The 142,496-nt window shown below is 47.9% G+C and overlaps 4 protein-coding genes and 2 pseudogenes across 9 annotated transcripts in view; 3 read left to right on the forward strand and 3 right to left on the reverse strand.

Moving 5' to 3' along the window:
- Positions 1-18,166: 18,166 nt before the first annotated feature.
- On the forward strand, positions 18,167-45,560 carry LOC311593812 (cilia- and flagella-associated protein 337-like; the record flags this gene model as incomplete). Its single annotated transcript, XM_084775226.1, is given in 14 exon segments — positions 18,167-18,304; positions 19,710-19,813; positions 23,258-23,393; positions 24,734-24,839; positions 27,651-27,735; positions 28,514-28,638; positions 31,057-31,130; positions 34,530-34,604; positions 34,608-34,660; positions 39,118-39,185; positions 39,498-39,649; positions 40,158-40,292; positions 44,734-44,847; positions 45,475-45,560. Coding segments are annotated over 14 exon segments (1,440 nt in total). The 3' UTR covers positions 45,550-45,560.
- Positions 45,561-55,006: 9,446 nt separating this feature from the next.
- Positions 55,007-92,181, reverse strand: LOC311593531 (kinesin-like protein KIF3B). 4 transcript variants are annotated; one of them, XM_084774891.1, is made up of 9 exons: positions 92,088-92,181; positions 68,789-70,259; positions 65,241-65,342; positions 64,911-65,033; positions 64,647-64,765; positions 62,040-62,153; positions 61,289-61,394; positions 55,683-55,861; positions 55,007-55,366 (listed from the first exon to the last, which is right to left on the reverse strand). In XM_084774891.1, exons 2-9 carry the CDS (start codon positions 70,193-70,195, stop codon positions 55,270-55,272), a joined length of 2,247 nt encoding a protein of 748 aa, XP_084631017.1. In that variant the 5' UTR covers positions 70,196-70,259; positions 92,088-92,181; the 3' UTR covers positions 55,007-55,269. The 4 variants fall into 4 exon arrangements, with proteins under 4 accessions (XP_084631017.1, XP_084631019.1, XP_084631018.1 ...); XM_084774893.1 differs by lacking the exon at positions 92,088-92,181 and adding an exon at positions 73,329-73,380; XM_084774892.1 differs by lacking the exon at positions 92,088-92,181 and adding an exon at positions 73,306-73,369.
- On the forward strand, positions 84,603-85,002 carry LOC311593536 (small ribosomal subunit protein bS21m-like; annotated as a pseudogene). The gene has a single exon. The product of its transcript is annotated as a small ribosomal subunit protein bS21m-like (transcript).
- Positions 92,182-95,199: 3,018 nt separating the features above from the next.
- On the forward strand, positions 95,200-105,212 carry LOC311593534 (cystatin-F-like). The gene is made up of 4 exons (XM_084774901.1): positions 95,200-97,109; positions 102,696-102,868; positions 104,312-104,428; positions 105,080-105,212. Exons 1-4 carry the CDS (start codon positions 96,917-96,919, stop codon positions 105,155-105,157), a joined length of 561 nt encoding a protein of 186 aa, XP_084631027.1. The 5' UTR covers positions 95,200-96,916; the 3' UTR covers positions 105,158-105,212.
- Positions 105,213-108,505: 3,293 nt separating this feature from the next.
- On the reverse strand, positions 108,506-114,791 carry LOC311593535 (large ribosomal subunit protein eL27-like; annotated as a pseudogene). The gene is made up of 2 exons (XR_014783605.1): positions 110,849-114,791; positions 108,506-109,554 (listed from the first exon to the last, which is right to left on the reverse strand). The product of XR_014783605.1 is annotated as a large ribosomal subunit protein eL27-like (transcript).
- A 16,986-nt stretch (positions 114,792-131,777) lies between these two features.
- Positions 131,778-142,496, reverse strand: part of ACSS1 (acyl-CoA synthetase short chain family member 1) — a 52,293-nt gene continuing 41,574 nt past the window's right edge. Inside the window, exons 8-14 of the mRNA XM_084777966.1 lie at positions 142,222-142,314; positions 140,835-140,947; positions 140,365-140,491; positions 139,538-139,665; positions 139,353-139,416; positions 134,953-135,071; positions 131,778-133,459 (exon numbers count right to left, since the gene is read on the reverse strand). Of these exons, the coding sequence (XP_084634092.1) occupies positions 133,280-133,459; positions 134,953-135,071; positions 139,353-139,416; positions 139,538-139,665; positions 140,365-140,491; positions 140,835-140,947; positions 142,222-142,314 (824 nt within the window). The 3' untranslated portion in view covers positions 131,778-133,279. The remainder of the gene's footprint in view (positions 133,460-134,952; positions 135,072-139,352; positions 139,417-139,537; positions 139,666-140,364; positions 140,492-140,834; positions 140,948-142,221; positions 142,315-142,496) is intronic.

Raw genomic sequence — 142,496 nt, forward strand, 5'->3', positions numbered from 1 at the left:
TTAGGGGCTTCCTGTTGGCATTGTTGCCACATAGCTTCATTAGTTTGTCTGCGTGAGTGGATCTGGCCTTAGAGACCCATTTGTAGTCTCCTTAGTCCAGAACCTTAAATCTTTTTGTTATTTTGAGATCTTTCATCAGCTAGCTCTGGCAGATTTTCCATAGTGAAGACTGATGAAGATAGCAAGTCCAGGCTGTTCCCCCATCTTGTATCTCTCTTACTGCCTTTCTCTTCTCAAATAATGGTAGCGGATGTAGAAATTGGGGGGGGTCAGAGAGCCTTTGCATTGTTTGCTCTCTGAACTGGGGGAACCAGTTGGCCTTTTGGTTTGGTGAACCTGCTTTAGCATAGGGCTCCAGGCCCAGTGTTTCCCATGATTCCTTGAGAGGGAAGCTCCTGGGCCAGTTCTTATCCTGTGGATGGCTTTGTCTCCGTGTTTGTCCTGGTGCTATGTGCTGTTGTTGACCTCTGTGAGCTCAATTTCATTAGTAAAAGGTTTCAAACTAGGTAAAAAATGGCTGTTTGGTGTAGATTCTGATGTTACCTTCATGTTTACTTGTATGGAATTTGCTCAGTTCTCTGTTTCTAAATTTGGTCAGCCAACTCTGCTGTCAGTTAGAAGCCTTCTCTGTCTCATCTCTGCCAAGAGCTTACAAATGAAACGAGAGTTGAAAACCGATAGCAATCTGTGTTTAACTGTGGAGATAAATTGGGTCAGGGTGAATATCCTCTGAAAATCGGAGACTTTGGTCTTGAGAGTCATTTGCCTGACACCAGAGCCTGAATCGGAACCAGAAGTAAGTATCTCTTCATTTCTGGGACAAATGTCAGCCTTGATTCATCTGCCCTATCACTGCATGCCGACCAATTACAATGTAACATGTCAGCTGTGCCCTTCCTGTGCTAGCATACTTCCCACTTCTGGATCTATTGTACCGTCTTTGCTCTCCCCTTGTAGTCTGTTCTGAACAGAACTCTTGGGTGTGTTAACAGCAGTGGGTATGACTGGAAATCTCACTTGCTCTGTGATTCTAAATATAAGTAGAATTGCCTGTTTCCTCCTTCCTTCTGGACTTCCAAGTTCCTCTCCCCTCCATCTTCATTTCTCCTTTGGTCCTCTTTTCTCTTTGGTTCTGGGGAAATCAGAAAGTCTTGCTGCGGGTCTCTGTATTTGTTCCTATCTGCTGCAGTAGGAAATGGCTGAATAAGGCACCAGTCTTGAGTATAGCAGAATATCATTAGGAGTCATTTAATATGACTCTCAAATGCTTATCAGTCCTAGTTATCCCCCCATTCCCTCCTCAGCCCCATCTCCCCTCCCACTTGGCACCTGATCCTCCATTTTCAGCTCCCCTGCCCCCCATATGCTCCTTTCCACCTGTAAAGTGGAGTTTCCCCTCCTAGGGAGATCCATGTGCTACCCCCTCTCTGCCTATTGTCTCTGGGTCTATAGAGTGTAGCATGGTTATAGTTTATTTAGCAGCTAATATCCAGATAGAAGTAAATATACACCATATTTGTCTTTCTGGGTCTGGGTTACCTCAGGATGGTTTTTTTCTAGTTCCACCCATTGCCTGCACATTTGATGATGCCATCATTTTTAAAAAACAGCTCAGTAATACTACGTTGTATAAAATGTATCATACTTTATCCATTCTTCTGTCGAGGGACACTTAGATCATTTCTTATTTCTGACTATTATGACTAGAGCAGCAATGAACATGTCCTTGTGGTAGGATGAAGTGTCCTTTCACTATATGCTCAAGAGTGATCTAGCTGGATCTTCAGGTAGATCAATTAATTCCCATCTTTGTGAGGAACAGCCACACTGATTTCCATAGTTGCCACCAAGTTTGCACTCCCACCAGCAATAGAGGAGTGTTCCTCTGGCTCCACATTTTCACCAGGACCAACTGTCACTTAGATATACATCTCTTTTTTTTATTAAATATTTTTTAATTTTTTACATATACATTTATATTATTACACATATGTACAGTAACCTACCTATAGCAAGAAGAACCATGAAACAATCAGGAATTATATAAATGTTACCTTCTTAGTGTTTTCACTATTTGTATTTAGTTGCCTTGAAGAGAACATCTTTCCTATCTTGGTGAGTCTAAAATTCTGAATGTAAATCAGTATCTATATCACATCTTTATTAACTTAAAACGTCTATCTAGACCTAAAAACATCGTAACCCCTAAACAACTAAGCTTAATTGTAAAATTAACCTATCTGGTCTTCAACCACATCAGAGACTTGAGAAGAAGTAAAATTAATTACCTGAGTGTACAGGGAGTGGAGGTTAGCTTCCCAAATGAGAAGATTACAGAGACAGTTTGCTGCTTGAGCAGTCACCCAAAACTCTGTAACATTGGAGCGTCATAAGCAAGTCCTCAGCAGTTCCTGCCTCACAAGTACGTATCTTACACTCTCTTGGGTAAAGACAGTTGATAAACTTACTAAGTCCTCTTGGCTTATGTGGTAAACTCAAACCTCATTCCTCTAGATACAAGGGATACACATCTCTTACAAAACTTAGTTTTGAGGGGCTGGGGAGTGACTTAGCCATAAAATATTGCCTTGCATACCCAGGACCTAAGTTTGATCCTTAGAACCCACACTAAAAAACAAAAAGCAAGCCAAGTGTGATGATGCACACCTCGAACTCAGTGATACACCGTGTGCTACCACTCCTGGTTCAGTGGTTTGTTTGTTTTTTTTTTTTTTTTTTTTAATACCACATCTTAGCTGTCTTTTGTGTTTCTTTTTTCTGTTCACTAAATGTATCTATGCCCAAAGCTTATCAATCCCCAAATTTTCAGATATTTGAGTTTTATTTCTGGCTGAGTGGTCACCATGACTTGCCTCATGTCCCTTTCCCTCCCTGCTCCTTTTTCTGGAGAAGTTTCTGCCATTCCCCTTGGTTACTCTGGATCTTGGCTTCTCGCTTTCCCTTGGTCCTGACTTGAGAATTGTCAAGACACCACTGGAGAGGACTTCTCGGCCAGTCTTCCGTGTTTCTCCCCATTGCCTTCCCTACTGCCCTTCATGTCATTCAGTCTTCCGAGCCAGATGTGTATGATCTTTCATTTGCCTTGTTTTCCTTCTATTTTCTCTCCACGTTCCCTCTCTCCCTGATGCCTCCTAGGAGCCCTGTGGTCCAGTCACATGGCTTACTTGTCAGTCCCCTGGTTTTGGCAGTTTCTTCTGCATTGCTGGCAATTCTGCTCTCTGAGAATGCCTCCTAACTCTCATCAGGTCTGGGGTCCCTGCTGGTCTAGTGCCCCGATCTCTTAACCTCTCATTAGAAACATGGCTGGAGTGTGTTGGGGGTGTGTGTGTTTAGTGGAAGGCCCTCGGCAGGACCTTGGATGCGTATCTACCTCTGGATCTGCTTCTCCTTAGTAGTGAATGGCTCACGGGATCATCACATGCCCACCAAAGAGGCAGCCATTGTCTCCTTTGACTTTTTCCAACCTCCTAGGTCAGTTCTGAAGACTTGCGTTAAAGCGTCTGTGATCACTCATCTTAGGCCAAGAATGTCTTCTGAGAAGTTAGGAGAGAACCCTCAGCCTCAAAAGGTAAGAACGCAGCACAGTGAGCAGAAGGAGAGGGCACTCGGGAGCCATGCGAAATGTCACCTGCCAGCCTCCAAGTCCACTGCCCTCCAAGATGTCACCAGCATAGGTCCACTATGTTCTGCACCAGGCTTGCAAACCTAGGTATTAATAGGGCCACATGGTAACTTAGGTGAGCCTAAGAAGCAGGCTCCTCTTCTCCCTTCTCCTCTCCTCCGCACCCCAATACTAAGGCTGGAGCCCAGGACCTTCAGTAAGCCAGGCATGTTCGATACTGGCCTGTATCTCCAGTCCTACTGCTTTGCTTTTTTTTTTTTTTTTTTTTTTTTTGGACACAGTGTCTCATTATGTAACTCTGGCTGGCCTAGAACTCACTATGTAGATCAGGCTGGCCTTGAACTCACAGAGATCTGCCTGCCTCTGCCTTCTGAGTGCTGGGATTAAAGACACACAATCAGGGTTACATTATGAAGCCTAGGCTAGCCTCACATTTGTGGCTGCCCTGCCTCAGCCTACCAGGTGCTGGCTGGGATTGCTGGTGTGTGCTTTCATCATCTCACATTTAACTTGGCGTTTTCTTTGAGAGCACAGCACTGACCAAATGCCACACACACGAGGATATCAATTCACAGTCTGTTCATGGCTGACACTTAATTTTGTCTAGCAAAGTAGTGATAGTGGTGAGGTGGATTATATACGTTATCATCAAGCCAGATGTATATCACATTATCTGTTCAGTGCATGGAACCAGGTAATATAGAGACAGTGCAAATTGTGATTAAGTTTACTGAATGTATCCCTCATCTTCCTAAATCTCATTCCAAGATATGTCACAAGAGCCACCATTTACTGTGAAGCCACTTTCTTGGGGCTTCATGTGGTTTCCTGTGTCATTTATGTCTTGAGAACCCTGCAGGCTGGGTGCTATGGATTTCTGTTTTTCAGGTGGAGAAATCTGTGACTCAGAGAGGTGATGAGAAATGCCCAAGATAAAATAGCTTCAAAGTGGGAGAGTTTTTGTAATTCCAACCCAACTACAGAGTCTAGGACTCTGTAGTCATGGGCTTCCTCTCAAGCCTGCTGTCTGCGTGTATAGATGGGAGACATGCCAGAGTGGCAAATGTGATCAGAGCCTGGGGAATGTTAGGGCTGGTAGTGGTGGCTCTTAACTGAAGGTTAAGAAAAAGTTGCTTAGAGAAAGTGCTGGCAAGTGAATGTGGGAAGGAGTGTAAACTTTATCACAGGTGAAAGCAGTCTTGGTGGGCTTTGCCCTTGGACACACCATGGATACTCCCTGAGAGTAACCTTGAGATAGCCTGGGTGGAGCCATCCTGGACCTGGAATTCAGGAAGCAGACCTGGGGACTCCACCTGGACTATTGTGTTTCTAATCGACCCTCAATGGGAGAGGGAGACCACCCCTTGTATGTGACAGACAGGCAAGTGGAGGGGACAGAGAGGGGAGCAGCAGGGTCAGACTGGGCTTGAGGGCATGTGGATCGGGAAGAGGGTCAGTGAACAGGCTGGAGCAGCGTGCAGGCCAGAGACACCTAGGGACCCATCCTTTGGAACAGACACCGAAGGTTCACTCTTTTTTCCCTTTTGTGTAAGCTAGTTGGGTTGTATAATAAAGTTTAATTGTTAAGAAACAGAGCCAACAAGTGACACCCAACGTGGGGCCTGATGGGTTCCACAGTTTCTAATGGTATGAGGGAAGATTCAGAATTCGAAGGTAAAGAAATGCTGTTTTAGGGTATCAGCAAAGTTGCAACTGCCGTTGCAAAACTCTTTCCTGCCTTATACTTAGAGGGAATTCTCTGTTTTTTCATTGTTCTTTTATTGTATTTCATTCTTAGAAAGATTAAAAGAAAGGCTAATAACAGAAAAGCCAGAAGGGTCAGTAAATTCTATCCTTTTGGAAAAGATTGCAGATTTGACTGAACAGATAGAAAGACTGAGAAAAAAAATGAAGGGATGGGAAAGTGAATAGAATTTTTGGTAATTGGGAGTGATGAAGGACAGAAAATAGAGAGACCAAAAAGCCAGAAAAAACCAGAAGAGTCAATAAGCTCTATCCTTTTGGAAAGAATTACTGACTTGACTGAACAAATGGGGAAAATGCAGAAAAAACTGGAAGGGTTGGAAAAGCAGAAGGCACCTTTGGTTAAACAGGGTGGAGAAGGTCAGAAACCAGAGGCAAAGGAAGGCAGACGGACCAAAAGGTCTTTGGAAGTAAATGTCCCAGTGGAGGACACCTCTAGAGTCGCCCACTCCTTCAGCTTTTCCAGTCACTGTAAGACATGTGCCCGTGCAAAATGGTGCTGAGGGCTATGATGAAGTGGCCTGGCGTCCTGTAGACATAATGGATTTAAAACATTTTAAGAAATCCGTCATCAAATATGGTATGCACTCTGCCTTCATTAAACAAATGTTAAACAGCTGGGCCACGCAGAATAGACTTATTCCCCAAGATTGAAAAAAATTTAGCTTCAGCGGTATTGGAAGCAGCACAACAGTTACAGTGGTTATCATGGTGGTGAACAGAGGCTATAAGAATAGAACAAAAAATACGACACAGGGAATAAATATTAATAGATATCAATTGCTTGGTGAAGGACAATATACTAATTTAAGAGAACAAATTGAGGCTGAAGATAGAGTGATTAAACAATGTTGTAAGGCAGCCTTGAGAGCTTGGAAACTGGTAGAGGAGCCTGGGGAAACAACTATTCCTTTTACTAAAGTATTCCAAGGACCTCTGGAACCCTTTACAGAATTTTTACAGAGATTAGAATCTGCTATGGATAGAGTGTTGCCAGATTCTGACACCAAACAGGCATTAAAACTTATCATGGCGGGTTGGAAAGATGGCTCAGTGGTTTAGAGCACCGCCTGCCTTTCCAGAGGTCCTGAGTTCAATTCCCAGCAACCACATGATGGCTCACAATCATCTGTAGTGTGATCTGATGCCCTCTTCAGATAAAAATGCTCATATACAATAAATAATAAATAAATAAATCTTTTAAAAACTTATCATGGCTCATGAGAATGCAAATACTGAATGTAAGAGGGTGCTTAGACCATTAAAGGAAAGAGGTGCTCCATTAGATGACTGGGTAACGGAGACAGTTAATATTATCTCTTAGGAATATCAAAATAATATTATGGAACAAGCTTTAGCCAGAGAGCCCAGATGTCATAATACTCGGTGCTTTAATTGTGGTAAAATTGGTCATGTGCAAAGAAACTGTAGAGATAGAAAGCGCAATAACCTGGAAGAAAACATAACTCGTAGGCGGGAACAAGAAGGTTCTGGTCATGATGGTAATAAGATGTTAAGACTTCCAGGGTACTGTAGTTGCTGTGTGAAAGGGAAACATTGATCTCGGGATTGTCAGTCTAAGAGAGATGTGCAAGGCACTATCTTGCTGACGGGAAACGGCAGGAGGGGGCCATTGGCTCGGCCCCCCGTAAACAATGCCAGCCGAATTTGTTTGGCCAGTCCAGAAGTGACAAACCCGCAGGAAAATGGGAACTGAGTATTAGTGATCTAGTGCATGCTACTGAAGGCAGTGCAGCCTTGGATCTGGCTTCAAATATGTCTCTTACCCTCTGTCCCCAGGATGAATGCTACAAATTAAATACTGGTGTTTTCGGTCATTTGCCTTCAGGCACAGTAGGAATGGTTCTGGGAAGAAGTGGGCTAACTTCTCATGGTTTTATTGTGCATCCTGGTATTATAGATGGAGATTCTAAGGAGGAAACAAAAAATCATGGCATGTGTAAAGAAAGAGATGAAAATCAATGCTGGGGATAGAATTGCGCAACTCCTACTGTTTCCTTACATTAAGGGTAAAGCTGCTCCAGTGGAAAAGACTGGTGTGCTTGGAAGCACAGTGACATGTGTATTCTGACAAACAGTAATTAATTATCAGAGACCTAAGTTAATTATGCAATTTAATGGTGTTAAAATAGAAGGCTTGGTGGACAGTGGAGCCGACATCTCACTCATGTGTCAGAAGTCTTGGAACCAAAATTGGCCACTTAATAAGGTTTATACAGAAATTGTAGGAATTGGTAAGTTATCTCAAATAAAACAAAGTGTACAGTGGCTTGAGGGTGTGGGACCAGAAGGGCAGACAGGGAGGCTGAAACCCTATGTGGCTGACATTCCCATAAATCTGTGGGGAAGAGATCGCTTACAACAATGGGGTACTCAGATTACTATTCTACAAATACAGAGATAAACAATGTTGAAACTAGGGGTGAATTGGTATGCGCTTCTGGGGAAGAGATTAATGTAAGTGATAGGGGTGACCACAAGCTATGCCCAGTGTCCAACCTCAAAACTTTTCAGGTTTAGAGTGTCAAAATTTATAAGGGGCCACTGCTAGATACCAACAGCCCTGCCCCTAAAATGGATTTCAAACAGACCTGTATGGCAGGAGCAGTGGCCCTTAACAAAAGTTGCAGGTGCTTCACTGTTTAGTAAAAGAGCAGCTGGAGGCTCAACACATCAAAGAATTTTCCAGTCCCTGGAATTCCCCTGTTTGTGGTAAGAGAGAAATCAGGTGGATGGAGAATGATAACAGATTGAGGGTCATAAAGAAGGTGATTCAACCCATGGGTTCGCTTCAACCCTTTGCCTTCCTTGCTACCTAGGTCTTGGCATATAATTACAATTGATTTAAAAGATTGTTTTTTTTCACCATACCTCTACATGAGAAGGACAGGAAAAGGTTTGCTTTCTCAGTACCTACTCTAAACAGTAATTCTCCAATGAAGAGATAACATTGGAAGGTACTTCCACAGGGAATGTTGAATAGCCCAACTTTATGCCAGTATTTTGTGCAACAACCTTTAAAAATAATTCATAGGCAGTTTCCTCAATCTATCATATACCATTACATGGATGATAGTCTGCTAGCTGATTCTGATCCTAGTGTTTTAGAAAAAATGTTTCAGGAACCACAAAGAATTCTGCCATGCTGGGAATTACAGATTGATGTGGAAAAAATACAAAGAGGAGATTCAATTACTTATTTAGGCTATAAAATAACTGAACAAAAAATTCGACCACAAAAGGTAAAGATCCGAAGAGATCAATTGCAAACTCTTAATGACTTTCAAAGATTATTGGGAGATATTAACTGGTTAAGGCCTACAATTGGGTTAGCTACCTATGAGTTAAGTAACTTGTTTCAAACATTACAAGGGGATTCAGATTTAAACAGTCCAAGGTGTCTAACCGCTGAGGCAGAAAAGGAGTTAATTCTGGTGGAGCAAAAACTTCAATAGGCATATGTGGATAGAACTGATCCTGAACTTGGTTGCATTCTGGTTATTTTGCCTTCAAAACATTCTCCTACTGTGCTTCTTAAGCAAAGGGAAGACAGAATCAGAATAGATATTCCTGGCAAATAAACAAAACAAAACATTGAAAACATACATAGAGAAATTTTCTGAATTAATTACAAAGGGAAGAATAAGATTGCGCCAACTGTCAGGGATGGACCCAGCAGAAATTGTAGTGCTTCTTAACTGATTTTGAGATTATGTCATTATGGGTAATTAATAAAGATTGACAAAAAGCTTGTAGTAACTATTTGGGAGACATTAACAATAGATACCCAAAAAACAATGAGGTATGTGCATCATACCATTGATACATATTCAGATTTTCAATTGGCAACTGCCTTAAGTTCTGAAAGGGCTGACTGTGTGATTACTCATTTACTGGAAATAATGGCATTTATGGGAATACCTGCACAAATCAAGACTGACAATGCTCCTGCATATGTGTCCCTTAAGATGAAAAACTTCTTTATGTATTATAATATAAAACATGTTACTGGTATACCTCACAACCCCACAGGACAAACAGTTGTGAAAAGAGTTAATCGTACCTTTTTTAAAATGCTTATTCAACAAAAGAGAAGGGTAAAGACACCCAGGGACCGATTAAATAATGCTTTGTTGACTCTAAATTTTCCTAATGTTAATGATGAAGAGACATTAGTTGCGGAAAGACATTGGGTGATAGAAAAAATTGAGGAGCTGGGACAACCAATATTCTACAAAGATTTGTCGAGTATAAAATGGAAACCTGCAATAGTTTTGATATGGGGGCGCGGGTATCTATGTTTCCACAGGGAGTAAAAAAATATGGCTACCAACCAAACTTATAAAGATTAGATCTGACCATATAGCAAGTGAATCTTAAGAGCTACCTGGTTCTTACAACTTGACATTGTTTCATACAGCTTGGAGAACTAATGCCCTCTTCTGTCCTGTTGGTATACATGCAGTTAGAGCCCTGTATTATTTGCAAAAAGTGGGACAACGCTGAAAAAGAAGCAGACAGCCTGGGTGATTTAACCCCAAAAACATGCCTCTGGCACCTCGAGCAAGGTGCCTCAATTGATGTTTCCTTAAAAAATTATATATGTATTAACATACCTATACTAATGATTTCAAAAGTTTGCTTACTTTCAGAACAAAAAAACAGGACAATGATGAAGATCGAACTTCTGCCTCTGATGTTACTGCTTCCTCCAGAAATTACATGCATAGTAACAATAAAACAGCTAGCCAAAAGGATTGATCCCAAAAAGACTGGACAAAAACAGATACAGCTAGCATTTCTAGCACTTGGCCAATATATTATTTTTCTAGGGTACCCAAAAAAGATTTTTCTCCTAAACAGCATAAAGTAATTTTGAGAACACGATGCCCCCATTCCCAATAGGTGGGGTAGGTGTTTTTGGTGGGTTACTAATGCTCATTTTTGCCTAAGGGGGTTAGTTACAATTAATAAAAGTTTCTTTGGGAGATTTCTTTCTTCTATCTTTCTCTCTTAGCTTTCTATCCCATCTAATATTAAGAAAAAAGGGGGAAGGAAGGGAGGATACAAGTTGAAGGATGGGAGGATATAGGTTTATAGAATAAAAGGTAGCTTATTTCAAAAATATTACATTGGTATTGTAGGTTTTGATTGATGGCAATTTAAGACTTCAACGTTTGCTTCACATTGATACAAACTTAAATTGTATATTGCTATTCATTTTTTGCCTTATGTATTGTATGTTATATGTTGACAAAATACTATATATTGTATGTATGTTAGAAACTTAAGATCATTTTGTTCAATGTTTATTTAATCTATTATTCATGTGCCACTCATTCGAAAAGGTAATGTCTTATGAAAAACTTTTAATAATCTATTCAGGAAGATCAGGGATAAATTGTTTAATTTCTTGTATATGTCTTCAAAGGAATAGATTGAGAGTTGGTCTTCAAACTCTTCAGAGATCCACAGAATATGGCATTTAATGATGAGGGCTTTCCTGACAGAGACATCTGTTCCTGGCCACATCTCCGTATGCATCATTGAAGATGGGGGCATCAAGAGATGAGGGTGACAGAATGGTCACTGGACTGAGAAACTGCTCTTATCTCTACTGCTGATGACAGACTGACTGTCCGCAATGATCAACAGTAATGCTGGAAAGTTGACTGTTCAGCTTTGAAGAGACTAGATGGATCAGACCATCAAAATTCCTGCTTCAAAAAGCAGTTTGTTGGATGTTTTGGGCCAATAAGGAGAGAATCCGGTGACTGTCCAAGCGGTCTACTCTCTGTCCTATCCATACTTGGAAGTTGCCCGCCAGCACTTCCTTTATTAGATAGAATTTCCTTCTTGGATCTTTAATGGGATTGAAGACTAGATAGCCACAGTGTTACTAGAAGCTTTAGTTTAAGAATTAAAAATACATTTATAGATTGATAATTGCAATTTCTCATGAAGGAAAAGGACTCTCTTTGGTAGGATAGTGGAATACTTTCAGGTTAACAAGTATAAAAGGACTTGGTTATGTACTTGATACCTGATGAATCCGTATATATGTATATTTGTGTATATAGTTCTTAATTATTTTTTTAAAAGAGAAGGGAGATGTGGGAAGGATTGTAAGCTTTATCACAGGTGAAAGCAGTCTTGGTGTGCTTTGCCCTTGGACACACCATGGATACTCCCTGAGAGTAACCTTGAGATAGCCTGGGTGGAGCCATCCTGGGCCTGGAATTCAGGAAGCAGACCTGGGGACTCCACCTGGACTATTGTGTTTCTAATCAACCGCCCCTTGCATGTGACAGACAGGCAAGTGGAGGGGACAGAGAGAGGAGCAGCAGGGTCAGACTGGGCTTGAGGGCATGCGGATCAGGAAGAGGGTCAGTGAACAGGCCGGAGCAGTGTGCAGGCCAGACACACCTAGGGACCCGTCCTATGGAACGGACACCGAAGGTTTACTTTTTTTTTCCCTTTAGCCTGTTTTCCCTTTTGTGTAAGCTAGTTGGGTTGTATAATAAAGTTTAATTGTTAAGAAACAGAGCCAACAAGTGGAGGTTAGACGCAGGGCAGGAGGGCAGTGTGTGCATAGCATGCAGGCAAAGAAGCAGACCACCTGCTCTGTTGGATTGTTGGGGTGCAGTTGGGGTGCCTGGGACATGCATGGCATGTGCCTTGAAAAGCAGAAGCCTGTTGAAATGAGTCTGTGAAGGGCTCTGAATGCTAAGCTTAGGAGCCGGAAGTGGAGGGAGCAGCTATGCAGTTGTCAGGGCCAGGCAAAGTCATGGTCGAATTTGCCTCCTAGGAAGAGAGACTGATACCAGTGTTGAGAGATGGACTGGAAAGGAAGGACAGGCAGATCCCAGGCTTATTGAGGACGCATTTGCTTGAGCCTGCCATAGGCCAGAGTTCGGGCTGGGCTGGGGGCTGGGACGTGGATATCAAGAAGAACGAACAAGAGGAGCAGTAAGCAGGGACAGGGAGGACAGGGAAAGGCTGAGGCAGTGCTGGTGTTCCTAGCTGGCCTCGGGGAGATGGAAAATGTCAACTCCATCTGGCTCTGTGAAGGCAGGATTCTCAGCTCTGTTCCTTGTTGGGCCCGCAGTGCCTGGTGCTCATCAGCATGTGTAGATCATGAGGGACTTAGTGGACACCCATAGGAGCCCAAGCATGTTTGCCCCTCTGCTGTGGCTGCAGTTCATTAAAGAGTTTTAAGCAAGCTGGGTGGCAGACTCCAGTAACCCCAGCACTTGGGTGGTAGACAGGAGGCTCTGAAGGCCAGCTTGGGCTACATGGCAAGGCTCTCTCTCAATAAATAAAGCAAACTAAAAGTTAAAAAACAAAACAAAAAAAGGAGCCCATGTTACCTAACCTTGCTGACCCAAACACAGCATCCATAAGAGGACAGGGGTTACCTCCCCACCACCACAAGAAGGACTTTAGACCTTTCTCCATTGTCATAGTATTAAAGCACATCAGAACTAATAAGGAAGCCCCACTGTTTTGAGCAGTAAGCAACACTGTGCACTCAGCTACTTCCTCACAGATTCCCCCTTATAAACCAAACATGCCAACAAACATTTGGCTCGGAGAACTAACTTTCTTAGTGCCTAGTTCTTGTGGTCATATTTGTCCCAGCTGGCCAATCCATGTAGATCCAGACAATGAGACTTCTGGCGACCCGCTGCAGAAGAGCAAGGAGATCCATCAAAGGACCCAGCAGTTTGAGATGAGCCTGGGTGACCTACAAAAGGTGTTTGAGAGGGGGCAGCCAAGACTGAAGGTATGGCCATGTTGTAGCCTGGTTTCTGTGACTCCCACCGAGTGCTCGTGATCTCATAGTTTCCATGGGTCTGGAGTGAGGCCAGGGCTGAGCTGCCTTCCTGCTCAGGATCTCAAAAAACTGCAGTTTGGAAGTCAGCTGGAGCCATGTTGTCATCTGAGGCTTGACTTGGGAAGGACTTACTTCTAAACTTACACTGTTCTAGAAATCAGATCCTTGAAACTGTGGTATAGAGACCTTTCACTTCTTTCTGGCTGTTGCAAAGAGGTTGCCCTTAGCTCCCAGAAGCCACTCCACAGTGGCTGGCCACGTGGGATTTACCTACATGACAGCTGGCAAGGCTTGAGCCAAGGGTAGAACTGCACTCACAGGAGTCACAATTTGTGTCATGGGACGGTGGCAAAGATGTGATGCCCTGTTGTTTAAGAGCAAGTCAAAGGTCTCACCCTAAGCAGGAGGGACCACAGGAAGGTGTGAACAGCAGGACCTGCCCATCCCTCTGTATGGGTCTCTAATCTGACTCCTCAGATACTAATTTGAAGTAGAAAATATTCTGAGCTGAGGAAGCATTTCACACCTGCCCAGCCAAGCACTAGCTTAGCCTCCCTTACTAGATGTGCTCAGAACACTTACTCGGCCTCTAGGGCAAAACCAGCTAATACAATGCACATTTTAAAATAAAGTGTGGGATATCCCACAAAAACAAGAAATGGTGATTAAATGTGTTTGCACCACTGTAAAGTAGAAATGCCCTAAGCTGGGGACTATTGTATTATTACATACCCTTCTTTTTATATCTGAAGGACTTGGCATTGTGCCTTGGAGCCTCCTAGGCAACCCTTCTAATGGGCCTAAGTGTTCTTCCATGACTAGAACCATTCCTCCATTTTGTTTATTTACCTTCCATTGATGTTTTGGGGATACCCTCTGCATATCAGATCTTTTCTCTCCTGGCAACTTGATTTATGCCCTTTGAGATGATAACTCCTGAAAGTCAAGTAAGATTAAAGGCCTCGCCAGTCTTGAGTTGCTACACTATGGATGCTAGTGCTGGGCACATCTACTTTCCTGTTCATTTGAGTTTTTCAGCCACACCATGCAGAGAGAGGGAAAGAGACAGACAGACAGACAGACAGACAGACAGACAGACAGACAGACAGACAGAGACTGAGAGACAGAGGCACAGAGAGAGTGTGCACATGTAGAGGCTAAAAGCTGGCATCAAGATGTCTTCTATTGCTTTTCACCTTACTTGACTGAGACAGGGTCTCTTCACCAGAGCAGAGGTTTCTTCTTTTGGCAAGGCTGGCAGATGGCAAGCCCCCAGGATCCAGCAGCCTTTGCCCTGCTCAGGACTAGGGCCGCAGGCATGTGCTTCCATGTCTGGCTTTGTACATAGGTTCCTCATATCTTCATATGTGCAAGACGAGTGCTTTACCACAGAACTGACTTCCCCACCTCAGATTTTTATTTTGAAAACTCTGGCCATGGTGTTAGTTTCGGGAAGGACAATTCCCTCTGCATTGATGGAGGGTTAGGAAATCAGGCTGGCTTTTCCATCTAGACATCTTCAACAAGGCTATCGAGAACATGGGTGGCATACCGTTTCCCAGGCACCGGTGGCAGAGAGAGTGAGGCTGTATCAAGGCCTTCCTGTTAACCATGTGTCCTTCAAGCCAGGGAGTTCTTGCAGTGTTGGGGGGACCTCCTTCCCCTCACCTGAGGCTTTCAAGTGCAGAGTCAGGTTTGCTTTACCTATTTCCCAAGGAAGGCCGGCAGAGCTCGTATACTGTCATTGTCACCATCTGTGCATGGAAGGACCGTGGAACACAATTCACAGCATGGAAGCCTCATAGCCCCAGCTCTACGTATTTGAGATGGTCATCTCTCCCATTGAGCACATGTTCCCAGGCTTTGGTTTGACCCTCAGTCTAGTATGGCAGGGACAATGGCGCTATTCTGTTAAAGATAGTGCAGGGTGGTATGCAGACCGTGAGCTCTGGGGACAGATGCTGACATTCCTCTTTACCCCCAACCTGCTGGCTGGGTAACCTTGGGCAGACAATAGGGTGCAGAGAACAGAGCTGTCACTTCCTGGTGCCCACAGAAACACTTGGGCCAGTGTTTGTTGAGTGATAATGGACTGGGAGACACTGAAGGTGTCAGACAATAGGAAAGCCAGGCAGCGGGGATGGTAGCATCCTCAGACAATCCTTAGGAAGAAAGGCATCCTTGTAGAAAGAGTGAGGGGAAGTGCAGGGAGCGCCATCCATGTTGTGCAAAGGCGCAGTAGTCGGTGAAGAGAGGTCATTATGGCTGGAGCCGAGTATGAAGGATGTCGTGGAAGATGGTACTTGCTGAGAGGAGCTAGATACTGCATAGCCTTGCGGCCACCATGTGGGTTCCTGTAGGCTCCATTTTTTAATCCAATATATTTTATTACAACTTATTAACCAAGTGTACGTTACTTATAACCCGACTAACCAAAACAATAGGAAAAGAGGATTAAGGAACACAGTAACAAAACCATAAGGATATCAATTCCAAGGAAAAATTGTCCTGGCGTAATCAGCAGGATTTTTTCTGTTGGAACCTGGAGTAACCAGAACCCGGAACCTCAGCAGGAGCTGAAGCCCTGAAGCCTTTCCTCCAGTGGTTCTTTTAAGGAGCATCTGAAAGTGGAGCGATGAACAGTCAAAACTATCCCAAGTCTCTAAAAGGCCCCGCTTCCAGTTCTGGGCTCATTTATATATCTCCTCCCAGGGTCTGTTTACGGGATCTTTTCAGCTGGCAACAATCAAGCTCCTGCACGAAGTGATCGGTCTTCTAATGGATTAACCTCACCTGTTCTCTCACAAGACCATTCTGATTCCACACTTGGGATCCTAAAAAACAGGCTTATCTCTCCTTCAGGTTCCAGTGTTTGAAGGAGTTTTAGAAATGATTTTTTGCCAGGCGTGGTGGCACATGCCTTTAATTCCAGCACTCAGGAGGCAGAGGCAGGTGAATCGCTGTGATTTTGAGGCTAGCCTGGTCTACAAAGTGAGTCCAGGACAGCCAAGGCTACACAGGGAAACCCTGTCTTGAAAAACCAAAAAAAAAAAAAAAGTGATTTTTGGCTGGAGAGATGGCTCAGAGGTTGAGAGCACCATCTGCTGTTCCAAAGGTCCTGAGTTCAATTCCCAGCAACCACTTCGTGGCTTACAACTACTGGTAATGAGATCTGGTGCCTTCTTGTGGTAGGCAGGCACACATGTGGGCAGAATACTGTACAAATAATAAATAAATCTTTTTTTAAAAGGAGTGATTTTTGATGACACTAATTACATAAAAAAATTTGTCAGGGCCAATTAACACCTTTCCTTATAAGCATATGTGGGAAAGATTGAGCTTTGTCACAGGTGGAAGCAGTCTTGGCGGGCTTTACCCTTGGGGCACCCCATGAATACCTTGTGACAGACTGAGTGGAGCCTTCCTGGGCTTGGAATTTAGGAAGCAGACCTGGGAACCCCACCTGGGCTATTTTCCTAACTGACCCTCAACGGGAGAAGGAGACCGCCCTTTCCATGTGACTCAGGCAGGTGGGGAGGAAAGAACAATAAGTTCAGCCCGGGTGAGAGAGCGTGGGGAGCAGCAACCAGGCCGGACCAGCACGCGGGCCAGAGAGACACCTAAGGACCCGTCCCGTGGAACGGATACCGGAAGGTTCACTCTTTTGTCCCTTTAACCTTTTTTCCTTCTTGTGTAAGCTAGTTGGGTTGTATAATAAAGTTTAATTGTTAAGAAACAGAGCTAACAAGCATAGAACCCAGCTCAGAGAGAAAGTCTTCTATGCTTGCCTTGCCTTCCTCCTTTCTTCCCTCTCTCTCTAGGCAAAGGTTGTTGTTGTTGTTATATTATATTATTATTATTACTGTCTTTCTGAAACAGGATCTCGTGTAGCCTCGGTTGACCTTGAACTCTGAACTTTGTGCCTCTGCTCCCCCTCCTGTGCTAGAATCACAGGCATGTACCATCATACTGACAGGCACGCACCATCATACTGACAGGCATGCACCCTCATACTGACAGGCATGCACCATCATACTGACAGGCATGCACCATCATACTGACAGGCATGCACCATCATACTGACAGGCACGCACCATCATACTGACAGGCATGCACCATCATACTGACAGGCATGCACCATCATACTGACAGGCATGCACCATCATACTGACAGGCATGCACCCTCATACTGACAGGCATGCACCATCATACTGACAGGCATGCACCATCATACTGACAGGCATGCACCATCATACTGACAGGCATGCACCATCATACTGACAGGCATGCGCCATCATACTGACAGGCATGCGCCATCATACTGACAGGCATGCACCATCATACTGACAGGCATGCACCATCACACTGACTGAACATTTTTGTTTTCTTAAATTGCTTTTAAAAGACGAACTTAATGGGCTGCGGTGGTTGCTGCTCATCACTTGCACTGGAGGTGCCTCTGGTCTGTGGAGACTTGTTGCTCTAGTCTGTATCCCTTGATCCCTTGAAGTGGGATTTGGAGTTTTGAGAGGCTCTGTCTACCCTCCCTCCTGCTGTGGGGGAAACACAGTGGTAGATGTTTATGAGGCATCACTGAGCGTGGGTGGGCAAATGAGATGGGAAAGATAATTGGGTGATGGCAGAAGCCTCAGGAATCAGTGAGCCTGTGCTAGGCTGGATGCTGGAGGCTGAAGGAAGAGGAAGCAGGACCAAGCTTGTGACTGATGAAGGGTTGGGGAGGGGCTGCCTCCTAGGCAACTGCACCTCTAGCTAGAGTTTCTCCCACCCGCCTCCCTTGAGGGGTCCAACTGACAGTCACAGGCAGGAGGCAGAGAGTGTGTGGAGTGGGGTGCCTAGAGCCTGCAGCAGGCGAGGGTCACATGACCTGTGACTGCGCACCCATGTCTTTCTCTCTCAAAGCCCTGAACAAGGCAGGGTTCGTCAGGGTCATGATGAGGGTGCTGAGCAACATGACGGAGGAGATGCTCGAGGTGCTCTTCTTGAAGGTGGACTTCGACTGCAGTGGCTTTGTCACCTGGGTAAGGAGGGGGCCCTGCTGCCACAGGAGGCTAGGAGAAGCTAGATGGTCCAGCCTGGATGTCTCAGCGGAGCAGGCAGAGGCTTAGAGATGGGAGGCGGCAAGTATCAGAAAGTCCATCTGGACCCTGGTACCAGTTGGGGTACTTGCCAGGTGAAGGGAAGCTTGGCGTCTGAGGGGTCTCCCTTGAGGATTCTGTGAGGTGGGCTCATTGGCCCCCCATGTCGAGACCTCCGTGTCTGGCATTCACTCTTCACATCCGAGGTACAGCTAGCTAGCCTCCCATCCAGGGTGAGGGATCTGCATCTGTACCATGACAGTATCATGGCCCTTTCTTGTCACCAGGGACAGGCAAGCTTATGGCTGTTGAATCCAGAACTGTCAGGTCTTCATAACATAGCAACAATGCATTCAACAGAGCATATGGCATTAAGCCTACAGAAACGTGCAGAGCCTGGTCAGGGAGACTGATGTCATAAAGAGGACGATGAGGCACCATGCCCAGCACTTTGTGTATTCCCCTCTTGGCGACTCACAGGATCCAGAAGGGATGGTGGATGGGAAATTTAGGCTCAGAGCCATTAGGAACTTTGTTTCAGTGTTACAGAACTGGCTACCTGCTGAGCCCGTATTTGAACCCAGGGAGTGTGCGTTACCAGTCTGTGGGGTAACTGCAATGAACACCTCCTCATGGTTTAGACATAATGTTCCCAGCATTCTCTGTCCATCTGCACAATGATTTTTACCAGCTCTTCTTTTTGTGGTGCTAGGGGTGGAACTCAGGGCCTTGTGCACACTAAGCAAGTGTTCTGCCATTGAGTTCCCTCCTCACCTTCCCTCCATCCCTTCCTTTCTCACTGAGATGAGATGTTGTCCATGTGGGTCTTGAACTCTTGGACTCAGGTGATCCTTCTGGGTAGCTGGGACTAAGATCTGTCAACATTCCCCGTTCCTATTTCCTGTTATGGCTTCAAATGTTTGCGCCTTGGCCATGTTTTCCTGAGGCTGGCCACTGGAGCCCAGAGTTGCAGGATAGGTGTACCTTCATAGCTGTGGACCTCCCTACTGTTAACTTGGTGATGGACTTAGACACATCAGACATGGTGCTTCAGTTGGATTGCCCTGTGTGCGAAGCAGAGGTGACCAGGAGCTTTCCATGGGTGTCTAGGTAGTGTGCCTGTGCCCGAGGGCTGCTTAGTGTTATACATTATGCTTGGCATATTTGAGATTCAAGCACAAGCCCCTTGCTTGGCTACGTCCCTAGTGAGTGCTCAGAGGACAGCCTTCAGAGCCACCTGCACTGTAGAGATTTAAGGGAAAACACTGTACAAGGCTTGGGTCCTCAAAGGCAAACATCAAGACCACCGCCAACGTCTTCTTCCCCTCGCTTTGTCTTTCCGAGGCAGCAGAAGTACGTGGACTATATGATTCGTGAGTTCCAGGGCAAGGAGAAGATGAGGAAGAGCCAGTACCGCCTGCGCTTCCACCTTCCCATGACCATCATCCCCCTGTAAGAGCCTCTTCCCTGCAGCTGGGGTGTGATGGAAAAGTGCAGGCGCCAGTCCTGCAGGGAGCCCCCTCCGCAGACCACAAGCCTCTCTGCTAGCCCAACCAAGGTGCTGGGTGGCCTGTTGTCCCTTCAGTTTGTCCTTCACAAGCTATGGGTGATCATGACGAGAAAGAAGGTGGGTAGCTTGTCCCCTAGTCACAGAGGAGCCTGATGGTTTGCCTAGGCAAAGAGACAGGAAGGGGCGGGGCTGTTCTGCATGCTTGTCCCCGCCTCTTCTGCACACTGCGCTGTTTCTCCCGTTTCCCTTGATGGGGCCAGTCTGAGCGAAGCTGGCAATTTCCTCCCCAGAACTACAGATGGCTCACACGTGTGCAGCTTGGATTCTCCTGAGAAGAAGCTACTCATAGACTCCCCGGCCAGGCTGTGAGGGCCTTGCTGACCCTTTGGAGAGGGTGGCCTTGGCTCTGCCTGAGCAGCTATTCACTCTGCTGCTCCCCTCCCCCTCCCTTCCGCCCCCACCACGGTGTCCACTGAAGTTTGGCCTTGAAGAGCTTCTGTAGCTGATGACCCACAAGAGAAGAGCAAACAGACTTATCTGATACAAGCTTTAAGTTTTCGTGGGATCCCTCCTAGGGAAGTGAAAACACAGAGGCTATAAATCCTGAGTGGTTGCGTGCTAGGTTTGAGGAAGAATGGAAAGTTATGGGGAAATTGCTTATTTAACTTTTGAGACGATGTGCATCTCAAGGGCTGGGGCTGGCCCCTAATCTGACAAGTAGGCTGAACTGATCCTCCTCCCTCTGCTGCCCACGTGCTTGGAGTCTAGGTATGATCCGGTTTTACGCAGTGGTGGGATCAAATCCTGAGCTTTACACGTCCCAGCCACGCCCTCCTCTAACGGATCTAAATCCCCCATTTTCCCTGGGAAATGAGGGCACGGCAGGGGAGGTGTAGTAACTGGAGGAGATGTGGCCAGCTTGCCCATCCCCAGTCCTCTCTGTGCCCTTGGCTTTTCAGAAGTAAGGTGGTGGTGCGTGCCTGGAACCCCAGCACTCAGGTGGTAGAGGCAGGAGGATCAAAAGTTCAGGGTCCCCTTCAGCTGCAGGATGAGTTGGAGACCAGCCTGGTATACAGGACACCCTGTTTCAGAAAAGAAAAAGAAAAAAAACAAAACAAAACAATCCCTCCCACTTGGATCTTATGTCCCAAACAAACTGCTGCTCAAACACCTTCAGCTGAAAAAAATATGTAATGGTGCAAAGCGCCACGCTTTGGAATGGCACGTCTCGCATTTTATCAGCCTTTTCCTTTCTATGCTGTGGCCCTGTCTCCCCCGCTGGCAGTCCTCCCCTAACACCCTAGGGACCAGGGGTGGTTTGTTGGCTTGCAGTGGTTCTCAACTTTCCTAACGCTGTGACCCTTTAATGCAGTTCCTCATGCTGTGGTGACTCCCCATCCCCCACTACGTTTGTTGCTTCTTCATAAGAGTAACTTTGCAGCCGGGCGTGGTGGCGCACGCCTTTTATCCCAGCACTTGGGAGGCAGAGGCAGGAGGATCGCTGTGAGTTCGAGGCCAGCCTGGTCTATAAAGCGAGTCCAGGACAGCCAAGGCTACACAGAGAAACCCTGTCTCAAAAAACCAAAAAAATAAAAATAAAATAAAATAAAAAAAAGAGTAACTTTGCTACTGCTTTGGGTTGTAATGTAAACACCTGATATGTGGCCCCTATGAAAAGGTCATTTGACCCATAACCCCCAATGGGTCCCGACCCACAGGTTGAGAACCACTGGCTTAGTGCTTGGCCCTCATCAGCCAAGGCTCTTGAGCTCGGCTGCCTGAGAGACTCCTTCTCTTTTCCTGGAACCACCCTGGGGTGGAGCACCAGCAGCCTGGGTTGTGTGGCTAGGGTGCCAGCACCTGTGGAGCACAGTTTGGTGAGTCTGCGGCCTGTCAGAGCGGGCTGAGGGAGGGCGGGCCCGGGTGGGCGGGCCCCTTAGAGAGCCACACCTTAGTGCAGGTTGTAGAAGAGTGAGATCTGGAGGTTGTCTCCCCCTCTGGCTGACTGGAGCTTTAGTGGAGAGGGTGCTTAATGGAGATCATAGAAGAGTGGCTGGTAAAGAGAAATTGTGGTTGGGAGTTAATTGAAGAGTAGCTAATTAAATATGAATAATGAGAGTTTTTATAACTGTAATTTTGACATGAATTCTTGGCTGGATGTAACTTCCTCCACCCGTCTTTCTGTTTCATCAGAGCTCAAGAATGTTTAAAATCTGGGACCTAAATAAATAAATAAATAAATAAGTAAATAAAATGCCAGGACACTTCTTTTATTTGCTCTAATTTATTTCTACAGCCTACAAACCCAGAGGGAGCTTGGATTTGATGGAGAAAGTAGCCCGAATAGCCAAGCAAAGTTTAGTTAATTTTATGAGTGAGTGACTCTTAAAAGTCAGCTTACCATTACTGAATCTGGGCTGAGCGCACACCCAGCACACCACCCTCTTTGATCCCTTCCCTGTCCAGAAAGGGAGAGGCGTGGCCACACATGGGTGAGGAAACAGACCTCCCTGAGACGCCATTCCCATGGCTGTGTTAGCTTCGGGCTCACCTCTCTGTTCCTCACAGTCTTTGGTCTTGATGGAAGGGGCAGACTTGAAGTGCTAGAGAGAGACAGCTGAGAATCGTGGTAACTCTCAGTGCAGAGAAGTAGGCCAATGGCAGGAGACGGGGATCTACAGCTAGAACGCGCGGCCCTGCCCGTCCTTCTTGGAACTGCAGTGAGACACGAACTGGAGTTGTGTTTCCCAGTGGCATGGCTTCCCCCTTAGCCTCAGTCAGCTCACGCCTGTGTTCAAGCTTTGGGAAGGGCCCCGGAGGAGAGATGAAAGCACTGGGGCTTAGTTCCAGCTAGCTAGGCCTGAGTGGGATGCAGGTGATGTATCCTGCCTTGCCCTGCCGTGATCCAAGCTGGGCAGATGACATGGAGGACTGGGAGCCCTCCGAGCCAGAGAGCTGGCCTTGCAATCCCTGGCCGGGAGCGCTGACGCGTGCTTGGCCTTTTTTGATCCAGTTGAAGTCCATTTGGAGAAGGGGCAGAGTCCAATGTCCCTTGGAGCTACCTTCAGTTTCTTGGTGGTGTGTGTGTGTGTGTGTGTGTGTGTGTCTGTGTGTGTGTGTATGTGTGTGTCTGTGTGTGTGTGTGTCTGTGTGTCTCTGTGTGTGTGTGTGTTTGTGTGTGTCTGTGTGTCTCTGTGTGTGTGTGTCTGTGTGTGTGTGTCTGTGTGTGTGTATGTGTGTGTGTGTGTGTCTGTGTGTGTGTGTGTGTGTGTGTGTGTGTCTGTGTGTGTGAGCACATGTGTGTAGCTGTCCCCTCTGGCTGACCTCTTGGTTCATGCAGACACTTCTTTTCTCAGTCATGTCTGCATGTTTCTTGCCATCTACAGGCGCCATGGGAGCGAGGTTGTGAAAGTGGCATTTTTAACCCAACGGTTTAAAAAGTTGGGGTGTTTCCTGACTGTCACCAAGGATGGGAAACTGCAGTTCTGGTCTGAGACCTTTTCAATGATGAGCCTCTTTCGGGTGAGTGGGGCACTCTTGGGGTTGGTGGCGCCTCTGCTGTGGCACCCTGAGGAGACTTGCCCTTGGCACTCATTATCCCGGCAGCCAGGCCCTGAAGTCACGATTGCGACTTGGCCATGGGACCCTCACACTTGTCATCTGCTAGGCGCCTCCAAAGCAGTTCAGCCAAGGAGCGTGTCCCTGGAGTCCCCATCTCAATGAGTGTTAGCCTCCAGCCTCTGTGCCAGTGCCCACCGTCTCTCCTTGCCCTGACATACCCCTCTGTCCCTAAGTCCAGCTGATTGAAACCTTTATCTGGACCAGGCAGAAAGTCATGGTGTCTGGGCTCTGGGGTCCAACTCCCTACCTATACCACACACCAGCTGTGGGATGCTGGCCGAGATGTCTGCCCAAGGAGGCTTGGAGTAGTAGCCCCTACCTGGGCTGTGGGGCACTTAATGGTATGGGGCCCAGGGCATGCTTGAGCAGGCTGAGGCGTTCAGTGAGGACAGAGGAGTATAAGCCAACATCATCAAGGCATTTCCGCTATCGCCTCATGGCCTAATGCAGTAAGGAACGAGGCATCCAGGCAAATCTGCTGTGCACTTGACACTGCCAGGCTAGTGGAGGAGCCTGCAGCCAATAAGGAAAGCCCTGCTTTCCAGGGCGTATGCAGAGCACTGTCAACACTGTGAGGGACTTTATATGTGGCCATACTTGCTTTACGCTTGCAGCAGGGGCCAGCCTTTGTAGGAGGAGAGACCTGCAGGAGGGTAAGGTCTGTGGAGGCTTCATTACTCTTTCACGTGTACACGCATGCACGTGTGCGTGTTCACATGTGCACTCCCGAGCCTGTGGTTTCTGGCATACTCTTGTCTTCCTTTTCTCCACATGTGCGTGGAAGGACATGTTAGTCGACTGATCTCCTGGCCGTGGCTGCTATATGTTACCTCTGTGGCCCTAAGGAGGCTGAGGAAGCCTTCGTGGGAAGTCTTGAGAGTCCTGGAGGGTCTTCCTGGAGGAGCTGATTTAGGGTTGGATGTTGGCAAGGGTGGGCCTTCCAGCACCATTGGTGAATGCCCATTGGGGGCTTGCTGTCAGGCAAGTGGGAGGCTTGGGAGGTGGGCTTGGCCTTAAGTCACTGGGACCATGAAGATGGGTGACTGCTGGGCCCATTTTACAGATGAGGGGACAGCCTGGAGGAGTTTAGCCAGGGCCCTGTTGCTAGTGCTGGCATTAAGGCTCCATGCCAGGGCTGTGCTTGCTCCAGGATCTTGTGTGGCAGGAAAGATCCCTGTGCCTCTCTGCACTCTGCTAGCAACTTTCCGTGGCCCGAGCCTCCTCTGTTCTTCTTCTGCCAGCTTACCCAGCCCCAGCAGTTCCTCCACCAGAAGATGTGGGTTGTCGACATGGTATATCTGCACAACATGAACCTCATTGCAGTTGCCTCGACTGGGCTAAAGATAGGTGAGTCCCCGGGGCTCTCCAGGCCTGCCCACGGCTTCTAGCGAGCTGTGCACTTGGGACAGACCCTGTTGGCTGAGCGACCGCGAGCACGAATGGGAGTCCTCTGGGAATGCTGTTGGATAGAGAGGCTGCAGTCAGTGGGGCCTCTGAGTGTTGCTGTAAGAGGGTCTGGTGTTGGCCCACTGTGTTGGTGACTGCTTTATAGGCCGGTGTGCTCAGTGAGTGCTGAATGTCTTCACACACCGAACAGTTCACATTCTAAAGCCCAGCCCATGCCAGCCTCTCTGTTTGATTCCCACCTTTTCTGGCTGCTGCCTCCAGCCCAGGCCACCTTCTGCTCTCACTGGAGCAGCACTGCAGCCTCCTCTTGCTTAGCGCATCTCCCCTGAAGATCCCCATAGATACAAATAGGCTTTTGAAATGTCTGTTTGCAGAAAACCTTTATACTCCCTGCCCCTACAAAGCACGGATGGAGGGAGGTCCTTGGTGTGGCCCACGAGGCCAAGACGGTCAGGCCCCTGCTGCCCATTGTTTTCCCTGGACCAGACCTTCCTCCTGTCATGCCACGCCAAGGCTACCATGACCTTCTCTTGCCCTTTCTGTTGGGCACTGTGGGTCAGTGTGTGTGCTGTGTCTTACTCCCCACGCACCTCCCCACCCCTTCTACTTTTCCTTTGATTCATTACAAGCGTTAGTTCCTCAGAGACCTTTCCGTAATCACGTAGTCCAAATCAGGTGCCTCTTAAAAAAAATATTGAAAGCTGGGTGTGGTGGCGCATGCCTTTAATCCCAGCAGTCGGGAGGCAGAGGCAGGTGGATCACTGTGAGTTCGAGGCCAGCCTGGTCTACAAAGTGAGTCCAGGATAGCCAAGACTACACAGAGAAACCCTGTCTCCAAAAACAAAAACAAAAACAAAAATTGCACAAGACAAGTGCCTCTTCCTGTCAGGCCCCTTCATAAGGTGGTCGGATATTTGTAAGCGTGAGTCTTTGGTATCTGCCTTCTTCTCTGTGCTGGAGAGGACATTCATGTGTGTACCCAGCTAAATGGGATGGAGAGCAGCTGTAACAGCCAGTGCCCAGGTTTCCGCCCTGGTCCTGCTACTCAGTACATGTGTGGCTTTGTGCAGTTACTTTATTTTGAAGGGCCTTAAGCTACCCAGAGGGAAAACAAGGTAATGCTCTGATCTCTCCTGAGTGTAGGTTAGTGATTGGATGGGTGAGGTGCTTGGCATACACTGGGTACTTTAGCCAACTCTGTCCTTATCAAGAGGACAGACTGTGAGGCAGCCGATCATAAGCAAGGGCTTGAGCAGTTTAGGAGCTTGTTGCTACCCATGATTCCTGCTGGTCTGTCCCATCGCCCTCAGCCTGGCCCTGGCTTCTCACGCCATTGAGTTCTGCTGACTGAACTGCTGTGGTCTGCTCAGAGAGTTTGGTCAAGGCCAGGGGCAAGGGTGGAAGGGCACCATTGTGGGCCTTGACCTCTGTGGCTCAGCCCAACTAGCCCTGCTCTGTGACCCATATCCCTTCTGGGGTGGCTGGGCCTGTAGGAAGCAGACACTTGAGGGCCTGTTACTCAAACATGGGAGGCTGCTCCTTAGCCTCATTATGCCAACTGAATTGAGGCTGAGGCTGCCAGAAGGTGCCAGGCTTCCAAAGTGGTGAGGTTTAGTCAGTAGCAGCTGTGTGTCAGGGCCTCATGGAAGGCTTTTGGGCAAGATGAAAATAATGTTTTCAGAAGATCAATGTCAGGCAGGCTGGTATCAGACAATGAGGGATGTAGTGAACCTACACAAAACCACTGTACAATCCCTTTCTCATATACATCTGTTTGTTGTGAATTTACCTGGTCTCTGATAGGCTTTGGGCTTCCAAGCTCTCACCCCGATGAGGGGCAGTGAGTGATGGGGAGGAGAGGTGGCTGTCTCTGTCTGCTCTAAACACCCAAAGGGGCTCACACAGGGACAGACTAGCAGAAGCCATGGGGGCCAGAAGTTGCCTGCTACCCACATTACCCAGGGCTCGGCCCTTGTTCCTTCATCTGTGTATCACGGCCACAGTCACTCAGCAAAGCAGAGCCCTGGGTGCTGTGTTAGATGCCGAGGATCCCACAGGTGCCATGCAGACATGCTCCGTGCTCTCACACAGCTCTCAGGCCAGGCCAGGCCAAGCCAGGCAAGCCCCTGTATCCAAATGCAACAGACATGGACTTAAGGCAGAGATAAAGGTGGTGAGGGGGACTGATAGGCAGGCAGCCAGGTGGGAGAATGCCAGTGGGCCTAGTGAAGAGGAGGCCTTTCTAAGAAGTGGTCATGGAGCTGATCTGGGAGGGTTCTGGGGATATTCAAGGTGGGCAGAGCAGGGGGTGGTGGGACCCAGAAGTGGATGAGGTTGATGTATCTCTAGAGCTTAAAGCTGGCACGATTAGAGCCTGGTGGCTGGATGGGGGCTGCAGGCCAGGTAGGGGGAGGCACGGAGGTGGTGTTCAGGTATAGAAGATATGCTGGGCTGTGGAGGGTCTGATCCTATAGGACTTTACAGGCTGAGGTCTGCACTGGGGCTTCGTTCTGGCTACAGTGGGGATCAGAGGGTAGTTTGCAGCTGGATCTTGGCTTCGTGAATGGCTGTTCTGGATCTGCTACCCTTGGTTGCTGTGGTGACGGGTGGTGATGGTGAGGTGGAGTGGAGTGGCCTACATGGACAGAGAGTTGGCAGGGAGTGCTGGGAGGTGCTTGCCACATCTAGAAAGCTCGCAGGCCTAGGACATGGCTCTTCGCTCTGTATGCCCCTCTCTTCTCTCCTTCCCAGAGTTCTTTGATGTCAGTAAACACAAATGTGTCCGGGCCTTCACCTTTACTGACCTGGATAGCTGTGTCAATGCCATGGACTATTGGTAAGTCTCACAGGAGATGGCTAGAGTGGCACCTACCACATCGCTGGGAAAGGGGCTGGGACCCTAGAGAGGCACCTAGGAGAGATGGTTCTGAGCTCAGTGCCATATTGCCCCTTGATGCTTCTTTCCCTGGGTTTACACAGTCACTCCGTCCCCTCCCCCTCCCCTGCTTTCTTTTCTCACCCCATCAGCCACCAAGTGTTAGCAGAGGCTTGCCCTGCTACACTGAGGTCTTTGGGAAGTAAAGTGATTGAAATGGAACCTGAATTTTGGTTCAGTGGTGACTAGGGTATGCTTGGCAGCTGGACAGAGGCCCAGAGCAAGGCTGGAATCTGTTGGAACTGTCCCTAAGGTACACAGGGCCCTGGGTCACTAAGGCAGAAGGCTCTGCAGTGCGGGGGTCAATAACCTAAAAGCCTCAAGCAGCCAAGAAACTCCATGCAGGAAGGATTGACACAATGATAATATCAGTAGTATCAGTGGGCAGCGAGGAGCAGGGAGGTCAGTTGGCAAGGGGTCAGCATGTCATCAGGACCTCCCAGGAGGTTCTGGCAAGGATGCCAGTGTGGTAAGGGCCTCCTTTATGAGCTTGGGAAAGCAGAAAGTAGGTCTGCAGAAAGTTCACTTTGTTTCCCTGTGGAACCCCGGTGCCCTGGCACAGTCTCCACGCTCACAGGGAGGCGCTCTTGGTTGTTCTGATTAAAGGACAACCCCCTTCTGTAGAGCTCCATCTCCTCTCTCCTGTAACCGAGCACGCTCTATCCTCATCTCTTCCCAGGTCCGACTATCACAAAGGAGTGTTCTGCTTCGGTGACACCAAGGGCAACGTCGTCATCTTCACCTCTGACAATGTGGCTGGTGGACTGTTCAACCCACTCATCCTTCCCCGGACCTCCAAATGGGGTAGCTAGGAGGCATGGGGATGGGCAGAGGCCTGAGGAGTGGGTAGACATGGGTGCTAAGTTGGCCCCGGTCTCTGAGACATTCTTGCCTCCGTGTTTCCCTGCTCTGCATCTCTGATGAGGCTCCTCAGTGCTCAGAGGGCCCCTGCTTATTAGGGCAGGGAGATGGTGCAGCAGTGATAGGAGAAGGTCAGAGGGTCTGAGCTGAGGGACAGTCTTTTGCAGGTGAGGACTGACTGAGGGATGCCGACCCTCCTCACCTCTGGGAGAATGAAATGCTCGGCTGGGACCCTGGGATGAGTCTCCTATCTTCTGAGGCCTAAGATAGTGGGCCCGTCTGATGGCTGAGAGAGGCCCTGGGTCTTCCTGGTTGTGAGCTATCTTTGAATGGGTGGAAGTAGGCTGGCAAGGCCGGTGGGCTGTGGCGGAGCCTGGGGGACCACCTGGCTCTGCAGCAGCATGAACAAACATCAGCACGCAGCTGTATGCAGACTCTTGCTGCATCGTCTCCTGTGGTCTCCACCCAGGAGGACTGAGTGGCTTGTTACTGCCCATTAAGTGGGTTAGTGAGCTAAAGCCACTTGCACACACCCTGGGGCTGGGGAGTGGCGACTGAGATCAAAAGGCAAGCAGCGTGCGCAGAGTACCCAATTCTCACTAGTTGCTCGGATGTGTCCTAAATTGACTAAAGAAGTCTTTGGAGCTTCTTTGCCAAAGGGTGCAAGGTCAACAGAGGTCATGGGCCTGGGGCTGCCTGCGAGACTCATTGGAGCTGGATTACACCAGGATGGAACCTTAGGTGTGGTGCTGGGCCTCTAGCCAGTCTAGAAGGCCAGGACTCTGGGGCCCTTCCTCCAGGAAACTGACCTCCCTTCCATCCAGGACACCAGAGCAGCCCTTGTTGGGTCCTCAGGCCTTGGCAAGGTCCCTGTTAAAGAAGGGAAGGAGCAAGTACTAGTGACCTGTTTTTCACATTTTGTGTGTGTGTGTGTGTGTGTGTGTGTGTGTGTGTGTGTGTGTATGTAAGAGAGAGAGGGGGGAGGGAGGGAGGGAGGGAGGGAGGGAGGGAGGGAGCACGCATGCGTGCTGAGGATTGAACCCACAGCCTTCTATGTGTCAGACAAGCTTTGTCGCACTGAGCTCACTCCCAGCTAGCGCTCTACTTAGTCTTTGCTCTGTCAGTCCCTGGTCATGTTTGTGCTACCCTGGGAGGGACTGTGGTCGTCGCTGTGATGGATGTGAACGGAACAAGGCAGGGTTAAGCTAGAGTGTCGGGTGTGAGTCCTCCTGGGCCACCTACTAAGGGAATGTGGTGAGATGCCAGAGGGGATGAGCAAAGCTAAGGCAAAGCCTTTCTGTGCCTCAGGCTCCTTATTCACATGGGGACAGCCATGCTTAACGTTTAGCCTCTGCTATAGGATGCATGGAATGACGTTAGGCACACGGACGTGCCTGCCAGGACCCCATAGCCTAGTGGGAGAGAGGGGCAGTAGGCCTTGCTGTGCACAGCTTCCAGGGTAGCAGCCACAAGCAGCATCCCGTCTGACTCAGGGCTGCTTCTGTGTGTGTCCATGTGTGTACACATGTATTCTGGATACTAATGCTTGTGTATGCAAATGTGTGGAGGCCAGAGGCTAACCACAGGCATCCTTACTTAGGAACTGTCCACCTTGTGTTTTGAGGCAGGGTCTCTTCGTAGGACCTGGAGTTCACCAAACTTCAGGCATCCTCCTGTCTCCACCTCTCTAGCTCTGGGGACAAGTGTGCTTTTCACAGGCTCTGGGGTTGAGGTTGAATCTCCGGCTTTGTGTAGCCAGCACCTTACAGACTGAGCTCTCTGCCCAGCCTGGGGACTTTTCTTTTTAGTAAGCTTCCTCTTACCTCTGTACAGACCCCTCGCCCCACCAGTATTTTCCCTGGGGGTTGCTTTCCTGAGACCAGCATTTCTGACCTACTTTCTTGAACAGCTCCTGAGCCTACAAGTGTCCCCTGGAGCCACCGACTCATCCATCTGTATCAGTTTGCTCTCCCAGGGGTTCATCAGCAGTAGCTTGGGTGGTTTCACAAGGTCAGGGCAGTTGGTGGGTGGGGTGCCTGGCATATATGGCTTGCTCGCTCATGATACATATGTGAGCCTTGTACTTGTTGGGACTAGTGAGCTCCATCCTTTGGAATGCACTAATGGGGAGCCATCTTGTTCAGATGGCAGAACCTGGGAGTGCGTGGCCCCTGGAAGCCATTGTGGCCTTGCAGGGTCATGCGGGACAGCAGGGAAACAGGTGTCACACGAGGATCCAAGGAGTGGCGGCCTGGCTGGCTGGTGTTCTGGAAAAGCATGGGAGACACACATCAGGGAAGATGTCATCTAAGCTGCCAGAGGAGAGGGTGCTAATGAGCATTCTGGTTGTTTCCCTGTCAGATCAATGGACCAATGTTCCCTTGCAGAGACTCTTAAGTGAGAGGTCCCCGCTGTATAAAAGCTTCCGAATGAAGGTAAGTTGTGTCTTTCTTTAGCCTGTAATTATCCATGTGCCTGCTCTACTCAAAAATAAATACTCCAGGGGCTGGAGAGATGGCTCAGTGGTTAAGAGCACTGACTGACTGCTCTTCCAGAGGTCATGAGTTCAATTCCCAGCAGCCACATGGTAGCTCACAGCCATCCTTAATGTGATCTGATGCCCTCTTCTGGCCTGCAGATGTACATGCAGGCAGAGCTCTGTATACATAATAATAAATAAATCTTAAAAAAAAATAATAAAATAAATGCTCCAAATGGATGTATGTTCTAGGCTCAGCCTCTGTCTGGGGGCTTAGGGTCGAAGAGCAGAGTGCAGGAACTGTTACATCCCATCCACATGGCTCTAGGGCACAGGTGTGTCCCAGGGCCAGCCCTGTGTCTCTCACTGCCTTCTTGGCTCCCTCCAGGCAGTGACAATGTCACCTTTATTCTGAACAGCTGCTGGCTTTCTGTTTGACCTCCCTACCCTCTCTCCCTCTCCATGCAGTGCTTGCTCAGTTCAACTAGAGGAAATCTGCCTTAGAATATAGTCATGTCATCCCAGAGGCTTTGTGTCCTACTTAAGACAATCTTAGGTCTTTAACTACAGCATCAAACACAAGCCTATCAAGCCCCCACCTTATTCCATTGTCAACCCCTTCCCTCCGGCACCGGACTTGGAGTCTCATGGATTCCAGGCTAGCTTTGAACTTGCCGTGTTTCCAAGGGTGACTGAGTTTCTGATCTTTTTGCCTCCACCTTCCCAGTGCTGTATTACAGTCATGTGCCACACTTATGTGCTGGGGATTGAACCCAGGGCTTTGTGCACGCCAGGCAGGCAGGCACCCCTGTCTACCGCTGTTCTCCTTGGCTTGCCCCAGAGCTCCCCAGGTCCCCTCTCACCCCAGGCTTGCAGAGGTCTGCTCAGCTCTCTGCTGTCTCTGTACTTCAGGTCCTAATGCCCTGCTGCTGCCTCTGCTGGTAGCTCTGTCCCCAGAACAGATTATGGGTCCTGACTTTGATTGTTCTTGCCCTGTGATGCTCACCACAGCGACAGCGCCTCAGGGACAGGGGCCTGGTGGCTTGTGCTCTATGTTCTGTCTCCAGTTCCTGAGTCAGGCCACCCAGGGCCTCGTGACTCCTGGTACGTTTGAGGAACAAATGCAGGAATGAGGCTCTCAGGGCAGATCTGAGTTGGACTCCTTAGGAACAGGCACATGACCTCACAGGAGGCTATACCCACACTATACCCCCTACCCCTTTTTTCTTTTTGAGACTGGGGTTCATGTTCCTCTATCTCCCAAGTGCTGGGATTGCCGCATGCACCACCGTGCTTGGCTCCTCCCCTCTTTTCATCTGAGGTTTTTTTCATTTGGGAGAAGCTGCCCTTGAAGTTACTAAGCATCCCCAGGGCTCATTCAGTGCCTTGGCCTCGGTACTGTTATTTTGACAGGCATTAGAGGAAGTAGTGACATAGACCCAACCCAGTGATTTCCACGTATAAGGTGCTGTATGAATATTTGGTAGTCTTTTTTTTTTCTTTCCCCCGAGACAGGGTTTCTCTGTGTAGCCTTGGCTGTCCTGGAGCCCACTCTGTAGACCAGGCTGGCCTCGAACTCACAGAGATCCGCTTGCCTCTGCCTCTCCAGTGCTGGGATTAAAGGTGTTCACCACCACCACCCAGCTATATTTGATAGTCTTTTTGATTCACCCCTTCCCTGGTCTTCATTCTCTTTGTTTGTCCTGGGGAGGGAAATCTCCAGACTGGGAGGCTAAGCAGTATTGCTATCCGGGGCCAGAGTGTGGATGTGGTACTTCGCCCTCTGTTGCTGTGATGAAACATTGAGCAAAGGCAATTTGGAGGAGGAAAGGGTTTCTTTGGCTTACATGACACCATCACAGTCTGTCACTGAGGGAAGTCAGGACAAGAACTCAAGCAGGAGCTGAGGCGGGAACCACGGAGGAGTGCTGCTTCCTGGCTTGCTTCCTTCTACAGCTCAGGGCCACCCACCCAGGCCTGGCCCCGCCCACAGTGACATGGACCTCTCACATCAATCATTCATCTAGAAAATGACCGTAGAAACACCTGCAGTCTAGTCTGATGGAGGCAGATCGTCTAGTCTGATGGAGGCAGATTGTCAACAGAGGCTCCCTCTCCCCGCATGACTCTAGTTGGTGTCAAGTTGATGAACTCTTGCCAGCACAGAGGGCAGTCGGAGCCTGGCCCAACCTGCCTTCTCTGCCCTGAGTGCAGAGCAGGGTAGTGGGCCCAGGAATGCAGGCTCCTGTAGCGGAGGCAGCCAGTAGATAGCAGACTGGGGCCCAGGCACCCCTGACTTCACTCTTCCTGTTTTGAAGAAAGAATGGTATTATCATGAGCCCAGTCGTTGTGGCAGAGGGAAGCCAGATCTGTCCAGGGATCAGCTGCTGTCCCCCTCCCTGTGTCAGCTGCTCCTTACCTGGGTTTCTCAACATCTTTAGCTGGCAGCATTGTCAACACCAAGGAAGATCTCTCGATGGCTGAACATGAGACCACCTTATTCAGCTGGGAGATGTATTTGACCTGCTGACACCAATTGGGGTGCAGACCCTGGGAGAACGAATGGCTGTTCTAAATCTAAGCGACTCTTAGAGAACAGGAGTCCAGATGATGGTAGGCTTGGGGCTTTTAGGCAGTTTTTGAGACAGGCATGGCCTAGACTCCTTGGTCATGGGACCTGGTTAGGACTAAGGGGCACATGGCTTTGTCCAAGCTGTGGTCTCTAAGGCAAGGGCCGGTCTATTGTTTTTAAATTATCTGTATTACTAGTAGGCCCGGCTGTGATCAATGAAGACATTGACACTGGTTATGTTTTAAAATAGCTTTAGTTAACCTGGGGCAGGGCAGACATTAATCCTCTAAACTACTTCCCATAGTGGGGCAGGTATGGGATCTCTGCCCCAATCCCATGCCATCTGCTTCTAATAACTTCTGTCCAGCTACCTCCCATCCATTATCCCAAATACGTGCTAATGTTCTTCATCTGGGCCAGATCTCCATCCACACCGGCCATGTGCGTCTCCTCCATCTAACCCACGGCGGCCTCCTACTGCTCTCCCCTCAGGTCTCTCTCCTGGTCTTTTCTTCTTCTTCCTAGGATTCCTCTCTCTCCTTCTTGGGACCCTTAGCCGCACCTCTAGCTCCTCTGCCCTGCCCAGGTGGGATGGCTTTTTATTAATTAAAAGGTGGGTCGCAGAGACAACAAACAGTAATTAGCATCAAAATACATTAGACCATCCCCTCCCCTCCCCAACACCAGTCCCATCCGGTGGTGGCCCTGGCCATGTCCCAGGGGCAGGATATGGAAGGAGACTGTCCCTGGGAGGTCACCTGCTACAGCCATTCTCTCCCCCAGGGTCTGCACCCCAATTGGTGTCAGCAGGTCAAGTTCATCCCCCAGCTGAGTGGGGTGGTCTCATGTTCAGCCATTTAGAGATCTTCCTTGGTGTTGACAATGCTGCCAGCTAAAGATGTTGAGAAACCCAGGTAAGGAGCAGCTGACACAGGGAGGGGGACAGCAGCTGATCCCTGGACAGATCTGGCTTCCCTCTGCCACATGCAGAGAGCCCTACTGAGAGAGCACTTGCTTCTGGGTTGGTGTATGTCAGCAGGGTGCTTTCCTGAGGCTTGTACTGGGTCCCAGAAGCAACTTGTATCCCATAGGCTGACAGTGAGGTGGGACCTAACACATGGGCTCTGCTTTCTGTTTAATCATCATTCTGAAATTTCTATCAGTGGCAAAAGGATAACAGGCCTCTTTCCTCTGTCTCTGTCTCTGTCTCTCTGTCTCTGTCTCTGTCTCTGTCTCTCTGTCTCTGTCTCTCTCTTGTGTCTGAGGCTGTGGGTGGGGGGAGGAAATGCATGCCCTAGTGCACATGTGGAGGCCAGAGGACAACCTTGGCCGTTGGTCCTCACCTCCACTGTTTGAGACAAGGCCTCTTTGTTCATAATGACTGTGTCCACCAGACTGGCTGGCCTGTGAGACCCTGAAGGTTCTTGCTTGCTGTAGAAATACTGCATTACAGAGGCGGACTACAATTCCCAACTTTCCCTGGCTTCCGGGAATCCAAACTCACGTCCTCACACTTGTGTAGAAAATATTCTACCCACTGACCCACCTGGCCAGCACCAGTCCTCCTGTTTTACCTACCAACGTGTTAAAAACAAACAACAAAAACTAAATCAACTCCAGCATATGTTAAGGAGGTACACAAAAGGCATGTCTCGTCTTTTCTCTCTCTTTCTTTTTTGAAGGGAACATTGAGACAGGACCTCATGTAACCCAAGCTGGTCTCGAACTTCTGATCCTCCTACCTCCACCCTGCAAGGCTAGGATTACAGGCCTGTGCTAGGCTCAGTATACACTTCTGACTGAAGTAGTGAAAGCCAGTGGCTTCCCCCTGGGGGCCTCGGTTTTCTCACCTGTGGGGTGAAGCCAGTGCCCACCTCCTTTACCTCAGGGATTCTCTGAGCTGATAACACTTTGGGTGGCATATGTTGATCCACAGTGTGAAACCAAACCACAGAACTACCACCCTCAGAATAAGTCAGGTAGGCTAGCAAAAGGCACATCTTCTCTGTCCACAGCAAGCCATGATGCAGAAAGAGACCCCTCCCAAGCACACACATGTATTCTTAGAGATGGTTCAAACATGTTTCCTTCATTCTAGAGATTTTAATTGTATTGCATTTGATGGCAGGGTCACCTCACCGTGGCCCCTGGAGGCTGGTCCTGCTGCCTTCCTTTTCTCAGCTGCTCATCTTTCCATTCTAGACTTGCAGGCCCAGAGTTGAACCCCCTCCCCCCACCGCCCGCTGCCTCATGCCTTCTGATTCTCTGTCCCTGCTGTGTTTGTGCCGTCCATTCTTCCTTTCTTTTCTTTCTTTCTTTCTCTTTCTCCATATTTTTGTTTGGATTTTGAAAGAGCCTTGCTGTGTCGTTCAGGCTGGCCTTGAACTTGCCATCTTCCTGCTTCTGTCATCTGAGTGCTGGGATTATAGGCATGAGCCACCATATCTGCCTCTTGTGTTTTGTTTTTCCCTTGTGCTAGGGGACCAGACCCAAAGTCTTGTGCTTGCTAGGCAAGTACTCCATCACTGAGATAAAGCCCACACTTTCTCTTGCTTTATCTCCTTTCTTTCTTATAATTTTTTAAATTTTATTTTAGAGACATGGTCTCACTGTATAGCCCTGACTGGAGCTCCCTATGTAGACCAGGCTAGCCTCTAATTTACAGAGATCTGCCTGCTTCCTGAGCTCTGAGATTAAAGGCATGCGTTACTGTTCCGTGTGTCCTCCTCCTCCTTCTGAGATGAGTTTCTCTGTGTAGTCCTGGCTATCCTGAAACTTACTCTGTAGACCAGGCTGGCCTTGAACTCAGAGTTGTACCTACTTCTGCCTCCTGAGTGCTGGAATTAAAGGCATGTGCTACCACCACCTGTTGTTTTCTTAATTAACATTTTTATTTTAAAAATCTCAAATATATACATAAGAGCATAAAAAACTATAATTCCTTATTATCACCTGGGAACTAGTCTAAGTTAATATTTCCCCAAGTCCCCAGAATGTCTTGTTCTAATTCTTTGGAATCAGATGGTTCTGAGCAGAGGGATGGTGGGTCTAATGTATGTCTTCAAGCCCAAGGACCAGGAAGAGGTGGGGACACCAGGGAGGAAACTATCACAATAGTTCATTCAGGCTACGCATGATGGTGACCTGGAGTTAGCCAAGAGTGGAGGTGGAGTGCAGTACCACCTGAGGACAGGAGGTGGCAGTATTGGCTGCCTGTTGGTCTCTGGCACTTGGCCTTTTGGGGGAATAACCATTGTAGTGAGACTTGAAGTAGCTGAACCTGACCCTGTGGAGTCAACCTCAGCTTCCCAGGGCCCTGAGGGGCCAGCTTCCCTGTAGTTGGTCTTACCTGAGCTCTTCAGGTGATTGAAGGCAGAAGTGGAGCTGATAGAGGGTCAGGGTTTGGGCTTGTAGGAGCTAGTGTGGAGTGCGTGAACTGACCCACACTGCCTCCCCTCCTTTTTCCCTTACTTCTTCCACCACCGCCATCCTGAAGACGTTGTCACTGCTCACTAGGTTCTCTCTGTCTGTTGTCCCTATACACAACCATCCACACATCTCCAGCTGGGGCCCTCCACAAACCCTTCATAGTCCAGGCCCCGCCTACCTTGCCTCTGACCACTTCTGCCAGCCCTATAACCTTGGACTTACTGCGGCCTCAGTCTGAAGCCGGGCTCTCCCTATAATGCTCCCCTTGGTCATCCCCCCTGCAGGTTCCTGCCTCCCATCACGCTCTGTAGAGAGGCTATCTAAAGTGACTCACTCCGTTTTCTCCATTGCTTCCCCTACAGGCTTCCTCATGGTTGGCCACCGTCCCTCCTGGCTCCATCCATTTCCTTGCTCCTGTGCATTGCTCCAGGAGACAGGACTGTAAGGCAGGGAGCACAGTGACTCTTGAGTCCTGGCAGGGAGCAGGAACCAGTGGGTGCCTGTCGCACAGATGAGTGATTCAGTCTGAAGCAATTCCTTCTATGCTATCTTGGTGACTGTTGTTCTAGAAAATTTCTCTGCACATAAACACATAGAGGGAGGCATCTATCTTTTGTTTAAAACCAAACCAAAACAAACCATACCAAACATGTACCTACTATAGGGATGGTGACACATAGCACTGCACTCTTGTGGAGGTCAGAGGACCACTTTTGGGAGTCGGTTCTCTCCCACCATGAGGTTTGGGTCCCAGGAGTTGAACCCTGGGACATTAGGCTTGGCAGCAAGGGCTTTTACCTACTAAGCCATCTCACTGGCCCACATCTCTGGCTTACCAGTGGGTGGAATAGATGAGTTCTTGGAATTTTGAAGCAAGACTGGAGGTTACTAAACAGCTGGGAGGGGCTGGAGAGATGGCTTAGTGGTTAAGAGCACCGCCTGTTCTTCCAAAGGCCCTGAGTTCAATTCCTAGCAACCGCATGGTGGCCCACAACCATTTATAATGTGATCTGACACCCACTTCTGCAGATAAAGCACTCATATACAATAAATAAATTAATTTAAAAAAAAGAAAAAAGAAACAGCTGGGAGGCTGCTATGGAAGTTATGGGGCTCTAGAGTAGCCATGGTATGGCGTGAAGGTGATAAGGAAGAGTTGGCCTGGCTATCAGTCCGGTCAACTTCAAGAAAATCCAGTGGCCTGTGTGGGGGAGCTGACGGCCCTGGGATCCTGTTAGGGTCTCTTGGACCTTTGAGCCCTGTCTAGCCCTTCCTTCTCTTTCTCATTCCTGGGTGTCTTGAGCCATTTCCTCTTGTGCCCACCAGGCCCTGGCAGCAGAACCCTCTTCCCTCTGCAGGTGTGTGACTGTTGTGCACCCTTGCTCTTGCTCTTAGTGTTCTCATCTCATCAGGGCCAGGACTGCATGTGTGAGCATGGGTGACCTGTGACATCAGCCAGTACAGAGTGAGGGCGCAGTGTTGGTGGCCGTGGGCTGCTTTTTAAAATTATTATTTTTATGTATTTTTTATTTGTGCCATGGCTTGGAGGATACCTGCCTGGGGATGATAGAGGGTAGATGTAATATCATGTTAAATTTTGTTCTTGGAACAACACAAAAACATTTTACAAGTGGAAAGACTTGCTCATGTTTGGAGGCTTTTTCTTTCTAAAGAGTGGGTACCTCCCCATGAGCTACCTATTTTAGCATCTGCTACTTCACCAGTAGTGCTGGGCTATACTTTGGGTACTGTGTGTGTGTGTGTGTGTGTGTGTGTGTGTGTGTGTGTGTGTGTGTAACTGGGCAGGTCTTAGGCCGCTCTTCTTCATGGATAGAGAGATAGTGACTCCTTCCCCACCAAGGACCTAGCTCCCCCCTTTCCCAGGCCCAGGCTGCTGATCTTAGCCCTGCATGTACCCCCACCCCTTGATTTTATATCCTAGGTTACCATCACTGACTTTAAGAAAAGGAATTCTTTGCTTTGAATTCTGTCCAGACAGGAGCTTTTTGGGTAAGTAATCTTTGTGCTCCCCAGAAGCAGAGTTGGGGATGGGGTGGGATGCAGCAGCCCGGGGTTGTCAGATCTGAGGACAGGGCTCTGTAGCTCCTGGCCTCTGTCTGGATTCCTGTGATCTACTCACTGGGAGGTGTGGTGTGACTCAGGCCCTGTCAGAGACAGAGATAGAGAGGAAAGGACAAGAGGGACAGCGATAGGTCACAGTGGCCTTCCCCAGCATGACGACTCTGGCTGGAGCCCCGGCCTGGCCCTGGATGAAGGTCCCAGTGTAGACCCTGGTAGCTGATACTCATTTCTTGGCTTCAGCAACTGGTGGCTATGACCCCCACATCCGCCTGTGGAACCCCCTGGTCGCAAAAAAGCCTGTGTGGATGATGAAAGGACATCAGACATCAGTGACGCACCTTCTCATGAACAGCTACAACACCAGCATCCTGATCAGCATTTCCATGGACAAGGTGTCACCCTCATGAAGCGTGTGCTTCTGTCTCCCATACATCCAGCTCTGTTCCCTGGGAAAAGACACTCACCATGGGTGGTAATGTATCTCAGCCAGTATGGGGAGGAGTCTGTGTCATAGAGGAGCTTTCCTGGCCCTGGTCTCAGGCTTTGTCAAAGACACACAGGCAGATGCTCTGGTAGAGTCTAGAACTAGCCTAGAGTCGGGGTGGGGGGAGCAAGTGAAGACGGGAGGCAGGGTATGGGCTGCCTGTTGTCTTTGCTTTAGCTTGCTGAGCTTAGGAGAGCAGGTAGTACAGAGGTGCTTAGGACACCAGGGATGAGGCTCTGTTCTTCCCCACTCACTGAGAACCTGGATCATCTGGGCATTAGTTTAGTTTCTCTAGGCTGGGCTGTGGCAACAGCAGACACATTATACATGGGTGGCCTTGCTTGCAGGGGCATCCCCAGGGCTTACGGTGCTGGCTGCATCTGCAGACCCTTCTGCCTATTGCCTATCCCCTACAGAACATTCGAGTGTGGGACCTGCAGGAATATGTGTGCCTCCAATCCATCGGTGGGAAGCTCTTTCCTCTGGGCAACTGCCCCATAACCAGTGCCTACATACACAAGGACAACACCCTCATCTGTAGCACCTACAACGTGAGTGGCTGTCCTGGGAGTTAGGCGCAGCTAGCAGGGTCTGTCCTGTGCTGGCCTGGCCCTGGAGTCCATGAGGCTCTGGCTTTTGCGCTTCCTTGAGAGTGGATTCTGGATCCCAGCTCGTCCTCTTCTCTACCCTGCTGCCCCTATTCCATCCCCACTCAAGCGCCCTTTGGACACTCCTGTCATTTCTCCATGCTCCTTTGGCCCCATCAGTTGTAATTGTGAACTTCAGGAAGGCAGGCAGGCCCTGGAGAAAACTGTCAGGAAGAGTGCTTGTGAGCTATGACCTGCCTGGTGCCCTTGGGTCAGCCTGACGTTGAGGATGGAAAGAGGGGAGGACTGGCTAGAGCCAAGGTGTGGCCTGGTACCTCATGAGAGCCCAGTGGACAAGAGACAGGATGTTCTGTCTAGAGAGCTTTACTGAGGCCATGTACTGAGCCTCAGAGTGGCTTGGCTGCTCTGTCAAGGGTCACAGGTGTCATCCTGTGCACATGGCTGGCTCTCCCCTTTGCAGCAGGGTTGTGGAGAGATAGCAGGTAGGTGCTTACTACTTGCTTTGTGTTGGACTGGCTGTTAGTATTTTTAAAAACTTAATTAGACCTTTGAAGTTCATTTCCACTCATTCTGGGAATTGTGTAGGCTATCTGGGTGGGGCTATGACAGCATTTAACCCCCAGCTTTGTTGGGATGTAAAAGTATATTTACTAAGGTAAGGTTAATTTAGTAGAACATGCAAGGTCATGTGACAGTGTTGGGTTGTCAGGGTTCATGGCACAGGAGGTCTCCTTTGCATGGGACTGGACTGGTTACAGAAGGCTTCCTGAGGGTGTTACTGAATTTGTGGGTCACAATCTGTGCCTTGAGTCAGGTCCTCAGCAAGCCAGTTAAAAGAGCCAAGTTATCGGTGGAAAACAGAAAAAGGAGATTTATGGCATCTTGAAGTGAGATCCAAGAGCTACTTAGAGGGCCAGTATCTAAACAGCCCCAGGCAAGTGCTGGGCATACCCACCATTAACCCAATGCTCTCTGTAGCCCAGTCTCATCCCGTAAGATGGTCTGAAGATTTGGTAGAACTTTGTGGAATCTCTTTCCAGGAGACAAGTCTTCCCTCTGACTGGCACCTTTCCTCCTCCTAGCATGAGATCCCCTGGGAAATTCCCATTCCTCTGAGGCCCATCAGTTCAACAGTCCCATAGTCAGATGGGAAGACATAAATGTGTCCTTAGAATATCCTCATGTCTGCCAAGCCGGTTATAAAGGAAACAGCTCGGGAAGGCTTTAGCTCCTCAGAAGGCAAGAGGACCATGGATTTGGGCCTCAGGGTTATTGGGACATGAGGGATCAGGAGTCCCAGTCCTGGGAATAGGGACCTTGGAGAGGGAAAAGAGAAGATACAGAATTCTGAGTCTTTGAGGAGCCTCGTGGGGGTACACATCCACAGATGTTTGGATGTGATAGTATTGGAGGTTTCTCCTCAAGGCTTTAGTCACTGTGGGTCTCTCCCCACCCAACAGATTGGGATCCTCAGAGGGTACTTGGAATCCCAGGGCCCCGTGAAAACAGGGAAGATGACGACTCACAACACAGCCCTGTGTGCCGTCCTCTACAGCAAGATATTGAAGCAGGTAGGTGGGCAGGGCTGGCCTCAGCAGTTGGAAGGAGCGACAGTGACAGTGTCAAGATCCAGCCCTCTCCATGTGTCCAAGTTGGCATTCAAGTAGCAGTCATCCCACGTGGCGCACTGGAAATGGTTAGTGCCTTTGTAGTCCTGGTGTCACCAAAATCTAGATATGAGGTGCTCTTGCAGACTGGTTGGCATGGGATCTGACTGAGCTCTCTGCTCTGGTCACTGGATTTTGACCCCTCTAGGCATCCCTGCCTTGGGCTGCGTCACTTAGGTCAGCTCTGGGCAGGCAGTCCTCTTAGCACGGAAACAGATGCTAGTGTGGGGTGTCCCTCAAGGTCCCCACCCTGACAGCTACCATAAAGTACCTCCTTGTGGAAGCTGCATTCTGTTTCTTTTTTCTTTTTTAAGATTTATTTATTTATTATTATGTATACAATGCTCTGCCTGCATGTGCACCTACAGGCCAGAAGAGGGCATCAGATCACATCATAAATGGTTGTGAGCCACCATGTGGTTGCTGGGAATTGAACTCAGGACCTCTGGGAGCAGTCAGTGCTCTTAACCGCTGAGCCATCTCTCCAGCCCCCTGCATTCTGTTTCTTATGGGAAGGGCACCGCAGCCTGTGCCCTCAGCTGAGGAGATGCCTCAGCATGGACAGGATAGCTGGCCACAGAGAATACATCTAACGATGTGGACAGAAAGGGCTGCAGGCTTCTGTCCACTCCCAGGGGCACCTCTTGTCAGGCCTGGCAGCAGATAGGTTGGCTCTCTGCGTAGGAGTGGACTTTGGCTGTGTAAAGCTGGAGCTTTCCTCTAATATGGCTTTTAGCATCACTGTCCAGTGTCGAGCTGCCTTAGGGCTCTTCATGGCTGCAAAGCAGCATTTATGTTTGTTGGTAAACACACCCAGCTCTCTTCAGTGGCTGTATCGGTTTAGAGTACCCACATAGGCTACTCTTGGAGCAGGATGAAGGCAGCAAATGCACAGCCATCTTGCCTCCTCAGCGCTTCTCCGTGGAGGAGCTGGGAGCCCACTCCCTGCTTGGCTTTTTCTCTCTTATTTTGGTCCTGACTAAAGGTACTTTGGCAAGCATCTTCTCTCTACCATGGATTCTTTTCTCCAGAGAGAGCGATGAGTGTGTTGATGTAAACCACAACTCTCACTCCATGAGGAAGAAGATGAGCATGAATATGAAACTAAACATGAATAACTGTGGCCTGGGAACATGGATTCAGGGTGCCCCAAATTACACGTTCTCATGTTGAAGTGGTTACGTGAGCTTTTATAGTCACAGAATGAGAAGAAAGCCATACATGGAGGCATTTAACCAAACATATTCATGGGAGCAGCAGGTAGTGAGTGACAGTAAAGCAGAGGGAACTCTGTTGTTGGTCTCAGATGTTACCTGATGCTATCCTCAGCCTTAGAGCCAGTGGAAACTGGTTTGCTAAGCCAACACAGTTTAAAGACTTTACTCAGAGTTGAAAGGGTGCTAGGTCAGACCCAGAGGTGGACAGTGAGTGGCTGTTAAGGGAACTAAGGACAGCTCAGGACCAATTGGTCTGGATCTGTAACAGTCCAACCGTCTGTAGTCATGAAGTTAAAGTAGTCAACCAGTGCCATAGAATCTTTAACATAGCAGTGGCTTTCCCCTCTCTTCTGGGAACTTGAGTTCCCAAGTGACATTTTTGCACTAATGAGGGCTTTATGAAATTGATTCACTTAAAAAAGAGCAGTAGCTGCAGTTTTGTGACACAGAGCCCAGGAAGGTCTGTTTTCAGGAATAGGTTGCTGAGGTGAGGGTGGGGTTGATCCCACTGTGGCTGACCCGCTTTGCTTACTCAGGCCTGGGGATGGCCCCTTCCTAGAGCATCTCCCAGTCCAGGTCTAAGAGTTGAAAGCTTAGGGATAGAACCCACAGGGCACAGAATTCTAGAGCCTAAATGGAACGATAGACCATGGGCTTCCTGGCCCTGGCCCAGGGGCGAGCTGTCGGGGGCCCCAGATGCCACCTGTGACCAGCCTAAGCTGCAGTACAGAAGGACAGGGTGAAGTGAGATGACAGCCTTGACCTCCAAGCCTGAAGGCCCAGGATTGATGGACAGCTCTGGTTTTTAGGATGCGGGATGGGAGCAAGGGCTGAAGGAGGGTAACTGACCCTGGGCTTGTGGGAGTGATGACTTTATCCCAACGCTACGTACAGTGCAGGGGCAGAGGGATGGAGGAGGCAGTCTGGTTGCTTCTGCAGACCTCAGCTGAGGCCTGAGGCTCGAACGAGACACCAGCTTCCCCAGTCCCAGGTGTGGCGCCTGCAGGGTCCACTGAGACGAAGTAAGTTGTCCTGTGGGATGCATGGACCTTACCGCCCTATGAGATGTACCGTGCTGAGATGTGCTGACAAGTCATGGCGCTCGGAGATTCAGGCACTTCTGGGTGCTTGGAGAATCAGTAAAGTGAACAACACACTTTCCTGTCAGACACTGGGCCATCTTTGACTGATGAGTTTAGGCCTCTGCACGCCTGCTTGAGAAGAATGGGTGTTAGGCCCCTCTGGCTTCACTCCAGGACAGAGGAAGGGTTCACCCTAAGGCAACTCGAGTCTCTGCCCTATAAAGCAGAACTGCTGCTCACTTAGAACGGAAATCCTCCAGTCTCAGAGTATTCTAAGGCCCAACTAGATATCCCACTGGCTTTTTTGCAGGGTTGGGTTTCTTTGGCTGTTTCTTATGCCCCACCTCTGATCTCTGTGGTCTACAGGATGCTGTGTGGTTACCTGGGAGGCCATTTTAATTTTATTTTATATTTTTAGAAACCTCTGAGTGCTCACACACCCCACAAGCCACCACTTCACAAAGATGCTCTGAAGGAAAAGGAAGAACTCTGGAAGAAGATGCTGCTGCACCCCAGTGCTTCAGTGGAGAAGGTGAGCTGTGCTCAGCAGGGCCATGGGCTGCCAGGCTGGTCAGGGTGGATGTACCCCGGGCCTGGTGAAGTTTCAGAGTTTCAGAGAGGTTGGCCAAGTCCTGGGTAGGGGTGGGGCTGGGAGAGAAGTGGCTTTTCTAGAAACCACTGTTGGAAGGCTCTCTCTTTGCCTGGGATGGTGTTTTATAGTGGGGTGCAAATTGGGTTGGTCCGTCTGTGCTCCTCTCTTCCTCCTGTGCCTGTCCTCTCTCTGGCCTGGACCCTTGACTATGGTATTCCTCTTATAGTTTCTGAAGACCCACGTCCTAGCTGTGGTGTGGAACCGTAGCTGACATAAACCCTTGGCCAGAGTGTGTTATCACAGCAACAGGAAGCCTAACTAAGACACCTAGCACCAGGGCGGCTTTCCTCTCTCAGTGCTGAGGGTGACCCCGAGCTTTAGCTCCTCCTGCTCACGGCTCTCACGTGTTGGGATCAAAGGTGTTTGCCACTTGGTTTGTGCAGCGCTGAGGAGCGCACCCAGGGTCCACACATGCTAGGTAGGCACTCTGCCGACGGAACTAATATGATTTTTTTTATTACTGTGTATATGCTTGTCTGCCACGTTTATATGTGCACATCCACGAAGGTGCCCAGAGACCCAGGAGCGTCCTCTCCTGAGGACAGACTTCCAGTGGCTGTGAGCTGTCCTGGCTTATTCTGAAAGGTCCCAAGGAAGACCTGTCAGCCTCTTGTCACTGAGAACTTACTGGAGCCTGGGACTGAGGGAGCCTGGGATCCCAATGTCAACACAGCATTTCCTTCCCCAGTGTGAGGGGACCGTATTTGGGGTTTGAGGGGTTTGAGGGGCTTGAGGGATCTGAGCCAGAATACATCAGGGATGGTGCTGGCTATCTGTGCTCCTTAATCACGTGCACCCGGCCTAGTCCTGCCCAAGCCAGGCTCCTGACTGCACACACCCCCAGCGCCAGCTGCACATCAGTCCTGTGCCCTAGCTTGGCCCACAATTCTTGGGATGTTGCCATAAGCCTGCGCATTCTCCTCTCTGGCTGTTCTGCCGCCCCCGTGCTGGCAGTGAGGGATGAGAAGGAAGGAAGCCTCAGTTTCCCCCCGTTCAGAAGTGAGACCCATTTGTGGTGTGGATGATGGTGAGTCTTGTCCGCCATCCTCTTACAGCTTCCATGGGCACCCACATTCACGTGCATCACACAACCCCCCCCCCCACATCTTTAAAAAAATTCTGTAAAAGACAACACAGGCAGGTTGGACTTCCTTTATTTGAATTTTTTCCCATGCTTCTATGCTGTATATACATAAAGATATGGTTTTGGTTTCAAAACCAAAATAAGCATTTGAAATTGTAGTTTAGTATTCATTTAAAAAATATGGCTGTATTCAGTAGACATCCTTTTCTGTCAGAACTCACATCATTATCAACTTCATTTCCTTTGACTAGTTTTGTGTGAGGAATGATCTAGGTTTTTGTTTAGTGTTGTTTCTGTCTGAAGGTTTGAGAATCATCTGGTAGGGAAGTTGCGCACCAGGTCTAGGAGTGCAGGGCTAAAGACCTCTGCCGCCTGTGATATGGCTAAGCGGGTAGATATGAGAGAAGGAATAACCAGAGGAAGAGTTCAGAGCAGAGAGAGAAAGAAGCAGAGCGGACATGGCCAGGGCTAGGGACGCAAGAGACTGGGAGAGAACAGCAGAGATAGCGACATAGCAAGAGGCAGAGAACAGGACACAGCCGGAGAGAGTAAGAGGGCAGGAGAGAGTAAGTGGGAGTAAGAGGCAGACAGAGAGGGCAGCGAGAATAGCTGGGGCCATAGGAAGGCTGAGCAGCTGCGGGAGGGAAGCCTGTGAGCTGGAGAGACTTTGGGGTAGAGGAGGAGCTGAGAAGGGCTGGGATGCTAGCATGGGCTTTGAAACGTATAACTGGTACTTGAGAGACTGAGGGAGCCTGGAGGCCAGCGTGGGCTCTGATACGCTGAGAGGTGCCACGGGTCGCCATATGTCCCTTCTGCCAGCAAGGTAAGGAAAATGACTCCTTTTGGGAGATAGGTGGAAATGGTGTCACAGGCTCCCGAGGAGTGCTGGCTTTCATCTAACCACCAGAAATCCTGCAGCCCAGGTTAAGCGCTTTCCGGATGTCTGCACAGCCGGGAGACCCATCATCCCAGCTTCTTGTTGATGATAAGGACCGCTGCAGTCTCTTCTGAAGCTGCTTTTCAGCTGGGCAGGTCGCTATGGTGATCCAGGAAGGCTGCAATGTGGGTCAACATCTGGGAGGGGGGTAGGAGCTAGTTGCCCCAGGGAGACCAAAGAAGAGCCTCGAAGTCAGCCCCTGGAGGCTACAGTCTGTAAGCCAGTCCTCTGCCACACACTGGCTTTCAGCAAGTCCAGGGCTTGCCAGCTCTGCAGGACCACTTGGGGTTCATAATGAGGTGGCTGGCCATTTTGGAGTGGTTTGCAGGGCCACAGTTGATTCCCTGGATGGTGTCTGTCAGCTGAGTGAAAGTCTGCTGGGGCAGAGGAGGGACAGACGGTAAAGCTAAGGAGCTTAGGGGGAATCTTGAGTGCACACTTGAAACTTCCAGGTCTGTGGTTCTGGTAGTTGGCGGGGGCAGGAGGGCATGCAAAGGTGTCCCAAGACCAGGGGAAGGAAAGCTCCACCCTCAGGGGTAGGTACTGGATGGGAAAGCTTAAAATAAGTTTCTAGTATAATGAGAAGATATTGTTAGTTTCTGAGATAAGATCAAACATTCAAGGTCCTAGGCTGGTGAGATGGCTCAGCGGGCAAACGTGCTTGCCACACAAGCCTGACAGCTGGAATTCATTCCCAGGACCCTCCCTTGCTGCAAGCCTGTTTCTGGTCCCTGGTACCATCAGCTCCAGCAGGCTTTCATCTCCTGTTCTGCTCCCAGATCTCTCCTCAGGTCTACCAAAGCTTGTGCCTCACCGACCCGAAGCCAATCCAGCAGCCTGACTTCCTGACACCTAAGGCCTTGGACTAGCAGGGCCGGCGCATCCGCTGGGTGACTAGTGATTTCCGGAGCGAGGTGGACTCTGTGCGGGGTCAGGTCTTCACGGACACGGCAGCTAGCAACACATTTGCTGCCTCACCTTCCTCCATCTCCATGCTGTCCCTGGGAGCATCAGCTCCCCAACTGCTCTACCTCCCTGAGGCCTCAGGCCTCTGTCTCCTTCCTGAGACACTGGGCAGCCTCTCCGGCAAAGTCCAGCTCCTCTACGTCACCCCAGACCTTGAGTGTGCCCCCACAAAGGTCAGAAAACCTCATGTCAGTTTCCCCCTCCCTCGTGCAGCATCCAAGGCCTGGGGCAGCCACCCTCATGTCCTCTGTAAAGTGAGGTTCCCACCTCATGTTTTGAGGTGTCCATTCTTTTCTCTGTTTTGTAGCAGGGGACCCTTAGGCCACTGCATGTCCCTGGCCCACTGTCTGCCAGGCCCAGGGGCTGTGGTCCTTTCCCAAGGGGACCACACACTGCTTCTGTGTGGATAAATGGAGCTGTCTTGTGGCTCTGCACAATTTTGGAGAAGAAAATAACTATTCTCCTGTATTAGAGTCCTACAGTCACAATGCCTAGGAAGGCTTTCGGCAGACAGAGTGTGGCAGGCCCTCCCTGCTGGGCTCTGTGTGTCATGACAGGTAGATCACATGGTAGGGATGCAGGATGGCCCAGCAGCCTGATTCAGCCTCACAAAACTTATTCTGTGCTAACAGTGGCTGCTTGTCCTTTGTCCCTGCTGTCTATCCCCCATGGCTGTCAGGCACTCCAGCCCCAACCCTAGTGTGTGGAAGGTGCTCTGTGACCTTGTGTTAAGGGTATCTGAGTGTATAGCAGATGGCCCCTCCACTGGACTTGGAGCATCCTTCTCACCCAGAAGCACCTGTCTCAACCTCTGCCTGGTCCTGTGTGGATTCCTGAACACAGAAGATGCCATTCACAGGCCATGACAGCTTGAACAGGGGCCCTTTGGGGAGAATAGCTTGTGGCTCTGGGCAGAGCAGAGTCCTCAGGCCCCTTCTTGCCAGGGATGGAGCACCAGGCCACCTCCTAGCAGCCCCAGGCATCAGTGCTAGCAGAGACAGCCAGGGGCAGTGGCCTTGAGGCTCAGCAATGGCACAGGAAGGAAGGACCAAGGAAACTAGAACTTGGCCTGGGTCTAGAGTTTGGGCTGGTTCTGTCGAAATCCCCATAACCCACAGGGCTGGTGGACCTATGTCTGTCCCCAAGGTCCTCACAGAGAGCCCCCCTATGCACGTTTCTTGATTTTTTTGTATGTGTTAGTGTTGTATATGTGTGTGTGTTCTCTTGTGTATAGGCACACGCAGGCCCAAGGTTGGTGTGAGGTGTTTTCTCTCTTTTATATGGAGGTAAGGTTGCTCACTGATAATATGGGTCCTGGGGATTCGAACTCTGGTCCTTATATTTACATGGCAAGTGCTTTTACCCACTGAGTCATCTCTCAGCCTCTCACGTATATCTCTTATGTGTGGAATATACGAAGTCCTGGTCAGGTGTTGTGGGAGCGGGATGCTCGAACAGAAGTTTGAAACCCCACTCCTGGCTAGCATACCAAGAGGTCCTGGGGTCTTCTGAGCAGCCTCAATGCCTGGGGCGTGGCAGCACTCTGAGGTACACCAGCTTCAAGCTTATACTATAGGCCATAGCTTAGGAAGACAAGCTACCATAATAGATCCTTAAAATGAGGCTGAGGGGGCTGGAGAGATGGCTCAGTGGTTAAGAGCACTGTCTGTTCTTCCAAAGGACCGGAGTTCAATTCCCACCACCCACATGACAGCTCACAACTGTCTGTAATTCAAGTTCCAAGAGATCTGACACCCTAACACCGATGTTCATGAAATTAAAAAAAAAATCAAATTAAATCTACATTAAAAAAAAAAGAAGAAGAAGAAGAAGCTCAAGACTAACCTAGGCTACATGAGACCATGTCTCAAAAAAGGCAAAAAGAAAAGAAAAAGAAAAAAAAAGATGAGGCCGAGGGCCTTGGTGGCTTGTTCCTTAACAGGCACGTCAGTGTCATCAGCTTTTGAGCAAGCTTTGCAGCCCATTGTTTCACGTGTGCAGCCATATTTGTTAAGTACCTACTAATCTAGAAGAATCCTCCTCGACGGGAGGTGCATGGGAGCCCTCTAGCGCAGTGGTTCTCACCCTTCCTACCGCTGCGATGCTTTAATACAGTCCCTCGTGTTGTGGTGACCTCCAACCGGAAGGTTATTTCCATTGTTACTTCCTAACGGTACTGTTATGAGTCATAATTTAAATATCTGATATGAAGGATATCTGATATGTGACCCCTGTAAAGCCCCCTTCAGAGGGCTTGTGACCCACAGGTTGAGAACCACTGCTGTAGGGAACCAGCACATATATACAAAGAGCATAAATATAGGCTTTATATATGGCTTTGCTCAATATTGTCAAAATAGTCCAGCAACGGCCGTGTCACACCCGAGGGGCTGGGAAGCTCTTGTTAGTGGCTTGGTCCCTGAGGACTGGCTTAGCTGCTATTTCTTCTAGTGTCAGTGTGTGTCATTCTTAAAAAACAAAAAACAAAAAACAAAAAACAAAAAACCACCACTTTTTCTCTTTATTTTGTGAATTTCACATCATGTACCCCAATCCACTCATTTCCTCATCCCTTTGTATCCTCCCTCTGCCCTTTCAACCTCCCTCTCAAAGAAAGTAAAAAAATAAAAACAAACTAATCAACGAACCAACCAAGACACAACTTCTCACTCTGGAAGCTGTATTGTGTCCATAGTATATCCTTTTGCCCACACATCTTTACCTGCAAATATTAATTGCAATGAGTCCTGGGTCTGGGTTGAGGCCTCTGGCTTCTGCCATACTATCAATACTGGACCCTCAGCACAATCCATCCAAGTGTAGTGGTGCACGCCTGCTGATGCTCTGTGTCATGGATATGCCTGGACCACATCATTCTCCCTCTGACAGGTGATGCTTGCTACAGGTGCCAGTACCTATCCAAGCCATCTAAATGCCAGTCCCAGAGAAGGTCATCGGGTCAGCTCTTCAAGGAATTTGCCCAAGAAATACAGATGCAGAATTGGAAAGGGGTTAAGAAAGGAGCAAGGTACCAGAGAGCCTCCAGCCAGGAAGAAATGGGAGAAAGCCAGTATGCCTATACAGGTTCCTTAAGTCATGGCTACGTACACCTATAGTCCCGACACTTAGAAGCTAGGGCAAGAGGCTCTCAAGTTAAGGCCAGCCTGGGCTACATATGCACATTTATAAGATCCAGGGGGAAACAGAAAACCAACCCACTCTGGATCCTAGGAGATGAATAGCAGTTACCCATGCAGGGTAGTAAGAATGTTTTAGGCAGAGAGCACATGCCAACAGGAAGAGAGCCAAGAGGAGGCTGTGCCACCCACTCTCAGCGGTCTGGGAAGGCAGGTAAACCAAGGGGCAGACCTCAAAGGTACTAAACACTCAAATCAAAGCCCCTTGTTTCTCTCTCTCTCTCTCTCTCTCTCTCTCTCTCTCTCTCTCTCTCTCTCTCTCTCTCTCTCTCTCTCTCTCACACACACACACACACACACACACACACCTGCTCAGAGGGTCATAATACATCTTACTTCCTGTCCCTGTGCCCTGGGCAACAGGACCCTTAGCACACGAGTTTACACCAGGTACAGACGGTCATGATCCCCAGAGCTGCGGCAGGAAACCTCTGCTACTGCGCATGCCCACCAGGCCAGCAAGTCCACAGTTGGCCTGCCTAACCGAAGCACCCAGGGACCGGTTAACCACAAACCCAATGATATAAGCAAGGCTGAGATGACAGCAGCTGCAAGAGCTACAGTTACATGCTTGACAAATGTCACCAACAACTCCACTGGCAGATGTGACCACCACGATTGCTTGGATACCACATTCTCAGAGTGAACGTCAATCAAATGGCAACTCTAGTCTAAGAGGGCCTGCCAACATCACAGGCTTTATGATTAAGTGATCAGTGAGAAGTTCAAAGCAGTAGACAAGACTTAGTATTTTTTTTAAGTATTTTCTGAATTAAAAAAAATATTACCAGGGACAAAAACATAACTATATTGAGCTGGGAGGTGGTGCCACACACCTTTAATCCCAGGACTTGGGAGGCAGAGGCAGGCAGATCTCTTGTGAGTTCAATGCCAGCCTGGTCTACAGAGTTCCAGGACTACCAGGGCTACAGAGAAATCCTGTCTTGAAAAACCAAAAGAAAAAAGAAGAAAAAGGAAATACAGCTTAACTGACTGGAACATCCACTTGGGCACCCTGCCCTGGATCCATGTCATCATTGAGATCGTCCCTGGCCCAACTCAGAGTCCTAATCTATCCCTGTAACAATCCATCCGGGTGTGGTGGTGCACGCCTGTGATGCCAGCGCTCAGGGAGGCTCCCGTTCTGTCGCAAACCCTTCCTTCTTGCATGTCCTGCTCACTCTGTTCTAGAACCCGGTCGGTGCCGTAGCTTTCCTTACTAACCCACTACTCTCACCATGCTACGTCATGGGAATTATGAACATACTTCGGGTTTTACTGTTTTTGAGACAGGGTCTCTATGCAACCTTGGCTGGCCTGGAACTTGCTATGTAGACAACGCTGGCCTTGAACTCACAGAAACCCAGCTGCTTCTGCCTCTTCAGCACTGGAGTTAAAGCCTGTGTTTATATGACTTTGGTCAACGCTTCCCCTTTAAAGTGCAAGCACTGTCCCCTTTCCGTGTGCCAGGAACTATCTCAGTGCTGCTACACAGTACCTAAATGGCTTAGTACATAGTAGGCACTTGATAACTGTTAAATGATTAGCTGCTTTTCCTTAAAGTCTGCTAAAGTTGACTTCTGAGCCTTGTGGCTAGTAGCAGATGTAAAGCTGGTTTGCTCAGTAATGACCCCTGGTTTCCTGTTACACAGACACATCACATCTTCCTTCGCACATGGCTTTATCACAGCATCGGCAACACTGGTGAATGTTGCGCCCGCACACACTGTACTGGTTGCTTTCACTATATTGCTAATCCTCACAAGGGCCCTGCAAGGTTATTCTCATCGCACCTGACATGGGCTCCAAAATCTAGAGAAGTACATTAAATCTAGAGAGCCAAGTCAGTGATAGAATTCAAACCCAGCTCAGAGCCCAAAGTCTGGGGTTTTGGTGGTTTAAATGAGAGCCACCTCCCACAGACACATAAATTTAAAACTTGGTCCCCAGCACTGAGCATGGTGGTTCACACCTTTAATCCCAGCACTTGGGAGGCAGAGGCAAGCAGGCCGCTGTAAGTTCGAGGCCAGCCTGGTCTACAGAGTGAGTTCCAGGACAGCCAGAGCTACATGGAGAAACCCTGTCTTGAAAAACAAAACAAACAAAATTGGTCCTCTGATGGCAGCTGCTTAGGGAGGTTGTGGTGAAACTTTGAGGAGGCTTGCTGGACAAAGTACGTCAGTGGGGTGGGCTTTAAGAGCTCATAGCCTTGCCCACTTCCAGTTCTTATCTGCTTCCTCTGTGTGGCTGAGGTGTGAACCATGCGCTTCCTGCTGCTTGCCACCATGTCTTCCTGCTGTAATGGACTCCGACCCTCTGACACTGAATCAGAATAAACTCTTCTGTAAGTTGTGTTTGGCCACTGACTTGTATCACAAAAGAGGACTAATACAAGGTTCTTCTGTTGATCCCATTCTTCCTTAGGAGAAGATGCTCACCCAGCATGCTGAGGTTTGCCCAGCACGCCTGGAAATATGAGACACGAGGCCCATTTTTAATATTTTGGGTTCCGGACGGTAGTGTTTGGTAAACACTAAGACATTTGCTTCCTTTTAAAGACATGGGCATATTTTAGATTAAATTGTATAATGTATAATACCTTTAAAGGAACTTTAGCTGGGAGGTGGTGGCGCACACCTTTAATCCCAGCACTTGGGAGGCAGAGGCAGGTGGGTCGCTGTGAGTTCGAGGCCAGCCTGGTCTACAAAGCAAGTCCAGGACAGCCAAGGCTACACAGAGAGACCCTGTCTCAAAAAAACAAAAGAACTTTAAAGTTAAAATTTTCCACGCCTCTTGAGCAGACCCAAGTACCTCCGGTCAGGAACTGCTAGAGGTGCCATAATATGAAGAACTAAAACTTATAAACCAAACTAGTCTATGTAAACAGGAAGTGTGAGCGCTCCTTTGACCCTCCTTCCTCAGAGCCTCTTCTTGCCAGCACCTAGGGCTCCAAGCCTGGGAGTCACACTTGTAGGAGTCAGATGCTTTCTGCTTCAGGCAGGTAGGATTCCTTTGCTGCCATCTCTGTCTTCCCTTTCCTTCTGCTCTGAGTCTCCTGCCTCCAGCTCTGCAGCGGCCTACTCACTCTTCTGCTCCCATGACAGTGTGGATCCAGATGGGGAGCTCAGAGGAGCCCTTCCTGAAGCCTCCCCCCAACTCGAGTCCCATCGGAGGAGGCAGAGCCAGCGTCCCTTCTCCCACACAGAGACCCACCTCGAAGCACACTCTGCAGGTGGGTCAGCATGTGTCCACTCAGAGCATGTGTACTTGGGGAAGGACAGTGACAAACGAAGAGTAAGGTGACATGGTAGATGGACATGGCACTGGTTTATAGACTTAGGTCTTTAACAGGATGGTCATGGTTTTGAGGTTTTACAAAAGCTGTTTCCCCAAACTCTCCCAGGAGGCAAAGGGAATGTCATTTCTATTGCTTCTGGAGCAGGAACCGGAAGCCAGTGCCCCACTCCACAGACTCCACAGGCAGATCTACTCAGCCTGAGGGCCCGGAAGCTGGATTGCTGATTGTGCCATCCTGGGGCTTGGTTCCAAGTGAGATCTCTCATTTCACCTGACAAAAGCCGGCACCTGTTAGCGTTCCAGGGATCTCACTACTCGGCTCCACTGTCACTTTACGTGGAGGCTCCACACACATAGGCCTAAGGAGGCCTTGACTCCACACTGTTTAACAAGAAGGGAGCCTGGTGTGAAGACAGGAGAGAGGAGAGGAGAGGGGAGGAGAGGAGAGGAGGGGAGAGGAGAGGAGAGGAGAGGAGAGGAGAGGAGGGGAGAGGAGAGGAGAGGAGAGGAGAGGAACGGAGGGTGGGGAGGGGAGACAGAAGGAAAGCACGGTCACGGTCACTCTCGTTGTCCACGTGGACTTTGCACTTTATTTGACCCATGCATTTCTGAGATGCTAATTAAAGGACACTTCCCAGAGGAACTGAGTGCCAGAGCAGGACCAGCATCTTCAGCAGACTATGTCGGCTAACCTGCAAAGAGGCCAGCACTCAGCCTCGGGAGGGAATGGTTCTGAGTTTAGGCTCAAGTCATCTCTGCTGTATTGTATGCGCTCTTCTCACAGAAGACAATGCTGTCCCACCCTGGGAGGGGATGCTGGGTTACTTGGGAACCAGCCCCCGAGACTGTGGGTAAAACTGAGATGCAGGGTTTCCTGAGGAGGAAGAGGAGGATCCCGATTTCCTGCCACTCTTGGGCCTGCAAAAGTCAAACATATGTGGACATTACCAAGAGGCGTGCACATTTGGAGGTGCCCTTCCCTCAGTGGCCTGAAAACCAGAATTCTTCGAACTGTAAACCCACTAGCCTAGACTAGCATGACCCTCTGGGCCTGGCCAAGCCAGCTGCCAGGAGAGGTGTGAAACCTGAAAGGAGAGACTTGGGTGCTCAGCAAGTGTAGGTCAGAATGAGCAAGGGCTGGCACCATGGCCTCCTGAGTGCTTGAGATTAAAGCCTTCACTATCACACGTGGCTCAAACGGCCTTTCAAACACAGGTCACCAGAAGCCACGCACCTGCCCTTGGGTTTTCTGTTTGCAGTGCTTTCAAAGGATGACGCATCCACCTGAATCTCATCTTCATCCTGCAGGGCTGCATCCAGTGCAGCCTGGACCTTGGGAGAAATGGCTGGGCCCTCATAGTCCCTGGTCGTCCGGCTGGGCATATCTAACTCCAAGAGCATGATGTTCTCCGCCTGCGGAAGCACAGCAGTCGTCAGCAAGTACAAGGAGGCCGGACACCCTCTGAGACCAGAATTGCAAGCTACTTGCCATAAGAGGCTCCCAGGTAATGCCAGCACTCAGGGAGACAGAGGCAGGCAGATCTCTTTAAGTTCAAAGCCAACACGGTCTACACAAAGTGAGTCCAGGACAGACAAGGCTACACAGAGAAACCCAGTCTTAAAAAAAGAAATAAAGAAAGAAAGAGAGAGAGAGAGGAAGAAAGAAAGAAAGGGAAGAAAAGAAAGAACCTCCCAGGAGGGCTGGCAAAATGGATCAGCAATTAAAGGTGCCTGCTACCAAGCCTGATGACCTCAGTAGCCCACATAGTAGAAAGAGAATTGACTCCCACCATTTTCCACTGATCTGCACACACGTGTCAATACACATGTGCACCCAAACACACAAATAAATGTAATGGAAAAATGTTTCAAAAGAGCCTGTCTAGAATGAGAGTTGTGTGTGTATACCTTTGTGTTTGCACATATGTGTGTGGGCGCCAAATGTCAGGTGTTTTCTATTGTTCACTTAAAAATTATGATTTTTTTTTTGGTGCACTGGTGTTTTGCCTACATGTATATACGTGTGGGGGTGTCAGATCCCCTGGAACTGGAGTTACAGGCAAGTGTGAGCTGCCGTGTGGGTGCTGGGAATTGAACCAGAGTCCTCAGCCAGTGTGCTTAACCACTGAGCCATCTTATGTGTCACAGTTTCTTTTCTGTTGCTGTGACAAATGCCATGATCAAAAACAATCCATGGGGGGAGGGAGTTTTATAATATACTTCAGATCATATTCCATCATTTTTTTCTTTTTTAAATTAATTTATTCATATTACATCTCAATGGTTATCCCATCCCTTGTATCCTCCCATTCCTCCCTCCCTTCCATTTTCCTCTTACTCCCCTCTTCCCTATGACTGTGACTGAGGGGGACCTCCTCCCCCTGTATATGCTCAGAGGGTATCAAGTCTCTTCTTGGTAGTCTGCTATCCTTCCTCTGAGTGCCACCAGGTCTCACTATCCAGGGGACGTGGTCAAATATGGGGCACCAGAGTTTGTGTGAAAGTCAGACCCCACTCTCCACTCAACTGTGGAGAATGTCCTGCCCATTGGTTAGATCTGAGTAGGGGTTCGAAGTTTACGGCCTGTATTGTCCTTGGCTGGTGCCATAGTTTGAGCGGGACCCTTGGGCCCAAATAAGCCTATCATAATGTTCTTCTTGTAGGTTTCTAGGACCCTCTGGATCCTTCTACTTTGCCATTCTCCCATTATTCTCTCATCTAGAGTCCCAATAGGATGTCCTCCCCTCTGTCCCACTTTGCTGGTAAGTGAAGACTTTCATGGGACATGCCCCTTGGGCTAGTGTGCAGATATAAGTGAATATATACCATTTGACTCTTTCTGCTTCCATCATTGAAGGAAGTGAAGGTAGAAAGTTGAGGCAGGGCAGGGCATGGTGGTGCACGCCTTTAATCCCAGCACTCAGGAGGCTGAGGCAGGTGGATCGCTGTCAGTTCAAGACCAGCCTGGTCTACAGAGCAAGTCCAGGACAGCCAAGGCTACACAGAGAAACCCTGTCTCAAAAAACCAAACACATAAAAAGTTGAGGCCAGAACCCAAAGGCAGGCCTGCTTGCTATTCTGTGCTCTGACCAGGGGACACATTAACAGCAGGGGAGTACAGTGGGAACCATGAGAAATGTTAGCTGGCTAACTTTCTCCTACAGCCAGGAACACCTACCTAGGGATAACGCGAAACACAGCAGGGCCGTCCTGCATCAGTTAATAATCAAGATAACTCCCCACAGACATGCCCACAGACCCATCTGATCTAGACAATTCTTCAATCCAAGTGTTCCTCTCAGGTGAGTCTAGGCTGGGTCAAGCTGACAATCGGAGCTAACTAGGACAATATGTATGTTTAATTCTTTGGTGTGAACACAGTATCCGGTGTGTACTTAGAGTGATGCATGTTTTGAATTATTTGGGGCTGGGTGGAGGGGACGAGTTAAGTATTTTACAGATGTGTATTAGTTTAATTTGCCTTCAATATTGCTCAGATCTACTGTTTCCTTGTTAATTACTTGAAATTGTAGTGAAGCTGCCAACTATAATATTTAACCTATTTCTCCCTTCAATGCATTGAGTCTGGTTTCATGTTTCTAGGCTTCACAGTGCACATGATTGTAAGTAAGTGCCAATATCTTCTTGGAACCTTTTTGATTATATAATGCTATTTATAGATTATTCTGTCTTTTGAATTATCTTCCCTGTCTCTCTCCTCTCTAGCTGTCTGTCTGTCTGTCTCTCTCTGTCTCTCTCTGTCTCTCTCTCTGTGTGTGTGTGTGTGTGTGTGTGTGTGTGTGTGTGTGTGTGTGTGCGCGCGCGCGTGCGTGTGATCTCCTATCCTATGTACACGAGGTAGCCTGAGACTCATGGCAATCCTCCAGCCTCATCCTCTGAGGTGGGAGGGATCATACTCAAGACAGGAGATTTTAATTCTCTACTCTGATTTCCTGAATTTTTCTGCTTTTGTTTTTTTGCAATAAACATGTCTCTTACAAGATGTGAAAAGGTACAAAGAAGAAAACAGCATTACTAGTTGACACGGTTGTTCGGCTGTTCGGGAGGCAGCAGCGTCTGTGTGCCCCTGGGGAGCAAGTGCAGGGCAGGGCGTGGGCTTGAGCTCCACTTGAAGGACGCGGTTGTGGCCCTGCTTGATAATCGGCCTGTGAGTCATCTCATCCCAGACCATCATGCGGGGAATGAGCCCTTTCCAGAGTGCAGAGAGAGCAGCGAGCACCATGCCACAGCCACTGCCCACCGCCTCCAGGAAGTCTAGCCTAGCGCTCGGGAGAGCCAGGAGGGGCGCCATTCATCAGTGTGAAACATCCAGACAGCGACAGAGTTTCTCTAATGAGACAGACAGATGGCTAGAACTAAGCATTCAGAATGTACTGCTTTCAGTTCCACTTTTGATCATGTCTGTCCTCTGGAAAGCCACACATTTTATTTGTACATTTAACGGCCCCCCAGGCCCCCCTTCTTTTTGACTCAGTTACAAAAACCTGGCAAGTTATGCACCATCTGAAAATGCTAGGAAAAACGCATTGGAGGCTTCTGCCTGACCCCGCCCTTCTTCCTCCCTGTAAAACCTCACACAATAAGCAGGTTTTACTTTCCTTTCTCTTTCTCTATTTTAAATGACTAAAAACCAAGAGGAATAGTATCCATTCATCTGGCTCTGGCTTGAAGGGAAGATGAACTTTTAAAAAAATTGAAATGAAACCAGTTATAATTCACACATGTAATCTCAGTGCTTGGGAGACTGAAGCAGGATTGCCTGGGTTTGAAGATATTTTGGGTTACATATAGGTTCGAGGCCAGGCTGAGCTATATAGAATGTGATCCAGTGAAAATCTTTCATTACAAAAATAATACGGGTTGCTCATGGATAATTGCAAAATACAATTAAGTGAAATGAAGGACCTTTACATTGAGTACCAGTCAGAGACAAGCACAGTTCATGTGTTCATGTATTTCACACACCAGGTTGTAGCACAAACCTTTACATTTTTGTTTTGCTTGCTTGTTGAGATATGGCTTTTATATGTAACTTTGGCTGGCCTGGAACATTTTATATAGACCAGGCTAGCTCTTAGTTACTTCATGCATGCTGGATTGCAGATATGTGCCATCATGAATAGTACAAACTGTTTTATATCTTAGTAATACACAGCATCTTATGCAGAACACGGCTGCTCTGGCAACAGATCACATCCAAAGAACTAGGTCTGTGGGATTTGGCTGGAATACAAACATGCCTTTAATCCAGGAGACAGAGGCAAACAGATCTGAGTTCAAGGCCAGCCTGGTATTGAGCAAGTATCAAGTAAAGAAAAATTTGGATCCAGGCGTGGTGACACATGCCTTTAATCCCAAACAAAAGTTAAGTAGTTTGTAGAAGGAAGCACCCATGTTTGAAAATGATATCTAGTTGAGTGGCAGAAAAGGTGAAGAATCAGAGATTTGACAGAATAGGATACGCCCAACTCTCATGAGAAAAGAGAGGAAAGGGAAACTACTTAAGAGGCAGTTTTTCAGAGAGAGGAGGCGTTTTGTTTTTTGTTTTGTTTGTTTGTTTTGTTTTTTGGTGGACAGTAATAAAGAGATGGGTTGCAGAGAGAGAGCTCAGGTGAAGACAGAATGAGCCAGAAAATGAGAAGCCAGAAGGTTAGAGCAGATTGCTGAGTTAGTTTGAAGCCAAGCAGAGGAATTCTGGGCTGACAGAAGCTAAATTAAATAAGTCAGCTGGGAGAGGAGTTTGAGCCAAACAGCTGAGTTGAACCAGCCAGCCCAGAGCCTAGAAAGAACAAATAAGGGTGAGCGTATTAAGCAGTAAGTCTCGAGGCTGAAAACATTCTAGGCCTCGGTTAGATTATACAGAGGCTAAAAGCTTCCAGGACCAGGCCTAGGCCAGCAGAAGGAGGTAGCAAGCCTCCCAAACAACAGTTGAGCCAGGAGAATAAAAGTGACTTTGACAGTGTCTCCCAGTCCATCCCGTACCAGCTACCTGCCCTCTAAACAACAGGACTGACTGCACAGGGAAGACAGGAGAGATCAGTCAGAGGGCAGTCAGACATCAGGTATAGGCCAATACTCAGAAGTATGGAGAAATAGAAAATCTATAGCACTTTATTGCAATTGGGGTAATTAAACACTGTTCAATAATGTCACTTTAAGTGACTATGCCACTGACACACGTGTTACATGAAGTAGTAGCTCCCTAGGAAAGGCCCATGACTCACCACTGAGCATCTGTATCTTTCTAAAGTCCTCACAGAACTGCCAGCACTTCCTTAACTGCTGATGTCTACCGCACTCCGTGGACAGAGAGCTTGTCCCCCATTCCTTCCTTGACCTGAGGTTCTAAGTCTCGCTCTGCCTTTCATGTTTTGAATCTGTTTGTGTGAGTGCAAGTGCAGGTGTGTACAGGTCTGTGGAGACCAGAGAACCACCTCCAGCGTTATCCTCAAGAATGCTGCTCCCTCCTCTTAGACAGGTGCCTCATTGGCCTGCAGCTCCCCATTGGGTTAAACTGGCTAGGATGTGAGCCCAGGGGTCCTCTTGTCTCTGCTGCGCCAGCATTAGGGTTACAGGCACACCACCAGAGCTGGCGAGATGGCTTGTGAGGAAGGGTGCACGCCACCAAGCCTGTCAACCTAAGTTTTGTACCCAGGACTCCCATGGTGGAAAGAACCAACTTCTGTAAGTTGTCCTCTGATACTTGCTGTGCCATGTGCATGCATGCCTCCTTGTTCCCACAAACAGACATGCACACATGTTTTAAAAAATGAATAGAACTTAAACAACTTTTTAAAAATCCATGAATGGTCTTCTTACCCTGTATCGGGGCTCGGGCCGAGTCATCATGGACATCCGTGCATGCTGGCACAGTGGTCTCTTGTATCCCACGGCAGAGACTGGCCGCTTCATCATCTGCTGGTTCCTGAAAACAGATGACAGTGGATAAGGCCCTGCTGGAATATGCCCCACAGCCCAGGACGAGGCCAATGGGATAGTATTCAGAGAGTACTCTGATAAGTACTCCAAGCCAGAGAGAGAACTCAAGGCAGTAACTCCTGGGACTAAGGCTGACAGGAGCCGGGTGCTGACTGCTCAGCCTTTTGCTTGGGGCGCCGTCTGCTTCAGTGTGGGCTCCATGCTTCTTTTAACCTGGAAGGGATCCCAGCCACTCTCTTGTTCTCAGACAGCAGACAAACACAGCTACCAGCACTACTGCTTTTGCATCCTTGACAGACAGCCCCACATCCCCAGAACAGCCCACGTGTACATGGACACACATACAAAATCACTCCTTTGTCCTGTGGCCTAGCACACCTCACTTAATAGGGAGGAGGAAAATCTGAGGTCATGGGAAAGGCTATAACTGACTAGCTCAAGGGTGATGAAGCCTCCCAGGTTCTAATACCATCATTGGTACCCAGCTTATCCCTCCTGGGCCTGGGCCTGCCACAGCATCAGGGCTCCAGGTGTCAGTGCACTCTCCCCAGATCCCTGGGCCCAGTTCCATCTTGCAACATTCTTTCTGTTTTCCCACCAGCAAGTCTACTTCAGGCCAACGGTGACTTACTCCAGTCTGGTTATAGGATGTAATTTCCAATGGTCTTCTTCTTCATCAAAAAAGGATCTATTCATAATTTTATTCTTCTCTTCCAAGGGAATAAAGTTTTCTATGATAAGATGCCTGTAAGAATACACATAGATGAACACAGATGAAGAATGCTCACAGAGCCGGGCAACAGCACACACCCTCTCAGCCACCTGCCTCAGCCAGCTGAGTCTATGCTGCCATCCTAGGCTAGAGTGAGGACCTTTCTCCAGAAATAACAACAACAAAATAAATCAGAGTGTTGTCTATCTGTGAGCATGAATGTATGGAACAACTAGGTAAGTGACTCCATAAACATCTTGTGAGCAAGTACTATAGGCCAATATGCTACACAGAACTGAGATACAAACACGAAAGACACCTGCTCCTCTGCTGATACAAAGAATTCACAGTACAGCATGGATAGGTGCAAAGAGTGGCCTGTCCCAGGAATACAATGATAGGCGTGGCCCAGAAGCCATCTAGGGCAAACATGTGGTACCCACAGCATCTGTAGTGGGCTTCCCCACTGCTGAATGCAGGCCAGAGATAAAACTGCTCTCCCAGCCCTGTGACTTGCTGCCCAAGCTGGAACACTATCCATTCTAATCATCCAGGTTGGTAAGAAGATGTAATAAAAGTTCCCTTGACCACCAAGAATAAAGCTGAAGGGGCTGAGAGATGGCTCAGAGATTAAGAGAACTTTTCCAGAGGTCCTGAGTCCAATTCCCAGCAACCACATGGTAGTTCACAACCATCTGTAATGTAACCTGATGCCCTCTTCTGGCCTGCAGATGTCCATGTAGGCCACTGTATAAATAATAAATATTTTTTTTAAAAAAAAAATAAAGATGATTCCTAAGAAGAGCCTCCCCTGAGCAGTGGCCCGGAAGAGCATCAGACTACCTGGCAGGTGCTGTGTGCTGCAGTCCTAGCACCCTGAGCCTGAAGCAGGGGATAATGAGTAAAAGACCAACCTGGGCTGCGCAGTGCGGTTCAGGCCAACCTGGGCTACTAAGCAAGAGGAATAAAAAGAAAAATATTAAACAGAAAGAGGGGACCCACTAGATTATCTCAGTGACTGTGGTTGCCCATATTTGCCTCCATTATTTCAAAACCTCAGGACAAACAATGCCAAATGGATGTTACAATGGGATAGACACAGGACAAATGCCTCTGAAATACAGGGTGCTAAGGAAGATATCTTAAGATTTATTTATTTATATGGTATTCTGCCTACAAGTGTGGCTGCAGGTCAGAAGAGGGCACCAGATTTCATTATAGATGATTATGAGCCACCATGTGGTTGCTGGGAATTAAACTCAGGACCTCTGGAAGAGCAGTCCAGCACAAGGAAGATATTTTAAAAAGAGAGATTATAACAGTAAAAATGGATTCCTCAAACAGTTTGAAGATGTGCTATTTTCTTTCTTAAAAAATTTATTTATTTGAGTTCAAGGCCAGCCTGGTCTACAAAACTAGTCTAGGACAGCCAAGTCTACACAGAGAAACCCTGTCACGAAAAAAAAAAAAAGAAAAAAAAGAAAAAGAAAATCCCTTTAATCCTAGCACTGAGGAAGCAGGCAGAGGCAGGGGGTGGGGGAGAGGCAGGCAGCTCTCTGTGAGTTTGATCTGGTCCCCCTAATGAGTTCCAGATCAGGCAGGACTACACCATGAGACTCTGTCTCACAAGAGAAAAAGAAAGATCCAGACATCCATCTTGTTGGTGTGTTGATGGCTAAACAGTAATGTCACCTACAGAGATGGTTTTCCATTATTGTTTGGTTGGGTTTTTGTTTTGTTGTTTTTTTCAAGACAGGGTTTCTTTGTGTAGCCTTGGCTGTCCTGGACTTACTTTGTAGACCAGGCTGACCTCAAACTCACATCTATCCCCCTGCCTCTGCCTCCCGAGTGCTGGGATTAAAGGCGTGCGCCACCACGCCCGGCTCATTATTGTTTGTTTTTTAAGACAAGATCTCATTTGTATAGACTGGACTGGGCTTGTGATCCTCCTGCCTCAACCTTCCAAGTGCGGAGATAACAGACCTAAGTTGCTACACTTTATCAGCTACAGAGCATTAAAACATACATTGCTCAGGGGCCTGGGGACACAGCTAACTTGGAGCGTTTGCACAGGGCCTTGGTTTGCTCTGCAGCACAACATAAAGTAGGCACGATGGCAAAAACCATCTGGACGTCAGGGCCGTCCTTGGCCACATAGCAAATCTGAGACCACACTAGGGTACATGAGACCCTATTCCAAAAATTAAATAAAGTTTTTAAAAGATGCCCAGAATTCATGAGAACAATAACTCTGGTTGATGAGTACTCGGGTGTTCATTTGATCGATCAGAAAAAGAGTTTACAATAAAATTAATAAAAGATTCTTTCTTGAGTGACAGGTGAGGCCAGGGACAGGGAGGTAAGGGTGAGGAGATGAGGAGACTCTGTGGTGACCTCACAGAAGCAGACTGACATGTTAGGCACAAGCAGGGGACAGAGGAGTGGCAGGGCTGGCCAGTGGTCCTCAGGAAGGTCCATCCTGGACCTAGTCGATGGCACCAATGGCGGGCGCTGCCAGGAACTCACTTGAGCTTGAGCTCCCTGGTGAGCTCGTTCTGCGTCTGCTCCAGCTCCTGGCGCTCCTTGATGTGCTCTTCTTGGAGGTCGTGGATCTCAGCCTTCACGGCCTGGAGCTTGGAGAAGAGCTGCCGCGAGGGGCCCAGATGAGAAAGGAGGCCCAACCAGTCCCGCCCCGCCCCCAGGGCTCCTAGCCCCGCCTCCAGGGCTCCCAGCACCGCCCCCAGGGCTCCTAGCCCCGCCTCCAGGGCTCCCAGCACCTGCGACTCCTACCTTTTTGAGCTTTTTGGTCTTGATGTCTACCTCCTGATGCAACGAGGTGTAAGTCTCTTTCAGTTCTAAGGTCTCCTCATCCCGACTTTCCATTTGCTGCTGGATTTCCCTCTCTCGACGTTTCTGAGCGATACCACAAAATCCATCAGCTTGCCCTGTTCACCAGATCTACACAATACGGGTCTGGATGCTCCTCGTCTGTCTCCGGTTAGCATGGGGCTGATGGCTCCTCTCCATTCCCTCTGGAGCTGCTCTCACACCACAAGTGTCTGTTCTGTGGCCTCAGGCGTGTCAGTCCACGCCTTCCTCCCAGTACAAGAATGCACTTACCTGCTCTGCAATCTCCTGCCGTTTCTGCTCCAAGATCTTCTGCTGCTCGTTCGTATGATCTACTATATTTTTCCCTCCAACAAGCAGCTTACTCTCCATGGCCTGGGTGAGAAACAAAGTAAAATCCATTCTGTGGTCTCTTTCAGAGACACAGGAGGGCCTGGAGGGCAGGCTCATGACTGGCTAAGCATGATGGTGCACACCTATGGTCCCCAAATCCAGGAGGCTGAGGCTGAAGGATTATCAGTTGCAGGCTAGCCTGGGCTACATATTAAGGCTCTGCCCAAAAGCAAAACAAAACAAACAAAACAAAAACAAAAATACTCCCCCAGGGACTGGAGAGATGACTCAGAGGTTAAAAGCACTGGCTGGCTGTTCTTCCAAAGGTCCTGAGTTCAATTACCAGCAACCACATGGTGGCTAATGTTCTTTTAAAAATCTCCCCCAAAACAAAGAAGCAATAACCCTTTCTGAGGGAAACTAAATGCATCCTGCCCATAAAGGGATGGGATTTCACTCTGATGACAATGAAGGTCTGGCTGCTTGAGACTCATGTGGCTTTCAAGGGTTTGGTGTCTTTTGTTTGTTTTTTAACCAAGTCCTTTATTGGGTTGTTTATCCAGAGCACTAATCCCACTCTAGACAGACTAACAGATATCTGGTGTGCTGCACCCAGAGATACTACTGTCAGTGAGGATTATAAGGCTCAGAGTCCAGCAAGGGACACAGACGAGTGAACACGCTTCAACCAGATGGTGTGGAATGCCTTGATGAGGAAAGTTTGAGTAATTAGTGGGAGAGGTGCGCTGAAGGCAGAGGAGTCAAGCTTCACAGGAAGTTGAGGACAGCTTCCCATCTGAAAGGACAGCTACACAAAAAGCCAAAGTGAAAAATAAGAATTGCAAGCCATGTGGTGGTGCATGCCTTTAATCCCAGCACTTGGGAGACAGAGGCAAGCGGATCTCTGTGAGTTCAAGGCCAACCTGGTCTACAAAGTGATTCTAGGACAGCCAGAGCTACGCACAGAGAAACCCTGTCTCAAAAAACTTTAAAAATAATAATAAAAAGAAGAAGAATGTCTAAGAAAGAAAACCTTACCCCATTTTTTAAACAATGAATTAGAAGGAAGTTGACAAAGCCAGCAGAGGTTGGTGCAAAAGCCTCAGAGCCCTGTTAGGACAGCAGGCTTGCTCCTGAGAGCCTCTGGGAGCACAGAGAGGTGTGCGGAGCAAGAGCGCACACAGTCAAACTGTTTAAGATCAGACTCCCGCAACAGAGGGTTCCTGAAAGGCAGCAGCTGATAGAGCCCAGGCAAGAGGCCGCTGAGCAGCAGGGGGTGGGGGACAGGGCAAATAGCTGGGTTACAAAGGTCCTGGTGAGGCAGGAGCAAGAGGCCTTGGGACCGAGGAGACCATAAAAAGAGTGGGAAGAAGACCTAGGAATCTGGCCTCAGTGGGGTCAGGAAGGCGGAAGCCTGTGCTGACTGCTGTGGGAGGCAGAAGGCTATGGGCACATTCTACAGACTGAGAGCCGTCAGCATGGAGATGCAGCCAAGGCCAAGGGAACAGAAGTCCTGAAACCGAAACCTCCACGGCCTTGCTCCTAAGGAAACCTCAACTAGGCCTGGGCATGTGGGGGTACACCTTCAGTCTCAGCACTCATGAGCCAGAGGCAGGATGATTTTCTGTGAGTTCAAGGCCAGTTTGATCTACATAGCAGCTCCAGGCCAACCAGAGCTACACAGTGAGACCACATCTGGGGGTGGGGTGGGAGAATGTGTATATATTTTAGAGAAGAAATTAAAATGTGTATAAATTCAGTAAGAAAGAACCCAATACTTGAGAGGAATTCTGGCTTGAGGCAATTTGGTGACCATCTCAGACCTCAGGGGCCACCTCTGCAGTCTCCTCAGCCATTAAAGGCCACTGGGATCCCAAAGCTTGGACCCTCGAGGGAACAGTACACTGAACCAGCTGAGGAGTCTCTACACTCTCAAATATCACCCAGCACAAAGAAAAGCGAGGCCGACATCAGGACGCATATCAGCAATAGGGTTCAGAGGCCCCTGTAAGTGAGCAGCACAGAGAACTGGTGGGCGTGGGGGCAGCGGGGGTGGGGGCAGCGGGGGTGAGGACAGCGGGGGTGGGTGGGTGGTAGAACTAAGCAGCAGTACTGAGCTATAGTACAACCAGGGTTTATACAACTAGGGTACTGAGCTAAACTCACACAAAGACACTGCTTTACTCCCAGCAGTATTCAAAAGTTAGGTGGACAATCACCACTGTTGGTAGGATAAGGAGTAAAGTGGGCACTTCCAAAGATTCACTCGGGAATCTAAGTGCGCCAGCAAGAAGCCTGCATAGACATGGCCTCCTGCAGCCAAGCACAAACACAGACACAGCAAACAAGGAAATGGCCCACATTAAGAGGAGAAGGGAGCCAAGTGCAGTGGCGCACACCTGTAATCCCAGCACTCGGGAGGCAGAGGCAGGCGGATCTCTGTGAGTTCAAAGCCAGCCTGGTCTAGCAAGTATGTCCAGGACAGCCAGAGCTATTACACAAAAAAACCCTGTCTCAAAACACCCCTCCCCACAAAAAAGAGGAGACTGAAACATCACAGAACATTCAGAACAGTAACAGACGGACACAACTACAGGCATCAGTACAGATTCTTAGGGACAGGACATGGGTAAATAAAAGGAAAATGTGGCAACACCTTAACTAACAGTCTTTGTGAAACTGGACAGATAAGCTACAACAGAGTCGTGAGGAGAAGTGAACACGGAGCATCTAGGAAACGGCAGCTGAGGTTGAGGCTCAATTGGTAGATTGTTTGTCCCACAAACAACAACACAGGGCCTTGATCCCCAGCACCACACCAAAAATGCATGGTGGCAGGTGCCGGTGCTCATTCCTGGCTGCTATCAAGTTCAAGGCCAGTCTGGGGTACATGGCAAACTGCATTAAAAAAAAATGCTGGGAATATTGGTGCACACTTGTAATCCTATTACTTAGTAGGCTGAGGCAGGAGAACTGCTGTGAATCAGGGCCAGACTGGACTACATAGGAAGACCCTGATTCAAAAGTACAAACGAACAGAAATATGAAATATTTTTTAAAAAGCACTTTTTTTTAAGAAAGGGAGAAAGAAGTAGGAAGAGAAGAAGGATGAGGAGGAAGAAGAGGAAGAGGAGAAGGAAGAAGAGGAGGAGGAGGAAGAGAAGAAGAAGAAAAGATGGCTATCTTATTCCTTACTGGAAGCAAATGCCTGGGTATTGGTTTTATTGCTGTCCTTCATACAGTGAACATACATGAAAATTATCATGAATGTAATTTGGTTGTGACTTTCTATGGGGGGTTAAGGTCTCACTCTGTAGCTGGCTGTCCTGGATCTTACTACATACGCCTCACAAGACAGCAACCAGCCTCTGCCTCCTGGGTGCAGGGACTAAAGGCGTTTGTCACCATGCCAAACCCCCACTGTATCATTTTCTTGATCAAAGAGAAGGCACTGAAAGGGCAAAGGGACTGAGGGAAGGATACGGTACCTTGATCTTGGCACCCAGCATCTCCGCAGCATCCTTCTCCCGCCGCAGGTCCTCCATCTTTTTCTCCTTCTCTTTCAGCAGCCTCATCTTCTCCTCTGCAACCAAGCTGTGGTCCTCTACAATGGCCCGCTTCTCAATCTCCAGTTTTTCTTGCTGTTCCCGCCAGTAATCATCCTTATCATCCCCTTCTTCTTCACCCTCTTCTCCTTCCTCCTCCTCCTCCTCCTCCCCACCCCCACCACTGCCACCACCTTCCCTCCGCTTCTCTCGCCTCTTCCTCCTGCCAATGGAACGTTTTTCCAGCTGGGCCTTGAGCCGAGCAATTTCTTCTTGGAATTCTCGAAGCAGAGCATCCTTTGGGTCCTCGTTAACCCTTGGCTTGTTCTTAATGGTTTTGGCACGGTTGGCATATCTCAAAGTGGTCAGGGTCTCTTCTACATTGTAAGAGGCAGGCCCCACGTTGGCTACCATCACAGTTTTGGCATTGCCACCAAGGGAATCTTGGAGAAGCCTGGTCAGCTTTGAGTCTCTGTATGGAATATGAGTACTTTTGCCATCTACCAGGGCAGAGATAACGTTACCCAAGGCTGAAAGGGACAGGTTGATCTTGGTCGCTTCCTTCAGTCTTTCCCCTTGGGCTCCAGTCTTGGCTTGCCGCTCGCTGCCAGCAAGATCCACAAGGTTCAGTTTTCCCACCCGGATGTGGTTTTCCCCATCCAGGCCCACCTCGCTGCATTCAATTGTGATGACAAAGATTGCGTGTGACCGTGAGCTGTGCTCGTTCATGTTGGTGGCACCAACAGACCGGTTTTGGTTTCCCACATTCATCACGTGCTCTATCTCCTTCACGCTCTTGGTGACGAAGGAAGACAAATCCTTCACGTACACTCCAGTATCAGGTCTCTCTTTGAGCTCCAGCCGTTTGGTCTGATCCTTTGAGAGCAGGTCTCGGATCTCTTCCTGATAGATCTCTAAGTAAGACGCCCTGACCAGGTACTGCTGATTCTGCGATCGAGAGATGTGGGTGAAGATGTGATCGAATGAGTTGGGGATGACCCCTCTTTTCTCAGGGTCACCCCGGACTCCCTCCATGGTGTAGGTTTTCCCAGTTCCCGTTTGTCCGTAGGCAAAAACTGTGCCATTGAAGCCCTGCAGGACAGAGTCCACAAGTGGCCGGAACGTCTCATCATATAATTCAAACTGCTTGGCGTTCCAGTCATAGACCGCATCAAAAGTGAAGGTCTTGGGCATCTCGTGGGATGTGCCTTTGGGGTTCTTCACAGACACCTGGCCCAGCTTCACATCCACATCTACCACCTTGTCATAGGATGCGGCCTTTTCTTTGCCATTCATGGGCCGACAACGAACCACCACCTGGACTGACTCTGAGCTTTTTAACTCTGACATGATGAACTTTGACTAGCTTAGCCTTGAGGGCTGTGAGTCTGAAGTGACTCAGGATGCTATAGTCCTAGAAAAAAAGACAAAAGTAGTGTAAGCATGGTACAGTGGAAAGCAGTGGGCACACAAATCATCTTTACTTGCTAACCTTCTGATAGCTATTTTTAATCATTTTAGTACACTGAGTATTTATTTCTTCTCATGGGACCTTAACCAGCTTCGGTAGTAAAAAGACTCTAGCCAGCTAATTCTTTTTCTGTTTTGTTTTATTTTATTTTTTGAGACAGGATTTCTTTGTGTAGCCTTGGCTGTCATAGAGTCTCTTTGTGGACCAAGCTGGCCTAAATCTCACAGAGATCTGCCTGCCTCTGCCTCCCGAGTGCTGGCATTAAAAGCATGTGCCTCCACGCCAAGCCTCCAGCATAGCCTTTAATGTTAATCTAAGAAAATTCATACCAAGACCTATTAGTAAGCGAAGCACAGTGTGTAGTTTGCACAGTATGAGCTTAGCAGAGGACATAAGAGTGAGCCCAACAAAAGCTACCGACTGAAGCGCAGCTCAACAGTGGAGTACAAGTTAGCAAACAAAGACACCGATTCAAACCTAGCACCAAAATAAGCACATGAAAGGCACCCAAGGCACACAAGAAAATGAACAGGTAAAGAACTAAAAAATGAAGCCGGGCCGTGGTGGTGCACGCCTTTAATCCCAGCACTCGGGAGGCCGATGCAAGTGGATCACTGTGAGTTCGAGGTCAGCCTGGTTTTCAAAGCGAGTCCAGGACAGCTAAGGCTACACAGAGAGACCCTGTCTTGAAAAACAAAAAACAAAACAAAACAAAAAACAAACAAACAAACAAAAACCCAAACAAAAAAACTGAAAAATGGGAGAAGAGAAGCTGGGCAGCGGCAGCCTGTAATCCTAGCACTTGAGAGGCTTACATGAGATGATTCTGAGTTAGAGGCCGGTCTGTGCTTTATAACAGGACTTTGTTTAGGGGAGCTCAGGGTGCAGTGCTAGCTTGCCATGTGCCACAAAAATAGGGGGTACATGTGTAATATTCTTGCTGGGCATACAGTATCACACAGCCTGGATGAGGAGCTATCCAGCACAGGACACTTTAGAGAGAAGGCTCCCTGGGCACCATGCCTGAGGACCTTAGCTGTGCTGAGAATACTTCTCAGTTCTAAGACTCAATAAGAAACGGCTTATGCAAAGTGTGCTCATAAGTGACGGTGTACAGGAGGGCACTGAATTCAGTCAGCAACATAATAGATTCTGAATGTAAAGAAGAAAACGCTAAAAAATTAAAGAAAAGAAAAACAGAAGCTCATTTGCTGCCCAGAACCTCAGAAGGCAGAGAACTGGTGAGTGGCTGTGTCCTTAGGAGAGACTAGATCAAAGCCAAGAGGGGCACAGGGACCTCAAGCCCCTGATAGCCTCAGTAGGGGATGTTTTTAAAAATAGGTGATTCATTTTTTAAAAGATATATTTATTATGTATACAGTGTTTCGCCTGAATGTACACCTACATGCCAGAAGAGGGCACCAGATCTCATTATAGATGGTTGTTAGCCACTAAGTGGTTTCTGGGAATTGAACTCACGACCTTTGGAAGAACAGACAGTGCTCTTAATGTCTAAGCCATCTCTCCAGCCTGATGATTCATGTTTTTAAAATTATTGGAAAGCTCTTTTAGAGACGGATGTCTCTCCCTTGCCATTTTCCAGCTGTCAGTTCTCCTGTTCACAGACAGTTTTAGATCTTTCCTCTTTATTTTTATGTGTGTGGGTGTTGTACTTGCACGTATGTCTATGTGTCGCATGCATGCAGTGCCTGAAGAGGCCAGAAGGCAATGTTGCATCTCCTGGCGCTGGAGTTACTACTCAAGGTTATGAGCTGCCATGTGGGTGCTGGGACTTGAACCCAAGTCTACAGGAAGAGCAGTCAGTGCTCTTAAAGCACTGCGCCATCTTTCCTAGAAGCTGGGCTGCTGAATCAAAGACAAGTGTCTGCACTTGTAACCGAAGCACCCGCAAGAGCTGCAGTTGTCTACACGGAGGACAATGCTCCTCCCAGGAGCCGTATGTCAGCAAGTGAAAAAGTCCAGTGCCACGTGCGAGATACCTCCCCTCAAGTGGTTGGTCAGGGGTGTCCCAGAGACCCCTAAATAATAAAGATTACTGTCCCTGCTCTTGGCTGCCCACCAGAACTTAACGTAAGATCTTACTGCTGAAGACACCACATACTTTGGTCACAGGAACAGAGAAATCAACTTGGTACTGATAGGGAGGTCTGCCCCCCACCCCCACCCTCACCCCACCCCTGAGACAGGGTCTCTCTGTGTCGCCCTGCCTGTCCTGGACTCATTTTGTAGACCAGGCTGGCCTCGAACTCACAGCGATGGCCCTGCCTCTGCCTTTCCGAGTGTGGGGAGTACAGGTGTGTGCCGCGGAGCCAGGCTAGATGGGTCTTCTGGCAGGCTAGCTTTCACAGTGCTCAAGGGGCCACACAGGCTGCTGGGACAAGGGCGGGAATCACCAACAGTCACACGCAGCTGGGGATCCTGTCCTGGTCTACAGTGACTGCTGCAGCACGTTGCACCCACGCTGCAACAGTGGAACGAGTGATATGGGATTGCCAACTCATTTCTGGTTGGATTTAAGGCGCACTGCAAAGGACTATAAATCTGGCCACGAACCCGCGGACAGGGAGCTCAGAGGCCCCAAGAGTGAACCTACTACTGTTGCTTAGGTAAGTGGACATGATACCAAACTGCGCCCTGGACTGGCATTCCTGTCCCCATCCATTCCTGCAGCTCATCAGGGAAGTGTCTCTGTGCAGTGGATGGTAGTTAATGCAGAGACTCACACTTGGTCAGGTGCAGAGAATAAGTGCCTGTGCGGTGCTCAGCCACAAATGGGACATGGACATCACCATCTGTTACGATAAAATGTACCTGTTTGGCCTAGGAAGCCAGTAACTGACACAAAGAGACTGAAATGTAATTCAAAGCTGCAAGCACTATGCTGGGCAGAATCTAAACTGCTACTTTTTTAACAAACTAAAATGAACGACTCTAATCCTCATAACCTACAAACATCCCAAGCACTTGCCAATCTGATCCTTGGTGACTTGCCTCCTCCAATTCTCAGTCAACTGTCAACTGCCAACTCCCCCCCCCACCCCCCACCCCCACCCCCACACACAAACTTTCAACTCTAGGCCTCTCCCCTTCTCTAGGAAGTCCCCCGCCTTTCATATCCTGTCATTCTGCCAGCTGATTGGCTAAACAGCATTTTATTGACAGTTGCTACATCCACTCAAGACATTCCTCCATAACCATCCCCTGTACAAGGCTCAGAGGCCATTGGCAAAGAAGAAGCACAAAGATTGTAATAGCAGGAGGGTATGGAGGACAGGAATTTAGTAGATCTGGAATGACAGGCCCCTTCACTTAGGAACTCACAGCAGCTGTGGTGGCCAGGACAAGCTCAAGCCAGTCAGCATGCTAGCACGGGTCAGAGAGGGGCTCATGACCTGCTCCCCCCAACCTGAGGAGCTGTTCATAGTCAATTGCTCCTGGTGAAGAGTAGGTCAGTTTTCTGTGAGTGTGTGGCCCCTGGTAGGTCAAGCACACTCTAGTGGATGGTCCCATACCCATGAGGACATGAACAGCTTTAGCTGGATTGTAGCCTGTAAGCCAAATAATCCTCCTTCCTGCCCAAGTTGCTTTGGTTATGGTTTTGTCATAGTGACACAAAGCAAACTGGGACATGCCACATCTCTCCCGACTCCAACTGAGGCCTACCAAAGCTGGTGTGGGTACAAAGGGAAACCCTGGCCCCAGAGCCCCCTTTGGGAAGGCCTCAGAAGCAGCACCCAGCGGCCACAGGTAAGGGTGTGGAGGGTGAAGGGAAGGCCTGTGAGAGGACAGGCTCCTGCGCATCAGTCATGCCCTCCTGAGGAGGCAGTGCGTCATGGCTTGTGCTTGCTGAGAAGATCAGCTACATGTTTCTCAGGGGAGCCACAGTCTTCCACCCTAGCAGCCGAGCACTTCATTTTGGATTCACGTTGCCTGCACTGGTTGTCATGGACACTCTCCTCAGAGTCTAGAATTTGGTGTGGACTCCATTCTGAGCAACTATCAGCTACAAGGACACAGGTCACAAACTGGTCACATTCTACATGAAATGGTTTTTGTTTTTTAAAGTACATGTTTGGTCATTGAGGTCACAGCTTTGTATATGCTAGGGAAGTGCTTTACCACTCAACCACACTCCCAGCCCTCAGTTTACACTTTACTGACTGGTGTGGTGTTTAAAAACAACAATAAATAAATAAATAAATAAATAAATAAATAAATAAAACAAGGGAGGCTGGGCATGGGGGGAGCACACCTTCCCCAGCACTCAGGAAGCAGACAGATCTCTGTGAGTCTGAGGCCAGCCTGGTCTACAAAGTTCCAGATCAGCCAGAGCTACAGTTGGAACCTGTCTCAAAAATAAATAAATAAATAAAAAATAAAGGAGGGCCAGTGAAATGCCTAGCTGAGTAGACGCTGCTGTCAAATCTGACAACTTTATTTTGGCCTCTGGAATCCACCTTGTAAATGAGAGGAGAGACTCCCAAGGGTTGTCCTGACCTCCACACATACAAATGACGGCCACGCGCACACACACATACATACTCACAGTCACAAACATATCCATACACAACAAATATAACAACAACAACAACAACAACAACATCAACAACAACAAAAGCCTGGAGTTGATTTGCAGACCAGGCTGGCTTGGAACTCACAGAGATCTGCCTGCCTCTGCCTCCCCGGGTGCTGGGATTACAGCCGTGACACGCCACCACACCAGGCTAGCCCCCCCTTTTTCCCCAAGAGGCTGAGACATGCAGAGCTCTGTGAGTCAAGGATAGCCTTGTCTACATAGTAAGTTCTAGGTCAGCCAGGGTTACATGCTGAGATCTGTCTCAAAGACTACAAAGAGAAGGAAGACAAGATGCAGCCCTGCCCACCTGGGCTTAGCTGTGGGCATCCCAGGCTCAGCTGCAGCATCAGAAGCCTCAGCAGCTGCAGCTTCTCCACATGCTCACGTCCTGGTGGAACCTTGCATATGTGCAGAAAGAAACAGCAAGGGTGCTTCTTTTTTGTTTCGGAGACAGGGTCTCACGTAGTCCAGGCTGGCCTCAGACTCCTGCCTGCTGGGGAAGTTTTGGTGAGATGTAAACATGGTGTTGGTTTGATCTCAGGTGTGGGATATGGGGGCTGCTCCAGTCTGTCCACAGCTGACGATTGCCTCCTGAGAGGGCACGCGATGTTTGTCAGCTGGAAATCACCTGATGCAGGTGCATGGTCTTTGCCAGTGGGGAGTAAACGCCACCCAGAGAGAGCCTGGGACCTCTGAGAAAGAGGATGCTTCCCTGCTGCGCCTGGTGCTGTTGATGCAGTTTGATGAGAAGAAGTTAGAGATCTCCTGAAACGAGGATTGGACTTGCCCCAAGGAACCCAAGGGCCCTAAACAGCAGGAAGTAACTAAAAACAAACTATGCCCCTTCTTTCTCTCCTACCTGATGATGGGGTGTTGGAAGGGATTGGGGTGGAGTAGGGAGAAAGAGTTTAAAGAACCCAAAATAAAAATAGTTTTTAACGCTGGGTGTGGTGGCGCACGCCTTTAATCCCAGCACTTGGGAGGCAGAGGCAGGTGGATCTCAGTGAGTTCGAGGCCAGCCTGGTCTACAAAGAGAGTGCAGACCAACCAAGGCTACACAGAGAAATCGTGTCTCAAAAAACCAAAAGAAAAAAAAAGTTTTTAAAAACACACGTTACACCTGCCTCTACCTCCCAAGTGGTGAGATCACATGTGTGCACCACCATGCCTAGTTTACACAGCTGAGCTACGTCTCCAGCCCCTAGCAGTGTCCTAATAGAAGACAAAATTGACACCCACACGTACATTTATAGGAACAAAGAATTACAATATCCACACTGCAGACAGTGCAGTCCAGCAGTCAATAAAGTGAGAAATAAGAGGTCTGTAAGATAGCCACGCCCACATCTAGCCCACACCCATCTCTGTAGATACCAGTTCACTGAAACAGAGCCGTCGCCCTTTTTTGCATATGCCTAGAGCTAAGTGACGATAAAATAAAAGAGTGCTGTGGCTATGACAGAGAAAATACCCCTCAAATCCAAAATATTTACCATCTAGACTTTTGCAGAAAAAGTTAGCCAATCCTTGAATTGACAAGTTTAGTCCAGACTCACCGACAAAATGGGACCCTGTCTCCAAAAAACCAAGCAACCGGCATCAGGGTGAAGAGAAGGATGCACACCAGATGGTGCCGTCAGCTGTCCAAACTGGACAATGGAGGAAACAAGTGAGGAAGGTGGCGCACACCTTTAATCCCAGCACTCGGGAGGCAGAGGCAGGCGGATCGCTGTGAGTTCGAGGCCAGCCTCGTCTACAAAGTGAGTCCAGGACAGCCAAGGCTACACAGAGAAACCCTGTCTCGAAAAACAACAACAAAAAAAAAAACCAAAAAACAAAAAAAAACCCGGAAACAGATTCAACCGAAAATGCAACATTTTATCTCTCTTAAAACTAAAGTGAGCAAATAAGACATTATTGTTTAAGCCCAGCACTGGGAGGGATCACTGTGAGTTCCAGTCCAGCCTGATCTGCGTAGTAAATTCTAAGATAGTCAGGGCAGGAAGAAAAACTCACCACACTGGGGCTGCCTTAGTTCATCCACAGCTGATAACTGCCTCATGAGGCTCAGAGACGGGCGTGGTCTTTGGCAGCTGGAGATAGTTTAATTCTGCAGACTTGGAGAGGGTATAAATACAACAGCCCAGAGAGAGAAGGCGGGGGCTTTGAGGAGATGGACAGAGGAGGCAGCCTTTTCCGAGCCACAGGATGCTGTTCTCAGCTGTGGATAAACTAAAGTAGTCCCATATCCCACACTTGTGATTAAAACAAAAATAATATTTATATAACTAAGTTGTTAAAAAAAACAAAAACTTCTACTACACAGACACTATTCCTGCCCGCCCGCCCCCCCCCCAGACAGGATTTCTTTGTATAACAGTCCTCGCTGTCCTGGAACTCTCTTTGTAGGCCAGGCTGGCCTCAAACTCAGAGATCCTCCTGCCTCTGCCTCCTGAGTGCTGGGATTAATGGCATGCACCACGATGCCCTGCTATCAAAATGATTCTAATAAAGCATTTTAAAACAGGATTAAAAAAAAAAAAGACGTGGGCCTTGAGGTTCCAAATGCTGGAGCCTGGCGCACTGTCCCTTTTTCTTCCTGCTGCCTGTCAATCCAGATGAAACTGGTAAGATGGTAGGTAACTCTTAGCTTCCTCTCCATCACCATGTCTGTCTGCATGCCACCATGCTTCCCACTATGATGATAATGAGCTGTAAGCCAGCCCCAATTAAATATTTTCTTTTGTCATATTTCCAGAGGTCCTGGATGCGTTCCTGGAGGCCATGCCAGGGAGCCTAGGCAAGACCTTACCCATTGCCTACTATCTTCCCTTAAAGCAGGGCCAACGAACCCAAATTTAACCCCATCACCTGGGCTCCATACTCTGGTCCACAAGTCTGGTTGCTTTCCCAGAGGCCACAGTGGCACTAGGGACCCTATGTAAGACACCATCCCCTGCACACTAACTCTCCTTAAAGCACACCCTGCATCCCTAAACTATACCCACTTCATGGGCTCGCTATTCCTGCCTACAAGTTCAGCAGAAAACCTGTTTTTCAGGGTCCATTCTGCTTCTAGCAATGTTGGGTTTCCAAACCCTGGAGAACACACAGGCCATAAAAACCCCTGTAGGGACATCTACTGTAACTGAAGACTCGCTGGTCACTAAAACTCTAGACCAATCAGGCCAGAAGACCAGAAAAGAAGTAGAGAAGGGGGAAAACATTGAGAGAACCCACCCACCTAACAAAGATATACTAAAAAATCATCACTTAAACTTGCAATAACCCTTAACCCAGATAACTAGAGGCCAGTGTAAGAACAAAATAAAAAACATCCAGGGAAAATATGGCACCATCAGAGTATATCTATCCTATTATAGCAATCCCTGAATATGTCAACATAGCTGAAACACACACACACACACACACACACACACACACACACACACACACACACACGCTTTAAATTCTATACTATGAAGATGATAGAGGCCTTTAAAGAGGAAATGAATAAATGCTTTAAAGAACTTCAGAAAGATACAAACAAGCAGGTGAAGGAAATGAATAAAACTGAAAATGAAAATAGAAGCAGAAAACACACACATACACACACACACACACACACACACACACACACACACACACAAAATGGAGGGAATCCAGGAGATGAAAAATCTAAGTAAGAAAAACAGAAACTTAATACATAAGTATCATCCATAGAATATAAGAGATTAAAGAAAGAATCTCAGGTGCAGAAGATATAAGAAAAGAAATTGAGTGGGCATGGTGGCGCACGCCTTCAATCCCAGCACTTGGGAGGTAGGAACAGGTGGATTGCTGTGAGTTCGAGACCAGTCTGGTCTACAGAGTGAGTCTGGGACAGCCAAGGCTACACAGAGAAACCCTGTCTCAAAAAACAAACAAAAGAAAGAAAGAAATTAACACATAATCAAAGAAAATGTTAAGTCTAAAAAATTCCTGACACAAACCTGCAGTAAGTCTGAGACACTATAAAAGACCAAATCTAAGAATAATAGGAAGATTGTGTTGGGTGAAGATTCCCAACACAAAGAACCAGAAAATATTTAAAACAAAATTATACAAGAAACTTTTCCTAACCTAAATAAAAAAGATACCTATAAACATAAAAGAGCTTATAGAATACCAAATAGATTAGACCAGGAGCGAATATTCTCCCGCAACATAATATTCAAAACACTAAATATATAGAACAAAGAAAGAATATTAAAAGTTGCAAGGGAAAAACAGCAGAGTAACCCATAAAGGCGGACCTAATAAAATTACACCAGACTTCTCAGAATCTTAGACCCTTAAGGGCCTAGACAGATGTCTTGCAGACTCTAAGAGACCACAGATATCACCCCTGACTCTGATAGCCAGCAAAACTTTCAATCACTGTAGATGGAGAAAACAAGATATGCCATGACAAAACCAAATTTAAGCAGTATTTATCTTAAAAAAAAAAAAAGTCCTAAAGAAAACTCCAAGTCATCAATGCTAACTACTCCCAAGAAAAAAGAAAATAATTGCACACCAGCAAAACCAAAACACACACACACACACACACACACACACACACACACACACACACACACACACATCCAACAACATCAAAGCAACAGGAATTAACACTTATTGGTCATTAATATCTCTCAACATCAATGGCCTCAACTCCCCCAAGTAAAAGGACACAGAAAACAGAATGCATGCAAAAACAGGATCCATCATCCTGCTGTATACAAGAAACACACCTCAACTTCAAAAATAGACATTAACTCAGGGTAAAGGGCTGGAAGATATTTTCTAAGCAATGGACCCAAGAAAGAAGCTGGAGTAACCATTCTTATATCTAACAAAACAGACTTTCAATCAAAAGAGATGGGAAAGGAACTTCGTAAAAGGAAAAATCAAGCAAGATGATGCCTGTGTTCTGAATATCTATGGCCCAAATGCAAGAACCCTCACATCTGTAAAAGAAACATTACTAAACTTAAATCACACATCAAACCCTACACCTTAATAGCGGGAGACTTCAACACTCCACTGGGCTAGCAAGAACTATTTAGTAAGACTGTCTCAGAAACAAAAACAAATATTCTAAATAGTATAATTCAAACACTGCTTCCCACTTTGGTGACACGTGTGTGAACAGATATAAATATTTTTGGCATATGTTTGAACATGGGCAATGACACATGCCTTGTGAAATACTGACTTACATCTTTATGGTGGCATGAGACCCATCCTAACTCCATCAGGAACATGAAGTACTTCCATCTTGAAGCTCACGAGTAAGCTGAATGCGTTTCAGAGTGCCTCCAGCTACCTGCGGTGCTGTGCCTCTCCCGCTCACTGACTGCACTCCTCGAGTGTTTGCTGACGTGAGCACCAACACGAGGGCACTCCCAAGCACGCAGAGGCTCTCCTGAAGCAGGACTCGGCAGTAGATGTAAACGTGGTTTTGTTCTGATCCCATGTGTGGGATGTGAAACAGATTTGTGAGTAGGTGCATGATGTTATGTCTGCTAGAAACGGAACTGCCTCTTGTGGGGTCATGGTCTTTGCCAGTTAAAAACACATCTTGGCATGGACTTTGAGAGGAGCCCCCCCCAAAAAAACAAAAACAAAAACCAGAAGCTTGGCTTCTGGCTTTTCTGTCACTTCAGATTGCTTAGCTGTTCATTGTTCCACTTTGAAACGCTCCTAGGGAGGAATGCTCCAGAGAATTCAACTAGGCTCTGGCTGCTGTGGTTGCAGTCACTTATGCTGAGCTGTAGGCTCGCTGTTTGACAGGTCTTCTAGAGTGGAAATGCCCCCAAGGAACGGAGTCTACAAAGGTCCAGGTCCACCGTCCCTACCGACCTCATTTCTCTCTTATCTCGGGTAGGTGGGTAGAAAGGGAGGTAGAGGCATTAAAGAACCCCAAATAAAGTAGGTTTTTAAAAACGATCAAAGCCTACAGGAAGAACCCATATGTGGCTGAGGCATAATGGGTAACTTAATTTCCAATGCTGTGGAGAAATTGCAGATTTTAAAGGTATAAAACCTGCATCTGCTATGACTTAATTTCTCTGGAAATGTCACACCTGTTTTGAAGATTCTCAACACTGAATGACTGATTAATATGTAGTACTCCTTTGAGAAGTGGAATGCTACAGTTGAAAGCCAAAAGTGTCCTTGGTCATCTTCAGACCCTTCCACAGACATCACTGTCCCTCCTCTCTCTGTGCCCCAGCACCTTTGTGACTGTAAGGGCAAACACTGCAGTGTGTGGGGAAGCCACTGGGTCCACCAACCCTAACCTCTGCTTGCTTGCTGTACAACAGCAAGTAACACGTGTAGCAGAATCTCCCTCCTCAGCCCTAACCCGTTTCCCTGATCTATCTGATAACCGCATTAACTCTGGCCTCTTTTTCTGTGACCACGAATGGTATATCCCCATGGGAGAACCTTGGTCTCCTGAGGCAACCTGAACCCACAGTCCCTGGCATAGGTTGTAAACCCTACTTTATTGGAAGTGTTTAGGCTTCAACCTCCCTTCCCACCTCCCAACCCTATGCAAGAGAAAGAAGGTGAGTGGGGAAGGGGATCCCTTTACCTCTCCTGGCTGTTTAGGGTAAATTAGGTTCTGTGGGGCTATACCCATCTCTATCAACAGCAGGTGCAGCCAGCAAGTCTTCTCCAAGCCACTGAGCCCCCCGAAAGCGTTTCTCTCCTTTTTGTCTGTTTGCTCCAAACCCCGACACCATCTGTCTCTGGTCTCTTCAGACTGCCATGCGCCAACACCGCACGCCACCCCTTTTCTCTGAGCTCTTATTTATACCCTCAGAGCCCTAGACGCACGCATCTCTTCATGCTGGCAAAAGCCACGCCCCTGGCAAGACGATTAACAGGTGTTCTAACTGAAATCCCACACTTGGGATTAGAACAAAAACATATTTACAGAACACAACTGAGTTTACAAAGAAACCATTACAACAGTTGCTTACATTTGGATCCAAATCAACATTTTCTTGTTCTTGGTGGAGCCAGAGCTGTGTTATAACTCAACGACATCAGCCACTAGCTGTCAGAGCCGGCTTGAAAATGCTCACATTGCTCTTACAGAGAAACAGAAGGCCACACAGAAAAAAAAAAAGCCACTAGATGTGTGTTGTGTGACACCACCTGCTGGGGAGACCTGAGCAACAGCTGACTCCCTACGGAGAGGGAGCAGACAGGGGATCAACTTGTTGAACTGATGACTTCAATTGGGAGGACAAGGAGGACAGAAACGTCCCATGGAGCAGAAGGAAGAAAGCTTGCTTGACCTTGACTGAGAGTGGAAACCAGCTCTCCTTCGCTACAGGACTTGCACTGGCAATAGAAGTAAACAGCAATGTGAATGGGGTTCTCTGAGCACTCTCACCTCCATGTGAAAGTTCACTTCCCAGGAGTGAGGGACTGACATGTGACATCTGTCCAGGCAGAGACAACACAGGTGACCTTCAGATGTCTGCTACCCTGGAAAACTTATGTGCACAGTGAGATCGTCACTGTGATGTCTTCCTCTTGCCTTCTTATCGCTCAGGGTTCTCTAGAAGCACAGAATTTTAAGATGTTTATATACGGGATTTATTAGAATGGCTTACGGGCTGTGGTCCTGCTATTCTGACAATGGCTGTCTAGTAAGAGAAGGTCCAAGCACCTAGCATTTGTTCAGTCCACGGCGCTGGATGCCTCAGCTCTTCTTCACCATATGCCAGGGTCCTGAAGAACAGACTCTAATGTCATGAAGGAATGAACTCAGCAGTGGGAGCAAACAGGCAAAGAGAGAACAAGTTTCCTTCTGCCGTGTCCTTTTAGATAGGCTGCCAGGAAAAGGTGTGACCCAGGTTAAAGTGGATCTTCCACCTCAAAAGAGCTGGATTTAAAGTAGATCTTCCCACTTCATATGATTTAATGAAGAAAAAAAAATTCCTCACATGCATACCCACCCATTGGGTTTTAGCTGGTTCTAGATATAGTCACATTGACAATGAAGAATTGCCATCACACTTTCTTTTTTTAATTTTATTTTTATTTAATTAACTTATAGAGATTACATCTCAATTGTTATCCCATCCCTTGTATCCTCCCATTCCTCCCTCCCTCCCACTTTCACCTTATTCCCTTCCCCTGGATCTGTGACAGAAGGGGACCTCCTCCCCCACCATATGGTCACAGCCTAGCAAGTCTCATCTTGGTAGCCTGCTTATCCTTCCTCTGAGTGCCACCAGGCCTCTCTACCACGAGGAAGTGGTCAAATATGGGGCACCAGAGTTTACGTCCAAGTCAGTCCTCGCTCTCCACTCAACTACATCGCGCCTTCTTATTCACTCTCTCCAGCAGCAGCGGCTGTCGTTGTATATGTCTGCAACCACAAATTGCTTTTTTGAGTCTCATGCCATAGTCATAACTCTGAGTGTAGGCGTATCACCTTGGACAAAACTTAGGGTTTTAACCAGGGAGACACTGATTTAAACAGTGTTGAATTGTATTCTGCAACTCAAAGAAAATAGTGGCTCTCTGTAAACTCTAAAACAGGAGTTCATTTTTGATAGTAGATAAATGAAGCTTTTTTTTTTTTTTAGGTAAGAATGAGGTAGGTGCTGCCCGTTGTCTGTGTGATATGAGGAGGCTATATGGGCATATGGAACTGGGACCCTGCTCTTCCTCCCACCCAGCTATGAGGCCGAAAGCCAGACTCTGTCACTGCTCAGATGGTCACCTTGCTGAACAGCCACCCTGAGGGATGTGGGCTCACTTGATGTCATTAGCTTCACTCTTTGTAAGTAACTTGTTGTTGCTGTTGTTGTTGTTTTGAGACAAGGTTTCTCTGTGTAGCCTTGGCTGTCCTGGACTCGCTTTGTAGACCAGGCTGTCCTCGAACTCCCAGTGATCCACCTGCCTCTGCCTCCCGAGTGCTGGGATTAAAGGTGTGCGCCACCATCTCCTGGCTTGTGAGTAACTATTATTTATAGAATGGGTCCCTTTTCTTAAGTCAATAAAGAAGGAATGTCCCCACCATTTGGTGACAATGAACCTGGCCCTGCCATGTTTCTCCTTGACACAAGCTGGAGCCGTTTGGGAAGAGAGAGACGCTTACCTGAGAAAGTGACTTCAAAAGATCAGGCTGAAGAGAAACCGGTAAGGCTGGTCCAGCCCATGGTGGGGGGTGATGACCCTAAAATGGTGGCCCTGCCACTGGATTCTATAAGAAAGTAGGTTGGGCAAACAATAAACAAGGAGAAATCCCGTGAGCAGCACCCTCCACTGACTGCAAACCAGCTCCTGCCTCCATGGTCTCTGTGCTTGAGTTCCTGCCCTGACTGACTTCCCCTGTCATTATGACACTTCACTTTTCTTGGTAGAAGTGATCAGTAGCATCAGCAAATAAAAATGGAAGAGAATGTTCTAGGAAATTTAGAGCTATAAATTATAATATTAAAAATCAGAGATTGCTCAAAAAACATGATACACCTCAAGGGCATAGGAAAACAAGAACAAATCAAAAGCAAGCACAGTGGATAAGAAAGGAAGAAGAATCAGAGCAAAAAGGAAAGAAAGGGAATGGAAAGACAAAAAGTCGGTGGAAAGGAGTCCGAGTGCTGAGGCCCCAGGTCTTGAGGAATGAAGACAAGGCCATGCCTGGACATCTGAAGTTCATTGCCAGGACAGTTGGTGGTTCAGGAGGGGAACGTGGAAGGTGCATACAGGACCCTGAACAGAATCCTCACCACAGACGGGCTGGCTGAAGTCATAAAGCAACAAATCTACTACGAGAAGCCTTGTCGCCGCCGCCAGCGGGAGAGCTACGAAACATGCGGAAGGATCTACAACACGGAAATGGCTCGGAAGATTAACTTCCTGATGCGGAAGAACCGTGCAGACCCATGGCTTGGCTGCTAAGGCCTGGGGTAGACGGCCCACGCTAAACCTGTGTCCCAGGGGCAGACGGCCCACGCTAGCTATGTCCCAGGGATAGAAGACCCACGCTAGCTAAGTCCCAGGGATAGACGGCCCACGCTAGCTAAGTCCCAGGGATAGACGGCCCACGCTAGCTATGTCCCAGGGGTAGAAGACCCATGCTAGCTATGTCCCAGGGTTAGATAGCCCACACTAATTTTATGTCCTGCTCTTTTCTATCTCGCTAGTCCATAGTGGACACTTTCTTCTATTAAAAGGAAGAGTATGAATCAAAACAAAACAACAAACAAACAAACAAAAGTCAGTGGAAAGAAGATCCTTATTTCAAAGGACCAAGAAAAAAAAAATTACACAGTTAGCCAAGGAATCTATCAACAAGCGCAGACTCTAAGTCCAATCAAATTCGAAGAAAGGTGGTTGGCATCAGATGTCAGTCGAATCCAGAGGCAATGTCCTCTCAGATAGAAAATCTCTGTAAATGTCTAGATATATATATAGGACCTACAGAAATTGAACTACCTAATTAAAAACAAACAAAACACCTAAGAAGATAAACAACCAACAAAAAGTAAACAGTAAAATGAAGCCTATGGCCCAGAAAGGAAGCCCCGAGCTGGATGCAATCATCATGATTTTCCCCAGGCTTTCAAGAAGAACTGTGACGCATGCTCCCCGGGGCTCGCTGAGGCAGAAAGAGGAGGACAGCAGTCCCACTCACTCCATCAGCTGTTATTATCCTGACTCCAATCCTGAATAAAGACATAATAAGAAAAAACTAAAATCCAATTTTCTTAATATATATGGGACCATACATACTCAGAACAGGTTCACCAGGAATCCATGGAATGCAGCATTTACGGACGGACACACAGCATATATATGCACAGGAGTAACGGCAAGAACAGAGCAGTTATGAAGACTTGTTATTTTCTACAATGGACTTAAATTGAGATCACTGCATTTGATTAATAAATACAGTGCAAAAAAGACAGATATCATGTTATCTATACATTAGGGATACTCTGGGTGATTTAGGGGTGAGCTTAAGTAAAGCGAAGTCTAGGAGGCGATTGAAGACCAAGGAGAGATGGGATAAACAGTACCAGAGTAGACCAGGTTTACATGATCAAAGTGCATATATGTAAAGGTCAATGAAATTCCTTACTTTGTACAACTAATTCGTGCCAATGGAGATTTAGAATTAAAAAAGAAAGCACAATTTTAAAACAATAAAAATAAAATGCAAAGTCAAAAAAAGAAAAACAGATGATAATTAACTTGGCAAAATGGCATAACAGAAATCCCCAAATGGGAACACTCCTCCATTGCTGGTGGGAGCACAAACTAGTACAACCACTTTGGAAATCAATCTGGAGCTTTCTCAGAAAATTGGGAATAGTGCTACCTCAAGACCCAGCTATACCACTCCTGGGCATATACCCAAAAGATGCCCCATCATACAAGGATATTTGCTCAACTATGTTCATAGAAGCTTTATTCATAATAGCCAGGATCTGGAAACAACCTAGATGTCCCTCAACCGAAGAATGGATAAGGAAAGCGTGGTGCATTTACACAGCAGAATACTACTTAGCTACTGAAAACAAGGAAATCTTGAAACTTTCAGGCAAATGGAAGGAACTGAAACAGATCATCCTGAATGAAGTAACCCAGACCAAGAAAGACATGCATGGTATATACTCACTTATACGTGGGTATTAGCCACATAATACAGGATAACCTACAATACGCAGACCTAAAGAAGCTAAGCAACAAGGAGGACCCTAGGAAGGATGCTTAATTCTCGTTTAGTAGGGACAATAGAATAGATACCAGAAGCAGCTGAAGAGAAGGAACGGGCGGGAGCCTACCATAGGGGTCCTCTGAAAGACCTCACCCAGCGGGGAATCAAAGCCCATGCTGAGACTCACAGCCAAACTTTGGGGTGGAGCACAGGGAGTCTTGCAAAATAGTTGGGAGATAGAAGGACCTGGAGGGGACAGAAGCTCCACAAGGAGACCAAGGGACCCAACGAATTGAGGCTGGGGGAGGGGATGGTTCTGCTGAGACTGATGTGCCAACCAAGGACCATGCATGGTGAGGACCGAGACCCCCTGCTCAGATGTAGTCAACAGACAGTACAGTTTCCTTGTGGGTCTCATAATATGGAAAGTAGAGGCTACCTCTGACATGGACTCTGGCGCTCACTCGGTGATCACTTGCTCCTGGCAGGGTGGCCTTGCCAAGCCACAGAGGAAGAGGACACAGGTAGTCCAGATGAGACTTGATAGGCTGGAGTCAGACGACAGGGGAGGAGGGCTCCTGTTAATGTCTGTCTTGGCTCTGGGAAGGTCCAGGGCAGGAGCTCTGGTGCTGGATGTGGATTGCCCTCCAGTTCACCATTTACTTCATCTCCTGCAACTGATGGCTCCTGCAACTGATCAGGATTGAAAAAAGAAAGATGGAAGGGAGCCCAGGGTCCCCTCTCTAGTGACTGGCTATACTTTAGCTAAGGAGGAAAACTTAAGCTGACTATAATTTTTCTACATACAGGGCTGTAAAAGTGGTTTCTAGCCAAAAACTGCAGAGGGCTTCATAAAAGGAGGCTCTCTGATCTGCAGATAGACCTCTTTGTGGAGATCTCCAGTAAGCTAAAGTATGCCTGATTGTCTGAGAGGGCTGATGGGCATCCCCAAGTCTATTAAGTTATTTGTGAATCTACAAAGAAATAAGAGAGAAATAGAAAAAAAACACACACACACACATTCAAGAAAAAAGATGGATGAAGTTAAGCATCTTAGCATCAATGCTGTTTATCGTTGGTCACTGTATTTATACATCTGAGAAAAGGGAACTACCTCATAATCAAAAAAAAAAAGCAATTAATCACAGAAACAGATGAATTCTAAAATACAACAGGTTACATGTTTTAAAACTAAAATTTGTTATCTATGTATCCATTACTTAAGTTCATAGTGATTTCAGAACAACAAAGGTTGACAAGGCCTAAAGGTTAATAGGGTCTAACAGTTACAAGAATGTATAGCTTTTCAATTAGGACTGACCTGGCTACACATTTTCCAGCTTTCTCTTAGTTCATAGTGAGTTCAGGGCAATAATTTTATCTGTCTTTCATTCTAAGAAGTAAAGTAAATTTAAAATGGCAGCATATGATGCCATAAAGTGACAAGATATAAGGAATTATAACAGAACCATTTGTATATTTGGACATTATATGGTCTGTACGCAATCTAGACATTATATCTTGGGTTGATGGGAAGTTTAAACCAACTTGCCTATATTTATGGTGTATACCAGGATCCATGGTGCTATCTGGATTGAAGGCTTATCTGAGGCCACAAATCTGCTTCAAGGCTGTCCCCTAGGGAGGTATCTGGGGGTCCACAGAGGTAAATATTACAGCCATAAACTCTCTATTTGAAATTGTTTGAGTCAAATCAGGAATTCCATAATCAAGGATTAACTCATCTAAACAGTAGTAGATATTCAGTAAGATCCCGTAGAAAGTTTGTTCAGTCAGAATTGGTCAATACCCAGAAATTGACAGTTCACACCAATGCCATATTTTAGAGAGATGCATCAGTGCACAATTGATGGAGATGTCAGAGGTTGGAAGTAATTCTGGTGTATGTCACAGTACAGACCTTGCAAAATACCAGATTCCTTCCAGAGATCTCTCATGCCTACTGAACTTTCTCAAATCAATGACTCTTGACATTATGTCAGAAGCTGAAAGCAATTCTGGGGGTACACCACAGTACAGACCTTGCAAAATGCCAGATGTCTTCCAGAAAGCTCACATGCCTGCTGAACTCCTTTAGCAGAATGGCTCAGAGGCTGGAAGCAATTCTGGGGGTGCATCATGGTACAGGCACTGCAAAATACCAGATCACCTCCTAGAAAGCCCACATGCCTAACGAGCTCCTTTAACAGCATGGCTCTTGGCAGTCCCCTTCTGAGGACTAGGGGAGGGGGAGAGGGGAGGGAGGAAGAGTGGGAGGCGAGGGAGGGGGCTACAATCAGGATGTAAAGTGTAAATTTAAAATAATAACAATAAATAAAAACAAAAGCAAAATCCCAAAATGAACAGTCACACAGCCAGAAAACTAAGACTCTCAGTGCAAACAAAATGGCAGGGAAAAAACTTATTATGACAAAATGTAGCAAACGATCATGTCGATGTCCAGCCAATTACCAATGTCCAAATCCAAACCAATCACCAACCTCCAAGTCCAACCACCAACCTCTCGGTCCTATACAGATCATCGCCAATCATCTCCTCACAGAAGGCCACAAACCAGCCCCAGCCAGTACGTTGTATGGACAACTGTCTGTCATTTCTCACAATGGCTCCTCATGAGAGAAGAGCATCACTAGACCAGTCACAGCAGGCACAACACACTGCGTTGTTTTTTTTTTCCTCGCTGTTCACTGACCCTCTTCCCGATCCACATGCCCTCAAGCCCAGTCTGACCCTGCTGCTCCCCTCTCTGTCCCCTCCACTTGCCTGTCTGTCACATGCAAGGGGTGGTCTCCCTCTCCCATTGAGGGTCGATTAGAAACACAATAGTCCAGGTGGAGTCCCCAGGTCTGCTTCCTGAATTCCAGGTCCAGGATGGCTCCACCCAGGCTATCTCAAGGTTAATCTCAGGGAGTATCCGTGGTGAGTCCAAGGGCAAAACCCGCCAAGACTGCTTTCACCTGTGACAAAGTTTACAGTCCCTCCCACAACAATGAGAGAACAAGAATGATAATTATGCCTCACTGGGTTATGGACACTGGTATTTACTAGCTAGACAGTGAACCTATATGATGCTGCAATAGCTTTTGCAAACTGTACCTAACATTCTTTAACTTTTACAAACGTCATCATATTTACACTCAAGGAATTCATTTTTTAAAATTTACTTCTTGAGATTGTAATTACATCATTTCCCCTTTCCTATCTTGAAGCCTTCATAAACCCCCTTGCTCTCTTTCAAACTCAGAATATATACATTTTATTTATATATATGTGCATATATTACAATATATACATATTTAAAATCACATTATATGTGTGTATATATATTCTCAAACACATCAATACAACCTGCTCAGTCTGTATAAAATTACTTTTATGTATGTTTTCACGACTGTTTGGTATTTGCTATTTCATTGGTGTGCTCTTCCCTGGGGAAGACCATTCCTGCAGCATCCCTTAGCTGCTAATAGATCTTTGTTAAGGGTTGAGGACTCACGAGTTTTTGCCCATCTACATCCGTGTGTCTATTGTCGGCGTCCTTATTCAGCTCATGTTTAGACAGCAATGCTGGTGACTTTAGGGCTGTGCTTCTAATATTTATAGGAGACATGGTTTACAGCAAACTGCCTTCTTCTCTTGCTTTTACAACCTTTCCACCCCCTCTTCTTCAGGGTTTCCTTAGCTCTAGGTGCAGGAGCTGTTTTGCAGATGTATCCATGGGGCTGGGCTTCATATGCTGTCTTTCTATTAGTTGCTGTTTTCTATAATGATCTCTGGGTGCCGCAAAGGGAAGTTTCCTTGCGAAGGGATGAGGGCTACATTTATCTACGTGTGTAAGAACAAATATTTGGAATGTTAGGGACTGTGCTGGTTTAACACAGAAGATGTAGGTGCTCCAAGATCCATGACGTCACTAGCCCTGTGCTGTTGGCTAGCTCTCCAATACCGGGCATGGCTTCCCTCCAGTTGAGCAGATATTAAGTACAATTAGAGAGCTGTTGGTGACTGCCTAAGTGTGCATGGTATGCACCTTTAGGGTTATCAAGCAAGGCTGATTATTGGTGTGGTTCATGGGTGTCACAGTTGGGAAGGACTGTTGGTTGCTTCATTTTTTTGGAAGTCTGCCTGGCACCTGCTGGTACCATGAAAGCTAGTGTTAAGGGAAGAGGTATTCAGGTCAGTTCTAGCTCAGAGTTGTCTAGGCCCGAAGTCTCAAGTAGATGGTATCCTCAGCAATAGGTTCTTACCTTGCACCTCATCGGGGCGGCAGGGCGAGGGGGAGGGGCAACCAAGGGCATTAGTCTGCAATGTTTTAGAAGTCTCTTGAACAACCCTGACCAATCACTCCAAAGAGGGCTTCTCGGACCTGGCATTGGGGGTTTTGTTACATGGTCTATGATTCTTACAAAGAGCTTTGTCAGCTCAGATGAAGATTTTTTTTTCATTTAAAGTATATATGTGCGTTTATATAATGATTTATGCATTGCAGAAAATTTGAGGTAGACGGTTCATGATATATTCCTTATGATGTTTTTATTACCGCGTGTTTCACCCTCTTCTGTCCCCTTTTGGAACCCCACCCCATTTTTCCATCTTCCCATTTCATTGCTTTTTAAAACCCAAATTGCTATGAGAAGGAAGGTACCCCTTCACTGGCACTGTGAGACGGTAACATCACACCCCAGGACATCTGTCAACAGGTACAGGACTATGGCAGAGTTTCACTCTAACCTCCTTCAAAGACCTCATTTGCTTTCTTATCAGCAACCCAGGATATTAGAAGTTTCTGGATCTTATATTCACACTGATGAAAAAAAAAAACTTTGTCGTCACAGAATTCTCCAGATGCAAAAGCATCCTTTTCATGATTTAGGAGGTGGAATATTTGCAGGTGCCCTAGCCCATCCTTTTCTCGGGCACAATGCCTGACCCTGAGACATTCATAAACAGCAGAAATTGACGTGCCGTGCTGCTGGCGGCTGGGAAGTCAAGATGCAAGGTACAGAAAGAGTCAAAGCAGAACGGAGGCTGCTCTCTTGATCTATCATAGTGCTTGGTTGTGAGTTTTCACATGGTATTGAGGAGAACTGAGCCCTGTCTTTCATGCTGTGACAAGGAGCACAGCGCAGGGATGCTTCCATACCCGAGATAAACGTCTGAATAAATGACAGGCACAACGGACAGAAAGACAGCCGAGAGAACTATAACCCTGACGCAGTCATATGTGTGTATGCATATTGTAAAGGTAGTTAAAACATTATATGGATATATGACATTTTCAAAGATTTTCGTGGGGGAGGACTAAGGCAGGGTTTCTCTGTACAGCTTTGGCTATGCTTTGTAAACCAGATGAGCCTCAAACTCACAAAGATCAGTCTGCCTCTGCCTCGCTGAGTGCTGGGTTAAAAAGAAAAAAATTAAACAGATGATATCTGACCTGGTCTCTCGGGCCATTTTTGGAGGGTCATGTTTAAGTAGAATTCAGGAGCCCGACATGCTGAAGTAATAATTTTCCACCAGCGTGGTCCTGCCTGTTTGGGATGAGACAGAAAGCAGCATTAGGATTTAGGGTCCAGTTGTTATGATGCCACTAGCCTCCAGGTTAGGTTCGAAAAAGTTAGGGTCTGACAGAGTAGGGAACTTTGCTGCTTATTTTTGGCACTTTTATTTGTGACTTCTCTCTCTGCAGAAGTGAATACTACTGTTTTTATATAATCTAAGACTCTAAAGTATCCATAAATATTAGTCATCTCTAATTGGACGTGATACATACAACTGCCCAATAATAGCAGCACCAACAGGCTGGGGAGGGAGTTGGAACAAAGCCCTTCCTTTCTTTGAGGTGGCTAATGAAGGGGGGACCATCAAGGGATTCCCTGATGATGGAAAAGACAAAGGATAAACTAGGAGTTCTACCATCTTCTAGTGACCACACAAATCTATGGCTCAGTTGATTGTAATCTTAGGAAATGCTGATTTTTTTTTCTGCACTTGAACTTAGCATGCCAGCATTTACACTGGAGGAGAGAAAGCATGGCATCTAGCAGGAAATACCAAACATTGTATTGTCCTGCAATTAATCTCTTTTAGGGAGGAGGACACTCATTTATTTAATTCATCAGGTTGCCTGCTTCCACCTGTATACACAGTTGTGAGTATAGGCTTTCAAACAGTTGGCAACTCCCAAATCTAGCAACGGAGAATCTCAGGTTGGCACAGGTAAAGGCAGATGCTTCTGACAGCTTGATACCCCTTAGTAGAAATATAGTATATTTGGGGGGGGTGGCTTTTTAAATCACACATTCTTGCTCCCAAATAATTGACACAGAGACCTATTAGGTTTATACAACAAGCTTTATTTGCTTTAAAGCACTAGAGCTGGGCAGATATTATTCATCTGTTCTAACCTTCTATGCTATTCTGGCTACTTCTAAGCCACATTACTTGGCCAAATTACTTGTCATATTGGTCCTGCCTGGGCTGCTTCTGCTCCACCAGGTCAGCCCTCAAGTCCATGTCCTTCCTCTCCCTCTTGCTCCTTCTCCCTACCTCATGGTCCCTCAGACCCCTTGCCTGGGAACAGAAGTCCAGCCTCACTGTCCTCTCTCACCCACCTATAGGCTTCTCAGTTTCTTTATTAACCAGAGATAACTGGGAAGCAAAGTTTACCCAACACTGATCAATGATCTTTACAATGCCCACCTCTGGACTGCAACCAGATCTCAGGGCACAGAAGTCAGTACCTGAATACACAGTGCCCCAGGTCAACCCCCAACACTCCTTGGCCATGTACTTTCAAAGTCCCTTAGATGGGCCCACTGAGGGGAACCCCAACTGCCACACCCAACCTCTCCATTCAAGGTCTGGGATCCTATCAGCAGTTCTGTCCTTGACCAGGAGGAAGTCCTGGTTTCCTGTCATCTGCACACCAGCTGTGTGACTTTCCCACGCCTCACCCCAGTTCCTGCTACTGGTGCTTTACAAAGCCATCCGACTGGAAGATGCCTGATGATGCTCCCTGACGGTGCTCCCTGATGGTACTACTTCCTGAACCGTGCTCCTGCCATCTAGGAGTGCTGCCTTTCTTCCCTTAAGCACCCAGTTATAAAACTCCTTTCTAAAGCCCACCCTCTGTACCCCATGAATTTTATTCTTCAAATCCACACAAGAACGTGGAGCCACTGAAAGTTCTCTATGACTGTGAGTTTCCAGCACCCTGACTCCCGATGGAGCATCCTGTTCACCTGGATGGAGCAAGAAAGCTCTGTCAAAGACACCATCTCCTCCTCCTCTTCCTCCTCCTCCTCCTCCACCACCACCACTACCACCACCATCACCACCACTTCAGGACAATGTGAGAAATCAAAACTAAAAGGGAAACAATGTGCAGTAGTTGAAACTAAGCAACATGACCTGAAAAGGTCCACTGACCCACCACAGAAGGTCTACACTGCGGTGGATGATAACCTGGATGCCTAGACTACCACAGAGGCATCTAAGTGTGCTGCACAGGGGTCTGGGTTCCTAGTCCACCGTAGAGACTCCCCTCAAGTTGCTGGACAGGGTCAAATTCATACCCATGTGGCATCCCTTTTGCCGTCCCAAGTGCAAGAACTACTAGTACCACAGTGGCTGCTCACAGTGATACCCCAAGGGCATTCCCAGTGCTCAGGGATGTCCCACACAATGACCCTAGGATAGGCCCAGTTCTCTGGGGGCTGCTTACATGAGGACCCCAGGACAGGGCCAGTCTCCAGGGAACTGCTTAAAAACAGCCCCCCAGGCAATCTCCTTTACCAAAGGGGGTCCATCATGATGGTCATGGAAGTGTCAGTCTCCAGGAGGCCAAAATCAGGCTGGTGCCTAATGTAGGGTCAGGATCCAGGAAGCTTCCATGTTTACCTCAAGCTGCTCTCACGCGGCAAACAGTGCTCCTAGGGCAGAGCAGTTATCCACATCTGCCCCCAGTGCAGATCCCAGTGCCTATGGATCTGCTTCCTTGCTGAATTCAAGTACCTTATCCTGGGAGGCCCATGTTAGGCCCAGTATCCAGGACACCCCATGACCATCATGATACACCACCTTTGGTAAAGGGCGTGCCGTGGGGTGCTGAGTTCAAGCAGTTCTCTGGAGACTGGGCCTGTCCCGGGGTCCTCATGTAAGCAGCCCCCAGAGAACTGAGCCTGACCACCCACCAGAGTACTGGCTGGAACTTGTGGGGCCAACTGTATGCTTTTCAGTTTAGGGTCAATACTCAGGCAGCCATATGCACAGTGCCTCCAGTAGAAGGCCCAGTAAACAAAGAACAATTACAGGCTGGTCTACTTAAATCCCAGTACCAATGGGTACCTTCATTCTTTTATCTACGTCAGACCCTGTGACACAATCTGACCTGAGGAGGAGGTCTGTATCTACAGGGCCACTTGCACACTGCAACCTATACACATGTGTAGATCGATACTATGGCTCATCCTGGCCGTAATGCAGGCTTAGTACACGGGAGGCTGTCTGCACACTGACCTAATGCCAGGCACAGTACCTCGAGGACGTCACAACAGCTGACCTTAATTCAGGCTTAGTATCCAGGGTTGGCCCACTGAAGACACCACCTCTTTCACTGACAAAGGCCCATCCAAATTTGGGGGCTCACTACCCCTGCGTCACTGGAATCTTCTCACACCCTCCATCCCAACCTACAGGATACCATTCTTTTGCAATCTACGTTCTCACTTCAAAAGCTTCCAGCTAGGCTGGAACTTCAGCTTCTACCCAGACAACTGGAGAACGAGTGAGATCCTGCGTTTGGTTTTCCGCGATCTCAGCTTTGTAGCTGCCGGAGACGCGGTTCTCCTCCAGGTCTCCACAGAAGCTTTTACGCCCTTTATGTCGCACATGAGCTGGGAATTCAGATCCCCGACTTTGTCCTTTTACGTCACCACAGTGTCCAGAAATGTAAGGATCAAGCAGCCACGGATAAAGCTTGTTTGATCTACTGCCAGCTCCCACCCAGACCACTGATGCTTTACCTACTACTGGAAATACAACAGCCCTCTCCTACTCTTGGTGGCTATGGTCTGACATATAACCCCTCAGTAGATGTTTGAAACTAAAGCTAGCACTAGTAGTAAGTCCCATTATTATTGGAGACCTTGTGCCTCACACCCCAGCAGTCAAAATTGAAGATCCCAAGGACAGATGGCGAGGACCATGTCATAACAACCACCACTTACTGAATACACCCTGCCATGCACAGGACAAAATTCCAAACTATTCAAACAATAAACCTCAAAGCACCCAGAAACTTATTGGGACCTCAGGTTACATAGCTTGTCCATGTCCCACAGACTCTGTCTTCCCTGTTTGGAAATCAGTAGGACCTAGCAGAATTCACCTGGAGCAGATCTCCCCAAGCCCCCAGGATCTGACTATATCTGTACGTCAGGCAGCCTGGGAGGCCCATGTGTCTCCTCAGGGGCAAGCGAGACCAAGGCATGCTTCCACACTACGTTTCTAGCCTATTTCTGAAAGGTGAATATACCCCCCCACACTGAAACCAGCTAGAGATTGCTCTACTCCTGCCCTGAGCCTTTATACTAAAGAAGCTCCAATGTGTCACCACAGTTTCCCAGAAGCAGCTGAGGCGCAAGAGTATGTTCCTGTAAGGGCAGCAGGTGTTATGAAGCAAAGCCTAGATTCAGATTCAGGTAGCTGGTTACAGGTGCCCACTCCAAACCATGCGCTGGGCAGGAAATAGAAGCATGGCCAGAATAAGACCTCTGTCCACACAGTTTCCTCTCCTTTGGTGGCTTTGAGACCACTGTAGGCTGTGATCAGTAACTTGGCTCACACAGTGCTGGCCTTCTGCTTGAGTGCAAAAGCCACGTGTTGATGCTCCTTCCTGGGAACCTTGGAAAGTGGGACTAGCTTTCCTGCAGATGATAATCACTCACATCAGGGGCAGCTTGTCTCTTGAGGAGGACTACTCAGAATGCTAGGATGGAGAGGGCGAGGGAGGCTGTACATTTAGAGAGGAGTCAAGTGACTCGTCTTCTGAAAGTCCCCTGGATTCTTCACATCAGCATCTCCTGTCTGTGGTGAGTGGTAGAAAACTGTCTCTCCCCCTGTGAAGGGGGGAGGGTGCTTTGTACATGGGTCTCACTTCTCTTCTTCCTCCCCCTGCAAATGATCACAGCTTGGAAAGTTCTTCAAAGGAAATGGCTGTTCTTGTGACCCCCAAGTCCTGGAGATGAAGTGCTTCTGGTTACAATGATTCAGCAAGAAACCACGCCCCACCAGAGCTATCCCACCATGCCCTGGTCCTGGGGCTCTACTTGCCAAGCACTTCTGTTCTGTCAGCCTGGCCCACTACATGCTACTCCTCACCCCCCAACCATGTGGCTGGCTTTTCTGCTTGCCCTCTGCTGCCTAACTTCCGACATCCATGGGGCACACACGCCAGGTAAGAGAAGGGTCATCTGGCCTCATCCCAGGGTGCTGTCCTGTTTTGTGGTAGTGGAAGGATGGGGGCCCTGGCCTGATAGTCTTGTATCTTCCCGAGGACACTCTTGGAGCTCTGGGGGAAAAAACCCTGGCAAGGGGCTCTGAGTCCTGGCAACAGCTACATCCAAGCAAAGCAGACATCAGGGATTACGCATGACAGCAGCCACGGGGATAGCTGTTCAAGGGTCTCAGTCAAGCAGCCGATATCTGACAGCTTTACTTTCCTGCCTGTGACCCCAATAAGATACTCATCCTTCCCACAGTCAGCATGTTGGTGGCCAGTGGAGGGTGGAGGTGGCCTGTGTTGGAAAGTCGAGACAACCAAGTTAGCTGACTTGCTAGCCACCAGCCATGAATGTCTGTTTCCCTACGGGGAGCTGGGTGATGTCTGCCCCAGCAAGCAGATTTAGCACATAGTTTGATGGCCTTGCTTCTAACAAACAAGAAAGCTGATAACTGACCAGATGAAGACAACATTTAGCCATAAGGCTTTTGTCACTCCTCCTCTTTTAAACAAGCTGGGTCTGGTCACAGGTTACCAAGGCAGGGTGTTCAGGAAGGCACAGTGAAAGAAAATAATACCCAAAAGACACCACGGACATGGGATCTCCCTTCACAGAAAACCAGATACCAAGAAGTGAGCAGTAGCGTCAGAGGAGGGCACAGCCTCAGAATCCAAGACCTGATGAGGATGCTGTGATTGGGCGCTATGGAGAAAAGACAAAGACACAGAGAGGGCAGCTTCTGCTCTGATAGAGGGACGGGCCACAGCAGCTCAGGGGGTGGTTAGCAACAAGCAGTTAACTGGTAAGAGAAGAGAGGCAGCACCGAGCCTAAGTCAGGCCACAGACCCTGCCTCCCACTGTTCTGCTCCCTGAGAGCACTAGTGCTTGCTAGGAGGCCCTTCCTGGCCTCCCTCCTGTCCCTTTGTCCCGGTTGTCCAGAGAAAACCTTAGGCAGAAGCTGGGTGTTCATGCCGCAAAGCCCTCGTAGCCTCTGTGAGAGATCAGGGGAGAGCACTGGTTGCTGGCTGTCTTCCCAGCCTTGGGGTTTCATTTTTTTGTACTCAGTGTTTTGAAGATGTAGTTCTTGTCTTCTCTGGGGCCTAACTGAACACAGTGAGAACATTCACTGCGTGATAGTTAATGCCATCAGACAGCCTCTGGGGGACCGCCAGTTCCCTGTCTCTACCATGTTACCTTCCTGCTAGTGTGCGGGCTGAGAGGCGTGCTCCCTACTCCTCCTGTCCTCAGCAGCTTCTCTGGGCCACCTCCTTCAGGCCTCTCTGCCCAGACCCAGTGAGCACCACCTTCACCTTCACACAGAAACCTGAGAACACAGGAACCTCCCACCAGGTGATTTTTGCGGGGGGGGGGGGGGGGGGGAGGGCTAAAGACAGGGTATCTCTGTGTAGCCCTAGGTGTCCTGGAACTTACTTTGTAGACCAGGCTGGCCTTGTACGCCTTGGCCTGCCTCTGCCTCCTGAGTGCTGGGATTAAAGGCGTGCACCACCACCACCCAGTTTAGCTGACGGTTCTTGAACTTCCTTCAGCCTGCTTTTGAAAAGGCCAATAACTGTTGCTGTCTTAGTGAAGTGGCTCAGTGATGACACCCACAAAGTGCTTGGAGGCCTGGGTGCTCCCAACAGTGATGACCCTTGCTTGCAAGTCTATGGTCAGGCCCTTGCTCTGCTGTGCTAATGGATCCCACCTCTAGGCACTGGGGTACCACCCTTGCTGATGCTTCCAGTAAGGGCCACAGCTGCAAGATGAGGTATTCACAGGGTCCTTTCTCAGGATTCAAACAGCTGGGAACCTGGGCCCGATGGTGTACACACACACACACACACACACACACACACACACACACACGCACAAAACCACCTTCCCTACAGGGATACTGAATATGTCTGATCTGAGCACCTGGCTTCACTCTGCCTAGGAGTTAAACTGCCCATCCCTACATGCAGGGTCAGAGCAGTATCCCCAGTCTTCAGAATTTAGGAAATTGCCACATTCTTTGCCTCTGTCTCTTTGCTGTTTGTGAGAATGGGAAGTCTTCTTTCTCAACAAAGATCCCCTGCTGGCAGTTACCCTCTGCTTCACCCCACTGCCATACTCCAGTAGGACTTGCAGAGGAGGCTTGTTTGCTTAGGCAAGAAACCTGCAGCACTACAACCACCTGCTTACATAGCAAGGGCTAGGAGCATAACTAGGCCTGGGTATAATGGATTCCCACAGAAGGCTCTAGAAGCTGGTGCAGGTTAGGTCTAGGCCTGAGTGGCCTAGCCTATGTGTGAAGATTTCTAATGAAGAGGTTTGTCCTCAGAGAGCCTTGCTGTGGCCATATTGTACCTGCTAGGGTGCTGGATAACACTGACACTCCTGGTCCATATGAACTGGTTCATTTATTCTTACCATGAGAGGTCAGTGTCATCATCATCCCCATTTACAGATGGGACATGGATACTCGGAAGGGTTAAGCAGCTTGCCAAAGCCAGCACAGCTGATGAGATCAACTGGGATTCTAAGACTGGGTGTGTCCCAGTTGGTCAAGACAGAGTTAATCCTGGAAGTATCAGCATCTGCATATGAGGAGACAATTCTGCCTCAACGAAGCCCACCCACCCTCACAGCTCAGGGCCTCAGAACCTGTAGAGCTCATGGCAAAGAGACAGACTTCAGGGACTTTTCTGGTGGCAGTGAGGGGCCTCACCTGAAGCTGGACAGGGCCTGGAATTTGCCCCATTACTTTTCTAGTCCTCAGAATCCTCTGCTTCTTCTGTGGGAACATATCATAAAGGGCTGGAGTGCGTGCTGGAACAGTCCAGAGGACACCAGATTGAAGAGATCTACAGACCAGACCAAGTCTCAGAGTCCTACTGGACAAAAGCACCAGCAGCATGCCTAGGCCCTGCTTAGCAAGCCTGGAAGCAACTATCGTCTGTAACTGGATCTTGTGGCTCTAGCGTGGGAGCCCTCTGACAGGAGAGACCCTGCTTAGTCAGGCACTGATGGCACCCTCTACTAAGAGAAGATGGGATGCCCCGAAATCCTGTGTCCCAATGACCATAACTTTTCCTTGGCCTACATGACACCTGTAGTGGCCTGCAGTGGACTTTGGATGATGCTTGTCCTGTTGTCCTGGTTCCCCTCATGCCGGCTCCGGTAAGCAATGATTAAGCAATGAGAGCAACCTTCTCTACTGCTTCCGCTGAGGGTGTCTGCTACATGACTGCCATGCAAGGAAGGCCTCCCTCCTGGCCTGAGCCACCTCCACCTCTCATATCTGGTGTTACAGGCTCCTGTGCTGGAACACTGTGCAGATGTGCCAACAGGCCTAAGCACCCAACCCTGGGTATCACGATTCTAGAGGCCACAGGGACAGACAGCCTGCTTTAAAGGTCATGTTTAATATAAAGCCTTACTCCTTCCCTGGCCCCAGATCCTAAGACCTTCCCCACAAGCTCTCACAGAAGCCTTCCAGTGGGACCCAAACCTTCCTGCCTTCTGGTTCTGAGGTGTCTTCTACCTACTGTATTAGTTCCCAACCCCCAGATGAAGTAAAAGCTATTTCTCCCTCCACTTCCATTGGGCCTCCATGACCATCTACTCAATCACTGGGATATGGGAGCATCTTGTCCCCAAAGGAAACTTGGGATCTACATTTGAAATAAGAACCCAGCCACAGCAGCCAGCACTGCATCTTCCTGTGCAGTCTGGATAGTCATCAGCGCACTATAAAAGACTATCCCATCCCCCGCTAGCCTGGGGCTTTTCATTTTCACTGCATTTAATTTTACCCCACTTAGTTATTTACATGCATGGGCACATGTGGATGACTATGGAGGTGAGAGAACAGCGCGAGAGTTCGTTCTCTCCTGCCACCAGGGTCAAACATAGGTCATCAGGCTCAGCAGCTAGCACCTTTACACTGAGTCATCGCACCAGCCCTAAAAACATCTTAACCCCTAAACAACTAAGCTTAATTGTAAAACTAAACTATCTGGTCTTCAACCCCATCAGAGACTTGAGAAGGAATTACCAGAGTAGACAGGAAGTGCAGGTTAGCAGTTTCCAAAATGAGAAAATGACAGAGACAGTGTGCTGCCTGATCAGTCACCCAAAACTCTCTATAACATTGCCTTTATTTTAATTTTTCCCCATATGCAGCTCATCCCTGGCCACTGAAGAAAAAGTTAAAAATAAGAGAAACCCAAATTCAAGATATTAAGAACTACAAGCCACTGTAGGGAGCCAACTGGTTCACTGGTTCTTATGTTTTCCTAATACTAAAGTCCAGAGTCCACAGCCAAGGGACCAAATACATACACCTGGCCGAGCCCTGCCCTTCTCACTTTAGCCACCTTTGTGTTAGCATTTGTTTTTATCTATTTTATTGGGGTTCTTATCAACTCTACCTCCATAATCTACCCCAATTCCTTCTAACACCCCAACACCAGGTAGGAGAGAAAGGTTAGCGGGGAGAGAGGGCATAGTTCTCTTTAGGCTACTTCCTGCTGATCAGGTGCCTTGGGGCAAGCCCAGTCTTTGTAGTCAGGATAACCCCAACTTCCTGTCAAGCCACAGCAACGCAGCAACCAGGCGCAGCAGAGGGGAGCAGCAGCAGCCTTCTTCCTTGGAGCGTCCCCATCCCTCTCTGGGCTCTGGCATTTATTCCTTCTCTGGAGTCCTCAATATTAAATTATCTGCAACTGGTAAAGATCACACCCCTCTCAGAGGCCACACAAGGCAAACAGTCAGCTGCTGTGAACAATCTAAAGTAGCTCCGTATCCCACACCTGGGATTAAAACAAAACATAGTAAAAACAAAACAAAACAAAACCAAAAAACAATATAAAAACCATAGTTACATAACTGAGTTTTTGAAAAAAACTACAACTCCCACTCCACTCTGGCCTCTGGGACACTAGGAATTGGTCCTATGAAGGAGCCGAGCAAGGAAGTGACTGGATCAGGGTCTCCAGTGAGGTGGGGTCTTCAGTATCAGTTAACTCCAAGTCCCTTAGACTGTTTCCCCATTATTTATACACAAATATGGACTCCTCGGTACAGAAAAAACAGGTCTAGATAGAAACCACCTGATCACCCTCTCACACCCACAGCATACCAGGCCCTGGACCCAAAACTCAAGGGCTAACAGTCACACAGCAGGAAGGGGAAGATCTGTGTACCAGTTCCTCAGGAGCCCTGAACAAGAGTGGCAGTCACTGGCGGTGTTTAAGGTGTGCCTGAGCAGACATGGACTTGGGTTCTAAAAAAGGCCATGTAGGCAGGCACTGGGTGACAGGAACTATACTACTATACGGCCCATGGCATCTCTTCTCAATGCCAAGGCATAATGAGGATGCACACACTCAGGTGGTGGGGTGAGCAGGCGGTAGGCACACAGGTGAAGGTGGAGGAGAGGCTAGGGCCACACAGCTCAGAGAACTGGGTACCACCAGGGGAAGAGGCATGACCCAATATCCCAGTCAGTATTCCACTGACATCAGTGTTTTTGTCTGGTTCTTTTGTTTCTTCAGATTTTTGTTCCAAAGACTTGAACTCCATTGTGAAGCCAGGATTCCCCCAAACAATAAAGACCAATAACCCAGGAGTACTCAACGCAGCCAGGCACAGTGTGGAAAAGTTCAACAACTGCACAAATGACATCTTCTTGTTCAAGGAGTCCCATGTCAGCAAAGCCCTGGTACAGGTACGGAGCTAGGACCAATAGCTGACACTTCATAACAGTGCTGGGGAGCTGGGCCACACAACCCATTGCCTACAACACTGGAGCAGAAGGAGTTGTGCCATAGCCCAGACCAGTGCCACCCAAAGCTGAGCATGACAGCCTGGGACTTTTTCTTAGTAAAACCACCGAACCTCTGGCCAGAGCCCATCAGTGACAGTAAGGAATTGGTGTGCTGAGGCTGACAGAGAGGGCACATCAGCACCAATCAGAGCTGCCCTGCCAGGGTCCAGGGTCTGGGTCATATGCTGTCATTATCCCTCATCCACAGTCTACAAAGCTACTGCACTATTTTCCACCGGATCCATTCATTTTCCTCCTAGAACTGGACCCACTCCCTTCTCACACCTACAAACCCGCTCTTCCTCCAGCCTGCTCAAGTGTCACCATCCAAAGCCAGACTTCTTGGTAATTGATTATATCCACTCAGAACTTTCCTTCCCAGGGGACCCCAGAGGGTAAAGCCAGTCTCGTGTCCCGTCAAGAACACGTGTTAACATACACAGCACTCTGCTAACACGTGACGTTGGTTTCAGAAGATGTACAATGTTTGCTGGAGCCTAGAGGGAAAGGGCTATGGAGGATGACAGCTTTACTGAACTGACGTTTGTTCTGGACCACAGGGCCAGGGTGGCTTCTATAGTCTTTTGGTGACTATAAACTCTTTAATAGTGTAATGTTATTTGAGAAAGGATGCTTCAGGCACACTCTGGTATGTGGCACTATCAGCACTCTAAAGACCAGCCTCAGACAGTCAGATATATGGGCCTGAGTGTCCAAGGTCCCCCCTGAGGGGGATGAGCATTATCTCTCTATACATGCTATTTGGTTAATACTGCACTAAAAATTGAGGAACTTTCCAACTCTATAGAAACCACAAACTAAAGGAAAAAGAACTAAATCATGGCTGTGTCCAAGTAGAGAAGGGCTATTTTGAAATTCAAAATAAATCCGTTCCCATATGAGTGGAAAAGCCAGCAGATACCATGTACGCCAACAAGCAATACAGACGTCAGCAAGCTTAACATCCATTTAAACAGCTCTGAGGGTTACAGGGGGCTGTCTGGTAGGTTGACGTGATGACAGATAAGAGGGAGACGGCTGGCGTCGTCTTTACCTGTGGCTGTGGCAACCCCAACCTGATATTTCTCCAGAATGCAAAGTTCTGGGCAAAAAAACAAAAAACAAACAACAACAACAACAACAGCTACGTAAAAGGAACTATGAGGCACAACCAGCAGGCAAGGAAGAGAGAAGTCCAGCTTTGCTCATCGCAGCTGCCTCCGCAGTGCCCAGCTTCTCAGCACTCCCTTACCTGCTGTAAGGCCTGCTCTCCACCCAGGAACGCAGTGAGTCCCTTGCATCTTATGCCAAGTAATCTAGTTCCTGGGCCTTTGGTTTCCTCAGGTCGTCAAAGGCCTGAAATACATGCTGGAGGTGGAAATCGGCAGAACCACATGCAGAAAGACAGAGCATCCTCATCTGGACAACTGTGACTTCCAAACCAACCCTGCCTTGAAGCAGGTGAGGCAGAAGCACCTGTCTACTGAGTCCTGGCTCTCAGCACCCAGCTCACCTTTCAGGGCTGCAGTCCCTGCACTGCCACATACTTCCAACCTTACACCCACAGAGATGTTCCCTGCCGGCCATGAACACATGACAGCAGGGGGCAGGTACCCTCTCAAGGGGTGAAAGGAGGTACCCTCCCACTGCTCACATGACCTACTACCCCCCCACCCCCCGACTTTCACTTCCTGAGGCCTCTTTGCCGACAATGCTGTGAATTTGGGATAAGGAGACTCCAGCAGGAAAAGCTTTCAAATGATTCAGAAATCATATACACCACGTACATATCTAGAGCATGTTATAAAATATGACATGTGCTATATTACTACATATGATCTCTCTACAGAGAAGAAGTTTTAACATGGAAACTTTAACATGTCCTTACTATATATGATAAGTGCATACTCTTGAATCATTCCAACTTTTAGTAGGTTTGAAGATTTTCAAAATAAACACTGGTGATGGGTAAGGGAAGAATCCACGTGCATGTGAACACTTTCACACAGCTCCCAGTGGCCTGGCACACACAAGCAATACTAAGAGAGCTGTCCTGGGTGGCAGGGTCTCTTCGGCAGCTGCGGTCCTAAGCTGAGCCCTTTTTTGTTTCAGATTCTACACTGCTACTCTGAGGTCTGGGTTGTTCCCTGGCTCCAAAGTTTCGAGGTGCCTGTTCTCCACTGCCACTGACTTCTGCCTCCTCAGCAAGACCTCGGCTGTGATAAATATATACTCACATGCTCCCTACTCCTTACTTTCCACCCCAGCCTGGCCGTCTCAGATCCTCAGGGCCCTCTTACCAGTGACCAGGCAGAAGCGGAACGGGTCATGAGGTGGCTGGGACAGGAGAATACGCTGCCCTCCTGGCCAGATTAACTGTCTTCACACTTTCTTCTAAAATTAATTCTTCTGGTGCTGCACGCCTAGATTCAGGATGTGGGCACAGAGAGCATCCTTTGATGGCATTGCTAGAGCAGGGCAGAGCAAAGCAGATACAGTCAATAAGGTGGTCGGTCGTGTGGGAGGCTTCTTGACGCCTGACTGCATGAGCAGATTCTGTATCCATCTCTTGTCTATTCTTAACATCTGTTGAGACCACTACTGACGGGGATGGCTTATCGTTAAGTAAAAAGCTGATCATCTAAAAGCAATACCGTGTGTGCCACCCTTTATTGGAAGCCAGGAAAGTGGGTGACCTGGTAAATTTAGTTTGTTTCCATAAAACCTAAGGCTTCATGTAGTGATAAGCTGTAAGCGTAAGTGTGCTGAAGACCTAAGCGACTGGCCCAGACCTTGGCATCAACAGGGTAGCAGCACCCACAGAGAACAGAGAAAACTCTGGAAGCACTTCTGAAGGGACAGTACCTGCACCCAAGTTCTCTGCTGCCACGTAGGCTAATAGTTTAGGAGTGCTCAGCGCACAGGGAGCAGGCTCAACACAGGGTAGGGTCACACCTCTCAAAGCCACCCACTGTGAGACACAGCACAGCTGGAGCCTGGATGAAGGGCTGTGGGAGGGATAGACAGACTGTGAGGGGGGTGCAGGGGTGGGGGATGGAGGGCGTGTAGGGCGTGTAGGGGTGGAAGAATGAAGCGGCAACCAAGGGCTTCAGAGCACTGGGAACTTGGGAAAGACAGCAATGGAAGATGCATGGGGTGGAGCAGAGGGTAAACCCAGAATGGGCTGCCGCCAGGTCTCAGAGCCTTCATCCTGAGGGAACCGTGAGTACCAAAGAGCCCCATAGTGGACAGAGGGGCCACTCACTGGACTTCTTCTCTGGGCTCTCCTCAAATTATGACTGCAAAGCAGAAAGATGTGGGTACGTGAAAGCATTACAGACCTGATAACAAGTAAGGAAAACAGATCTGTACCCAATGTACATGTCTCTCCAGGACAGCACAGTGATCTCCCTTGGCATCTTCAAATTCCCTTTAATTTTTGTCCTGACTATTTTAATTCAGGGACAGTGATGGCAGCAATGTCACAAGACACCAACTTCACTTGGCAACTTGTGAAGCAACTAAAGCCAATTTTTGAGAAAGGCCCTAGACCCCATCATAAGCAAGTAGAGAGTCACGGGGTGTAGAGCCGGAGCCCTTAGGAGGCAGCTGTGTGATGTCCATGACAAAGCAGTATGTGAAGGGTCCCATGTCCTGGCTTCCTATGTATCAATGAGAGAGCATCAAGTTCTGGCCTACCTGTCTCCCTTAGCCATCCAGAACTTTACAGAGCTCAACTCTGACGTTCTAGAGCTTCCTCCAGCCACACCACTGCACATATCCTCACCAGGCAGGTACACAGTGCCACCTCCATTACTGCATGTTTCAGATATCTGCTTCTGTTCAGGTTAGCAACCCTTGCAGCTGGCACGTAAGCTGGCCACAGTCACTGTCCCATAAAACATCACTCTCTCCACTGCCCATGAGAACTCCTCACACCACTGTTACCCAGGCCACCGTATACCCTCTCAGGCATTTTAAAAGACTCTGCTGTGCCACCAAGGTCATGGCCCAGCCCTGTGACTTGCAAACTGCAACAGCCGCTGCCTCAAAAGCCTTGAGAAAGCCACTTGCCTCCTGTCCAGCCTTACAGAACATTTCTCATTTATTACAACAAGGACTCCATCATTTACTGGCCGTGACACTAAGCAGTCACCATCCACACAGGCCACTCATCTCTACATCACTAAGTCAGCATATGCAAGCTGGACACAATATAGATAGTTCTAGCTACCCAGGAGCTGGAGTAAAAGAATGGCTTGAGCCCAGGTATCAGGTATCCGAGGCAGGCCTGTACAACACAACAAGACCACGTCTCAAAAAAAATAAATAAATAAAAAAATAGGTAAGACAGTCTATGTGAAAAACTCTCAAAATTACACATAACCACTCTGTGAGGGTGCTGCCCATACAAATCTCAAAAGGTATTTCATTATACTGTCAAGCAAAAACTGGCTCTTAACAGTTTTGAAACAATATCAAGATAAATTATTAATTACTTGGTTAATCTTATAAGCATATCAGTAAGTCATATTAAAGAACATTCTCTTTATGTTTACAAGAAAAGCATGCCACATATTTAAGACAACCCCCTTTAGCACTTCACCATGCCAAGTCACCATATAAACACAGGAAATGACACTTGGGGGCTGAAAGCAACAGCTCAGTCAAAATCAAGAGTCCTTTGCTAGAAATGTAAAAAAAATAAAATTAAATAAAAATTAAATAATTTCACTAGTGAGAATTTAGCCCTAAAAGCAAAACTCTCTTCTCAAAACACTGAGTCAATTTATAGGACCAAGACATGCAGAGTTCTTACAGACGCATTTGCACTGCTAGCTACTCATGCACACCTGATGAATGGAGCTTAAAACTGTTATTAAAACTGTTTAGAAGACTGCTCAATTTTCTTTCCTATAAAGTTCCATAGCAGTACTGACAGTTGTTTAGCTGATGAAACATGGGTTGCATTCACTGGTCTGAAGTCCATCTGACCAGAAATCTACTGTTGCTGTATTTCCACAAAGCCAGTCCCAAGGAAGTGACACAAGATTAGGAAAGACCATTCCAACTCCAGCTGCTTCTCTAACTGAACATGAGCAGTGTGGGGAGGAGAGGGGCCAGCCACCGGTCTTCATTTACCTCATTTACCTCTTTTTCAATTTTTACATCATTAACTATTCAAACTATTGTTTCTGCCAAGTTTCTTCAAACACTTCCAGAAACACAATCTTCAGCATTCTCATACCTGGGGGTGGGGGGGGAAGGTGCCAATAGCACATGATACAAACAGTAGAGAAGGCCACCAACAATGTATCTGGGATGAATCAAAACTGGGAGATGCCACTTGAGAACCCTGGGTGCCCTGAGAGGTCCCCTAGATTCACTTCTAAACTGAATGGCTGTTTAGCCCTAAAACAATACCCTTACCATGTCACGCTGACACTGTTAAGTAATTAAAGCAGAAAAATACAATAATTAGAGAAGAAATCCCTGGGCCATTTCATCACAAGGAGTAACTACCAGAAAAGTGTATTTAATATTATTTTTTATTATTATCAAAATTAAGGCCAGTGTATAAACATACTTGCCAAGAAATAACCAATTCTGAGCTTATTACATTAGCACACATTACATTAACAGGTCACTGCTCACATCTGTAGGCCTAAAGCACCCTGTGCAGATACAGACTTGCTGGGTCACCCGACTCCAGTGGACAAGGTAGTCACAGGAAGAAGCCCAATGAAATCCTCTTGGCCACTGAGACAGGAGTCTGAAATAGGACACCCTCTGGCATGAAAAGGGGCTGGTAGAGGGAAGGCACCCCGTTACCGTGGAGGAATCCCAGGAATCCAGGTCTGCTCACACATATCACATGGCCCCTGGGAACAAGTTTCAGCTTGCATGACCCCTGCCAGCAGCCTCAACACACCTGCACTGGCACTTGCACGACACCCCCAATAGCGTGACCCCACTTTAGGATGAAGACACTGAAGGTAGCAGTCAGAGCCAGTGGCAACAGAAAGATCCTTATACAGCTATCTGCTCTAAAAAAAAAATCAAACCCTGAGCCCTGTGACAAGTATATGAAAATTTCCAAGTCCTAGAGAATTCTTGTATTTAGCATACTTTTTAAAGAGAAGATGGCTTCCCATGAATTGTCTTCTCCACAGCAGACAGAATTTTTCCTCTAAAAGTGACATCAAGTCCAGGTGAGGGGTACCTTGGGGGCCATACCGTCTCCAGGTGGCAGCAGCTACTCTCACATTTCCAAGGACTAACAGGAGCACAAGGACAGAGCTGTGGCCACGGCTCCTTTCAGACCTATGGTGGCTGAGTGTGAGGATTCCCAGCATGCAGCGGAGTGGCTGCTGGGCTGGCTAACTAGACTGGAGGCTGAGCCTGCAGATGAAGGGAGCCCTGGAGGATCCAGGTACAGGTGTCCACCATGTTCATGTGCCTCACTCACATAGGTGGCCACCAGTCCGTCAGGATCGTGCAGGCTTCTCCGGAAGGCACCGCTGTCACTGCTTCAGGACCAGGCTGTACCGTGGCACAAACTTCATCACTGTCTCCTGACTGAACAGCTGGAAGGGAAGTACCAGGGAGGAGAGCTTAGCTTCTGATCACACAACTTCAAACCATCTAAGAGTAGCCCAGCATCCTAGGAACAGGGAGGTGCTACAGGTAGGAGCAGAATCATGGCCCCCCATCCTAGGAACAGGGAGGTGCTACAGGTAGGAGCAGAATCATGCCCCCATCCTAGGAACAGGGAGGTGCTGCAGGTAGGAGCAGAATCATGGCCCAGCATCCTAGGAACAGGGAGGTGCTGCAGGTAGGAGCAGAATCATGGCCCCCATCCTAGGAACAGGGAGGTGCTGCAGGGTAGGAGCAGAATCATGGCCCCCATCCTAGGAACAGGGAGGTGCTGCAGGTAGGAGCAGAATCATGCCCCCCCCCCACTCCTACGCAGACCAGACCACGAAGGCCAAGCCTGCACGGGGACAGCAATGGCTTAGCTAACTGCAGAAAAATTCAAGACATATTCCAAGAGCTCACAACACTCTAAAGTCAACTTGAGAATCATCTTGCCTACCAGAACACTTGGGTCAAAACCAGCACAGCCTAACCACAGGAAGCCACAAGTCTACTAACTGGGTTTAAACTACTCAAGGAGTGCAAGAGGCAAATAACGGAGTTTTAAAAGCCTTTAACACTCACAGAGGGACTAGGAAGATTAAGTCAGCATCCTACTGATATTACCTCTAAATATCTTCCCCGAAGCTTGGCCTGCAGTCCCTGTGGGCATCCCCCTGCACAGAGTGCTGAGCTGGGCACCTCTGAGTACAGCCACAAGCAGGTGTAGCCTTGTGGTGGTCATAAAGAGTTTAAGCAGAGAAATCCCACGGAGAGACATCCATAATTTCTGGCAATGAAGAAAGACACTGGAAAGGAGCAACCCTGTGTAGAATTTAGAACCAGGCCGGAGTCTCCTCAGATTGGGGCAATGGCTCTAGCATGGTTTATTTATTTGAGGAACTGATTAAATAGTAAACATGTCTATGCATGGTGGCACGCACCTGTCACCCCAGCACTTGAGAGGCAGAGGCTGGTAGAAAGTGAGTTCTCATCAAATCTAGGCAATTAGTGAAATCCTGTCTCAAAAAACAAAGAAAACACATACAGGATAAGGGGACCCAGGTGCCTCACAGTTTAGTTACACTGGAGGTAATCTGCATAAGCTAATTACAGCTTTTCAATTTAAGTAAGTACGACAAATAAATGTAGATGTAAGCATATGCTTGCATTTCCTAGCTTTGCCCCTGAGGGACCTATGAACAGTGCTAAACAAAAAGATGAATACTTGGCATGAAAACATACCTAAGAGCAAAGCTTCTGGAAAAACCATTTGTTCTTCTCTGTCTTATATCATTCTTCAAACTTGACCTTGGCTTCCCACCTGGCCTTGCGTTTCAGGGCTGGGTCTCTAAAGACATCCTTGTTGACAACAGTCTTGTCCAAGGGGACATCCACAGAGTGCCTGGTGGGCATGAGGTGACTGTAGTTATAAACTTTCACAAAGGACTTGATCTTTGACCTCTTGGCGATTTTCTTCTTGCCCATGGCAGCTGTCACTTTTCTGGGATAGCAGTCTAATTCCAGCCACCAGGGCATAGCTGTCAGGGCCGTCTGAGGCGCCATCATTGATGTTCTTCACGATGATGGCTTTGCGTCTGGAGTAGCGTCCAGCCAGGACCAGCACCACTTTCCCGGGTTTCACAAATTTGCCCATTTCGACAGCAAGCAGGTGGCACCCAAAATAAAGCGCTTGTTTATATTTTAACCGCCAAAAGAAAATAACAGTTCTAAAGTTGATGGAAAAATGATGTTAGGGAAAAATTTTAATCCTTAAAATTCAAATTATCAAGCCAGGGGGTGGGGGTGGGGTGGGGGTGGCACACACCTTTAATCCCAGCACTAAGGAGGCAAAGGCAGGCCTGGGGCTCTTTGAGTTCAAAGCCACACTAGTCTAGAGCGAGTTCCACCAGGACAGCCAAGGCTACCCAGAAAAAGCCTATATCCAAAAGCATTTAAAGTAACAAAACTCTGGGGCTGACTCTAGAGTTTCTTGAAGGATACAACTGGCCAAAGCTGAACAAAGAGAAAGACAGTATGAACAGACCTATGTATGTTAAAGACACGGAGTAAATAATTAACAATATTGCCAGACAGTAAGCAGCACTCACCGAAGAGTTGGCTCACGGGTGAATTGTACCCTAAAAAATTACAGCCAAATCTCTAAAATGTGCTTCAGAAGACAGAAGCCAAAACAAGACTTCTTAACTCATTCTAATAACTACAACTTCCGCATTACTCTAATTGAAGACATTAAGAGAAACTGCAGACTGGTATCTCACAAACATAGATACCAGAGGCAAACTGAAGAGACTACATGATTCTAATGCTAAAATGTTCTGAAAGGGGCAAACAATGTAGAAATTTGTCACTAATAAAAAAATTTAAAAAAAAAAGGAATTTAAGTCACTAGTAGCCAAGAGTTAAAGAGAGGGAAGGAGAACATAGGTGAATTTTAGGACAGTGAAAATAGCCTCTATGATGGCATTACAAATTTGTCCAAATCCACAGCGTATACAACGCCAAGACTGATCCCTAATTAAAACAGACAGTGGGAATAATAGCCCAACTCTGGTCAAAGGTGACAACAGCGGAGAGGGTAAACCTGTGTGCTGAGCCCAACACCCATTATGATAAAATCTCTTTTTGTTCCAGTATTGTAAGCCTAAAACAGATCTTAAAAATAGTTTGCTCTGGTCATAAGCCCAAGGCTGGGGAGCTGCTACTCATAGACGCTAAAAGGGAACCTACTGCTGATTTGCTAAATAGAAACGGTGTCAAGCTGCCTCTAAATATATGTTTGTACACCTAGATTAGTGCTGCCCTCAGCCTTGATCGGAGCTTTTCTTTGCAGTGGATGGTGGCCAATGCAGAGATTCTCAACTGGTCAAATTACTGAGCATAGCCGACTGCTGCGTGCTCAGCCCTCATGCACACTTCAAGGCTCAGGAAGCATCCCAGAAGAGGGAACAGGATGACAAAAAATGCTATGGAATGCTGTCTTGTGCACGGAAACATGGCAGCTGCACTCATGAACTCAGAAGCTTTGTCACCTACATAAGAAGGTACCTGTCAACATGTCATCAAGGACTAGGAGGGTTCGTGAGTAACTCCCTGGGGAGATACTGCAACTAGCTGTTGCTGAGGGAGAAGAGCAGTTTTCTTCAGTGAAGCAGCCTGTTATGCTGTCCAGGCTCCAGTACATAACCCCCCGCCTGTACTCTGGTGAGCAACCCTACCTAAGCCTAGGGGGCCACTTAAATAAAGAAAGAAATACGCAAACACAAAGATGTGAAAATAGGCTTGTTAGAAAAAAGCAAGGCATTCAGAGGGAGTCAAGGAGGGTAGGGGAGGATGGAAATGACCAAAATATGTTATATGTATGTTTGCAATTATCAAAGAATAATAACAAATAAACATGCAAAACTGAAACCATTTTGAGAATCTTTGACAGAGGATACAAAAAAACTCTCAGTTTATCTTGGACTCCTATTTGTGAACAACCCAAAACTCACTGTCTAGAAAGAATCTCTGCAATGAACGAATGAAAGAGAGAGAGAGAGAGAGAGAGAGAGAGAGAGAGAGAGAGAGAATCTCTGCACTGCTGCTGCTACAAATTGTCAATGTTAGTGAAAAGCATAATTGCTAAAAATATTTTTTAAAGTGGTCCACTTGAAAACAGAGAAAATGAAATATGGTGATCAGTGGTTGCTCTCCACCGCAGCTGCCAGTCTCCCCCAGGACACCCTCCCTCCAGACAAAGCTACAGCAAGTGCCTGGGTGACAACTGTGCCTCACGTCCACAAGAACAAAAGCAGAGAGGTTCCCTTGGGTCCACACCAGAAATGTCACCCAGGACACAGATCCTCAGTATGGAGAAGGGAGAAGGCAGAACAGGTGCACTCACTGAGACAGCAAAACCCACCAGCCAGCACAAGTTCCAAGTTCCAAGTTCCAAGTGTTTGGCTCATTGCCAGAACTGATGAACCTTACTAACAAATGCCAAGATCTTCTAAGAGAAACAGAAGTTCTACCATGAAGAATTTACTTTTACTGAAAAAGAAAAGCGTTTACTCCACAAGCCATATTACAAAGAAACAATGGCAGAAATGAGCAGCCATTGTGTCTCGAGAGATAAAGAGCAGGTGCAGCAGGGTAAGAGTTTATCAAACACCTGTGCAGCAGCAGCCCTGGCCAGCTGAGAAACAAAACACAGGTGAACAGGACACCATGCCCACAGTCACTGCACAGGTAATCTAACAGACTCAGGGCTGTAGCATTACAAAGCTGCCTTTCAGAAATCCGCACCCCAATCCAAGTTTGCTCATCTCAGTAACTGTGTCCTTTTAGTTCTTATCCAAATGGACAAAAAGATGCCTACCGCCTGGCTGTTTTTTTTTTTAAGATTTATATTTATTTATTTTGTATACAGTGTTCTGTATGCACACCAGAAGAGGATACCAGGTCTCATTATAGATGGCTGTGAGCCACCATATGGTTGCTGGGAATTGAACTCAGGACCTTTGGAACAACAGCCAGTGCTCTTAATCTCTGAGCCACCTCTCCAGCCCCCTCCCCCTCCCCACCTGGCTGTTACACTCAAACACATTAACATTAGGCCCAATTCTTGTTCTCAGTAAACCCATCCTGAGATAAATGGGTTCAGTGGAAATACTGAGAACCACTCCACTTCAAAATAACACCTATGCAAAACAAAAACAAAGTGAGCAAAGAGCTAGGGTGCTATCAAGTAACACCTACCTACCTAAATAAATGAGCTCAATGTCAGTGTCTGCGTTTGCCTTTTGCCTCCTCACAATACTGAGTATAAAAAAAGTGTTGTGTAAAAATTAACTCAAAATCACCCCATGTAGCTGGGCATGGAGGTGTGTGCACACCTTTAATCCCAGCACTCAGGAGGCAGAGGCAGGCAGATTGAGATTGAGGCCTGGTGTACAGAACGAGTTCCAAAATAGCCAAGGCTACTCAGAGAAATCATTTCTTGAACAACAAAAAAGAATAAAAATCAGAGAAAAGAGAGAGCTGTTCCCTTGAGATATTCACCGCTGAGATGCAAGCCCAGAGCCCCCCACCCAGAAGCCGTGTACCCCTGCAGCTGCTCTCACAGAACCCACCCACTCTGAGCAACAGGAGCCTGAAAGTCAGTCATGCGTACTCCACAGTCCCTGGCTTACTTACCCCTGATATTTACTATGGACTCTGGGCGACTAAGTTGGTTTTCAAACGGCCTTCCTGCTTGATGCAACTTCGTATTTGGCTTCAGAACACCCAACATGAAAGGGCTGGGCGTGGTGGCGCACACCTTTAATCCTAGCTCTCTGGAGGCAGAGGCAGGTGGATTGTTGTGAGTTCGAAGCCAAAGCGAGTTCAGAACAGCGAAGGCTACACAGATAAAAACCCTGTCTCAAAAAGAAAAAAATGCAATTACCTATCATATGTTAATTACACTACTTTGAGGCTGATCTAGAAATTCAAAGTATAAAATCCACATCACGAAGTTGAAAAAGTGGGGTTTAAGGAACATGCTTCAGACTTTAGCTAGAAGAGCATTCTGAAAGACTTGGGTCAAACATTTACTAGTCGTCAGTAACTACTGTCCCTAGCAGAAAAACCCTGTAATACCGAATTCTCAAGGGGGCGGGGGCCTCAAGGGGGCGGGGGGGGGGCGGAGAAATGCCAACATTGTCACATCGGTTCTCTACTTGGCGGTAAGAATTACAGACTGCGCGGCAGCAGAAGGTGGATTTTAGCAGGAAGGAGACCCCCCCCCATCTTTTCTGACTTCTCTTCAAGGAAAACTGAAAAGCAGGGAACCCGAAAGACGCAAGGCAGGACGGTGGCCGGGTGGCTGTCCCAAGAGTATCAGAGGAGCTGGCAAGCACAAGTCTAGAAGAGGCGTGGAATTAAGGAAAAGCAAAAGGCGGTGGCGGCTGAATTGGGAGGAAGGACAGGAAAGCCCTCATAAGCGTGAGGGTGGACAACCCGGGCGCGCGCGAGACCTGGCCCCGCTGATGCCTCCGGGCGGTCCAAATCCCGCTCCTCGGTCAAAGTGAGGTTAATAAAGAGGGTTTTTCGCCCTTGGGGTGGATGTAGCCTGTATGCCTCACTCATCCTGTGACCGCTCAGGAACTCCACAGCCTCAGGCAGCACTGATAAGCTTGTGTCCACGGGCCGCCCCCTGCCGCGCGGAAATGACGTACATCCTAATGCCGGAGCTTCACTACAGCCCCCGTCCCTTCCGAGAGATTGGCAGAGATGGGGCTCCACCCACGGTCCCGGCCAACAGCCGCGGGCGAACGGTGAAGGGTCCGGCCCTGCCCCCACAGAGCCTTCTGCCGAAGTCGCAGTCCAAGTCCCCTCAGATCTGTGTGCCGGGCCGTGATGCAAACGCGCCCGTAAAGTCCGCGTGCCGGGCCAGGAAGCATGAAGAGAGAGGATGCCACTTACTCTTAACGAACTGTGTGAAAAATTACGCGTTCGTCCTCTTGGAGTGCAGTAATCCCCGCCTGAACTGTTATCTTTTCTGAAAGGATTCCTCCAGCAATGTCAAAATGTGTCCTTTGGCTTAAGATCAGATGTTGACTACTAGATCTTCAAGTGTTTATACAACAGACATTTGATAAAAATTTCCAAAGGGAGTTTCCTTTAGGTAAAGACAGGCCCAAGTAGCAAAATTTTAGGAATCATGAAGCAAGCACCAGACGGTGTTAACAATGAGTCAGACATACTTCAGGAGCTGAGGTGAGCAGTCCACTGGTAAAAACCCTCCAGGCTCGAACTAGTGGGAGCCATGACTTCAATACGTGTAAATTTTAATACAGTGATGGCTTTAAAGGGAGAAACTTGACCTTGTGGAAGCATTTGACCTGTGACGGAATGAGATCCTGGGGTAGGATTGGGAGGCAGCAGTAACCAAGTGCTGTTACATGGGGAATGATCTCTGGGATGCTGGTTTCAAAGCGCAGCCTCTGTCCCCTCCAGGCCCTGTCTCTCACTTCTTCCATAAGACTCCCTGGGCTCCACCCTGAACTGTGAGTCTCAGTATCCGCCTTGATCCTCTGCTGGGTGGAGTCTTTCAGAGGACCTTTATAGTAGGCTCTCCTTCCTGTTCCTTTGAGAAACTGTAAAATTATAAAATACAAGATGCTTGTTCGCTTGTCCAGCCTTGCTCACCTCTCCCAGGTCTCGTTAATACTAACTTCAAAAGTTCCACCCTAGTTCCCAGAATAGTTACATGTAAGTTTCCATATATCAGATGTCCCCATATGGCTTTCAGTAACAGCTCTAGAGACCCACACCCAAGCCCCCACAAAGAGCTTCCCAATGCCAGATGTCCTAATGTCCGTATGGTCTAACTTGATAAGCAACCCTACCCTGCTTTGTGGTGTTAGCCTTTAAAGCTAGCCTGTACCAGCTACTCAGGGTCCTTCACCTCCCGAGTGCTGAGGGACCCTGACGCATCGACAAGTGGGACTTCTGATGTGTCAGTAATAAAATTTACATATACCTCCAGCCTGTGTGACTTGAGTGGTTTCTTGCGGCGACCTCCTTCCTGAATTGGACTCCAGTGTCCAACACCTTCTCTTCAACTGCTTCCGGTGTCTGTTCTGTTTGACCTTCTGAATGAGAATTAAGCATCCTCCCTAGAGACCTCCTTGCTGTTTAGCTTCTTCAGGTCTGTGTATTGTAGTGTGGTTATCCTTTATTATGTGGCTGATATCTGCTTATAAATGAGTATATACCATGCATGTCTTTCCTGACTCGCGTTACCTCTCTCAGGATGATCTTTTCTAGTTCCATCCATTTGCCTGACAATTTCATGATTTCCTTGTTTTTAAAAGCTGAGTAGTATTACGTTGTGTAAACGCACCACAGTTTCTTTATCCATTCTTCGGTTGAAGACGTCTAGGTTGCTTCCAGATTCTGGCTATGACAAATAAAGCTGCTTATGAACATAGTTGAGCAAATGGCCTTGTTGTATGGTGGAGCATCTTTTGGGTAAATGCCCAGGAGTGGTATGGCTGGGTCTTGTACACTCCCACCAGCAATGGAGGAGTGTTCCCCTTTCTCCACATCTGGAGCCAACAAATGGGTGGGGGGAGTGGTGCTGCTGAGACTGATGCCCCAACCAAGGGCCATGCATGGTGAAGAACTAGACCCCCTGCTCAGATGTAGTCTACGGCAGCACAGTTTCCTTGTGGGTCCCACAATATGGGGAACAGGGGCTACCTCTGACATGGACTCTGGTGCCCACTCTTGCCAGGCCACAGAGGAAGGGGATGCAGGCGGTCCAGATGAGACTTGGTAGGCTGAGGTCAGATATTAGGGAATAGGGGCTCCCCCTTTCTCAGGACTAGGGGAAGGGACTGAGGAGGGAGGGTAGGACTGGGAGGAGACAAGAGACAGGAGAGATGGGGCTACAATTGGGATGTAAGATGAACAAATTGAAGGGCTGGAGAGATGACTTAGCGGTTAAGAGCACTGACTGCTCTTCCAGAGGACCCAGGTTCAAACCTCAGCACCCACATGGCAGCTCACACCTGTCTGTAGCTCCATGATCTGACACTCTCACACAGGCACACATGCAGGCAAAGCACCAATGCACATAAAACAAAAATAAATTAAAAACATCTTAAAAAGAGAACAAATTAAAATTGTTTACTTTTTTTTTTTAAGAAGAAATGGTTGAAAACAAAGTGCAGCCTCAAAAGTTAACTGCACTTGAAGCTTTTACAGAAACAAATATGCTAATATCTTTTCAGCACTAGATGGAGCTAGAATGCCACATTAAAGTTCTGTTTTCCTTCTAGCTGGAGGGAAGTGGAGATTTCTTACACTTACCCACCGGATTCTGTAGGGATCCCTTGGCAACATTGTACTTGATTCCATCATTGAAGACAAACAGTATAACATTTTATTATGGGTAACTTTTTAAAATGCTGTGTGGTCTGGCACCTTTCTGCATGCCTAGATGGCTTGCCATTTTCTGGTTCCATGTCTCTGACTTTGTCATATTTTTCTTTTTTCCGTGTGATACATTTGTTTTTTGATACAGGGTTTCTCTGTATAGCCTTAGCTGTCCTGGGCTTGTTTTGCAGACCAGGCTGGCATGGAACTCACAGAGATCCACCTGCCTCTGCTGGGATTACAGGAGTGTGGCACCACACCCAACTATGATACATTTTTTTTCCAACTCCATCTAAAACATTTTTATCATACAGAATCCACTTCTAGTATTATTGTTGAAATCTCTTCTTTCTTCTCCAGGGTATCTTCCATTTTGAGAGGCTCTTTGAACATTCCTGAGCTGTTACATCAGTTATTGTATCTTGTGGCCAGTATGAAGGCACGTAGACCAAAACAACAGGGAACGCACTAAAAATAATAAAGAGTTCAACACACTGAACCTGCTGTATAAAAGGAGTTCACCAGAGGGCCTGTGAGCCCTCAAAAGAGGGTAGTTAATAGAAGACCGCTTATGAAATTTGAGGCTAAAGTTAGAGATGGTCTTGGAAGGTACTGGTTAGTATCTGTGAAGTAAGAGACTATCTGGAAGAGCCAGCGGCCATAGCTCTGAAACACACGAGTCCAAGGAGCGTTACTGGGAGAGACACTGTGGCCTCATCGTGAGGCATGGGAGAGTCTGCGGGAGCTGGAGTTCGAATAGGCTGAGCTTCGATCACTGGGTTATCCCACACGACTTCGGAGTTCACTGTCTGCAGGTCACGGGAAAGTCCTCTCTATTTGTCGTGTCCTGTTTAGTGTTCTGTTGTGCCACACCACCCTCCAGCCCTGGAGCCAAGCAGCTTCACAGTCTCGTTGTACCACCTACGTGCACAGAGAGGACGGGGATGGCCATGCCTGCTTAAGTCAGGTTTCTCAACCGCACTGTCAACATTCTGGATTAGACAATCCTTTGTTGTAGAGGTGAGGAGGGTTTTTTTTTCATGGGCTTAGGATGCCAGTAGTATCTGGGGCTCTAAACACCTATGTTGTTGAAGTTTGGCCCTCAGCGTGATTGATACGGGGAAGTAATGCATGTGTAAGAGGTTAGCCCTACTGGAAGGTCTTCGGGTGGCAGGGGGCATGCCCTCGGTGAGAAGTATGGAATCTTATCCTTTTTCTCTTCCCCTTTTTCATTTCTCCACATTGGAGTAGCAATTTCTCCACCACGGACCCCACTGTTATAATGCTCCACCACGGACCCCATTGTTATAATGCTCCACCATGGACCCCACTGTTATAATGCTCCACCACGGACCCCACTGTTATAATGCTCCACCATGGACCCCACTGTTATAATGCTCCACCATGGACCCCACTGTTATAATGCTCCACCATGGACCCCACTGTTATAATGCTCCACCATGGACCCCACTGTTATAATGCTCCACCACGGACCCCACTGTTATAATGCTCCACCACGGACCCCACTGTTATAATGCTCCACCACGGACCCCACTGTTATAATGCTCCACCATGGACCCCACTGTTATAATGCTCCACCATACTATTATATTGTGTCACCACAGACCCAAAGCAGTGGTGGCCAACTGCCCATGGCCTAAAACTTCTAAAACCCTGAGCCAAATTAGACCTTTTCTTTTTATAAACTGATTGTTTCGGTATCTGTTATAGTTACAAGAGATTACAAACACATGATAATGTCTTAAACATTGTCAAATGTCCTCTAAGGGACAAAATGGCCTTTGGTTGCAAACCACTGGGTGAGACCACTCCCTATCCTGAGACTTGAGACGCTTTCACTGAAACCCTGATCTACACAAACAGCATCTATCAAAAGGCAATGGGGCTCTCCCAGCACGGAGGAAGAAACACATGGTAGTAAGCAGCCACCTCCCAATGTGCTCAACTAGAAAAAAGTTAAAATAGAAATGAACCTGAATCCTAGTCTTTCCCTCTAACCCCATACTGATTTAATTAATTCCTTCTACAGATACCTCCCAAAAGCCTGCCGGATCCCAAGGGTTGTCATAGAACAAAGGACCGAAGGGAAGCCTGCGTTCATGTTTGTGAGCGGTAGGGAAGATGGAATGTATGATGGCTGTTGTGAAGGACTATAAACGTCATAAGGGGGCTGGAGAGATGGCTCAGAGGTTAAGAGCACTGGCTGTTCTTCCAAAGGTCTTGAGTTCAATCCCCAGCAACCACATGGTGGCTCACAACCACCTATAATGAGATCTGGTGCCCTCTTCAGGCCTGCCAGTGTACATGCAGTTAGAACATTGTATATATAATAAATAAAATAAATCTTTTTTTAAAAATTAAAAAAAAAAGTTATAAGGACTAGCACACAAAGACACAGCCAGGAATCATGGGACTTCCAGGGAGAAGCTGTGCTAGCAAATAGGAGTAAACCAGAGAAACTTGAACACTAACTGGCTAAATAAGATTCCAGTTGGTGAGCTGGGAGGGGAGAGAAGGGTAAGACACAAAGCAGGACGATTTAGGGCCTGAGATTAGTGACCAAGGGATGGGTGACCAAGGGTAGGCTTCAGGGTCAGACGGATGAAAGAAAGTCCAAAGGGACAACAAGTGATCAGAAAGTGGAAAGAGGGTCCTGGAGAGATGACTCTGTGGTTTAGCAAGCTTCCTGCCCTTGCAGAGGACCCAGATTCGCTTCCCATCACCCGCAGGGCAGTTTACAACTTTCTGTAACTCCAGTTCTAGGAGATCCAGAGCCCTTTTCTAGACTCTGTGGGCACCAGGCACACATGTGTGCACATACATACTTTTAGACAAAACACATTAAATACATAAATAAGCAATTTTTAAGTGAAAATAGCAGTGGTGTACCGAGAAAGAGCTTCCAGGAAAATTGCCACATCATAGCAGGAAGCTCTGGTTTTAGTGCAGGTAGGGCAGGAGAGAGTATGAGGCTCAAGAACACTGAAGAACCTAAGCTTAGTTGACAGAAACAGCCACAAGAGCCAGCTTAAGATGAGGGAGGGTGCTAGGTGCATGCCTTTAATCCCAGCACTGGGGAGGCAGAGGCAGGTGGATCACTGTGAGTTTGAGGCCAGCCTGGTCTACAGAGTGAGTATGGGACAGCCAAGGCTATACAGAGAAACCCTGTCTTGAAAAAAACAAAACAAAACAAAACAAAACCAAAATAAAATAAAAAGATAGGGAGGGCTCGGGTGGTGCACTGATGTACTGCCAGCTATGCAGGATGCAGGAGTAGGAGAGCCACTGAAGCCTGGGAGTTTGAGTCTAGCTTGGGCAACACACAGCAAAGTCCATCTCAAACATAAATAGAAAAGAATGATTAGGAAAGCTTTATTAGCAGGACAAGGGGATATGCGGTAGAACTTGGGCATAGAAAAAAAAGCCAAGCTGCCAGGCAGTGGTGGCACACACCTTTAATCCCAGCACTCAGGAGGCAGAGGCAGGCAGATCTTTGTAAGTTCAAAGCCAGCCTGGTCTACAAAGTGAGTCCAGGACAGCCAAGGCTACACAGAGAGACCCTGTCTTGAAAAAACAAAAATCAAAACAACACAAATAAAAAGAAAGAAAAGCAAAGTTTCATGGAAATGAAGGGGATAGAAAGGAAAGAAGAAGAAAAAAGAGAAGAGGAGGAGAAAAAAGAGCAGGAGGAGAAGAAGAAAAAAGAGGAGGAGGGAGGAGGAGGAGAAAAAAGAGAAGAGGAGGACAGGGAGGAAGGGGAGAAAAGGGAGGAGAAGGAGGAAAGGGGGAGGAGGAGGAAGAGGAAGAGGAAGAAGAAGAGGAGGAGGAGGAGGAACAGCAGCAGCAGCAGCAGCAGCAGCAGCAGCAAAGCTCCTCTTCACCAATTGCCATCCTGAGGACTGGCCATTTGCATTTTCCCCAAGCTTCCTTGGCAAAGCCTGCAGCTTGCCTCCTCTTCCACTGTGAAGCTGTAAAACCTCAACTTCTGCCATTCTAGCCCGTTACAGCAAAGTGTCCACGGGCATGGATCTTGCCATAAAATAAATACAAAGGTGTGAGAGTCCTTTTGAAAAGGGTTTTTTTTCTTTTTTCTTTTCTTTTTCCTTCTTTTTTTTTCCTTTGTTGATAAATAAAGACAAATGAGACCAACAAATCATTGAGAACAGAAAGACCCACGGACTGCCACCCCCCACCCCCCCCACCCCCCCCACCCCCCCACCCCCCCCCACCCCACCCCCGCGCCTGCAGCACTTCCTCTAGGCTACTTGCCAGCTGAGGAAACCGATCCCTGATGTCTGAGCCAGTCAATAGAGAAATTTGTACTGCCCCTGAGAACGTCCCACCTGACACACCAACACCCTTTGCATGGCTTCAAACCTTGTGTTCCATGGGGTGAGTTTCAAAATTTGGGGCGAATGGCTGAGGTACCTGGCCTCCAGGTTCTCCCAGCATCCCTCAGTCCCTACTGTTACAGGGTATGGCGGGCATACCCTGCCCAAGCCTGAACTCTCCAGCCCAGGGACTAGGCTGCCCTTCCCCCAGAGGCTCTCCCCTACATAATCCAGACATTTCCATTCTTTTGTGCCTTTGGCCTCCTGGCTGCTGCACCTGGTTGCCCTCTCCCTTCCCCCTCCCCCTCTCCCACGTGGTTCAGGGTCAGGACCACTCTGAACTCTCCCAGATGTGCCTGCCTGTCCCACATGTCTATAATAAACTTTCTCCTCCAGCATACCTAGGAGAAGTCATGCCCTTTCTTTTCCTTTTTATTTATTGTTTTCATTCACCGTGGCTTTCCATCTCATTTGTCCCACAAGTCACTCACTACAGTCCCTTGCCAAAGTCCGCATCCCTGGGCGGAACATCTCATTTTGCAGCATCCAGTGGGATTCTTTAGCCCATGGGACATGCAATGAAAAACCCACAGAACAGAGAAGGTGCTGCCAGTGCCGGCAGAGGCAAGACTGGCATGCTAAGTGGTGAGTGTTCTGCCAAGCAACAGGAAGGGGGCAAGGTGAGAACTGCAAATGGGCTGCCAAGGAAAATTACTGTAATTGTCCCAAATATTCTTTCAGTCACTCTAGCCTCAGCATCCCAGGGCCTTACTGCATTCAGCAGGTGATGTCTACCAGTGGGTGGATATTTGTTTGTTGCCTTGTCAGGAAGTGAACTTTACCAGCCAAGTTGTTTTCTTCACACTGACATTTTCTGATTGGCACCACTCCCTCTTTACTTGTGCTTAAGTACACCCGGAAACCGTTTTTGGTGTTCTGTTTTATAGTTTGTCCTCCACCGTGCTAGGAACCCAAACTTCACCCCTGCACTGCGTCCCCAGGCCCTGGAAATAATGTTCTGGTTTGGTTTGGTTCGAAACAGAATCTCTGTGTAGCCCTGGCTGTCCTGGAACTCACTAGGTAGACCAGGCTGGCCTCAAATTCAGAGATCCTCCTGCCTCTGCCTCCTGAGTGCTGGGATTAAAAGTGTGACTTGCCATGCCTCCCTCAGAAACAACTTCTTTTGGCATTGTTGTGTTTGGTTTTAGTTTTGTTTTGTTTTGTTGGTTTTTTTCAATACAGGGTTTCTCTGTGTAGCCTTGGCTGTCTTGGACTCACTTTGTAGACCAGGCTGGCCTCGAACTCACAGAGATTCACATGCCTCTGCCTCCCAAGTGCTGGGATTACAGGGGTGCCCCACCGTGCCCAGCTAGATTCTTTTTTTTTTTTAAACCTTTATATTTGTTTAAATTAATTATTCACTTTACATCCTGGTCATAGCTCCCTCCCTCCCCTTCCATCCCCACCCCTCCCCCACCACCCACCCCACTCTCCCTGTCTGTTTCCCCCATCCACTTCCCCTACTCCCCAGAAAAGAGGAAGCCCCCACATATCCAATACACTAGAAACCACTTCTTAAAAGCAACTTGTCACTTTTGTTTTGATGATTACTGTACTGCCTTTTATTCTTTTGTTGCACTGACTGATTGACGCCTGGTCCCCCTCAAACTATGGCACCAGCCAAGAACAATACAGGCTGTAAACTTCAAACCTCTATCCAGATTCTCCACAGTTGAGTGGAGAGTGGGATATGACTTTCACACGTACTCTGGTGCCTCATATTTGACCACATCCCCTGGATGGGGAGACCTGGTGGGACTCAGAGGAAGGACAGCAGGCTACCAAGAAGAGACTTGATACCCTATGAGCATATAAAAGGGGAGGAAGTCTCCCTCAGTCACAGTCATAGGGGAGGGGAGTAAGGGGAAAATGGAAGGGAGGGAGGAATGGGAGGATACAAGGGATGGGATAACCATTGAGATGTAATATGAATAAATTAATAATAATAAAAACATTAAAAAAAAGAGTTCAATCTTTCTTTGACTCCTAGTGATAAAGAGGTGCATGGTTTACATTAAACCATGTCCATCTGTAGGAAAGGAAATGGTCCAAGATGTGTTTCCTCCTCAAAACTGTCACAGGTCTATAGGAACAGAGAAGTAGAGTACGAAGCTATTCAACTAGTGACTTTTACCGAGGGAATTCCACCCAGCAGAAGTTGGTGGTGCTGGTTCTCTCAACAGAGTTCCAGACTCCAACAGCCCTCACTGCCTCAGGGATCTGTAACCTAGGAGGACAGCTAACACCCCAATCTCCTGCCTTTCCTTTTCCTGGGCTTATTGAAGGAAGGATTCTTGTCTCCTGGATTGTCACCTTCTTGACCAGCGTTAACACCTGTGACCCAAGTTCCAGGATCACTACTTGGTGCTTTTACTAGCATTTACAAGATATAGAAAGAGTATATAGCTAGTGTGACACCACCAAACACAGACCAGAGATCTGCGCATGGCCAGTGTGCAGGGGACAGCACATCTGCGGCAGGTAAACTGGGCTTCCCTGAGTCTCGCCACATCCTTAGTTAAGGGAGAAAGGGAAGCCCAACACCCGAGCAAAGCAGTGATCCTTAGCCTCCCCTTTGTCCTCCAGAGAACAAGGCGGGTGAGAACAGTAGGAGCCCCCTTGTGAGCTGACGAAGCAGACAGGAGGCTTTGGTGTCGTGCAGCTAGCTACAGGGCTTTGATCCAATCACTGTGTTCTTGGCGTCTGCCCTGCTCTTTCGTACGGTCATCCCCCTTGCACTGTTGTGTGATCCCAGTTCTCTTATTAGGGTCACTATCGTGAAATGGAAGGAAACTGGCTTCTTGTTGAGCTTTATAGGTAGTCACCAAAAGCTGGTCACAAGCTGTGTAAGTCACATAAAATAAAAATAAATCTTTAAAACTGGTGAACCAGCCAAGGACAATGCCTGCAGAGAACCAAGGCCCCTGTTCAGCTGTAACTGACGGACAGCCGATTCTCCACAGGGGAGGGGGAGGGGGCACTGCTGCTGAACCTCTGCCATACACTCTGGTGCCCATGATTTGATCGCTGCCCCTTGGCAAGATGGCCGAGTGAGCACACAGAGGAAAGGGATGCAGGCTATCCTGATGAGACCTAATAGGCTGTCGCCAGACAATTGGGGTAGGAGGGCCCCCCCCATCAGAGGTCTAGGGGAAGGGAATAGGCAGACGAGGGAGGGAGAGTGGGAATGGGAAGATAAGAGGGAGAGGATAGCAATCAGGATGTAATGTGAATAAATTATAATAAATAAAGCACACATTAAAAAGATTCATGTAGGTTGGGCTGTATGTCAATTAATCATTTCTAAGAAAATAAATAAATAAAATAAAGTAACAAAGACAAATAAAAATATAATAGTAGCCAGACTTATAAAATTGGCAGTAGATTCTTTAAATAAATAAATAAATAAATAAATAAATAAATAAATCAACAAACAAATCTGAGTGGTGGTGGTGCATGGCTTTAATCCCAGCATTTGGGAGGCAGAGGCAGGCAGATTGATGTGAGTTCTAGGCCAGCTTGGACTACAAAGTGAGTCCAGGACAGCCAGAGCTGTTACACAGAGAAACCCTGTCCAGAGGTGGGGGGGGGGGGGGGAAGCTGATGTGTACCTGTAATCCTCAGCACAGAAGCACTTGCTACTAACCCAAACATCTGAGAGATGGAAGTAAAAGGGTCAGAAGTTCAAGGTCTGCCTACATAGTAATATCGAGCCCAGACTGGGCTACATCAGACCTTGTCTGTGAATCGCGTGCACACAGTGGAGGGGGAGGGGACGGGGCGGCCCCGAGGGAGAGAGGGAGGGGAGGTTACATAAGAGGAGATGGTTGTCACTGAGTGTGCATGAAGGAAGTCACCAACTTCAGAGGACTGAAACCTAATAGCATATTGTCAGAGCAACATATAAATAGCTAAACCACATGACAAAAGCTGGAAAATAGACAGATATAGTTCCTCATGTCTGAAGCAGGGGTATGGGTTCCTGTATTACTTATCAAGATCTTGTTTCAAAAAACAAAAATAAGCTGGGCGTGGTGGCGCACGCCTTTAATTCCAGCACTCGGGAGGCAGAGGCAGGTGGATCGCTGTGAGTTCGAGGCCAGCCTGGTCTACAAAGTGAGTCCAGGACAGCCATGGCTACACAGTGAAACTCTGTCTCAGGAAAAAAAATTTTTTTTTAAAGACGCTCTTTACCTGGTGTTCCCATCTCCCTCCCAGCACTTGGGAAGCTGAGGCATAATGAACAGGAATTTGAGGTCACCCTGGGCTACTTAACAAGTTTGATCCAGCCTGGGCTACATGGAAATGCAGTCTCAAAAGGAAAAAAAAAAGGTACTGGTTTTTCCTTCCTTAGATAGCTGCATTAGTTGCTTTTCCATTGCTGTGATAAAATATCATGACCAGAAACATTTTACAGGGTGTTGGGGTGGGGGAGGTGAGGGGGTGGGGAGATGTAGGGTGGGGGTGTGGGGTGGGAGTTGCGGGGGGTGGGGTGGGAGGTGTTGTTTTGGACATAGAGTTCCAGAGGAGTGAATATCATGCAAGGAGCCACGGTAGTAGCAGACATGGCCACAGGAGCAGGAAACTGAGAGAGGCACATATTCAACCTCAAACGCACAGCAGTCTGGGAATGGGATGTGACTGTGAAGTCTCAAAGCTGGCCTCAAATGATGCACTTCCTCTATCAAGGTTACACCACTGCTGACTGGGGCCAAGTGTTCAAATACATAAGCTTATGGGGGAATAGTCTCATTCAAACCACCATAAAAAGCCTTCTAAATAACCAATGGCAGTAAAGAAATCACAACGCCAATAGATACTTGAGAAAGGCCAGGTCCTCTGCTGGCTGGGAATGGATGGATGGAAACCAGGCCACTGTGGCAGCTCCTCTGTGGAAGGGCGGATGAAGGGCAAATAAACACAGACGGAATTCTGGGTGCTAGAGAAAGGTAGACCCATGCCCAGACACCCAGAGCCTCTGTTGATTCTCTCCATGGTGACCAAGGGGGGGGGCCTGTTGCAGGCCCCCAGAATGTAAGCAGCCGCCGAAGTGCGCATGCAGCTTGCCTGGTAGCTCTCCTGGTAGCTCTCTCGATGTCTGTGTTCTGCAATATTTATCTACTTAAAGGGATGCAGCTTGCCCTCAGAATTCTGACAGTCCAGAAGCCATCTCTGCCCCACCCCCCTTTTCCAGTATGATATGAAGGAGAATATTGTCTCAGTTTAGGCTGCTATAGTAGACTAATATAGACTGAGTGGCTCAAATGACAATCATTTCTAACAGTCCTGGAGACTAGAAAAGTAAGACCAAGACACCGTTCTTGCATGTTCAGGAAGAAGCTACTTCCTGGCTTGCACGCATCAACTCCTCCGCTGTGTCCTACAGAGAGAGGATGTAAGCGCTTCCATGTCTTTTTATGAAGGTGCTATACCACTTACTAAGGTGTCACCCTCCTGACCTCATCAGCTTCAACAGGCCCCTCCTCCTAATACCATCCTTTTAGGTATAGAGTTTCAACAGGAGAATGAGGTGAAGTACAGACATTTGGTTCATAACAAAAGTTGTTTATATCTATGTTTGATACTATAGTTAAAAATGAATTGCTAGGGGTCCCAGGATGTCACTCGGTAATGGAGGCTTAGCATGCCTGGGGCCCTGGTTTCCATCCCCCGCACAAAAAAAAAAAAAAAAAAAAAAAGTAAGAAGAAAAGAGAGAAAGCATCAACAGACTCAGGAATATTATATATAATTGGTTTAATCCTGTTACCCAATAATTTTTGAACTAGATGACAGGGTCTGAAATTATATAAATCAGATTAGGGGGTCCATGAAGCTCACTTGTGGGAGCCACAGAGCCCTTTGTGGACCTCGCCCCAAGATGGCACCTGGCATGCAGCCAGAGCCACCTCGATTTAGACAAACAACCCCTTATTTGGAAAAGGCCAGCTGCTTGCATTAGCTCCGCCTCTACGAGCCTATCAGCGTGTGAGACGTGGCTTAGTGTGATTGGCTGTTTGGGTGGTATAAATGAGCGTGACGGGAGTGGCTCGGGGGATTCTCCTGGAAACAAAGCCTGAATAAACCGCTTGAGAGAAGAACTGGTGGTCGCGTCTTTCTTGCTGGTCGAGCGAGGCGCGACACTCACTGGCAGTTTCTACTAAAAAAAAAAAAATCGCCACCTTCAGGGAGGCATCGTGTTGGCCAAGATCTCTAAGGTGCCCTCTTAGTCTAGATCAAGACTGTATCTCCTCAGTCCAGAAGTAGAAGACAAGCCCTCAACCTAGACCTGGAAAAGCCTCGATTGGTCTAGACCTAAAAAATTCCCCTATAATAAGATCTGGTGCTCTCTTCTGGACTGCAGGTGTACATGCAGGCAGAGCACTGTGTACATAATAATAAATAAATCTTTGAAAAATTCCCCTTGGAATAGTACATCTAGGCTACTTTTCTATCCAAAATAACCCATTCAGGGAGCAGCTCAAAGTTCACAATAAGATGTTTTTGGCCTTTTTTGTTTTATTTTTATGTATAGTGTTCTGTCTGCAAGAACACCTACGTGCCAGAAGAGGGCACCAGATCTCATTGTAGATGGTTGTGAGCCACCATGGTTGCTGGGAATTGAACTCAGGACCTTTGGAAGAGCAGCCAGTGCTCTTAACCTGAGCCATCTCTCCAGCCCTACAGTTAAGATGATTTTAAAACTTAATCTTTTGCCACGCATTGGTGAAACATGCCTTTAATCCTAGGACTTGGGAAGCAGAGGCAGGCAGATCTGTGAGTTCAAGGTTAGCTTGGTCCACAGAGCTAGTTCCAAGACAAACAAAGCTACACAAAGAAACTTGTCTCAAAAAATATATATACATATATATATATACATACATATAATATATATGTATACACACACACACACACACACACACACACACACACACACACACAATCAGTGTCACCCAAAAGCTCCCTTAGGAAGGATCGTTTGTGTGATTAAACCTGAGGTTCATGAATTTTTTCAAAAAAGATTTATTTATTGTTATATATACAGCGTTCCACCTGCATATACACCTGCATGCCAGAAGTGGGCATCAGATCACATTATAGATGGCTGTGAGCCACCATGTGGTTGCTTGGAATTGAACTCAGGACCTCTGGAAGAACGGGCAGCACTCTTTTTGTTGTTGTTGTTTGTTTTTGTTTTGTTTTGTTTTGTTTTTTGAGACAGGGTTTCTCTGTGTAGCCTTGGCTGTCCTGGACTCACTTTGTAGATCAGGCTGGCCTCGAACTCACAGCGATCCGCCTGCCTCTGCCTCCCGAGTGCTGGGACGGGCAGCACTCTTAACCACTGAGCCATCTCTCCAGCCCCAAGGTTCATGGATTTAGAGTATGTTCAGACACTCAATCTAGCTCCTCTAGGAAGAATAGCATCTACCAAGGGTGAGAGGGGTGTGAATTCTGCCACAGGCCTCCCTTGCACACAGAGCTTGGTAAATCTGAGTTTCTGACCTCGTTCCCTGCTAGGTAGGGCAAGGGCCGTGGCACAGTACAGAACATCAGTAGACTCAGACATCTCAAGTTAACCTCTCTGTGTGTTGTGGCCAATCGGATCTTCAAGTGAGGAATTGCAGGGACCCATTGGACCAGAATGGATGTTCCCCAGCATTCGCTATGACTGTCTTTCATGTAAGAGTGACAGTCAAGGCATAAGTGATAGCCATCTCATTGCCATTCTTTTTTTTTTTTTTACATGTAGTTGTCATTTTGTATATGTCTGTGTCTGTGTGTGCAGCACAGTGCATATGTGGAGCTCAGAGGACAACCTTCTGTTCTCTCCTTCCTCTGTCTGGGTCAGGAGAGTGAACTCAGACCACTAGTCTTGGCAGCAGGCACCTTTACTCACTTACCCATCTCTATCAGATGTCTGCTCTTCTCTCTGCATTGGGCTACCAAGAACTTGGATCCTTGCCAGAAATTTCAATGAGACAAAAACAAAAACAAAATCAAAAAATGAGGGGAAGTCCCAAAAGAAATGGGCAAGTAGCTTTTCACTAATGCCTAGGTCCTTCTGACAGGTCACATCTTGTCAAGTAAGCGGTAGACAGTAGGCCATTTGGATGGTGTCTTTGTGTGTTTCCCAGTGTCCCTGACAGCATCAGATTGTCATACCTGAGCTTGTTACTTAGCCTGGGTCCTGTGCTAGAAAATAAGCATCATGAGCTCATCCCTGCAGCCAGAGTTGGCCACTTAACAAGGTGCGGGGGGGGGGGGGGGTCACCTTGAAAGCATGAGACCTGAGTTCTAGCCTCAGATCCCATGGAAATAGGCAGACATGAATAGAACAGACAGGCGAATAGACAGGTGTTCAGTTGTAACTCCAGCAATGGGGAGACAGAGACAGTGTCTCTGAGCTTATTGACCAGCCTGACTAGCCACTAGGCCCAGTGAGAGACTTTGTCTCAAAAAAGAAAAGGCAGATGGTGTTATGAGGTTGTCTTCTGGCCTCAAAGTATAACATGTGTGTGTGCCCGAACACACACACACACACACACACACACACACACACACACACACACACACCCCAACACATAAAATTGCATCTGCACACACAGAAACAAATGCACACACATGAACACATGCACCAACACTTTTTTTTTTTGGCGTGTGCTATCTTTTGAGCGAATAGACCCCCTTTTAATTTTCCCTTAGGATTTTGTTGGGACGTGAGGCATGGAGGTCTGAGGTGAATGTTAACCTAGCATTCAGGAGGCCCTAGATCCAATCTCTAACACCAGGAAGAAACAAAATGGAACAACATCAACCAAAAACATCCCCATAAAAAGAGAGTGAACAAAATAAATCTTTATTTGAATATTTCTGTAAATCATTCTGAGAGCTTCTATCAGCAACCTGGAGACCTAGGCCGTTCTCTATAGCTATAGTCAGCCAAGTCCATCACATGGCTCTTTGCTGCTGGCTGTAACAAAGGACTATTATTATTTGTGCATGCTACCACCACGCCACCTCCTGGAAGAGTCACATATTTACCTCATTACCCAAGAAGTCAGCACAGATTAAACACACAGTATGTGTGCAGTAACTAAGATACCCCTGAAACACGCATCTAGCTAAGTTCTGTGGACCAGATAGATCAGTCTTCCGCTGTCCCCAGGGGCCTTGCTTACAGAGTGCCACACCCTCAGCCCTCCCATGCCTACAAAATAAGCTTTTCATGACTTCTCAATTTGTATCCCTCACCAGTGTCCAGAGGGCTTAAGGCACATTGAGAGAAAGATTGCTTGGAGCAGCAAGAGCTTGCTTGGACCACAGTGGTTCTTGCTGCCCCAACCACAAAAGAAAAGGGCAGCCAGAGCCTTCAGGAGCCCAATTCAGATGAGACCGGAGCCTTTAATAAGACACCTGATTTTCACAGTCTCCCATGAACAACCTCACATATTGGAAGCGATGGTGACCTCTCATACTACGAGGCACCTTGGGGAAAGACGTTTCCAGATCACAGCTTAGAGAAACAAACCCAAATGATTTCACAAGTAAAGGAGAGGGCATTCATTCCGTCCTCTGTGGGAGTTAGAGGTGCTGCTGTGTAGCTCAGAGGTAGAGCGCTTGCCTAGTGTGCTGGAGGCCCTGAGTGCAATCCCTAACATATAAAACACAAGAGCTGTCAAGTTTGTTCTATCATAACATAAACCAACGAACCAAATATGAAATAGACACAGGAAGTGGATGTGGCAACTTGGATTAGCAGCATCAGGACAGCTGTGTATCAGGGGCACAAACATCTCTGATGTGGACTTGAAGCACACGAAATGGTAATAAAAAGCACATTTTGTTATCTTCATGCTTCCCTGGGGAGGCAAGAAGGGTGATTTTACCAACTCGTGTGTGTGTGTGTGTGTGTGTGTGTGTGTGTGTGTGTGTGTGTGTGTGTGTATGTGTGTGACTAAGTGTTCACAGTACACTCAAGTGTTCTGTTATCCTCAAATAGAAAAGTTTTTAAAAATCTGCATTTTGTAGCTAGACACATCTGGAGAAAGCACTGGAGCTAAGTGATGAACAGACCTCTGGCCACCCTGTGCTGGCTCACTGCCAATTGTAACTTAATTCTGGAAACCAGATGTAAGGCAAAGACCTCCCCCCACCTCAGAGGGGGTCCTCTGAGCCCCAGGAGGAAGAAAGAGGGGCTTCAGCCCCACATAGGGCAGTAGAGGGGTCATGGAGGGGTCATGTGCTCAGATGAAACCAGCCACTTCTGAAGCTCCTCCCCTGAGGACTGCCAGGCGTCTTGTGCAGCCTTGTCTGAGCACACAGATAGAGGCACACCTCTCACTTGGCGGCAGCTCGCTGCTTCTCGTACTTCTGGAAGGCACTCAAGATTTCCGTGATGACATTGGGGTCCTCCAGGGTAGTAGTGTCCCCTAGATCCTGCCCCCTGCTGGTGATGATCTTTCTCAGCAACCTCCTCATCACTTTCCCAGATCTGGTTTTGGGGAGACGCTTCACCACCTGTCAAAGATGGGTGGTGTTAGGGTCTGGACAGCACCGTCTGACGCCAGTGACTGTTCTGAGTCCTCCTGTGGAGGTTGACACTCCTCACCAAGGACCACACGGCATCTTTGCCTGATATATGAGCCAAGCATGGTCATAATCCCTGCCACCCCACTCCCTACCCCGATGCAACCTGACCCTGAGGCTGAAATCCACCCCAAGGACAGGATCTAACCTGTCACCAAGCTTTGCTGAACTCCCTCCGGGTGTGACTGCTGAGCCTGTTTTGCCTACCACAATACTCGAGTGGGTTCCTTCTCATCCCAAGCCTGGGGCTTAGCTAGGTAAAAGCCACTGGTCTTTCATTCTGATGCAAATGGTAATACTTTAAGAGGTGTGTGTGTGTGTGTGTGTGTGTGTGTGTGTGTGTGTGTGTGTGCGCACGCGCGCAGATGGTGGTACTGGCTAGAGACTAAACCTAGGCTTCATGTATGTAAGATTTTTAATGACTATCTTTGGAGATGGTTCATGTCCATGTCACAAGTCCACCTGATGGCAGCAGTGTGAGCAATATGAAAAGAAGCTGGACCCTTCCTGCCTCAGAGGATCCCAAACCGAGAAATCATTGTGGAGAAGTGTCAATGAAGGAAGGAAAAACCTGAGGTGACTCAGGTGGCCGGGTCCCTTCCCACAGAATCCTGGCTGGAAAACAGGAAACATGTTCAGTAACCACATGAGGCCGGAGAACCCCTTGTCTCTCAAGTCCTTAAGTCCTGTCTAGCTTAGCAGTAGAGGTCAAGCTCGGCATTCCGAGTCTCTGGGTCCCATTCTGTTATGATTTGAATCTTAACTGCTCTCTGAAGACTATGTTAAAGGTATGGCCACCAGTTCGTGGTACTGTTTGGAGATACTGGAGCTTTTAGGAGGTGGGATCCAATGGAAGAAAACTAGGTCACTCAGGGGCTGGCCTTTGACGGACACACTAGGTCCCCTCCTCAGCTACCATGACTTCAACACTTTGTTCTTCTTCCACCAAGCTTCCCACCAGGATAAGCAGCACTGCCACAGGCTGCCACAGCCCGCCCAGCCAACCATGAGCTATAAGGCAAAAATAAAACCTTCCCACCATTTAAGTTAAGTACCTCAGGCGTTTTGTCACAGAGATAGAAAGCAAACACATACCTAACATCATAAAAAGGAAAAAGGAAAATTTCTATCTGCCTTACCATCAATCCTGTACCTGTAGCCAGCCTTCAAGGGTTACAGGACAAGAGCGGCTAGCCTTGCCTAGGACTGTTTCCTAACAGGGTGTGTGCTGTCAATGTCAGCTGCTCTGGCCCTTCCCTGTAGCAGGAAAACCCCTCAGGGAAACCCAAACCACTAATGACAGTTTTGATGTTGGTGGAACAGGAGCCACATACTTGTAAAATCTCACCACTGCTTGACAACCACGGAAAGCAGAGGGGACCTAAAGAGAGCAGTGCTATCCCACTGAGGTGGAGATGACTCACCAGGATCTGCTCAGGCACAGCATACTTGGCAATCTTGGTGGCTACTGCCGACTTGAGTTCATTTACTACCATGTTTGCATCGCTGACGTCATCTTTCAGCACAATGAAGGCAAATGCAGCTGGAAAGAGAACAGGGACTGGGGAGTGCTCGGTCCTGAGTTCGTCTGGCATCCTTGGTCACGGTCACGAGCTGCTGCAGCCCCAGGGGGTTCTAAATCCTGAGGTGAAACCCTGAAGGAGCGTGTCAGCAGCACCCGGGAGTGAAAGCAGCCCCAACAGCAGTTCTGCCAGTGTCCCGCATGAGCAGTCACCTGACACAGTGGCACTGCTGATGACTGTGTGTGTGTGACCTGGGACATGTGACTTAGCATTCTGTTCCCTCAGCTGTGGAAGAATGCGTGCTGTGGGCTGCCTGGAGGTGGACACGTGGCTGTGTAGCAGCATACTGGTGAACACAATGGCTTTTCACTTAAAATGTGTGTTCCCTGAAGCTGGGAAGACGGCTTAGTCAGTAAAGGAGGGACCACAGAAGGACAGTAACCTGAGTTCAGATCCCTGGCACCTGGTGGTGCGTGCCTAATAATCCTAGCACTGCGGAGGTGCAGATAGGGGAAACCCTGGAGCTTGCTGACCAGCCAGCCTAGCCAATCCGTGAGCTCCAGGTTCAGTGAGAGACCATGTCTCAAAAAATTTGGTGGAGGGCAACTGAGCAAGACATTCTGACTTTGACCTCTGGCCTTCATAAGCATGCGCACTATACAAACATGCACGCGTGCACACACACATTCCCACACTACACGGCCATAGTTCAATTGCTGGTTGGATGCGCTGGGCTGCTGTGTTGGAGAGTATCAAACTTCAAACTTGAAAAGCTCCATCATGGGAGGAAGTCCCACCAGGCTGCAAGGTGAATGTGTGTGCTTTATTTACAGTCTGCCCTGTGCCCTGGAACCATTTCTGATGGCCTGTCCTCTCTACTGCCCTGCAATGTCCCTCCTCTCGTGAAGTGTTTATATATACTTCTCTGCAGCTTTCCAGTAACTTCTTTGTCTGCTCCACACCAGTTCCCACCTTCCAAGCTTATCCTTACCCTGAGCTTCGTGAAGTGACTGCATTGTGTAAGTGTCCTCATTGGTCGGGCTGACTGTTCAGTGTCTTTGTCTCCTTTCTGTTCCCTGACATCGGGCAGCTCCACTATGGCGGAGGCTTCACCTACTTTACTTTGATTAGCGTGTCACCAGCATCTAAAATCGTGCCTGGCGTAGGGTAGGTGCTCGTTAAATGTGTTGACAAAGGATTATTTCTAGCACAAGCTTAGTAAACTAAGCTGCCACTAGTTAGGCTTCCCCATCTCCACCCTGAAAACGCTTATTCATCCTTCAAAGCCCAGCTTGGTTAACTTACACTCTGCGAGCTTTTTTTCTGATTCTGTCCATAAGTTTTAGTATTTGGTCTATAGAATGGTTGATAGTTTCACTGTCCCACCCCATCAGGTCAAGTGCCTTGTTCCAGCTTCACAGTTGACATGACACTGGAAGCAGATACGGATTATTGATTCCAAAGGCAGGGCTGGAGCGAGGTAGAGGAGCAGGTTATAAGCCAGACAGAGGCGCGTGTAAGGTCCAAACGGTCATAAGCCAACAACAGTCTAGCCAAAGCCCACAGTGTTTCAAGTCCTAGTCAAACTAGACTCAGGGGCACTCAGAGGGAGTGGGAGCAAACTGCAAGTGTGTTCATCTTGGCACTACGCAGGAACTGTGACTGGGTTGTTCGTGAATTACAAATCTGTTAGAAGCCGATAGCATCACACTGTGTGTAAGTTTCCCTCCCAGCCCTCCAGGCCCTAAAGGGCTGGCAATACCTGAGCGAGAGCTGATGCTGGAGCAGGAAGTGGCCAGAGGATCCAGAGAGAGTGCCAAGCGTCAGGCACCATTCTGGATGTGCCCCTGAAGAACCCACACACAGGCAGAGCAGCTGAGGCAGAGCAGAGCCTAGAACAGCCTGCCGCCCCATCTAAAGCTGTCCTGCGGCAGTGCAGCTTCTTTGACCTGGTTCATATTTTATTTTATTTTTGATTTTTACAAGACAGGGTCTCTCTGTGTTAGCCTTGGCTGTCCTGGACTTGCTTTGTAGACCAGGCTGGCCTCAAACTCACATTGATCCGCCTGCCTCTGCCTCCCAAGTGCTGGGATTAAAGGCATGCACCACCACGCCCGGCCCCTGGTTCATATTTTCTAGGGTTCATTCAGGGCCTGATAAACCTCCAAGGACAAAGCAGAAAGCACCTGGGGTCACGAGCCACTTTCAGCAGTTCCTTGTCCTCTCAGGTTCAGGACTGAAGTGTTGGCACTGTCCCGAGACTCGGGCACACTGAACCTCACAGCTTCCAGATGCTGGGAGCACACCAGTGTAGTGTAGATCCTCGGACCACAGAGATGTCAAGTGCAGGGTCCCCAAAAGTGGGCCCAGGTCGCTACTCAAATGAGTTCTCACTGCTCCCCACTTCTCATGCTGGTGCTACCTATACATTGCCTCTGCTGGAAGGTGGCCCAAACAGCTCCCCACATGTCTCTGTCCCACTAACAAAGCCACAGCTACTTCAGCACATTGGTTCTACGTTAATGAGTGATGCCATTTCTTTTCTTTTTTTTTTTAAATTTTAGTTTATGTGTGCTGGTGTGAGAGTGTCAGATCTTGAAATCACAGACAGTTGTGAGCTGCCATGTGGGTGCTAGGAATTGAACCCCGGTCCTTTGGAAGAGCAGGCAGCGCTCTTAACCACTGAGCCATCTCTCCAGGCCCCAAACGATGCCATTTCTAAAGCACTTCACTTATAATTAAATTTTCCAAGAAGTCAACGCAAAGAAAGTATCTGATGGGGCTGGAGAGATGACTTAGCAGTTAAGAACAACTTCCAGAGGACCAAGGTCCTATTCCTAGCACCCACATGGCAGATAATAACTAACCATCTAAGTCCTGCCCCAGGATATCCAATGTCCCCCCCACCTCTGTAAGCACTGCACATACATGCTGCACAGACATACATGCAGGCAAAACATCCAAATAAAGATATAAAAAATATATAAAATAATATATAAAAGATATAAATAAAGATATAAAATATAAATAAAGATATAAAAAAAGAAAGAAAGAAAAGGCAGGGGCTGAAGAGATGGCTCAGAGGTTAAGAGCACTGACTGCTCTTCCAGAGGTCCTGAGTTCAAATCCCAGCAACCACATGGTGGCTCACCATCTATAATGTGATCTGACATCCTCTTCTGGCCTGTATGTATACATGCAGGCAGAGCACTGTATACATAATAATAAATAAATAAATTTTTTTTAAGAAAAAAGAAAGAAAGGAAGGAAGAAAAGGCAGTATCTATGGGGCTGTGGTAGACTGCATACTTAGCATGTTTGAGGACTTGGGTTCAATCTGGGGCATGGAAACAGTTTAATGTTTGCTTAAGTACTGGAACAGTAGCACATAAGTGTAGACAAGAGGCAGGTGAGACTTGGAGCAAGCTGAAACATGGAATGTCCCTAAGAGGAGAGAGAACACTCAGTCCTGGGCCACTGGGCAGGACACGACACTCAAGGTCATTTTGTGCAGAAATGACCTCACACAGCCTTAGAATATGGCCAGGTCACACGAGGCCACGGAGTCGGCCATTGCAACACTCCAGTGTCCTTTCCAGACATAGCCACTTAGGAATCTGCTGGCTCTAGCGAAAAAAAGTTTAAAAAGATATTACTGATTTAAGATCATCCTGGAGCCGGGCATGGTGGTGCACGCCTGTAATCCCAGCACTCAGGATGCAGAAGCAGAGGCAGGCAGATCACTGTGAGTTCAAGGCCTGCCTGGTCCAGGACAGGACAACCAAGATAACACAGAGAAACCTTGTCTCAAAAAACAAAATAACAACAACAACAACAACAACAAAAAGATCATCCTGACCCTTCACTCTGCCCTCCTCACTGTGACAACATGCTGTGGAATCACAAGTCAAGTTTCCCCAGCATCTCAGGGCAGCATAGCCTATACTATGGGGCCTAGCCCAGTGCCCACATGCAGCCGCAGAGCTGGCACGAGTGCTGAACCAAAGCAGGTGGGCATGTGTGTGGCTTAGAAAGTGCCCCAGTCAGAGATACTGGAAACACAGGAGACTTCCCAGGCTCAGCCAGGGGCCAAATATATCATGGCTTCTTAATGGCTGAGTGTCCTTAAAGGTCAGCAAATCTGGGCATTTCATAGCTCAAACTCTTAATGCTTACCTTGCTCAGCGTCCTCACCAGGAAGGCAGAGGTACAGCTCATATGGCCCCTATCACTGCATCCTCAGAGACGCGGGCACCCTGATAGCCATGAGCCGCCATTGCAGAGGGAAGGAGGATACTCACCCTCTCCCTTGATGTCATGCGGGTACCCAATGACAGCAGTTTCTGGAACAGCAGGGTGGTCAGCCTGTGCACAACAAAGGGCAAAAGACCCTGAGGTGACTTGGGGTGTACATTCCACCCTGACTCTGAGATCGACAGAGGCATCGTTAGAGTACCAGGCAAAGTAAAAGGCAGGCCGAGCTTACCATTGCATCCTCAATCTCTGCAGTCCCCAGGCGGTGACCGCTGATGTTGATGACATCATCCATGCGCCCCGTGATCTGGTAATAGCCACCCTCGGTCCGGTGAGCTCCATCTCCAGTGAAGTAATAACCTACACCATGATGGTAAGACATTTAGTGTCAAGCGCTCTGAGCCAGGCCCCTGCACAGTCTGTATCTCAGCCCCACTCTAGAAGCTACCTCTGAAAATGGCTGGGCTGCCCCTGGCCTGAGGCAGCTAACGCATAAACACCCCTAGAGGTCCCGGGCTATACTCCAATGAGCACGTGGCACTAAGGCTACATCACATGAATTATATCAAGGCTGCAAGTGTCAAGAGAGCCAAAAACAGCACAGCTGGGGTGCCCCTCGGGATGAGGGGCTGCTGTAACCTTGAGACTGAAAGTTGCTACTTCCAGCAAGGCAGAGATGTTGGCAGTCACACAAACTTGTAACCCATGACCCAAAGGAAAACTGAGAAGGCCCAGCCTTTGTGACAGTTTCCCACGCCATGTTTTATCACTCATTTTTTCCCCAGTAGCTACCAAGATGTCCATCCCAGGCCAGAGCCATGTGTTAATGGATATACTCATGTCCACCCCGGCCCCACAGAGGCTTGGCATAACGTCCCCACTCCCCAGTCAAGATAAGGAACGCCTGGGAAGTGAAGGGAGGGTGCACACCCAGACTCACTTCCACAGACCCAGCATCACATTACACTCAGGTGCCATGAATTTAACCAGTTCTCCTATCTATGGGAACATGTCGAGGAATCCATGGAGAAGGTATGGGGATCTACCCTGGCTGCTCACCTGGGTATGCTCTGAAGTAGGCATCTAGGAACCTCTGGTGGTCACCATAGATGGTCCTTGCCATGCCTGGCCAAGCTTGGGAAATGCACAGGGCCCCAGAGACATCACCACCCTCCACAACATTGCCCTACAGATGAAGGGAGACAGACATTCGTGAGACACTTAGCTCTGGGAGAAAAGCAAAGAGCTGACCATCAGCAGCGTCCTGACTGCTTGACCCATGGCAGAAAATATGAAGCACCGAATGGAACTGCCTAGGGCTGTTCTCCTGTGGAGGTCTGACGAGAGCTTTGACTTGCAGCAGTCAGTAGGTGGTGCTGTTTAAGAAAGGGCTGTGGGGCATGTGTGAGGACCTGGCCTTTACTCCAAGGACCAGATCTTGCATCTTAGCAAGGCCCAGAAAGCAGGAGCTGGAACGCTTGCCGGATGAGTAGCAAAGCAGGGGACAATCTCTGCAAGACCCCACACACCTTCTCATCCATGAGTGCAGGGACGATGCCAAAAAAGGGCCTCATGGCCATGCCTGGGAGGATCTCTGCCCCATCTTCCGAGGGTCGCGGTGCAATGCAGATGCCACCGGTTTCTGCAGGGAGGATGAAGAAATACCAATTGACCTGGGAACCGGGCACAGGGATATTCCACAATGTGCCCATCTAGGTTTGGATTGCAGTCTCCTCCACTGTGGGTGCACACAGAGCCCTGAGCTCTGCATTCAGCAGGTGGGTATGGCTGCTACCCTCTGTTTAATAGGCCCTCACTGGGTCAGACCTGAGACAGGCTTTCACTGGGTCAGGTCTGAGTTTGAAATAAGGAAGGGTGAAAATTCACCTACTTGCACAGGAAGAAGGAAGAAATGAACTTCTTGAAGCTGGGACCAATAAATAGTGAAGCCTGCGTGGTCATTTCTCTGGCACACTGTGCGTACGCCAGTGTCTCATCAGGCACATTATGAAAAGTTCTCTGCCCCATGTCTTCCAGCACAGATAAGAGCTCTTAGTTGAACCTGTCACATGCAGGCTACTTGTAATACAAGACTGTACAGTGCTGTGCAACTGTACGGTGCTGGCCTCTTTCCCTGAACATGCCAAGGAGTCAGGTATTCAAAAAAGGACAAATAAAAAACAAAATACCACATAAAAACTTCATTGTCCCACTAAAATTTAAGTTTAAAGTCCGGATCTCTCGAACAAAAAGGCTTGTCCTTCTCAGAAGTGGCTGCGTTCAGGAACGGGTGACCATTGAGCATTTACGAGGCCCTGGGTGTGATTCCCAAAATAAAAAAGGAAGGAGGCAAGCAAGGAAAAGATCTGCGCCTGCAAAGAAGAGTGCACCCTGGCCGGGTGGTAGTGGCTCACACCTTTAATCCCAGCACTTGGGAGGCAGAGGCAAGTGGATCACTGTGAGTTCGAGGCCAGCCTGGTCTACAAAGTTAGTCCAGGACAGCCAAGACTACACAGAGAAACCCTGTCTTGAAAAACCTAAAGAAGGAGGAGGAGGAGGAGGAGGAGGAGGAGGAGGAGGAGGAGGAGAAGATGAAGAAGAGGAAGAAGAAGAAGAAGAATGCATACTGTGACCTTGCCAGGCCACTGGCCTTCACCACTTCTTGCCCTACTGTGTCACCTCATTTCCTCCTCACACAGAGGCTGTAAGAAGCACAGGAAACCAAGGCTGAGGAAAGCATCCCACATCTCCAGCAGCCAGGCTGTACCTCTGAACCCTCGCCTATGCGCATGCATGCCGAAGGGAGCTTTGTGAACACCAGCACAGCCACTTTTGAGAACATGAACCTGGTGCTAGATACGCCTGAGCGCCTGTTAGCCACCAGGCTTGTGCCAGCTCTCCCTCAGGTTCACTCACCTGTCTGCCACCAGGTGTCCACCAGTGTACATCTGCCATCACCCACCACCTTGTGGAGCCACTCCCAAGCCTCATGGTTGATAGGCTCTCCCACTGAAACCACACAAAAGCAAGAAGGAAGTTAACAGGCTTCCAAGAAAACCTGAAACCAAAAGGAACAAATTATGAGGAAGAGCTCTGTGGCCTTCCTGAAGGCTGCAACAGGAAACCTGGAAAGGCTTGCGTTCCCATGCCCGTAGTCATAAAATAATGCACATTATAATGACTACATTCAC

The sequence above is a fragment of the Acomys minous genome (assembly GCF_964271855.1).
Source record: "Acomys minous genome assembly, chromosome: 3".
Lineage (NCBI taxonomy): Eukaryota > Metazoa > Chordata > Mammalia > Rodentia > Muridae > Acomys > Acomys minous.

Excerpts from the sequence above, each read along its gene's own strand:
- LOC311593531 (XM_084774891.1), bottom strand. The coding sequence starts at position 70,195 with ATGTCAGAGTTAAAAAGCTCAGAGTCAGTCCAGGTGGTGGTTCGTTGT. Across the intron at positions 65,034-65,240 it reads GGCAGGAGATTGCAGAGCAG|AAACGTCGAGAGAGGGAAAT; the intron begins GTAAGTGCATTC and ends GGTATCGCTCAG. Across the intron at positions 55,862-61,288 it reads GGCCCGAGCCCCGATACAGG|GCGGAGAACATCATGCTCTT; the intron begins GTAAGAAGACCA and ends GTGCTTCCGCAG.
- LOC311593534 (XM_084774901.1), top strand. The coding sequence starts at position 96,917 with ATGATTCAGCAAGAAACCACGCCCCACCAGAGCTATCCCACCATGCCC. Across the intron at positions 97,110-102,695 it reads CCATGGGGCACACACGCCAG|ATTTTTGTTCCAAAGACTTG; the intron begins GTAAGAGAAGGG and ends TTGTTTCTTCAG. Across the intron at positions 104,429-105,079 it reads CCAACCCTGCCTTGAAGCAG|ATTCTACACTGCTACTCTGA; the intron begins GTGAGGCAGAAG and ends TTTTTGTTTCAG.